The sequence below is a fragment of the Leguminivora glycinivorella genome, chromosome 18 (genome assembly GCF_023078275.1).
Source record: "Leguminivora glycinivorella isolate SPB_JAAS2020 chromosome 18, LegGlyc_1.1, whole genome shotgun sequence".
In the NCBI taxonomy this organism is placed as follows: Eukaryota; Metazoa; Arthropoda; class Insecta; order Lepidoptera; family Tortricidae; genus Leguminivora; species Leguminivora glycinivorella.
Genome location: NC_062988.1, coordinates 14,691,404 through 14,835,582, shown reverse-complemented (window position 1 = coordinate 14,835,582; position 144,179 = coordinate 14,691,404). Strand labels below are relative to the sequence as shown.

The window sequence follows — 144,179 nt, the reverse complement described above, 5'->3', positions numbered from 1 at the left end:
CAACGGTGAACGACCATATTAACATTAATTTTAACTTGCATGAATGATGATATTTCCGTCCATTTATGATGAAGATGATGACTCGTAGAAAAAGTATTGTATACAATAGTGATATAATTAAGCTTTTCACTCTCGTACCGTACTATTAGGCCACTCAGCAAAGCTTCGTGGCCTAAACATGGTACTCGACTGAAAAGCTTTGTATTATATCACGATTGTATAAAATACTATTTTAAATATGTTTGAGTCTCACGGGAGTTTTATAGTATGTAGCTAACTTATTAAATAAATGCACTATACGATCGTCGGTCAAACAATTTCTCCTCACAATATGTTTGAGAATACATCGCGCTCGTGCTTCCCGTTATTTACCTATATTTTATTTACATTTCCTGCCACAAGCGCCCCGAACGTAATATCTCACTTGAGAAAAACGTGGAAGGTGAAATTCTATCTCCCGATTGTAAAAGTAGAATCACATTGTACCGTAGGCTAGCGCAATGCAGTGACCTGGATAAGTAGTCCATGGGCCAGCTGGTCTAATTTTGCCAAACGGTATAATTTGGGGGTACTAAGTTTCCTTTTTACAGCAGTTAGGTAGGCCTATAAGGATGTTAAAAAACCATGATTGCCATCTCAAAATGGTAGCTAAACAAAATGGCCGCCAATCCAAGATGGCGGATATTGAGTTTTAAAAAATCGACCATAACTCCAGAAGTATTGGTCCGATTTCATTTTTATTTTTTTTAAACGAAAGCTCTTTTTCTGTACTTAAATACTTGTCATATTCATTGTTTCGCTAAATTCAACCATTAGTTAGTAATTAACGAAAAATATAAAAAAAGTATCTTTTTTTCTAAAACTTTCTGTCAAAAATCATGTTTCTACAAAATACCTTGCATATTCTAATAAATATTTAAATGCAGAAAAATAGTGCCATTAATCACCTTTAATTTGATGTATAAAAGATACATATTTAATTTACAAAAACACATAGAGGCTAAATTTAAAGCTGCCTTCGTTGAAATTCACCGTTGTGCATACAGTACTAAAAGCTTCAGGTTGGAGTGCATACAGTACTAAAAGATGTTGTAGAGTACAAATATGCTGTTTTTAGTTTATTTTAGCAATTGTACAATTAGAATAATAGTTTATGTTAATAGAACATGATAGTATCCATGAGTTTGTAGATATTCGATAGTACTAGGATAAAATTTGTTTAGATACCATATGTGCAACACACCTCAATGATGAAAATTAAGTATTTAAGTGTACTAGGTATATGACTAACATGTGTCGAGACTGTAGAACCATTAACCTTTTGACCGCCACGGACGGCCACGGTGGTCACCGGAAATTCTTGCCAAGGACGCCAACGATACGGACGCCAAATGAAATAAAATTGGGACTCCGTAATGCCTAATTACGCTCATATATTCGCGAATTCGCAATGCAATTCTGTTGCGATTGTGCCTGGGAGACGGAATACTCCGTCATCATCTTGCGTATATTTATAAGGGTTAGATCGTATTCCGGATTGAAAATCGTTCCGCATTCAAGGACTCTCAGATTTGAAAAAAAAAACCTACGCACGAGCGGGTTAGTGAAGAGCACCCCCAGAATTCGGGCAAACTTTAGAAATGTTCTTTAGTACAGAATTAATAGTTATTTCTTACCTATATTTTACCGATTACTAAACAACGAAGCCGTTAAATACCGGATGGACAAACTTTGAGACAAATATCACCGCTTAAAGTAGAGCCAAATATTATTAACATGTATTGTTCGTCATTACCGAACGAAAAACGTTAGAAGACGTTAATAACAGACGTTTTAATTACCTACTCACGTGAGTTGAATTTTCATAAAAGGTGTACCAAAATGTGAATGTTTCTATGCAACCTGCTATTGAATCAGAAGAAAAGTTAGCACCCGTATCGACGAATCTTAATTAGTAGAGAGTAACTCCGGGGTTATGCAATCTGGCCAACTTTTTAAACAGGTAGGCATTTATAAAAGCCTCAATAGGGATGATAGATGTATAAATGTATGCCTCAATTATCTTCGATATGCAGATAACATCGTCATCTTCAAAGAAGCACATGTTCCCCGTCAGATGCTGGAGGAACTGTATGCCGTCGGTGAGTGTTGGGTTAAAGTAGTTAAACATATAGAGGTATGTACAAATTGAAAGTTACGGCAAGGACAGACTTATCCAAAGCTCCATATTTCAGCCTTTATAACAAGTAACAGAAGATACGTTATCCGGAACAACAAATAAAGGTTGGGTTAAGGAATGCCATAAACGACTAACGGAGGTAAGTCATAATAACAAAATCATCCTTCAATGGACCAAAGGACACAGTGGATGTCGAGGTGATGATGCGGCCTACGAGCTGGCCAGGCAGCTGGGGTCGACTGCCGATTCTCCCGATGTCCTTCAGCAAGGTATGCTCAATATGAAACTACACACAGCACACTGGCAAAACCAGATCAAATGCTGCAGTCAAACAAGCCAAGCCTAGCATCAATGGAAAACTCACAAAGACGCTCCTTCAACTAGGGAAAGTCCGCCTGAGAATGGTAACCAATGTCAGAACAGATCGTAGACTACTTAACAAACATATTTTCATAACAGATGCTATGAACATTCCCCTGTGACGAGGGTGCCTCTCACCTGGTGATGGAGTGAGCAGAGTGGCTCCATACAGGAAGAAACATCTCGGATCCCCGAGAGACCTCTCCAAAGTTCTCCTACTCAACATTAAAGGTCTAATAGGATTTCTCGAGGAGATAAGCTGGCAGGATTAGCTAAATCCCCCACATCACGCAAAATAGGCACAAAACGTCGAGTTGTGGCGAACCATAACACAATACAGAGACTTGGGTCGGCCTCGCTGCCGGCGGAGATCACACGGAGGACTTGGATGCCTTTTGTACGCTAAAGGACGTATTATATATGAAATATGAAATATGAAATATTTATTTAACATAAAGATTTACAGACAATTAGTTCTATGGTCCCACACTAGGCGAAGCCTGTCCCGTGGAAACCAAGCAATTACGGATTAACAGGCCATGCGGCTTAGGTTTGAAACAATGCAAACAAAAAGTACCTATTCTAATTAATTTTAAAACTATTCTAGTTAATATTAAACTAGTATTAAGGGCAAGGATACCAGTCACTGGAGACCAACATGTTTGATCAGTGTGTAATTGGGTACTTCCCACCGTGACATAAGCTTGCGAGACGTGGACACTAACAATGTACTAAATGAAGAGGCTAAAAGTTGCATAGAGGTATAGAGCACAACACGTTCGGTATGTCTTTCTACGATGGAAGCGAAACGAGATGATGCTGATGCGGCGACGGGTCAGAATTATAGAGATCGTATTGCTACTCTAAAATGGGCTTGGGCCGAGCCAGGGCACGTAAGTCGTGATTGAAGGTGGAATGCCTGCTATAAAAGTTCGAAAAATTAGGAGAAAATTAATCTGTTACCTGTGATTGTCTTGAAAGCTTGATATTGGTGATATTGGCTCTACAATCTACATTAACGGTAATAAGTAATATATTTCTGTGCGTAAATTAAGGTTTATTCGGTAGGTACCTATATCACGTTGTTTAGTAGTCGGATACTCCATAGATTTGCCTTATTAATGCATTATAGTGAATTTCTCAAGACTATTTTTCTTTTGGGGTGTGTTCTTCACCTTTTGTATGCAAGGATTATTTTAACTAAATATAAGTTTTCTCGAACACGGATCAGGGTTAGGCTTAACCTTTTAAACGCCAAATAGTGAAAAAGAATACGTCGTGCCCCGGATACCAGACAGACGTGGATCGCGATTATTTGAGCAAAATTAGGTGTTAAGAAGGCCCGCATGGGTCCCCAATGTAATTGGCAAAACTGATGGCCATGGTTGGCGTCCTTAGGAAGCATTTCCAGCGACGGCCATATCCGGCCATGGTGGTCAAAAGGTTAATGTGATGAGATAGGACCTCAACTATGTCTAGTTTATTTATTTTGTATTATCTCGGTTGGTTGGCGCTGTACCACTAAAGAAATTTTATACAAATAATCAAATATCTAAAACTGTACTTTACCTATGACATATTTTATTATATTCTTAAAGCTAATGGATTTCGGATACTAACATGTTCAGTTCTTTTCTTAATTGTAAGTACAATTGCAGAAATATACTAAAAACAGCATATTAGTAATCTACAACTTCGACCTGAAGCTTTTAGTACTGTATGCACAACGGTGAATTTCAACGAAGACAGAATTAAAATTAAGCCTCTAATGTGTTTTTGTAAATTAAGTCTGTATCTTTTATACATCAAATTAAAGGTAATTAATAGCACTATTTTTCTGCATTTAAATATTTATTAGAATATGCAAGGTATTTTGTAGAAACATGATTTTTGACAAAAAGTCTTAGAAAAAAAGATATTTTTTTTATATTTTTCGTTAATTACTAACTAATGGTTGAATTTATCGAAACAATGAATATAACAAATATTTGAGTACACAAAAAGAGCTTTCGTTTAAAAAAAATAAAAATGAAATCGGACCAATACTTCTGGAGTTGTGGTCGATTTTTTAAAACTCAATATCCGCCATCTTGGATTGGCGGCCATTTTGTTTAGCTACCATTTTGAGATGGCAATCATGGTTTTTTAACATCCTTATAGGCCTACCTAACTGCTGTAAAAAGGAAACTTAGTACCCCCAAATTATACCGACTTCTTCACTGGCCCATGGACTAAAGGAGTCTTCCTTTTAGCGTAGTTGCATTCGCTGCTTTCTTAAAGACAGATTATAGGTATAAATACAGGTATTTAATTAGTCACTATTAATGTGTACGTATAAAATCGCCGTCAATAGAAATTGTCAACAATGTAAACAAACTATCAGCAGCGGCTGGTCCATACAAGCCGATTTCCACCGGCTTGCCTAAAATTGATTACTAGTAAAGTACAGTCAACAACACAGCTGTGTATACAGACAAAGTGCCAAATGTATACAGAACTTTATTACCTGTACATAAAGGTGTGTATACATATTTTTGGCACTTTGTCTGTATACACAGCTGTGTTGTTGACTGTACCTAATGTTCAGGTAGGTTCCTTTGTGCTCAGTGTTGCCTAGCAAAAATTTTGACCAGCCGCCACTGCAAATTATTATATAAAATATCAATATTTTAGCACAATTTTATTATTTTAAAGGTTGAGGATCATAATGTGAGATTAATTGATTAAATAACACATGGATTTAGCCAGTATCTGATGAGTTAGAATGGAAATTAAAGACATTTTGACTACAAGGTTTGTTTACATTGTTCACAAATTCTATTGACGGCGACTTTATCACTTTTTGCCCGCGGCTTCGATCGCGTTAAATTCCGAAATTGCGGAATGCACCATACAACTTTCACCCCCAATTTTAGGGAAGTGGGGGCTTAGAAAGAGACAAAAAGTAGCCTATGTCACTCTTCGTCCCTTCAACTGTCTTCACTTAGAAAATCACGTCAATTCGTCGCTCCGTTTTGCCGTGAAAGATGGACAAACAGACATGCACACTTTCCCTTTTATGATATTAAGTATGGATATAATACTTGACAAGACACTGTTATCTTACTTTTAAACGAGCAATTCTTGTATATTTATTTATTTATTTATTTATTTATATATATATTTATTTACACTGACGATCTCGGAAACCGCTCTAAAGATTTCGCAGAAATTTGTTATGTGGGGGTTTTTGGGGGTGAAAAATCGATGTAACTTATCCCTAGGTCCCGGAAAACGCGAATTTTCGAGTTTTCATGCGTTTTTCTTCGCGCGCCATCTCGTGTGCAGTAGTTGTACTGTTAAGACAGAATTCTTTCGGTTGATGTAAGTACTATTTATTGCAAACACTAGATGGCGACACAGGTCAAGGCTAAAACGAATAGAAAAATACACTATTTGAGTTTTTGTGGCGAAATGCGCGCCATCTCGTGTGGAGTAGTTGTGTTGTTAAGGCTGAGAATTCTTTCGCTCGATGTAGGTACTATTCATTTTTGAACTAGATGGCGACACATGTCAAGGATACGAAACAGAACCGAGCGAAGCTGAATTTTTCATGATAAAGTACACATACTAGTTAATAATTTCAACACTTCATTCCTCCCGTAGGTGTCGCAGCAGGCTTAGCACATGATGGCCGCGAGATAGACTACCTGTCCTTATGTCATTAATACAATTAGACAAAGATGTCATCTATCTCGCGGTGACATACTCCCGCGGCCATCATGTACTAGGCCTACAGAAGTCTACTGATCAATATTTTCTTGCCCTTATCCCAGTCACTTAGGGTCGGCACAGCATGTATCATACTTAATTTCGTTTTCTTTCAACACCTTAATTTCACAAAATTGAGTAGTTTAATGAGCTTGCCGCTGTTAAGAAACAGGCGTGTCTTGTAAATTGTGTCAACATTTTCACTAAAGTGGGTAAAGTTACCAAAAGTTAGGCTGAAGTTAGTTGTTTTGATTCAATACAGCCACAATATCGCGAGCGGCACGTGTGCCGAGGGTCTGAATCATTAATGGTATAATTTCACCGGCTAACCGAATTGGCCGGGCGTTTGTTATTAAACAGCTTTTGCTCCGTGGCATAAACAAGCCAGTTATCATTATTAAACTGGCTTTGTGGAATTCTGTGTTCACTTGTTTGTTAAAATAAATATCTTTATTTCAGACCAAAGTCCATACAGTGAGCAAATACATTTTATAAAAACTTATTCTAATTATAATTCTAATTAAAGTGCCTTAGTAACAGCCACGTACACTCAGTTATATGTGTAGGTGGCCACCACCGAGTGCATTCTAGTCAAATGTATGAGGAGCTGACTATCCCAGCGATCAGCTAAGACGTAGAAAGCCAAGTAGAAATTCCTAGAAAGACTTAATACCTATATTTTGTTAATTATCAAGCTCCTGATATTTTCGGGTAACGTTATCCTTAACTCATATGCAATTATGCATGTCGACAATAAAACGAAGGTAATCGGTTTATAATCCAGGTCAATGTAAGTCTAGTGAACATTAAAAACTGTTTAATGTCCAAGTAGAAAATTCCGGTGAAGGACTCTCTGGCGACATGTGCCAAATTTGTAACAATAGACTATGCGACAAAATCGTACTTTGATAAAAGTTTGACATCAAAACACGTAAGGGTGTTTGTTGATCAATGAATGGTATCAAAATCGATGTCGACTTCGCATGATACACATTTTGCCACACCTTTCAGTATCATACTTGTGTATTACAGTTAGATATTGCAGTAAAAACGCTACCCGCAAACGACGAGGCATAAACCCATTTACTGAGCATTCATTCTCTAGAACAGATAATATCCAAGCCTATAAAGCCCAGTATAACCGGACCTTAATAAAAGTAGTGACCGTTCATAGACAAAGGGCACAATATATTGGGGTGTTTGCTTAGGAACATAGGACTAGCAAAACGTGCCTGGGTCGCATTTGCGTGACAACCCTGAATTAAAACTATTCAGAAATCCGCGATCAGTGGCGTTGTAAGTTCCCTAGTTATGCTAGACACGTTCTAGGGCTGCCAACTGGTATCCAGCATGGAATAGATTCGTCCTTGGACTGAATTAACTTAATGTTTGTGCATTGATGTGATAGTATTAAACAGTTGTTTATGTCTGTGATGAAAATTACGTTTATAAATGTGAAGGTACTGTCTGTGAACAAAACTTTTATACAAATTGGCAAAAATAGCAAAAATATGATCCTTCATTTGAAGGTTATTGTGTTATATAAGCTGGTTATAGGCTCTTTGTAGAATTTGGTTTTCTTTCTAAAGAGGCACGGACACTGTCAGTGATCAAATACGATTCTCTTGAAAATTATATTTAAAAATATTTTAAGCGGGTTACACGTGTGTTAAGTCGATATAACGTTCGACATATTTCATGTCTTTAGCAGCCGCGCACACAGAGCAAGCACCCGCAGTATGCGTCGCGCTCTCGACATGTAAAGGCGGGGTCGCTACTCTTGAGAAAGATCCTCAGAAATGGATTGAAACATGTCGAACGTTATATCGACTTAACACGTGAGTAACCCGCTAAAAATATTTTTAAATATGTTTGAGTCTCACGGGAGTTTTATTTTATATTAACTGTTATAGTAACTGTTACATAGCTTTCTCCTAATTAGTTAATATGTTCAATCGCACAGATATTTTCCCTTCTTGTTTTTTTGCCTCCTACATTTATTTGGTATCTAAGTCAAAATAGCGAGGGTATACGGTGACTAAAAATACAGTGCCTCCTTTTCGTAGATAACAATTATTTTGTTTAGCAAGGTTAATTACCGACACAGGCATGTAATATATATAATGCTTCTTATTTTAGGATTCCGTGCCAAAAAGGTACAAGAGAAACCCTTATGGCGCCGCTCTGTCCGTCTGTATGTCTGTCACATTTATAAATATCTCGAAAACTACTTATGCTATCGACTTGAAATTTGGAATAGTTCTGAACATTGTTAACCTCTACAATTGGAAGCATTGTTTTTTTTAAGATATGGACAGCAAACGAGCAGACGAGCCGTGAGACATAAGCAACATCATGGGAGCCACTTATGCGTTGCCGAGCTTTGAGAATCCTTAATACCTGCTTCTTGAAGAACCCCATGGCATAGCGCAAGGGAACCTCAGAAGGTTGCTTATTCTACAACTTACACATTATGGGCAAAGTGAGGATGAATTTTATAATGTGTGGTGGAAGGTGCGGTGATTATTATATATTATTGAAAAACAACGGGAAAAGACTAACAAGACGGTGGTCTGATAAATGTAGCAGGGAACCGATGGGTGAGAGTGCAGTAAGTGCGTTTTCACATTATACGATCCGATATCGGATGTAAGACCGATATAATCCTATTAAAAGGGTCATCTTTGACATTTTGCCTTTGATATTCTTCCTTCATCCGATATCGGATCAGATAATTTGATACCGCTCTAAGACTGATCGTTGTAGAGATCCCTGAAAGTCGTCTTTCGGATCATGGGATGGTGCCTCTTATAGGTAAATATATGTAGAAGTAAATGAAATAAGGATGATTTAGCTTGAAAAACGTGCAGAAAAAGTTTAGCCAGCCCTACGTAAAACCTAAACTGTTACGCCGAGGATCCAGAGAAGGTCGGCGATATCATCAAAATTAATTATCGTTGAGAATATTATTATGAAATATGAGGCTATAAGGCTATAACATTATACTGATTAGATAGAAGTAATGTCCTCTCCTTGGGATGTTGCCTCTGTGTTCGCAATTTTGGTGTAAATGTTGACCTCGTACCTACAATATACAGAATGAAACATGAGACTTGAAAATAACTAGCAGAAAGTGTTCATTGATATGACTGTAGTTGTCTTACCATCCTTTCCATCCTACACCATCCTTAAAGACCAACAATTCACTTCCAATTCCTCTGGTTCTTCGGGTGTCCATAAGCGACGGTGATCGCATACCACAAAGCGACCTATATTTTAATAAAACTGTGTCGACTATAATGGTACATGAATAAATACTACCTATACAATTTTATTTCTAACAGACGGTGACTTTCCCGCACAAGAAATTGTCATGTTATTTGTTCAGTTATTTTATTTTCCCCTCACTAGCTCGGAAACACGTGTTTTTGTCCTTCAATACCAGCGGGTAAAAACGCATTTTATCCACTAGTGGATAAAATAATTTAACCTTGAATATAGCCAAATTTTCTGCTTTAAAATTGATTAAAGTGGGTTAATCTAGTGATGAAGATGTTTTACCACATGTGGAACTACTGGAAGCAGTGATAAACGCGTTTTTTTGCGTTAATTTCCTCGCTATAGTGAGGGGAAAAGTTTTGTAAAAGTAAGTAAGTAAATATTCTTTATTGCACCACAAGGATAACAGACACACACACACACACATTATTGTGTTACACACGGGTGCAAATGTATTTTACTTCTCGTGTTTTGAAAAACTCGCCAAGTTCAGGATTCTATTTTCGAACCACTCGCTTCGCTCGTGGTTCAACTATAGAATCCTTTCACTTGCTCGTTTTCCAATTCCACACTATTATTACTGGCTTGTGCCCGCGGCTTCGCTCGCGTTAAATTCAAAAATTGTGAAATACTCCATACAAACTTCCACCCCCCGTTTTAGGGAAGTGGGAGGTTAGAAAGAGACAAAATGCAGCCTAATGTCACTCTCCAGCCCTTCAACTATCTCCACTTAAGAAATCACGTCAATTCGTCGCTCCGTTTGTCCGTGAAAGACGGACAAACAAATAGACACACACACTTTCCCATTAATAATATTAGTATGGAAGTATGGATGTGCAAAGGTATAGGTATTGTTTCTATGCCATAGGCTAGAGTACGCCGACAGATTTATAAGGTGTGATTTTAACCGCATTAAAACTCTAAAGGGTCATGAAAAGTTTACCAAAATTAGTTTTGTTTTAGAGTTTAGAAAATCAATGTTGTAGAAATTGGTTTCTGAAAGAACTTTATTTATATTAAGTATTTTCTCAGCTTAAAAAAAATATTTCTGCAAAGTTTTACCACAACGTAATTAACATTTTCCCCCGTGTGACTTCAGGAATGCGCGCTGAACTGTCGGGTTATTCCAGTATATATATATCTACAACATACAACACTTCCAGTAACCCAGTTTCTCTGTTATAACCGGTGCTTTTCCATTCCAGAGCGTATACTAGATAGCGAACAAGCCACCGGCGGACATGTCTGTTGTTAGCTCATTGAGCATACAGTTGTTGTGTGCGTGCGTGATGACACGACTCTCTGGGGCCCGTTTCTCGAAAGGTACAAGCCTTGTATTACAAGTGCGCGAACTGTCAAATCGTATGGGTTGTCATGGAAACACGCTTGTAATACAAGGCTTGTACCTTTCGAGAAACGGGCCCCGTTCGCATGTACACAGACATATATATATATATATATAATAATTATATATATCTTAATAATTTGTAATTGCAATGACTGTAACCTGTTATGTTATATATATATATATATATATATATATATATATATATATATATATATAACATAACAAGTTACAGTCATTGCAATTACAAATTATTAAGATTCGGGATGTACAAACAGCGTTCTGACCTGGACTGTAACCCTAAATATGTGTGCACAGTAAGAACTAAATTTAAATGCAATAAATTTGTGCTTATATTTGTGCCAATTATTGCGCGTGTATTGCGCAATAGCCCAATAAGAGCGTCCATCTACGATTATGTGTGATTGTGTGAGTTCAAGAACTTGTGACAGGCGCAATCAATACACATCGCCCGCGCCCGCATGTCCAATCTCCTTCCTTCCTATATCTGTGGTTTCCGTTGTGTTTGTCCGAATAATAGCCACTATTATTCCTTTATTTATCTTCCTTCTTAAGTTAGGTTTTGTACAATATGAGTATAAAAGTAAAATAAAAAAAAACACTTACAAAACAATATAAAACATATAAACACATTAAAAAAAACCTAACCTAGGGTGCCGCCAGCAGCGGGGCAGGGCCCAAGCTATAGCCACTATTATTATTAATTTATACACATGAATTAGGGTCAATTATTGGAGAGATTTCGGAACCGTGATTCAAAATAGCATGTGTAGGTAGGCGGTATGTTCGATGACAATCGAATGAAATCGAATCTGAACTATAGGTATGTGAAAAGTCTAATTATTATTGAACACACGATATTTGTTTTTTTCTTCATAGCTGTTCATCATATACAAACAGTATTGCTGGTTATTAAGATTACAACCTATGACCTATATACTACCCTAAAATCACACCAAAACAAACTGAAAAAAAAAAACAGGAAAATGCTCCTCTTAACCCTGTTACTCTGTACCCGGTTGTGTTTATCCGGATAATAGCCCCCATTACCGGATAGGTGATTTACACGACTATCGGTAGGACCGGTTATTAATTTAACCGGCACGAAAGAGATTAAGTGTGTTTACTGTTGTTTATGACCGGTCTGTTAACTTCGGCCTAGTTTGCGAGAGATTGATGGTTGGCCGTTTAGTCTGAGGTTTTTTTGGCTAAAACGGGCTATTTGTCTAATGTTTTGTCTGTAATGTTAGCCACTATAATCTGAAATAAACTATGGAAACGGATTAAATCGCATATAATGAATTTAGGCCGAGGAATGAATTTAGGGTCCACGAACGCTGTAAAGTGTTCGAAACGTCGGGATGAATTTTAAATTATGTATACGCGATTTAATCCGTTTCCATAGTTTTATTTCATGAGTAACTATAGCGGTAACCGAAGACAATATCACTATAATCTGATGAATGAAATGGTGTGATAGAAACATGGTATGATGATGATGTGGTCCTGTTATCCCTCACTCTTGGGCTCTTAGAAGAATCTTCCACTTTTTACTATCCTGGGACGACCACTTCCAAATCCTACCATCCTAGTCCACTTGCGCCAGCCTCCTTCTCCACTGACCGCCTTCACGTGGTCACAGTATAATAAAGAATACTACCGTTCAGTATGGCCACTCCCCCTCCCCGCTGAAAGTGCCGCCCAGGGTCCTCTCGGTTACCTCTCTGTTACCGCCTGTCAAAAACACGAACAGTCGACCTGTCATGTCTCACTCATACAAGCATGGTACGCGTTCACCTACGCGAGTTAGAATGTGTGCTAGGCACGCGCCTCTTTCATAATAGATTTCATCGCTAGTATCCGAGATGTCACGTGGTACAAGGCCGTCCCGACCGTCTACTGCCAGGTTGCCAGCAGAGACCCTGCTTGGACAGGTGGTTGTCTGCTCTGCACGTGCCCTATCCATCGCCATTTCCGTGCGCGTATTTTCAGAAACACGATACATGATAGCTAAATCTTAGGAATCAGTTTATGTTTTTATTTAGAAATTAGTATGAGGTAACAAAAGAGGAAAGTAACAAAAAATATTGGAAATTCTGGGAGTATTAGTGATTGATGGTTGAGGACGTTTAGTCCGAGGTTTTTTTGGCTTAGATCATAGATTAAATAAATATAAGAAGATACCATCCCATACATTAAAATGCGACCGCCTAATAACGCGCATACACTACACCACACATAGATGGCGCCACAAAAAAAAAGTCTTGTAAGTAGCTTTCGATTATACTTGTAGATGGCGTTAAGTATCACTTTTGACATAGATTTATGGCTCGAAAGTGACATTTAACGCCAATCTACAAATAATCGAAGGCAACAAGACATTTTTTTGTGGCGCCATCTATGTGTGGTGTAGTGTATGCGCGTTTTTAAGTTGTGGTCGCATTTTAATTAATGTATGGGATGGTATGATCTCTTAGATTTAAACGGGCTACTTGTCTAATGTTTTGTTTGTTGCAGGCGTCGCACACTCATCATCATCATATCAGCCCTTTATCGTCCACTGTTGAGCATAGGCCTCTCTTCTTCTAGTCCGCCGCTTGTCCCGGTCCTGAGCTAGCCTATCTAAGCCTTATTACGTCGATGAGTCCCTATCACTTTAATACATTTGGCTCGGCTGCTAGTTCTGCATTTTCCGCCTTCTTTGTTAAACTCGAATTGCCATCGTCTCTATTAACGGGTCCCAGAATCTTTCCAACGTTCTGTGACTTAAAGGCACGCATCGGACACTGGCGATCAAATATATGAAAGCGTCGCATTCCTAGCACACAGTCTAAGCTCTTGTAGGTAAACGCGTACCAACCGTACTATGCTTGTATGAGCGAAATATGACAGGCCGACTGCTCGCGTTTTTGACAGGCGGTAACTGTGAGGGTAACCGAGAGGGGGTCGGCGGCACTTTCAGTGGGGACCGGGAGTGGCCATACTGTACGATAGTACTCTTTATTATACTGTGCTAAAAGTCTGTTCTCCTTCTTTACATTGCATTATTTTAGCATTAGAAGTAAAATATGTGCCTTTCTTCGCCCAAACTCGCGTTCTTGGAAAACTTTTGACTTTGAAGCTTCGTTGCCCAACTTGGCAATATCATTGAAATTCTCTTTAATAAAACAGACCGAAGTATCGTGGAATATATTGTCAAACCAATTTCGGAGTTTTGAGATTCATGTTTATGGAGTCTAGAAGTTTATGTACAAGTTGTAAATTCATTGAATAATAATGTTTTATTAGTACTTACGGGTAGGCCTTTGTATAATTATTAGAGAAGCAGATATACAAGGTGTAAATTTTATAACTGGCAAAAAAACACAGGTAGCCAGCGGTAAGTACGTGCGACTTTCGTTCCTGAGGTCGTGGGTTCGAACCCCGGCTCTCACCAATGAGTTTTTCGGAATTTATGTGCCATCTTAAAGGCCGGCAACGCACCTCCAACACCTCTGGTGTTTCGGGTGTCCATGAGCGGCACTGATCGCTTACCATGAGGCGACCTGTCTGCTCGTTTGCCTCCTATCCCATAAAAAAAAAGAAAATGTCATTTGAAATTTACCAGTCGCTTTTCGGTGAACGAAAACATCGTGAGGAAACCGGACTAATTCCAATAAGGTCTAGTTTACCATTCGGGTGGGAAGATCAGATGGCAGTCGCTTTCGTAAAAACTAGTGCCTACGCCAAATCTTGGGATTAGTTGTCAAAGCGGACCCCAGGCTCCCATGAGCCATGGCAAATGCCGGGATAACGCAAGGAGGGTGATGAGTGTGTTGGCTATGTAAATAAGATAAAAACATTGTGTGTAAGTTGGGGCGTAATAATATTGAAAATTCGAGTCTTCAAAACGCTCCAGTAAGACAACCATCAACTTACAGCCAATTCACATTTTTTTTAATTAAAATGTTTTACTAAAAAGACAAATTATCCACTCAGTAAAACAATCCCTCGCCTTGTTAATCTTTCGCCGAGTGTACTGGGCCTGTACCGGCAGATAAACGTAAGTTATGGCATGCCGCGTGCATACGAGGATTTGCGGTGAAAATATTTATAAATACGCTGCAGAAACGCTGGATGTGACATGTGTTTTTGAACATAAAGGTCTCTGCCCATTACACCATACTGTTTATTTATTAACACAGCAGCATAACAGTAATAACCTAACCACAAAATTAAATTTTTAAAAAGACCCCCGACAGCGGACCGATTTTCATGAGACACGGCTAAGAACACTCCCGACTAATTCAGCATTCAAACAAAAAAAACTTAATCTAAATCGGTTCATCCACGCGAGAGCTACGATGTCACAGACAGACACACACACACAAATAGACAGACAGACAGACACGTCAAACTTATAACACCCTGTCGTTTTTGCGTTGGGGGTATTAAAAAAATATAAATATAAAGAAAACAATAAGTACAAAGCAAGAAATACATAAGAGAAAAAACACAAAGACACGGAATTTTACGCCATAAGGTATTACCCGTATGAAGCCCGTATGCAACGCGTTTGATGCCCGTACGCAACCCGTTTGATGCCCTTATGTAACCCGTTTGATGCCCATATGCAACCCGTTTGATGCCAGTATACAAGTAGGAATCTTGCGCTTAATCAGGCACGTGCGGTTAAACAACAAATTTGCCCCCTTATTAAGCATACAACTATTATATTAGGTAGGTATATAAGCAAAGAGTCTGTTCAGTATGTTTTACATCGATGTAGCTCGCTCGCTCCCAACATTTAGTACCACTATTGCCTTTTTTCAACAGTTGCCATGTTGCTTTTTGGCCAGAAGAGTGCTTTTAATGGATCTTTTTACACAAAAACCAACACTGTGCTTCAAAATGTAAAACACGGTAGCCAACTTTGATTAAAAATGTTGCGTTTGCGTGTGCAAAAGTTTGCAAAGTGGGCTACCGGACAGGCCCGGGGTGTTTTGTCGGGCAAAATTGGGTTAATTTTACGTCTATTTTTGCTGAAACTACGAGTTTTTCGCGAAGTTTAATTCAACTTTTCGTTTTTTGTCGTTAATTTGAGTTGGATCTAGTTAGTTGATTCGTTGAGCAGTTTTTAGTAGTTATGCGCATTCGGTTGTTTAGCAAATGCCTGTGTGAGAAAGGAAATAAAAGACTGCATTTGACGTTTGTGTTTACCGCTTGGCTTTGTAGTGTACCTACTCTGGCTGCAACACCGATTTAGAGTCAAAGTAGTATTCAAGGAAAAATACAATTAAAGCAAATGTTGACTTTGTGCTATGAGTATCTTCATTTTGAAAGTACATTTTATTTTATTTTATTTGAAAGCATATTTCAATAACATTACAGATAAATCCAATGCATCTTTGAAACTTAAATTTAAAAAAAATACAATATAGGCCAATGTAACTTTTGAATCTATTACTCCAGCAAATTGTTGGCAACATACTTCGTAGAATTGTATTTCAGTGATTCATATTGAATCATATCATTCAGCATTTTTTAGGGCTCCTTCGTATTTTTTTTGTTAACCATATCGTGTCTCACTGCTGGGCAAATGCCTCCCTCTCTTTCTTCCACGCGTCTCCGTTTAAAGCAATGTTTGGAAAATCTTTTCGACAGACGTCATGATCGTGCCGCCATCTCCTTCGCGGTCTGCCATCACGCCGCACTATATTTGGTGTTCATTCGGTACTTTTCTTGGCCCTCAGGTCGTTTTTCATGCGGCAGATGTGTCCGGTCCAGTCACATTCATACCTATCTGTCAAATTCCTCAATCTATTCAACATATCCGTGAATGACAGACTGAAACAAATGCTGCTGATGAATTGATAAATTAAGTCGATACTAGGTGTCATGTCAACAGTGTCTCGTCTGCCAAAAATTAAATATTAGAACAGTTATAACTTATATTACAAGCAAAAGGAATTGAAAACAGAATACTAATTAATAATATTACCTAAAAATTGGTGAGCATTATAGACTCTTCGTTCGTCGCGACATCGACTGACACTTGTAGCAGTACTGATAATTTACGCTAGTTGACTCGTGATTCACGCGTGATTGTCGCTAGATGTCACTATATACTATGCCTATACAAATAAATCGCATTAACTGATGTATGGAGTTACTACTCTTCCCTTACTTATTCCTCTATGGTACAGTCAACAACACAGCTGTGTATACAGACAAAGTGCCAAAATATGTATACACACCTTTATGTACAGGTAATAAAGTTCTGTATACATATTTTTGGCACTTTGTCTGTATACACAGCTGTGTTGTTGACTGTACAGATGGATCGGGCGATCGATTTTTGAATTTCGAACGCACGAATTCGCCGTTCGAAAGTCTGTGGAAAACGTCGTAATGCTATTTTTGAAAAAGGACGGCTAGTAATTTTAAAACTAGTGGTAATGACCACTCGTTTTCGATTCTGTTAGTATAATTTAAATCGCCAGTAGTGGAGATATTATTGAACGAATTTCAGGAAATCGAATGGCCGTGATTCAAAAATCGGCTCCCAGGCTACTGAACTTAACTGAACTAGTGAACTAAAAGAGTGAAGTACTTCACATTTTGAACATATCTAACATGGAACCCGTCTGCACAGCCAGTATCATCTGAGGCAGACGTTTCTCTTGGAGGCTAGCATGTTATTAGTTTAAGAGCTACACCTCGCATTTACTACGCGTGGCCTGATACACACGGCTTCGGAAAATGTTGAGTTTGATAAATAATATGTTAATATAGGTAGTATTTTCTTCGAATAATTTAACTAAAGGAAGTACCTACCTAGAGAGATGGCAGACCCAACACAAGATGTTCGGACGACCTATGCAAAATAGCCACCGATTGGCCAAATGTGGCAAAAACCAGACACAGATGGCTAGAGCTGGAGGAGGCCTTTACCCAAAAGGGGTCCAAACCAAATTAGTTTTTTTAAGTATTTTTATTTTTCTATATTTAAACAGGGTTATTATTTATTATTTACTAGCTTTTGCCCGCGGCTTCGCTCGCGTTAGAAAGAGACTAAAAGTAGGCTATGTCACTCTCCCTCCCTTCAAGTATCTCCACTTAAAAATTCACGACAATTCGTCGCTCCGTTTTGCCGTGAAAGACGGACAAACAAACAGACACACACACTTTCCCATTTATAATAATAGTATGGATTTAAGTACCTACCAGATCTCAACAGATGCCACTTTCAATCTTAAGTCCTCTTACTGAAAAAAATATAAAAAAAGTAGGAACCCCTGTAGCTCAACAGAGGCTTATTTAATAAATGAGGACGTCACTATTTTGGCCCTGAAAAATGATATTTCGTCTTATTGTTTCTTCCACCTACTTTTTTTCGAAGAGTAAGTACAAGTGGGGCAAACTTGACGGGCGGGTAATTTCAATATATGCCCAGTTATAAATCGAGTAATAGCAACCAAGGAGGGTATATACCAGGACGGACAATCTCATATAAAAAAGTGTGTAAAATAAGTAAAAAAGGTGTGTAGATCCTGGAGTGGATTACACATGTGTTTTGATGAAGAACGTGGCGGATTACATTTGTGTTTCGTTAAGAAATTAATTTGTATAAAGTGTTCTTATACCTAAGTACTATTATTTATTCTGTGTACATAATACGCCAGATGTTACTAAATGATACCAACTCCTTACAGCGGCGCTAACTACCGGCCGCCCTTTATCTGTAGAACGTCCCGCCTGTGTATCCCCGGCGCCCAAGGTTCCGCACATGTTAATTATGCATACAGCAAGCGCGTACGGTGCAAACTTCGTAATAACCTTAGGTAGGACTGTACACATAATGTTGGCTGTGGATTCCCTTCTGCGAGTCTATGTGAATTGCCTTGCGTATATATGCAAACGTTGTGTTTTATAAAGTGAGAACGATTTGGAAGTAGAAAAAGTTACTAAGTCTGACATTGGCGTTAGGTGGATAGCTTCCTATGTCAATATACCGAGTGTCCCTAAAATCAACGCCGAAACAAAAAGATACCAATACGACATCTCATTGGCTATTACATTAAGCGAATTTGGCCTTAATTAAAATGTCATGGTTTTCGAGATATGGGAACTGTTTTACTTTTTTTCTTAACGTTTTATAAATTAAACGGCCAACATCTCAAGTTCCCTGATCTCTCTGAATCTGAATTTAGCTTAATTCTAGCTTTATCTACAACTAAACTTCATAGAAATGGTCGAAAACTGAGAATACTCCTTCAAAATAACCCCAGATAAGTACTAAGATTTTATATCAAATCACTCAAACACCTTCGTCCCAGCTGTTTGCGAACCGAAGCAAATCCTAGTATTACACCGAAACTTGTCCAATGTCACTTGTTTGTAAGAAGCTTTATTTGTCTTGTGCTTGATGACTTTAGGATGAAAGGATACGGGCGCTTTTACATATAAAAGTGGTCCCGATTTTCCTCTCTCAGTTTTGCCGTAATGGATAATATTTATACAAGTGAAAATCCCTTGCCTTTTGGCATTAAGTCCGCCATTTGTACATGTTTCTTTAGTTGTGCAATAAAGTTTAAATAAATATATAAAATCGGAAAAATATACAAAACATGCCAACTCGAACTGTAAGATGCCTAGATCAAAATATAGTATCTAGAATTAAAATGATAATTGATCTACTTTACTTTTCGAATCGAGCCCTATTACTTTACGTACATTTTGAACTTTTTAATCAACCCTTGTCCCACTTTTTCTGAGATCCTCAGGATGTACCTACTTACTCGTAGTCACATTCAGTTGCGGAAAATATATCTGTTTAAGACTCAAAAACTATCACTACCTACTATCTATCATCAATGTAAAAAACGTGTGATAATTTGTTGACCGCATCTGTGCTGTCACATTTTCGATGAACCCTGAAATAAACCCCCCTGAATGTTTGTTTTATGTCCACTGTATCTTTTTCTGTGTTTTTTCCTGAGGTGTGCCAATAAAGAGTATTCTATCTTCTTATCTATCTATGAACATGGCAGTGAAAAAAAAAACAAAGATACTTATGGTTGTCATTTATTTATAAGATCTAACAATATCAAAACCGGAGAGCTGTGGCCCGTTTCTCGAAAGGTACAAGCCTTGTATTACAAGTGTGTTTCCATGACAACCCATACGATTTGACAGTTCGCGCACTGCGCAAGTGCGCACTGCGCCCTGGTGGCTTCCTTGCACAATCTGCCAGCATTGTGATACGGCGAAAAAATGTCGCCAGCATCTTTGGTACAATGCCTCCAGGGCCGATTTTAGGGCATAGCTATGAAGTTTATGCTTAGTTTTAGTTTCTATATATTATGTAAATTGTTCTTATTAAAATATTGTCAATAATGACATCATATAAAGAAGAAAATGCAGACTCATTTTGTATGAACAGGCGACTATGCGCGGATTCCCTGTCATAAGCACTCAGTGCGACAAAAGCTTTCATACTCACTAAGCATTTATAGTGAGATAGGACTTTATCTCACTAAAGTGATAAGTTGACATTAATTTGAATGCTCTAGTTATTCTTGCGAAGATACTGAATTTAGTTGGGATTTAATTGTCTGTGATATATTTGTATTATAATTTAACAGTTGTGTTTGATTTTATATTGAGAATACAAATATTTATGGATCGTTATTATAATTATGAATATACATAGTAAATGTTTATTTTATAATCTATATTCATAATTAAGAGTTGATAATACAGGGTATAATTTTTATAACTAGCAATATTTATGGTGGTTGGACGTAAAAATGAAAATAATCCAACCCAAAATAAATTCCATTGAAAAAAATAACGTTTCATACTTAAAGAGAGTTTAAATTAAATTGACTATTTTTGGTGTTTTTTTTTAACTACGTCCAATTACCTTTTCCTTAAAACGTCCAATTTTAGGAGTCGATATAGAACCTAAAACAATTGAAGTGTGCAACCTGTTCGCACTTCAAGAAACCGAACGACCACCAAACAGTGCGACCCCGACTGCCCAGCGAGACAAATGGCTGAGAAAAGATTTATAAATTCTGTAGACTATGAAGGCGCTTAGGAGCGCCTCTTAACATATTTTCATAGTACTTTTTATTTCCATTACATTTTCCTTCTTATGTATAATATAATCTTGTTCCACCTAGACAATTTTCTGTGTCAGAGTCTAAAGTATGCGATGTCGCGGCTCTTAGACAAATTTTCGGCTCTGCCGGAACCCACTGACAATTTTAGCAATTTAAATAACTCCACAGAACCTTATTTTAACATACTTAAGTCACGTAATGCATGCAATTTGTCACTAATGAAACATAAACAAACATGAAAATGATTTACGTAAATTTGACTTTGACCCTTTTATTAAAATTTTGCTGATGTAGGAAATAGCATGTTGTACTTTAGTAAAAATGTGTATCAAGCTAAATTACTTAACACAAGAAAAACACTTATTACTCATATCCACCTATGTAGCTATGTTTATTGTATGACGTAGGTACGATGATACAGAAATTTTGCTTATGGTTGTAAAATAATCTTAATTTAATCGCTGTTAAATAATTTTATTGATGAACGTGTAATATTTATAATATTATTAATAAAATGTCTATGTCTATGTCTATGTCTAAATAATTAATTACCTAGTTGAGAACCTGCTGTAATATGTTTTTTGTTTATTTATAATTAAAATAATTTGCTTTATTCTAGTGAATAATTAAAAATAATTTACCAATTAAGTCCTTGTTATTGCCTGCAACACAGGAACTATCCTAGCTCAGGCATTTGTATAAATCATCCCTTATAAAATTCTTAGTCTTAAAGAATAACCACTGTGCAATTATGTTATTCATAATAAATTATTTCTTATTTCTAATTAAAAAGTGCGTCTTTACAAACTAAGTACAATTGCTGACCCACACATTTCCTATACTTCCGTAAACAATCAGAGTATCGCACCATTAAATTGCCCTCACACGTGAGGCCACCGCCGTGCGGCGTGACTTAATTAAATATTGCCAGTTATAATAACTACACCCTGTACAACTAACACATACGAGGAGATAATTGGAGTTCCATGACAAAAGCTTTAATTAAGATGCATAGTTAATTTTGATAAAGTCGTATGTTCGCTTTATCTGATTTCGAACTCCGAACAAGGTGGTTGGAACTGGGTTAGTTTTAGTTACCTACTAGCTTTTTCCCGCGGCATCGCCCGCGTAAGTAATCTTATTCAAACGTTGAACTTTGGACCCCGCTTTCATCCACTTAGTATGTGAATTTTAAAAATCCTTTCTTACATACATACATACATACAATCACGCCTGTATCCCATAAAGGGGTAGGCAGAACACATGAAACTACTAAAGCTTCAGTGCCACTCTTGGCAAATAAGGGGTTGAAAGAACGAAACTGTGACATTACAGTGACAGGTTGCCAGCCTCTCGCCTACGTCACAATTTAACCCAATTTAACCCATATCCCATAGTCGCCTTCTACGACACCCACGGGAAGAAAGGGGGTGGTGAAATTCTTAACCCGTCACCACACAGGCAAATCCTTTCTTAGTGCTCCTTTACACCTCATAAGGAACCTACGTGCCAAATTTGGAATCTCTAGGACCAGTGGTTTCGGCGTTGATATGTCAGTCAGTCAGTCAGTTTCATCTTTTATATACATACTTGCTTTTCCCCGCGGCTTCGCTCGCGTTCAATTTGAAAATTGCGGGTTGCTCCATACAAACTTCCCACCCATTTTAGGGAAGTGTGGGGGTTAGAAAGAGACAAAAAGTAGCCTATGTCACTCTCCATTCCTTCAACTATCTCCGCTTCAAAAGTCACGTCAACTCGTTGCTCCGTTTTACCGTGAAAGACAGACGAACAAAGAGACACACACACTTTTCCATTTATAATATTAGTATGGATTTATCTGTGGTACATACATACAACATACATACAATCACGCCTGTATCCCATGAAGGGGTAGGCAGAGCACATGAAACTACTCAAGTTTCAGTGCCACTATTGGCAAATAAGGGGTTGAAAGAAAACGAAACTGTGACATTGCAGTGACAGGTTGCCAGCCTCTCGCCTACGCCACAATTTAACCCATATCCCACAGTCGCCTTCTACGACACCCACGGGAAGAAAGGGGTGGTGAAATTCTTAACCCGTCACCACACGGGCATTTATCTGTGGTTTATTGGGATAACCTTATGTTGTAGGTATTTATTAACTAGCAATAAATCTTGAGAAAGTACTTTCTAAACCGAAGGAAAAAGGGAAAAAATCACACCTCCGGAAGGATTCAAACTTCAAACCTGAACACAGTTCCAGCCGCTCTACTCCACCCTAAAGCATTCAAGAATTTATGGAAGGCATGGAAAAAAAATCACACAAAACCATCAGGCCTCCGTGGCTCAGTTGGTCATAGCGGCTGCACCAGCAATGCTGATCGCAGGTTCGAGTCCTGTCGGGGTTATGAATTTTTCCATGTTTCCTTATTCAAATTCAAATTCAAAATATCTTTATTCATGTAGACCTAGTTACAAGCTCTTATGAATAGTTCATTACCTACATATATATATATATATATATATATATATATATATATATATATATATATATATATATATATGATCTTAATCTAACCTAATTATATATCAGAGCAATTTATTTATTTTAAATTTACCTATATAAACATTAAATTAAATTAGGTGGACGTAACGTCAAAAACTTCATTAAACATTTACCGCTCTTATTAACAAGTGAGTAACTTATTAACATGTGAGTGAGGCTCACAGAGAGGCCAGGCATAGATTTCAAATATGGGTAGCTAGCGGGAAACCCCGTTCGGGTCAGTTGTATGATTCCATGTCTGTAAGTCGCAAAGTTTTTAAAGCCAGATTAAAATGGTGCCAGCAACATCAGGACCAAATTAAAATGGACCGGCTGGCCTCTTTTCATGGTAAAAATGATTTTCGCAACTTTTGGAAAGGTACAAACAGATTAAATCACAGGCCTGGGCTCTCTGTGAGTATTGATAATGAGACCAATCCTGTTAATATAGCTAATTTGTTTAAGAATCATTTTTCTGTCAAGTCTGCCCTTAGTACTGAGATCAGCAGTGAGGTGGTTAGGGCACATGGGTTTGTGTGTACGACTAAAATTACTGCAAATCAAATAACTAAAATAATTCAGAATATGAAGGGCGGCAAGTCCCCTGGGCATGATGGGCTTAGCATTGAGCACCTGCAACATGCCGGGCCCCATCTGCCCAGGGTCCTTGCAATGCTCTTTTCACTATGTATCAGCCATGCTTACCTACCACCTGATATGATTCGCACTGTGGTTGTTCCCATTGTAAAAAATAAAACAGGCGATATAGCTAAGTTGGCCAACTATAGGCCCATTTCTCTAGCAACGGCCGTGGCTAAGGTGTTTGATGCGGTGCTCGATGCTGAGTTAGATAGATACATACAGATCAGTGATGCGCAGTTTGGTTTTCGACCCAAACTATCTACTGAAAGCGCAATACTTAGCCTCAAGCACACCGTTGAATATTATACCAATAGGAAGACGCCTGTATATGCATGTTTCCTGGACCTCTCCAAAGCGTTTGATCTTGTTAATTACAATCTACTGTGGGCCAAGTTAGAAACGTCCGGGGTCCCGAAGACATCCTGCATATACTTAGGAGTTGGTACTTGTCTCAAGTTAATGTTGTCCGATGGGGCAAGGAAGTGTCGGAGGAGTACAGGTTGGAGTGCGGAGTGAGACAGGGCGGGAGATCATCTCCGAAGCTCTTCAACCTGTATGTCAACGCGCTCATCGAGGAACTGAGCAGCATGCATGTCGGCTGTCATATAAGTGGTGTCTGTATGAATAATATTAGTTATGCGGACGACATGGTGTTGCTCAGTCCCTCGCCTTGTGGACTTGAAATGTTGCTTAAAGTATGTGAGAGATATGCTTGTAATCATGGCCTCAAATATAATGCTCTCAAGAGTGAACTTATGGTTTTTAAATCAGGGTCAAAATGTCCATCTTTTGTACCACCATTGTATCTGAATGGGACACCCCTTAAAAGAGTGACTTGTGTCAAGTATCTTGGCCATATTGTAATGAAAATCTGCGTGATGACGCAGACATAGATAGGGAGCGTAGGGCGCTGGCGATAAGGGCGAATATGATAGCACATAGGTTCAGAGGATGCACAGCGCAGGTGAAAATAACGCTTTTTAGAGCCTATTGTACTTCTCTGTATACTTGCAGCCTATGGGCTAACTATTCGCAAAGCTCGATCAGTGCTCTACGGGTCCAGTATAACAACGCCTTCAGGGTGCTGTTGCGGCTGCCACGCTTCTGTAGCGCGTCTGGTATGTTTGCGGACGCTCAAGTAGACGGTTTCTATGCCACATTAAGAAAGCGTGCCGCAGCAACGCGTAGCAGAATGTTTGGCAGCAGCAACGGTATCCTGGGTGCGATAGCGGGCCGGCTTGATAGTCGCTATATGCAACACTGGTCGAACCTGCACCTCTCCCTAGCCAATTTTGAAAAATAGTATATGTATAGTAATTAGGCACTAAGGAAATTAACATAGTGGTAGTATTAGGTTTAAGTATTAACCTTGTATGGATTTTGTGGTCCGAAATAAATGATTTTTATTTTTTTTTTTTTATTAAGAGGCCTTACGCCGTTTTCACACTATCCGATCCGATATCGGATGTCGGAAGGATTTCAATGGAAAAAATCCAAGATGGCGCCTGTAATATATTATGGAATCTCGGTCCGACATCCGATAATCGGATCGGATAATGTGAAAACGCACTTACGCCTTGGAAAAATACTTCAACTCAAATTATGAAGAAAGTATTGGTTTTGACTCACTGTTGAAGAGTGCAAGTAAAAATGCCAAAACTTTAATTTATTGCGTGTAATTAATATTATAGGTACGTGGAATGATGTTTTTGCTAAAATTTGGTCAATTTCGAGTGATTGTTGTGTTGAGATTTCTTCATAAAAAGTCACTAAGGTATATCTAAATTGTATGTTATTAGATCACGATAGCCCTGTTATATCAAGTAACATGCAGAAAATATTATGATTTACGTTACATCACACTGAAAAGGTACTAAATTCATGAGCGGTATTAAGAGAATAAGGCCTCTTAAGATGATGTAAAATTTCCAAGAGTTTTCGATAAATAAAGACAGCTTTACGAGCTGGTATGTTGAAAAGATAGTGTTACGCGACGACAGCGACATCTATGGTGAAACTTGCACAAACATGTCTAACAAACTTCTCGATTCCAACCGCAACCTCGTCAATCTTGTGACTTGTGAAAACATGTCTAAAGTTTGCCCAACTCAGAATGCCTACGAACGAAAAGACGTGATTTGCGGACATATATGTCTTTCTCTTTTACTCCTAGGAGTAATAAGAGCTATAGAGAGAGATACCAGCTTCAGTATTCACAGCATGCAGAGGATTAAGAGACAAAGTGGTAATATCTGCATATAAACGTACCTACTTTACTCTTTGCAAAAACTAACTAAATGACCCATTTGGCGGCGCTTAGATTTAACGAAGTTCAAATTTAACGCCCTGACAGGCAAGTATGGTCGTGCGATAAAAAATAAAGCATTAGGCCGTCCCTATCGCCACTATTTTTAAGTTCGATAGGGACGGCCTGATGTTTTATCATTTATCGCGTGACCATGCTTGCCTGCCGACTCGACGTCTCCAAAAGTCAAAATTATGTCATTAAAATTATTAATTAGCTACTCAAAAGAAAAAAAACATACGAGAACCGAACAAAGTGTCCTAATGTAGTATAAATCAGAATTAATGTTACTACTTAGGTATAATAGCCCGTAGCCCGATACGCCGCTGGCTTGTCGCGCCAATACGCAAGCGCAATAGAGATAGATATCAGACCGTGCATTCGGCTAGCCACCCTCACAGACACGCACAACACAAACGCCCACACAGAGACACGCGGCTGTCCCAGATCAAAACCTAGCAAGGGACATTTTTTGTCAAAATACGTTTTTTTAATAAATCAGCCTCAAATGCCTGCTGAGCTGCGTCTAATGCAAAAACACCTGTATTTCTATCTCTATTTGCGTGTTTGCGTGTTTGTTTCGTGTTACTGTCTTTTCCATCATTAATTGTATTGTCAGTCTATATTCTATTCTATTCTATTCTATTCTATTAGAATCAAAGTTACGAAACCCTCTAAACCTAGCAAGTGCCTATCTTACATGCTAATATCAAATTCAAAATCCTAGTAAGTAACATTTTCAAGTCCAAAAACCTAGTAAGTGCATGCTATACTAGGTTTTTGAGTTTGTAAACGGAACATACTAGGTTTTTGAATATGGAATTGTCCCATACTAGGTTTTAAATTTTAAAAATTGCCGAAGGGTTGAACAAGGAATTCAAATATAACAATAAATAAAACATAGCAAGTCACCAATGAGTGAAGTTTGAATTCTAACGGTCGCCGTTCCCGCGCCCCCCGCCCGCGGTTGTTCCGTTCGGGATCCGAATTATAGGGAACGAGTTTCAACTTGAAGTTTGTAGTTTGTCGTACTTTGCGCTGCTGCGCGGACGCATGATGAATAAAAGTGGTCGTTGGAGACGTTTTTAGCAGCTGCTGTTAGAAAGTTATTATGTTTGTTGTTTTAGCCCATGATATTATACTTATTTAATATTGTGTGTGACGATGGCGTGGCCTACAAATCGATCGCAAAAGTGCTTGTGGTACTGAATTGTGTTTTTTTTTATTTGTAATGTTTAATTGGGGCTTGGATCGATGTATTAACATTCGGAATGCTTTTTAGCATTATTTTTGCGATCTATTTTAAGTAAGTACCTACTTATGTATATTTGATGACGCAAGCAACTTAAAATATTATAGTTCCATCAGTTATTATGCATTTCCAATCTACCTAAAGCAATAACTGCCAGTAGTACCTAGTGCTTGTAACAGGTTGTTGATGTGCAGTATAGGGTGTATCTTAACTTATAATAGGTATGAAACTATCGTGTTAACAAAAAGGACACTAGTTGCAAAATTAGTGCCTTGTCGATTGCCAAGTCTAAAAATGTTGTCTTTTGTTATTATGATCCCATCAAACAAATATCATAATAGGTTATCAGACATCACTTCTTAAGTTAAAGTTAGTGCGGCGACGATGCGGAAATAACTAGTAGGTAGTCAGTAATTTCAAAATAATTTTAATCCCCTAGATGGCAATTAAATTGCAATTGATTGGCAATTCATTTGGAAGCGCTGGTGGCCTAGCGGTAAGAAAGTGCGACTTTCGATCCGGAGGCCGCGGGTTCGAACCCGGCTCGTGCCAATGAGTTTTTCTGAACTTATGTGCGAAACGTCATTTGATATTTGCTAGTCGCTTTTCGGTGAAGGAAAACAACGTGAGGAAACCGGACTAATTCCAATAAGGCCTAGTTACCCTTCGGGTTGGAAGGTAAGAGGCAGCCGCTTTCGTAAAAACTAGTTCCTACGACAAATCTTGCAATTAGTTGTCGAAGCGGACCCCAGGCTCTCATGAGCCGTGATAAATACCGGTATAACGCGAAAATGAACCATTTTAAGTACTAAGTAAGACCACTTGCTAGCTTTTTGTTTTGTAATTGACGAGACATTACTATTATTTTTTTGTAATCAGTTGTTAGTAAGGCACATAAAAGTTCTAAAAAGACACACATTTAGTTTCAACAGTTTATCTGGTAGAGCAAGTTATACTTCTCTATACACGGTGTTTCCGGTATCACTCAAAACCTCAGACACCCCAACTGATTTTTATTTTTTTAAACTCATCTAGAGTATTCATCTTTTAATCTGATCGTTACTTTTTTTTTAATTGAATTTTTAATTTTCTGTACAGCTCTACTTGACTTTTAGCTCTACACTCAATAAAATAATTGCTAACTACCATCATAAACCATAACACTATTTATTTGTGCACGTTACTTAGCGGAAAAAATAAAACCAAGTCTTGTGATATACACAATGTTGTAAAACAATAGGTCTTTTAAATAAAAATATTACCCCCATCAAGATATAGTAATCGATATTTTTTGTTTTCAAGTGTTAAGTGAAACAAAAAACCAAGTCTTTGATTTGCCTCTCCTCTCCTGTAAAATTTCGGTAAATGCACTTACTAGGCTTTGATCTGGGACAGCCGCACGGGCGACTTTGTTTTATAAGGAGTAGTGATTAAATAAATAAATAAATAAATATTATAGGACATTCTTACACAGATTGACTGAGTCCCACGGTAAGCTCAAGAAGGCTTGTGTTATGGGTACTCAGACAACGATATATACAATATACAAATACTTATGAAAAAACATCCATGACTCAGGAACAAATATCTCTGCTCATCACACAAATAAATGCCCTTACCGGGATTCGAACCCGGGACCGCGGATTGAAAGTTGATTGAAAAAAAGCGCTGGTAGTCTAGGGTTCGAACCCCGACTCGTACCAATGAATTTTTCAGAACTTATGTGCGAAATGTCATTTGATATTTGCCAGTCGCTTTTCGGTGAAGGAAAACATCGTGAGGAAACCGGACTAATTCCAATATGGCCTAGTTAGTTACCCTTCGGGTTGGAAGGTCAGATGGCAATCGCTTTCGTAAAACTAGTGCCTACGCCAAATCTTGGGATTAGTTGTCAAAGCGGACCCCAGGCTCCCATGAGCCTTGGCAAAATGCCGGGATAACGCTAGGAGGATGATGAGTGATTGATAGGTTGATAATCTTTGATTCGGAATGCTTAAATTCAACGACAAACTACGACTTTAATTAGAGTCTTGTTATAGCGTTCGACGTGTCTCGTTGTATTTCCCTGAGTGGAGTTAATAAATTTTAATCAAGCATGCCTGGTGTCGCATTCACTATGAAAATTAATAAACTATGTGGAGTTTTTCAACCGGTTTATGTAATAGTAGAATTTCTGGGAGATCGAAATGGTAAAACATAAAAATTTCAAAAATATGCGAACACTTACCGCCTCCCCTAAATGGTTTCAATCATAAAAAATATATAATATATAAATAAACATACAAAAAATACATACATAATATTAATACAAATACACGTAAAATACATATACATAATATGAAATCAGATGGAACTCACGAATCAATAGCAACGACAACTTTCATCACCTGCCAGCAAAATACTCATTTAGTAAGACTGAGAGGCACCAGTAAAACATAGCTACCAAGTCCTTGAGCTTGAATGCAAAGGCGATAGGGAGATTACAGAAGAGCGATAGAGAGAGCTAGCTACGAAAGGGTTACGAAGCGTAGGCGATTATGACGTTGACTAGGTACCTACGTAGCCGAATGGCATTTTCTGCGACGTAAAACGCCACCGAAACGCCGCAGAAATGTAGTCTGCAAGAGCGATGTAGATAGCTATGAACGAGATATTATCGTGAGAGTTTCGTGAGCGTTTGTGCATTCGGATACTCACACTGTTCACCTTTGATACGTCCGTCCATCCGTCCGCATGTAAGGAAGGTAGTAAGGATGCGTTCAACTTAAAGTATACGCCATACCGCTACGTTCGTGGTCTCACAAAAGGTCTCGTCGGAAGATCAGCGCTAGGCTTGTGCCGTTTCGTTCGTTGATCGGAGCGCTCCGATCTCGTTCAATCGCTCCTACGAAGTAGTTCTCACTTTTAGGTCTTTTGCTCATTTAGTTCAGCGAGACCAGCGACCACTACGGTCGGAAAGATCAGAACGAATGGGACACAGACAGATAATAACAATTCCGAGCCGAAAGGTTGTAAGTAACCGAAACTTAATATGAAAACTTGACGTTTTTGTGTTGCTGCAGAGCTCGCTCTCGGTCGGCGCAGTCACACACTCGTTCTCGATCCAAACTGCTCGCGCTCGCCGATCCTATACTGAACTAAATGAGCAAAGACCGATTCACAGAGCACGGAAAGATTCAGTTCATTTCGGTCATTGATGGGATTTTATTCCTAACAGTTCATAGTTCGTGAACGACACAAGCCTAATCAGCGCTGACCTCCGGGTCGGCATTATGCTGAGACGGGACCATTTCGTGATAAACTTACCAATCCACAAAGGATTGGTAAGTTTGTAGTTTTAGTTAAGTTATACTTTTTGCATATTGTGTAGTTTTTAAGTTTATTACGAATAAATATTTTTATGATTATGTCTCTCTGTGAATACCCTTTTTCTCTTGTTTCTCTTGCGTGGAGGTCTCAAGGTGAAATTTATATGCAATAGTCAGGTTTACTGTGTTTTTTTTTTGTTTTGTTTTTAGGTATGCGGAGTACGGACAAAATCGGCCGAGGATATTGTGGACTGGCTTTTAAACTATCTAGACTTTGTTGAATAATGGATTGCTGTAACCGCTGTTCTATTTAGACCGTCCTTAAATAGGCAAATGATTTTAAAATGGCCTATTATTAGCGTGGTTTTTGATTGTGGACACATAGCCTTAAGGCTAAACGTTTGTCGGTTTATGCCTTACCCTTTTATTAGTAGAAAACTCTATTCAACTCGCGTTAAAGACAGGCTGACAATTTTTACTGTGAAGACGATAGTCCTGGGTTGAAATCCCGGCAATGGCATATATTTGTGTGATAAGCATAGCCATTTCTCAGTTATGAATAGTAAGGTACTAGGTACGCCATACGATAAATAATAATGTAACATATTTTTATTATTATTATTTTAAATGGGGTTACTCGTGGCCACAGACTAACCGAGGCGAAGACGTGGCTTACGATGGAGCGAGCTTGCCCTAATATCATTACTGCAGGTAACTGTTGTCACATAACTTTTCTAAAAGCAAGTACAACCAACCATGCGAAAATGCTCCTCGTTACGGAGCGAAACATGTCGAGCGACCTTCGACAATTTTACGTGAGTTACTCGATTTTACATGTTTAATATATCAGTGCCTCACGGTAGTTTTAATATAAAAATTACATTTCTCATGTTACAAGAAACTATTTTGCAAGTCGAATTGGCCCTTTGCAGCAAATTTAACACATTGTACGTACGTATCATGTCAGTCCCTCGTAGGGATTTCCGTTATTATAAACCCCCATTAATGCCTCGGATACATACCATTAATCATTATTAGTGATGTTCACGATGGTATCGGTATTAACCTAATTCACCTAAAACGTAGCGCTGACCCGTATGAGTTGTTGCGGGTATAGACAAAATGACTAGAACATAAAAAGTATTTGTGTACCAATTTGGAATATCTACAAACTGAGACAATTCTCATAGACTATGGACACCCGGAACTCCAAAGGTACAAACGAAAAGGGTTTCTTTCGTATTTTTCCGGAAAAGTTCGTATTTGTCATGCTAGTTAAGTCAATGTCAGTACATCTTGTACTGAGTCTGACTGAATTAACATGACACGTTCGTTTGTTTCCTTAACAATACGAAGGCAAATCTTTTTACGCAACATCTGTACGTTCAAATCAACCATCGCTAAAGAGGGATCAATTTAAAGTATACAGTATCCATTTAGCTTAGGTACTTAAAAAAAAATGCCAATTTACCCGGTCAAAATAACCTTAAATATGAATATTTTCTTCACAATATTCATGTTGTGAAGTAAATCCTCCAGCACTTTTTTGCTACTTCATTCCTGCGCCAATCCATCACTCGATATTTTAAAACCAGTACTGGACGCAGCTCGCTTCGATAAGTCTCAAGCTGAGAGCCCTCAATGTTACGGCGCCGTGCACAAGTATCGACACGTAGTAAGGTTTTATCGATAAAACGCATCGATAAAATGGGAGTCCCTAACGGCAATTAAACGATTGCAGATGGTGGTGCAATTTTATCTGTATTTTCTGAAAGTTCTACTGATGAAAGGAAAATACGAATGGGATGTTAAGGTTCGATCAAAGTAATAGGCAATTTGGCAGTTTCTTTCTGCTCCTCTCTTGCATTTTTATTACTTCTGGTTCAGGAACTACAAAAACCAGTTATTTTGTGTTTTTCGAAAAGAGCGAGTGAAGTTGGCTAGGGTATAGAAAATTAGGAAAGCTTTTTTAAATGTTCTGCCATTATTTTATTACAAGGTACAGCGGGGTAAATATCGACTGAGGGATACAACAAACATTGTAAAAAATGGAAAAAATGGATGAGTTGCATTTGCCCCCCAGTCGAAATTATCCCGCTGTACCTTACCGTCTTATTTTAGTCATATACCACCTCCACCATCGATACCATATCGATAGTAACTGGGATGCTCTAATTAACTCACAGATTATCGAATATGGATTGAGTAATTGAGTGTTCTCGAAATACATGAGTTCTCGGCTAGAGCTCGAAAAATTAGCAAAATTAACAATTTCAATAACTGATTGAATTTTGGTATATTAAAAACCTGTAGTTTAGCTTAATAAATGTATATAAACATTTTAAAAAGATCATTAAAGGTCTATTATGTGTACTAATAAAGGTAAGTATCTAATCATTTAGGTATTATTTAGACGATAAATAATTTAGAGTTAGTAAAACGGTTGCGACTCAAATATTTTTTTCTTGCTGTTGATAAAATGGATATAACACCAACAGAATAGTACATTTCGATACAAGTGCGAAAAAGAGGAAGTTCGAAACGAGTGGCGATAAATTAAAACACGACCGAAGGGAGTGTTTTAAATTGACACGAGTTACGAATTTCCTTTTCGCACGTGTATCGTACGACGTTTTTCAGTACAGATGAGCCTCCGAAGTTTCGACCTGGCATATAATGAACCACTTCTCGCACTAGTGCGTAAAAAAACACCATCTGTACTGAAAAAAGCCTTTTTTCTTAGGACTCTCCTGTAATTAATAGCCACGGGAAATGTACAATACCTATTCTCATATGAATGTAGGTATCATATTAGCATGACCTATATTGTAAACGATAATAAATTTATATCCATATTAATAGTAGCTTTTTCCCGCGTCTTCGCTCGCGTTAGAAAGAGACAAAAAGTAGCCTATATCACTTTCCATCCCTTCAACTATCTCCACCTAAAAAATGACGTCAATTCGTCGCTCCGTTTTGCCGTGAAAGACGGACAAACAAACAGACATACACACTTTCCCATTTATAATATTAGTATGGATATGGATTATAAATGGGAAAGTGTGGGTGTTTTTTCGTTTTTCCGTCTTTCATGGCAAAACGGAGAGAAAAGTTGACGTTATTTTTTTAAGTGGAGGTAGTTGAAGGGATGTAGAGTGACATGAGTAACTTTTTGTCTCTTTCTGACCCCCCGCTTCCCTAAAATAGCGCGACTCTGCGGCAATCTGTGGCACTATTTTTTGTAACATAAAACTACATTCATCGACAAACTTGTCCCATGCCTAGAAGCCTGATAATCGCCTACTAATAATTATAGACTATCGTCTCACATGATTTAACAGTCTTCTTGGCACTTCTTTCACCGTGTCAGGCTCTGATAATTAGTCCTACCTCACAACTGGAACTGAACCTTAACTTTAGAAAATGGAACTCAATTTCGCTTGACGCTGTAAAGAGGCATTTTTCAATGGGGCGTCGATGAGAACTTCACATGCCAGGGTATCTAGCCAACGTCTCAAACGCTTACGCTTCGTAGCTTACTCTCTCTATCGCTCTTTAGTAGTAGTGCGACCGACAGACTGAGTTTAGGTAGACTTTTTTATCATTGTATGAAATACAAAATAAGTGGTTCAACATAAATGGCAACAAACTCAGTTTGGCAGATAAGTACAAAACTTTGTTGTAATATTTCTTCGTTTATAACGAAAAAAAAAAAAAAAAGATCGTCACATGGCGTCATCGATCGTCACTTCAGCTAGGCCGGTTGATGTTTTACGCTCCTTTTTTAGTTTTCACGCTGTGTCGTAGTTTTTGGCTTGAAACTTGATTCATAATTGGGAATCCTTTATCTTTTAATCTGAAAGCCGACCTGAATTCGTATTTCGATAGCTATTTCAATTAATGAAAATCGTTTAGGAATTCAATGCTCCATTAGGCATTGCTATCTGATTCGATTTCAGTTCTATATTTTTAATTAAATAGGTAATTTTATCTACGGGCACGGCAGTGCCCCGCCAAGACGAACCGTAGCATCGAGGCATATTTTACTCGGTCTTGTTTTTGGTTTTTAGTAAGTACTTAATAGGAACCTAATTAATATTTTGAAAACTCAATACTTACTTAGAACTGTTGGTTGAGTAATCTCACCATCTGAAACAAAAAACGTAAAATTAAAAACCAGAAAAATACTCTTTGTAGGTGGTTGTAGGTATACAAGAGATCTTTCTGTAGTCACTTGAAATTATCGTAGTACAGAGTAACTGTTATAGACAAACTTTATGGGACCAACACTGAACAAAAGAAAAATTCAAAAATTGAACTATGAGCGTAGCAAGTGAAATACAACATTGTTTATGATATGAAGTCGGCAAAAAATTTTAACCAAATCAAATCTAAATGTTTTATCGAAAACCATAATTCAAAAGTCGATTCTACCATTCATACAAAACATAAAAAAGCAACTCAAGATGTCAAATGTGATTACTTTTCCCCAAATGTGAAAAGCAACTTTCTTGCCAGTTTCTGAACAATCTAAAGAGACTTTACCAGTTGGGATGGTGAAAAAAGTTTTACACTTTCATCGATTGAAGTGATAGCAGAAGCCTCTCGCCTAACGTTAAACACATCTTTTCTGTACTGGCATAACTTTGCCACAAAGGGAATCTTTGCCCAGATTGATATTTTACAGCAAATAATTAAGATATAAATGTAATAGTACACTTTTAATCATGATTAAATACATTTTATTTTTCTGCTTGAAATTTACGTAAAAAAATAAACAAATATGAAAACTTTCTCGCGCGCAAAACGACGTTGGAAATCTTGGCCAAGATGTCCAAAAAACAGGTAAGGATAGAAATAAATAAGATAAAAACTTCCCATGGCCATGATGAGAAAAAAATCATCGTATGAGCATTTCTTTTTTTATAGATAGGTAATTATTGATATGTGGCAAAACGCCAATAAAATTGCCAATTGTACTCAGAATCACGAGTACTTTCAATCTCACTGGGAGACAAAAAGTGTCCCAGAATTTCCATACATTTTTGTTACTTTTTTAAATACCTACAACATTCTTACAAAGAAACGAGCCGCACGTGCGCGGCGTCCGGTGATAGGGTTACCAATGGATCCAAACGAATTAATACTCACATTAAATGTTATATTATTATATTCAAGTCTTGAGTACTTTCTAGGTATATACGCTGTATTTATATATTTTTGTTCAAGGTTCCAACATCACAAGCCTTATTGAACTTTTCCGTGGGACTTAATCAGTAGTAGATCTGTATAAGAATATCTTTTGGTATTTAATTTTATTCAATATGTCTATTTAATTAAGTATTATTAGCCATTCCACCCGCGGACATCGCTTAAAAAACTCGCGACGTAAAGTAACAATAGAAAGTGCGAACGTGCATTCCGTGAGAATGTGCGCCACCCCTGAACATCGCGGCCGCCAGGATATACTTGTAGCGCGGCGATAGGATAGCGGAGTGAGCCGCCCCTGGCGGCGCCAACGCGTCTGTGTGCGTGAGCTAGGTATGCATACAACTACAACTGCTGTAGGCACCGCCCCCCCCTCAGCGCGTCCTCTGCGGCGCGGCGATAATCACCTAGCCCTAAGGCCCTGGTTTCTCTGGCCCGTCACACGCGCCCGGCGGCGATTGGAATGTTTGGATGTGACCGCATGTGCCGCTGTGCCACACGCTGTCGGTCGCGGGTGCGTGGGTTTTCTGACCCTTGGTCATTATCGGCTTGATAACTTTAGTGAACGTTTATGAATAAGGGGGTAAGTAGTTTAATTTTAGCACTATCATACATTGTGCTATGTTTAAGTTCTACTAAGTGAAACAAAAATACATTATTGATTTTTTCATATACCTACTTTAATTGCCCTTGAAGAAAATCATAGGTTATTATTGTATGAAAATATCGATTACAACTCGTGTTAGAACTGTGTAGTATTCATAAGTATAACGTGAAATAAATTTAACATTTCTCTTTTATATATTACAAACAGAATATAATCACAATTACTATACTTCATTACCTACATGTCAAGTCTGTGCGATTATGATGCGATTAATCTATGATTTCGTTCAACAAAATGGCAGCGATAGCTTCGCGTTTGAGGAGCGCGTCCCTTCATTGAAATAATTACTTAAATAAAGATCGATTAACATAGCGTGTATACTAACCGATGAAATGTGACACGTCAGTTTTATTCGATTTTCTCGTATGGCTTAAACAGCATCTTGTTGCGCAGGAAGGCATTTTTACATTTTATTTGTGTGCAGGCAGAAATATAAGTCCAATGGACTTATGTTTGTAGCGCAAACGTTTTGCTCGCAGTGTCCTCTCTAGTATTACCTCAATGAGTTCATCATTATCTTTAGTGAAGTCAGTCATTTTCCATATCAAGACGCCACCCGCCGTCCGTTGCTATTGTACAAAACGAATACAGACCGTCGCGTGCGGCGTGTGACCTTCGCCCGTCGAACCACCCGCCACCGGCGACGTTTCAAAGAAACCACCCTCAAACATTTTCGAACAAAACATTCGAACGTCGTCAGTCGCGGACCCGCGTAAAAAACCACAACACGTTCTATGAACATTGGTCAAGTGCGAGTCGGTTTTCGACTTTTCCATACAAAGAACTCATGAGCGCCTGAACGACTGTGATGGCAAAGTTAACTTTTCGCACTTTCAAGACTTTACGTAGGTATATATCTCGGAAACGATAAGAGATAGAGCAAAATGGACTTCAGATTTGGGCTGTCGTTGCCACAAATTCTATGTTTTCGTCAACAGAGACCTTTTTTTGGACCGATTTGAACAAAATTTTGCTCAGTCCACTTACAAACGGTCTTAAGCGCCTCCTTTTTAGTAGGAACTTAAGTCATTTTGGCAAATGAAAAAAAAATTGAACAATTTCTAAAAAGAAAAAGACAGAAATGAATTTCTTTCTACCTGTCCATCACGCTTACAAAATTTTAAGACGTTTAGTAACTGCTTGCAGCGTCAGTGAGTGAAAATCTTAATTTGAGTTTTTTTCTCGTAAGTCCGACTTACGCTTGACTGTAGATTTCTAATAGGTTTTCCTGTAATCTACAAGTAGAGGGCTATCTCGTGTATTTTTTTGAAAATTTTACGCTAAGTAGTTTCGGAGATAAGGGGGGGGGAATGGTCATTTTTTGTGTATTTTCTTAAATTACTTCTAAAGTACCAAAATTAAAAATTAAAAAAAATATATTTCAAATGCTCATAAAATGCTCTTTCATTTGATATATAACGCAATATAGTTTTAATAACTTTGATTTTTAATTTTCAAGTTTACCCCCCAAAAGTGACCCCTATGATTAAATTTCATTTAATTAAATTACATGTCCGTCTTTGGGCCACAGGTTTACATATGTGTACCAAATTTCAAGTAAATCGGTCCAGTAGTTTCGGAGAAATCGGCTGTAACAGAGGGACAGACAGACACACGAGTGATCCTATAAGGGTTCCGTTTTTCCTCTTTGAGGTACGGAACCCTAAAAACATCGTATAACACACCATTTTTGTTCGTGGTATTTCGATAAAAGCAGGCGAAGTTGGATATAACGGCGGTTTATTTATTTAATCGTATGACATAAATAGGTTCACAGGTATACAGTATCTTATATCGTAAAAAGTATGTCACAAATTGATGTCCAAGGTTCTCAGCCATTGAGCTGCGTCAGGAGTGAGTGAGATCCGTCGGCGGTAAAAATATGGTTCCTCGCATTGGCGGGAAAAAATCAACCATGAAATTAGGTTCTCAGATAAATAAGTACAAGTAAAGTTGTGGATGTAGGTAAGAGCGAAATGAGGTTAAGAAAGGTTGTCCAATTAAGTTAAAGGTCAAGGTTAATAATTATGTGAAATGCTAGTTGAGATGAGACGTAAATTTTACTATCAATAAATACTAAATATTTTTTTATTATGTGGTGACTTGTTATAATATCACCACCTCGCTTTCTTAGGGTGTCGTAGAATCGACTTGGAATATTTAAATTGTGGCGTAGGCAAGAGGCTGGCAACCTGTCACTGCAATGTCACAATTTTGATTTCTTTCAACCTCTTTTTGCCAAGAGGGGCACTGAAACTTTGTAGTTCTTTGTTCACCCCTTTATGGGATACAGGCGTGATTATATGTATGTTGGTAAAAAATAGCAAAGAAGATACAAGGTTAAAGATAGTTCTTAGGTTCAGTTAAAGTTTAAGTTTGTTTTGTTTGTTATCCTTACTTTATTTGTTGTTATTTTACTTTTAAACTGTATAAGTAATGTAATGTTTTGTATACTTAGTATTAAGATCTGGCAATAAAGATATTTATTTTTTATTTTTTAATATATAATGGCGTTTGTTTTTTTATATTTGTATAATGTAATCGCTTATACCGTATTAGGTAGTATTTAACAGTTGAACACAAATGACGAGGGTCAAAACAGAGGTTCTGAGAATGTAACTTGACTACAAATTTTACTTTAATCTCCTCTATATATATTATATACATTCTCTTCGGTAAATAGTATAATGTGTTATTAATACAACTATTTAGTCACGCAAGGAAAATAGAGATAATCGTGAATGCCATTAATTGCTTTAACCCAACCATAAATGTATGGATAATTAAGTACGAGGCTCCGGGAGCCAATCCATCACATTGTGGCTTAACTTTGTTATACCATGGTATTCGAAATAAATTTAAAAGCCGAAAATTAAATGAGTAAACTTATGAAATAAAACTATGGAAACAGATTATATCGCGTATAATGAATTTACAATTCATCTCGATGTCACCCGTTGACCACGAATGCTGTAAAGTGTTCGAAACGTCGGAATGAATTGTAAATTCATTATACGCGATATAATCCGTTTCCATAGTTTTATTTCATGAGTAACTATCGCGGTAACCGAAGACAAATTAAAAGCAAAATTGCTGTGGTTTTCTTGAGGTCTGCATTTATTTCCGCTACCCAAAGGTTGACTGGTAGAGATCTCTCTTTTAAGCGATAAAGACCGCCTGTTGTCTGCCTCTATTTAAATTAATTTGTTTTGTCTCCACACGTAGGTAAAAATTTATTATAAAAACTCTGTACAAATATTTTCAATAATATTCACGGGGACAAAATGCGGACTTTTGTATGAAAAACCAGTTTTGTGGCGGTCTTCCCGTTTGTGTCCCCAATCACCAACCGATAATGCTACGAATTAGGGTCAGGTTTCATCTTTGCCTATTAAACACCAAGGCTCCGGTTTCACTGCGTTGGCGTAATTTGAAACCACAAGCCGCTAATTTGTGGCCGGCATGTATGATGCTGTCCTAGACAAAGTGACAATCGTTAGCGTCAACGACGAAACGCAGGCTCTGTCGCGCCACTACAGAAAAGCGATAGCATAGAGGAATAAGTAAGGGAAGATTTGTAACTCCATACGGTTATTTGAATAGGCATAGTTAAGTGACATCTAGCGACAATCACGGTCAACTAGCGTAAATTATCAGTACTGCTACTTGTCAATAGATGTCGCGACGAACGAAGTCTAATGCTCACCAATTTTCAGCTAACATTACAATAGTATTAATCAGTATTCTGTTTTCAATTCCTTCTACTTCTAATATGTTGTAAACTGTTCTAATATTGAAGTTTTGGCAGACGAGACACAGTTGCCACCTAGTATCGAGTAGTGGTACTGATAATTCATGCTATTTGACGCGTGATTGTCGCTAGATGTCACTTAACTATGCCTATACAATCAATCAATCAATCAATCAATCAACTCTTCCCTTACTTATTCATATATGGCGATAAGGAGGGCTAGCTACAAAGCGTAAGCAATGTGACGTTGGCTTGGTACACTGGAACATTTCGGTTATAAGAACGACGTGGGCAATGAAATCTATATTGGATGTACAGTGAGCTCCAAAATCGCATGTAGAAATTATGAATTCATTGATAAATGCGCCATGCACTGTACCTAAGTCGCTTTACTTACTCTTGTATTCAAACCTTCCAAGAAGTATGAGTAAGATGTAACTGCGATCGGTTTATTCAATTGAAAACGCACTTTTTTTGGGTTCCGTAGTCAACTAGGAACCCTTATAGTTTCGTCATGTCTGTCTGTCCGTCCGTCCGTCCGTCCGCGGATAATCTCAGTAACCGTTAGCACTAGAAAGCTGAAATTTGGTACCATGTATATCAATCACGCCAACAAAGAGCAAAAATAAAAAATGGAAAAAAATGTTTTATTAGGGTACCCCCCCTACATGTAAAGTGGGGGCTGATATTTTTTTTCATTCCAACCCCAACATGTGATATATTGTTGGATAGGTATTTGAAAATGAATAAGTGTTTACTAAGATCGTTTTTTGATATTAGTAATATTTTTGGAAATAATCGCTCCTAAAGGAAAAAAGTGCGTCCCCCCCCCCTCTAACTTTTGAACCATATGTTTAAAAAATATGAAAAAAATCACAAAAGTAGAACTTTATAAAGACGTTCTAGGAAAATTGTTTTGAACTTGATAGGTTCAGTAGTTTTTGAGAAAAATACGGAAAACTACGGAACTCTATACTGAGCGTGGCCCGACACGCTCTTGGCCGGTTTTACGATTTATATCGTTAATATCGAAAGTAAGGTTATTTCTAGTCTGTTCGATTTTGTAGGGGATCTTTCTGAAGGCTTGAGTTTAGTCGTCGTCATGAATATTCCCTAGCGACCAAACATACATGACCCGTGCTTTCATCATTTCAAGCATGCCTCACGAAATGTTAGGTAAACATCGATTAATAAATAACACATCCAATCCATAGCGTATCGAGAGCCAATATTTGACGTATCTCAAAGTCCGAATAGGGCTGTTAGTCTTTCACTTCAGCTTGCTAATATTGCCAGCTCAAACAAAGGGTCCCGTGTAGATAACAAGCCCCCAGTAGGGGTCTATTGCCAACAGATAAATAAATTCCTCCCTTTCTCGACACGTGGCAAAGCAAGAACAAACTGGCATCTTGCTAGTTTTTGCCCAGAACGTGCATGTTATGGAATTACGAACCACCTTCTGAGGTGTTTCCTTTGCCCTTCGCGCTATGACCCCATGGTTCTTCAAGAAGCATGTATTGAAGGTTATCAACGATCGGTATCGCATAAGTTGCTTCCCTGATGTTGCTTATGTTCATGGGCGGCGATGACTGCATTCCATTGGGCGACTCATGTTTTCGTTTGCTGCCTATATCATAAAATAGCAATGTGACAGACGGACAAATAGACAGACGGACAAAGTCGCACCATAGGGTTCGTTTTGACTTTTGACTTTTAAAAGGATAAACTGATTACTTCAATTTCTGGTAAATCATTGACATATTTCCAGTTTAATGAACGCTATGATTACGTTTGGATTAAATCGTTTCACGAAGCTGTAATATCGCTTTGATTTGTGCAAATTACATGTCTATTTACTCCAAGAACCGTTGGTTAAACGCTCATCACAGAATTCTATTATATACAGGATGAAATAAAAAAGATTAACCCTTTGCATAGTGACTTTTGAGGTCAAAATAGCAACCTTTGTAAGCGACGAATTGTCGTGATTTTTTAAGTGGAGATAGTTGAAGGGATGGAAAGTGACATAGGCTACTTTTCTCTTTCTAACTACCCACTTCCCTTAAAGGGGTGGGTGGAAGTTTGTATGGAGAATTCCGCAACTATCGAATTCAACGCGAACGAAGCCCCGGAAAGAAGCTAGGATATTATATATCGCTGTCTGAGTACCTGCAACTGCAACACAAGCCTTCTTGAGCTTACCGTGGGACTCAGTCAATTTGTGTTAATCTGTGGGGCCAACATAACAAATCACGAAAAAAAAATGTTTGTTCCACATATATTCTGACTTCCACGTCACATGGCGATCCTGGCAGGATCGCCATGTGACTTGGGGACCAAATGACAAGTCACTTGTGTGAGATATAGGTTTATTGTGTATCATATTATACAGCGTGCGGCAACTTATATAGCAAGCAATGAGAGGGGATATACTCCACACTACATGATACCGCTCATTTCTACAAATTATTTTTGTAAGTCGGCTTCAAAAGTAGCGGATCAGTCAAAAAGATATGCATGTCTTTACATAGAAATAATAAACAGACATCGGATTCCGTGGGGCGAAACTTCTTGACAGCTAGGGACTTCCTATATCGATAAACTCATTTATCGATACTAGTTCTATATACTAGTGACCGCTCCCAACATTGTGTGTGTTTTTTGTAACTATTGTTCTGAAGACCAGTATGAAATTCATACATAGCGTCTAAAATAAATAGCGTCGAAATAAATTGTGACGAGTTAACACTTTCGAAACCGGGCTCTACGCGGCGCTACGACATTTTCGCTACATACGGGGAAACCCATGTAATCGGCTACGCTTCTACGAGCGGTGTGCCCGACAGTCGGGTTCTTGGTAGCGAAAGTGTTAACTTTTAAAAACGTTTTCAAAAAAAAGAAGAAGAAAATTGAGTTCTTATTTTATTATATAATGTTTTTTTTTATACTACGTCGGTGGCAACCAAGCATACGGTCCGGTGCGGTGGAAAGCGGTTACCGTTACCTATGGACGCCTGCAACTCAAACAGTGTCACATGCGCATACTCTTTTAATAAAAAATATTTTATAAGCAATGTGTGATCACTAGTATTTAGAACTAGTATCAGCTTGCCCGGGCCACGACCTTCCACATAATCCCAAATCACAGAGGAGCTGGGATAATGTTTTGTGTAAAACAATTTATACCTCCTGTTTAGATAACAGCGAAGGAGCTGAACGCGCTCGGTTGCTCGCAGCCGGTTGTAGGGAGGCCGGCCATTGGCTTAACGCTTATCCTTCGCCGAATTCTGGTACACACCTCGATGGGAATACCCTCCGAGTGGCGGTCGGACTGAGGGTGGGGGCTGTAATTTGTGCTTCCCACAAATGCCACTGCGGGAGCGAAGTGGACCAGCTGGGGCGCCACGGCCTTTCTTGCCAGCGAAGTGCGGGGCGTTTGTCGCGTCACGCCGCGCTTAACGACATTATCCGACGGTCTCTTACCTCTGTAAACGTGCCCGCAATATTAGAGCCGACCGGTATAGCGCGGGATGATGGTAAGAGACCCGACGGAATGTCGCTGATACCGTGGAGGATGGGACGAGTGCTGGTGTGGGATGCAACCTGTGTGGACACACTGGCCCCGTCTCATCTTCACGGTACCACTAAGAAAGCGGGCGCGGCTGCAGAGGCTGCAGAGACGCATAAAAGACGTAAGTACGGAGGTCTCGACGCCAATTACAACTTTGTTGCTTTTGGCGTCGAGACCCTCGGTCCGTGGGGCCCGGGCGCCCAGATTTTATACAAGGACTTGGCGAAGCGGCTGACTGAGACTACGGGGGACAAAAGAGCTGGCAGCTTCCTCGCTCAACGTATAAGTATTGCGATTCAGCGAGGAAATGCTGCCAGCATCTTGGGCACTATGCCTCAGGGGCCCTCTTTTGACTTAGATTTTTAGTTTTAGTATTATTTTTTTTAATGCCTAGTTTATAATATTTATTGTACCAAATTTTTATTTAAGTGTTATTATTAATAAAAGTTTATTAGTATCGATAAATGAGTTTATCGATATTTGAAGTCCCTAGCTGTCAAGAACTTTCGCCCCACAGAATCCGATGTCTGATAATAAAACTTTAATTTAAGTCATCATTTATTCTTCGAAGACTGGCGAGAAAGTAGTTACAGCTTAGTAACAAATCACAATCCTGAGCTTGAACATGACGATACCATGACATACTAAAGACGTTCAGTTTAGGTTGAGAGAAAGGGACACAGCTATTATAGCAGTTACATAGCTCCGTCCCTCTCTCTCAACCTAAACTGAACGGCTTTAGCACGTCATGGTAACCCCCCAGGATCAAAAGAAGATTAAGTATGTTTTTTTTGTTCAGTACGAAAAATAGTACCAAAAGAACTTATATTTTATACTATCGGCAATCTGATATCCATACTAATATTATAAATGGGAAAGTGTGTGTGTGTCTGTTTGTTTGTCTTTCACGGCAAAACGGAGCGACGAATTGACGTGATTTTTTAAGTGGAGATAGTTGAAGGGATGGAGAGTGACATAAGCTACTTTTTGTCTCTTTCTAACGTGAGCGAAGCCGCGGGCAAAAGCTAGTAGGTATAGAACTTAATGTTGTCGACCAGCCGGCGTATCATGCTTCTAATTTTATCACTTATCCACGTGGATAAGACCTCTGTCACGCTTTGGCAAGTATGTCAGTGTGAGAGTGTCAGTTGTCTTATCCACGTGGATAAGTGATAAAATTGGAAGCATGATACGCCGGCGGACATGACATATGCATGCTAATGCTAATGCTAACTTAATATTTTTTTTTACACTTTTCTTTATGATAAAAAAAAGTACTTTATGATAGGAAGCGCTGGTAGCCTAGCGGTAAATACGTGCGACTTTCGTTACGGAGGTCGCGGGTGTGAATTCCGGCTCGCACCAATGAGTTTTTCTGAATTTTTGTGCGAAATGTCATTTGATATTTGCCAGTCGCTTTTCGGTGAAGGAAAACATCGTGAGGAAACCTGACTAATTCCAATAAGTCCTAGTTTACCCTTCGGGTTGGAAGGTCAGATGGCAGTCGCTTTCGTAAAAACTAGTGCCTACACCAAATCTTGGGATTAGTTGTCAAAGCGGACCCCAGGCTCCCATGAGCCGTGGCAAATGCCGGGATAACGCAAGGAGGATGATGACACTTTTTATGATAGTTCAGTCTCCCATCTGGACAAATTCTCCAAAAGTCCTGGGCTTTAGAACATACAAGATTTATAACTTCCAATAAAACACTACTTCTAATAATAAAATACTAGTTAAGTGGTCTTTCTATCTAACCATTTCCTTAAATTCCACGACAACAGTCATATATTTGCTGGACAGTGCCCATAAAACTGAGAAACTCTATTGACGACAGACCCTTGCCAAGTCTCCATAAACACATATCAAATCATACGTTGCTAGTAGCACTTGGCTGCCAAGAGTGCACTTAAGGGAATGAATGCAAGTCAGACTTGGCCTGTTTTACGACTGAGCGGATTAATTTGTTGTTCTTCCATTGTACACAATTGGTAACAGTAAGTTCTGCTATTTTTAAATTTCAGATCTGAGTGTGCACGGGAAAACGTCCCACTTTGTCGATTGCTATAAAGCCGCTTTGTCAGTTAATTTATATAAGATACAAGTAAATCTCGCCTTAATGGTAACCGACAAAGGGGGACGTTTTACTAAACACACTCACATATTTATTTAATTTTAAGAGTTGAGAAGCCCATTTCGGACACTGATGATCAAATATACATATGAAAGAGGCGCGTTCGTAGCAGACATTCTAAGCTCGTGTAGGTGAACGCGTACCATGCTTGTATGAGTGAGATATGACAGGTCGACTGTCCGCGCTTTTGACGGGCGGTAACTGTGAGGTAACCGAGAGTACTAAATAGGTCAAAAAAAAATCATTATGAAAAATAACCAAAAAGAGATGCAACACGGTGTATGTCCTAAAAGCAAAAATTCAAAATTAATGTTAAATCCTCATCCTCATCCTCCTTGCGTTATTCCGGCATTTGACACGTGGCAGCCTGGGGTCCGCTTTGACAACTAGTCCCAAGATTTGGCGCAGGCATTAGTTTTACGAAAGCGACTGTCATCTGACCTTCCCACCCGAAGGGTAACTAGGCCGTATTGGAATTAGTCCGGTTTCCTCACGTTTTTCTTCACCGAAAAGCGACTGGCAAATATCAAATATTAAATCCTGTTCATGTAAATAAATTAGTAATAAAACTATCGTGATTGAGACAAGTCGTCATCCGAATTTTAATCGTGACTGTGGTTGGTTAGTGCCCCCTAGTTGGAAGATGGTATTACGTACTACGCCGGTAGTCCATGTGTATGAGCCTTTAGCGAATGACGTAGTGAGTGTAGTGTGCAACAAAAGTGTGTGTAGTATGCCGAAGGTGAGGGTAGTTTCGCACCGCCCCTGCCGAGCCAACGGTCGCAGCGAGCTGCGGCCCGCAATCTGCGTCGGGATACCATCGGCATCGGGCGTGCTCAATGGCTTTCGACAATTTTACGTGTTACCCGATTTTACATGTTTAATAAATAAATTAGGTATATTTTCGAGAATTCAGGGATATCACTACACAAAAGCAAACTGGACAATTAAATCAGGAACTAAACTTGGCGTACTTGGTTTTCTTCTAAAGTTTGACCAATGAGCCAAGGAATCTGTTTACTGCGAGCATCTCGTCCATTCAGTCGGGTTAAACTGCGGCGTCGCGGTTTGCTCTGCAGAGTTTTGGAGATTTGATTAGTTTCACGCTCCGGCTAACAATGTTTTTGGTCACCGAATAGCTTGTGTAAATTTAAATAGACAACAATGTTTAATTAAAGGTTTGGAAGAATAATATGGTTTTTACAGTAACAGATTGTGAGCCCCTTTTCCACACCATAATGAGGAGGCACACTGACATTTTATCCCACCAGGCGGCGCCTGTGCAAGTGTCTAGGCATGTCACTATCATTCATATGTGTGAGAGAGAAAAAACATATTATCTTCTCGCTTTCACGTATGAAATTCTTTATCTGTGCAATGCAAGTGCAAAGGACTAATAGGGTGGCGCCATCTGTCATAACCTTCGAGTGTGCCTCCTCATTAAACCCAAATCCCACAGTCGACTTCTACGACACCGACGGGACAAACTTTGACAAAAATACGTAATTTATAACAGCACTCAGTACTTTGCACCGGTAAGAGCGTGCGACTTATAATCCGAAGGTCGCGGGTTCGAACGCCTCGAACCAATGAGTTTTTCGCAACGTAATGTGCGAAATACATACATATAATCACGCCTGTATCCCATAAAGGGGTAGGCAGAGCACATGAACTACTAAGTTTCAGTGCCACTCTTGGCAAAAAAGGGTTGAAAGAAATCCAAATTATGACATTGCAGTGACAGGTGGCCAGCCTCTCGCCTACGCCACAATTTAACCCAATTTAATGTGCGAAATGTCATTTGATATTTGCCAGTCGCTTTTCGGTGAAGGAAAACATAGTGAGGAAACCGGACTAATTCCAATAAGGCCTAGTTACCCTGTGTGTTGGAAGATCAGATCGCAGTCGCTTTCGTAAAACTAGTGCCTACGCCAAATCTTGGGATTAGTTGTTACAGCGGACCCCAGATTCCCATGAGATTCCCAAATGCCGGGATAACGCAAGGGATGATGACTCAATTACTACATACTTTGTTGAAATAATAGCTTAGTCAAATTTATAAGTGGTAGATAGATTTTAGTTTGACTTATAGTTATCGATCGACATTTTCATCCAACTTCTATACAATACAAACCAAGTTTCAAACAGGTAAATGAAGCGTTTACTGATTACCTTCTTCGACATTTTCGCACGAAAACCATTAGTGAAAGATATAAAGATAAAATCAGTACAGCCGTGACCGTAAAAAAGGGAACGCGGGGTTCAGGACCGTTTCGCCTAGTCCTATTTCGCCACTTCCCTTTCAACTGGGGGCCGATTTCTGAACGTCGACTATTCGATTTCGTGAATTTCGTTCAATAATATCTCCACTACTAGCGATTTAAATTCTACTAATAGGATCAAAAACGAGTGGTCATTACCACTAGATTTAACATTACTAGCCGTCCTTTTTCAAAAATAGCATTACGTCGTTTTCCACAGACTTTCGAACGGCGAATTCATGCATTCGAGATTAAAAAATCGGTCCCCTGGTCTCGAAAAGGGGATAAACAAACAAATACCGTGTCAAGTACACGTCTAATTATTCTTCGCTAAATATGTATACAATATACATACATACATCGTATACATACTTACACATACATAAACTCACGCCTGTATTCATCAAGTAGTAGGCAAAGTACAGGAAACTGCACCCTTAGCAATTAAGTATTGATAGAAAACGAGATTTCGATATTGCACGGACACATTGCTAGCCCATCTCTCCCTAACCGCAATTGAATCCATATTCCTCAGTCGATTTTTATAACATCCAAGAAAGAGGGCGCTGAAATTCTTAGCCCGTCACCATTCTTATTTTTTTATACTATGTCGGTGGCAAACAAGCATACGGTCCGCCTGATGGAAAGCGGTCGCCGTAACCTATGGACGCCTGCAACTCAAGAAGTGTTAAGTACACAGCAAAAAGGAGTGTACAAGTTCCAAGGAGGGTTCGGGTTGCCGACGACTCAAAGGATAATAGATGGAACAAATTTAGTTCCGTAGGTCCTTCCGCCACCAGCACACCGCACCTTCGTTGAGCTCTGGCAGCCTTACTCATCGGCAGGAACACAACACTCTGGGACAAAAATGACAAGGTGCCAAAACAGGATTTTGCGCGAATCTGTCCTAAGCCATAAGAGATAAAAATCTTAATTACTGGCCGTTCCGTGTCTCAGAGCGGATCCCGCGATGCGTACAGATTCCTGAAAATCCCTCTTTAAATCTCTTGTTTTTTGAATAGCTTAGAAACTTGGATTAAAATCTTTCGACAATCGTTCTTTCAGCTTCAGCTTATGAAGTTTTAGATTTTAGGCTTAGAATAAATTTAAAAGTGGAAAATGTCTGCCTTGGGTGAGACTTGAACTCACGGCCTCTGGATAGATACTCCAGCGCTCTGCCAACTGAGCTACCAAGACTTCAACTAAGCCAGCGAATTTTTCCATGTAAGGTATCCCCAATATTTATTTATTTTATTTTTTATTTTACTTAGGTCAATGGGACCCGTAGCGACATCTATTCCATCTAGTAGCATCGATTGCAGACGTTTCTGCTAATCAGAAGTTAAAGTTATAGATTTTATTCGAAAACCTGATGGTCCGTGTGTTTTTAATAAAAACTCAGATGATTGAGGTGGAAGCCCCAGGTTGCAAATTTTAAACTAAATATAAGCGTAATAGATTATCCTAGCTCCTAGCCCTAATTTATACCAAATCTGTCTATGCACGTATGAAAAGGCATGCCACTTGCCACTTAAATCGAATGCAAGGACAAAATAAATGAACTTGAATAGGTACGTAGGTGAGCAATTGTCAAAAAGGTTATCAATAACTAAAGATTTTGATAAAAATTGGTAAACTGATGGTGGCAAGACCTATCAGAGGAGCGCTGGTCGCCTAGCGGTAAGAGCGTGCGACTTTCGATCCGGAGGTTGTGGGTCCGAACCCCGGCTCGTACCAATGAGTTTTTCGGAACTTATGTGCGAAATGTCATTTGATATTTGCCAGTCGCTTTTCGGTGAAGGAAAACATCGTGAGGAAACCGGACTAATTCCAACAAGGCCTAGTTACCCTCCGGGTTGAAAGGTCAGATGGCAGTCGCTTTCGTAAAACTAGTGCCTACGCCAAATCTGGGATTAGTTGTCAAAGCGGACCCTAGGCTCCCATGAGCCGTGGCAAATGCCGGGATAACGCAAGGAGGATGACGATTTATCCATATCGATGACGTGATCCAAATATACAAACTTTTTGAGAATTGATCAGGTACGTAAACAATTAATGTTAAGTGAATTGATAATTTAAGATTATACATTTTATTTCGACGCTAATATTTTAGATTTTTCCAATAGTTTCTTAATAAATCGAATATATTCAAATCGTTGGTCACTTCATAATACTCATCACAAATTTAAATAATTTCCAAGAATAAAGTCTTTTAAAGACATCAAATAATTCAAATACACATTTTAACAGTGTTGGTTAAACGATTGACTCAGTAGTTTTCCATGATCAAGGTGCGTTGAAAAAGATTTTTTCGGATAATCCGTTGAAATTATATTTATATTAATTTTGTAGATTACTTACGTAGAATTTTAGTGTAGATTAAACTTTGTCATTAGCAACCTTTGACTTGTAAAATATTAAGTTTCGCTTCAAAGTAATTAATAATTTCTAAGGATTTTGTGGAAAGGGTAAAATAGAATTATAATTATTAATTTAGAAAACAATTTTTAATTACTATCGTAAAATGTGCCTTTTCCCCATAATTCGGTATTAAACTTAATTTTCAATATTGTAATAAATTTCAGTCGGAATTTATCATTTAAAGTGGCCAACTGTACTAGCAATAACAGTCGTCTTAATTTAACTTCTAAACTACTATTTGGTAGTTAACCTATTTCGGCCTTTGTAGTCAATCTCAAGGTAACTAAGTTGGAAAGTCAAACCCCAAAACGCTTAACGACATAACTATTTAATGGGGAAATCTGTAATCGGTCAAAATGAGCGACTTCAGTCCTTATTGATGTTTTGTACTTATTATATTACAATACATTTTTTTAATAGCCCGTTCATGTGTCCCACAGCTGGGCAAAGGCCTCTCTCCGTGATTTCCATAGCTCCTGTTGGTGTGCTATTTCTGGCCAATTAGTCATTAAGGTGTCACGGTCGTCCCGCCATCTCCGTCTGGGCCTGCCACGTCCGCGCTTAATTTGAGGCATCCACTTGGTGGCTATGCTGGCCCACCTATCCGGGTGCATGCGGTAAACGTGGCCTGTCCAGTCCCATTTTAGTCTGGCAGTCTTCTCCGCCACATCATCTATTCATGTTTTGGATTACAATATATAGCTAAATTATTTCATTTAGGCCTATCACATTTTTTCAGATGATAAACAGTGTTAACATTAAATAAATGTCATATACAAAGAAAAAGTCCGATGGCCGAGTGGTTTTACAGGCATCCGTCCGGTTAACGGAGTACGCTGGTTCGATTCCAGCTCGGAACACTTGGAGGCCTTGGTCACTTTTTCTTTGTATATGACATTTATTTAATGTTTATAGTATAATAGTAGTGTTACTACTTAAAAATACAAATTAAAATATTTTCAAATGAGAACAATTTAATTTGTTCTAAGGTAAACAGAGTTTGTAGTACGTGAGGGACAACGTCTTCCTAAAGGAAGACTGGCTAAATGCCAAGGGTGCACCAGCTGGGGACCGATTTTTTAATCTCGAACGCACGCAGTTCGAAAGTCGTAGCATTACGTCGTTTTCCACAGACTTTCGAACGGCGAATTCATGCGTTCGAGATTCAAATATCGGTCCCCTGTATTCGCGCCACTAAGTGCACTTGTCTTCGTTTGTGCGCGTGCAGCCGCCACTGCAGGACACCGTCGCCAGCGCAGACTTCTGGCCGAAGGGGGTGGTATTCCGGCGGTTCCGGGGCAACCTGCCGAATCCTACACCGAGTTAGATAACGCAACGGGGCCATTTTTTTTCAAAGTTGTCCACCCCACTTTTTTTTGGATTTGGAAATTTTTATGTGGTTTCCACTCAGAATCGCGAGCTCTTTCAATTCTAATAGGAGAAAAAAAGTGTCCCAAGGTTTTTTTCCCATTCCGTTACCATTTTTTCATACATTTTTTATGGTGGTAACGGAATGGAAGGTTCGAAAAAATGTACGGAAATCTTGGGACATTTTTTTCCTCCTATCAGGATCGAAAGAGCTCGCGCTTCTGAGTATTAATCGCGTAAAAAATCCATGTTACAAAAAAAGTGGGGTGGACAACTTTGAAAAAAAATGGCCCATTACGGAGCCACGCTGATACGTAGTCGCCCAAATTTAATGTTTAATTTGTGTCTCTTATCTCTTTGATCTGTTTTTAAAATCTCTTCAAACACTATATACAATACCTTAAAACAATCCAATAAAAGCTTACAGTTCTGTTCTTCTATAACAGCAAACAGTGAACATCTCTAAGGCAATCGGCATTTAGAAAGTTGTTCACAAAGGAATAAAATCCACATGTGAACGGGACCAGTAATGAGGTTAATAGCCACTTTGTCGAAAGGGGGCGCTTAAAGCATGAGTTGGGGCGAATTCAGATATTAACGTTCTAAGCTAATAGACTGAAAGCTTTGAGATGTGAGAAGTGGCTTAATATTTAAAGAGATGTTACTATTTTATTTGTTTGTCATAAAAAATTACTTCTGCATGTAAGTTTAGTATTACGGGTTGTTAAGAACTTTTCCCCTCACTAGCTCGGAAACACGTGTTTTGTCCTTTAATACCAGCGGGTAAAAACGCGTTTTATCCACTAGTGGGTAAAGTAATTTGACCTTGAATAGAGTCAAATTAACTGCTTTAAAATTGATATAAGTAGGTGAATCTAGTAATAAAGATGATTTACCACCTGTGGAACTACTGGAAGCAGTGATAAACACATTTTTTGCGTTGTAGTTTCCTCGCTATAGTGAGGGGAAAATTTTTGTGTTACACTCGGGTGCAAATGTATTTTACTTCTCGTATGTTATAAAACTCGCAAGTTCAGGATCCTTTCACTTGCTCGTTTTCCAATTCCACACTCAGCGTTAAAATACAACGTTGCCCCCTTGTATAACAAATAACTATTAATATGCGTCGAAATTTGCTTCAGATAAGACATGGATTGGATTATGGGTCCCATAATAAGAGTTTATGGGAAATTGGGAACCACTTTCATGTTTGTCCACATTTTCGTTAGTCATAATTATTTATTACACAAGGGGGCAAAGTTGTTGTTTAATCGCACGTGCCAATATTGATACCCGAGCAAGCGAAAGATTCCAATATTGAACCGCAAGCGTAACGAGGGTTTCAAGGCACGTAGGTTAAACAAACTTTGCTACCGAGTGAAACACAAACTTTTTCACCACACCAACACGAACAAAATACTGAGTATAAAATATCAAACTAAATCAAATCCAGCAATCTATTCAATATTCAAGATTCAAAATAATTATTTGTAGGTAAATTCTACCAGTCAGCTCAAGGCATCAAGTTAAAATTTGTATGAAATTACTTTGCACTCTTGTGGATAAAATGCAATTTTGCTATCCGTTTTCGAATAGCAAAATTGATCTTTTACAGTTAGTTGATGTGGTGAAAAAGTCATTTTTTGACTCTCACATATCAACATTGTCATTTTTTATCTTATCTAGAAGGAATATTTTAAGTTATTAAACTGAGATCCAGCAGTGTGACATGAGGAACCCGAGAAATGTAGGCTACACGCATTTGTGAGGTCAAACGGAGAATAGTTATTTGTTATACATGGGGGCAAAGTTGTATTTTAACGCCGAGTGTGGAATTGAAAAACGAGCAAGTGAAAGTAGTTGAACCAAGCGAAGATTCGAGAATAGTTGAACCACGAGTTTTTTAAACACACGAGAAGTAAAATACATTTGCACCCGAGTGTAACACAGTTCCACAGGTGCAAAAAAATGTATCAGTCATCTTTATTACTAGATTCACCAATTTTTATCAATATTAAAGCAGTTAATTTGACTTTATTTAAGGTCAAATTACTTTACCCACTAGTGGATAAAATGCGTTTTTACCCGCTGGTATTAAAGGACAAAACATGTCTTTCCGAGGTAGTGAGGGGAAAAAATGTTATATGAGTTTAAGTAAATTTCTATATTGGTTACAATACTAATATCTGCTGAGTGCTGTTCAGAAGATATCTTGGAAAGTCGCGTTACCCCACCTAGAGCAATTATCCCGGAAAACGTTATTAAAAATATTCCATGTTATAAGTTACAATACCTTAATCAATTTAAATATAAAGCTGTTAGTTGTCTATTAAACTAATAACAAATTGTATCATTCATTTAAATTAGGTTTATTAATTAGAAATCTTATTTAAATATTTTTCTCCGCTTTCGTCTTAAAATCTTAAGCTAACAGGGATATTCTGGTACTAGTATTGATAAACTGACTTGGACGGATCTGGGTTAAATCCTAGTGTTCTTAGATACACTGTGTACCGTTTCTATTTTAAGGCCAGTGTTTTCTTGAAAATTTAATCGTCGAGATGAGATAATATAGAGCGATAGAGAGAGCTAACTACGATACGTTACGGAATGTAAGCGATAGTGACGTTGGGTAGCCAAATAATAGTTATTTGTTATACAAGGGGGCAAAGTTGTATTTTAACGCCGAGTGTGGAATTGAAAAACGAGCAAGTGAAAGGATTTTATATTTGAACCACGAGCGAAGCGAGTGGTTCGAGAATAGAATCCTGAACTTGCGAGTTTTTTAACACACGAGAAGTAAAATACATTTGCACCCGAGTGTAAAGGCACAAAGCCTTTTTAGGGAACAAGCCCCGTCACTATAGCAGGCGCAAACGAAAACAAACGCAAAAAGCTAGTCTGGCTCTGTCGCGCCAATACGCAAGAGCGATAGAGATAGATATCTACTAGCGTTTCGTTTTCGTTTCGTGAGCGTTTGTGCCATTCGGCTACGCACCCTCGGCGGAAGGCTGTGCGAGCGTCTGGTCACGACCCCGTCGTTCCTGTTGCAAAGGTTGTCCAACGCAGTTCATCGTGGCAACGCGGCGAACGTGATGGGCTCCTTTGCAGCGGGAGAGTCTCGGAGTTCATTTAGTTAGTAGTTTAGTTCTTTTTTGTAATTATTAATGTATTTAGTTATTAGTATATATAGTTTAGTTGTTAGTATATAAATCTTGATTGTAATTTTTTTGCCAAATAAATACGCAAGCTATACAAACCGAACAGTGACGGGGTGAACTCACTACTGTTTTCTACATGTCATTTTTACACCGAACGGTAACTAATCTGTCGAGCGCGAAGCAAACACTGCCATACCATCCTTTACTGGAACCATTTCGCCGCATTTTCGAAAACATCGTGAGGAAACTGGACTAATTCCAATAAGGTCTAGTTACCCTTCGGGTTGGATGGTCAGATGGCAGTCGCTTTTGTAAAACTAGTGCCTACGCTAAATCTTGGGGTTAGTTGTCAAAGCGGACCCCAGGCTCCCATGAGCCGTGGCAAATGCCGGGATAACGCAAGGAGGATGAGTAATTTTCGTAGAAAACAAAGCGCATGGAACTCCACCCAAGTACAGACTCAGTCAACCGCGAGTCATCTTAAAATAATGCTTTGCCCCAACGTTCCATTTTCAAAATCATTTGGTTTTGAGCTAGCGCCACTCGGCTTAGCAGGCAGTATACTACATACAACTCGTAAGTCTCATACCATCAAATATATAAATATTATCCCATAAAGTGGTAGGCAGAGCACATGAACTACGAAGTTTCAGTGCCACTCTTGGCAAAAAGGGGTTGAAAGAAATCCAAATTGTGACATTGCAGTTACAGGTTGCAAGCCTCTCGCCTACACCATAATTTAATCCATAAGTACGTCGCTTTAAAATAAATAAAAGCATAAAAACCCAAAGCCAAACACAAAGGATGTCTGGTAGAGATCGCTCTTTAGCGATAAGACTACCTGTTGTCTGGCTCTATTTATAATCATTTGTTTTGTCTCCACTGTATCTTTTGCTGAGGTGTGCCAATAAAGTGTATTCTATCTATCTATCTAATGCTGCAGCATTATTGATACCAGGGTGCGTAGCCGAATGGCACAAACGCTCACGAAACGCTCACGAAACGAAACGCTAGTAGATATCTATCTCTATCGCTCTTGCGTATTAGCGCGACAGAGCCAGACTACCTTTCGCGGCGTTTCGTTTTCGTTTCGAGTCGTAGAAATGCCATTCGGCTACGGGGCCTGTGTATCAGCAAACAAACATGAGAGAAAACAAGATGGAGGTACCAATTTACTTTACTTATAGTTCTTTTATGCCTTATTACTACAGTGACGGCCACAGAATTAAAGAAAGGGTACTTCCGCCTCATTGACTTCCGTATTGTGTTGCTAAGCGATATTGGACCTTATTTCCTGCGTTTCCTTTCAATTACACTTATGAAAGTAGCCGGCGGAACTTCGAGCAAGATTCGCACACTTTAACACGGTGTATAATATACATATGTGAGCATACTTCCACGAGTATGTTGTATGTGAAAGCGCTGGTGGCCTAGCGGTAAGAGCGTGCGAATTTCGATCCGGAGGTCTCGGGTTCAAATGCCGGCTCTTCCCAATGAGTTTTTCGGAACTTATGTGCGAAATGTCATTTGATATTTGCCAGTCGCTTTCCGGTGAAGGAAAACATCGTGAGGAAACCGGACTAATTCCAATAAGGCCTAGTTACCCTTCGGGTTGGAAGGTCAGATGGCAGTCGCTGTCGTAAAACTAGTGCCTTCGCCAAATCTTGGGATTAGTTGTCAAAGCGGACCCCAGGCTCCCATGAGCCGTGGCGAATGCCGGGATAACGCAAAGAGGTCGATGATGACTTCCATGAGTATGTTGTGTCTGACTGAGATATTGGCATTATGGAACTTTTAAGATTCGCGGTCGTGTATTATTATTAGGGGATTATTGTTTTGTACTTATTTTAATTAATACGTAATTCTTTAACACAACATATAAATACTTATTAACAATAGTACATTACATCAGAGGCCGGGAAAATGAGGATTTCCGGCCAAGTGGGTATATACGCCGGATAGGGATACGAGGCCGGGAATCCGTTTTCACGCCGAGGCATGTATAGTGCTTTTCTCAAACATACAATGAAATAAAAAAAAATGCTCTAAAGGATAATATTTTATAAAAAAAAGTTACTTTGCAGGCCTAGGCCTGAAAAATAATATGAAATCCCTTTACAGTCCTCACGAGTTGTTGCGCCCAAAAAGCGATACTTCCCAGCCCATTTTAAGGAACGTAAAGACAATATTTCATTGCATGTTTGAGAAAATAAGTTTTTTTGCAAAACATCATTTTTGCCACAAGCTTTTATCGCTGACTGTACCTTTCTTACAACAGTCATCTACTGCTCTACGAGAAGTTTCTTTACCCCTTACTCGATGGGGATACGATGTTTCATAACAGAGTTCCTATGACCACCATTCTGCTCCATCATCAGACCAGCTCCATGATACCGTATTGTCACGTGATTTACACATGGGTGCGAAATTTCAGCTAAATCAGAAACCGGGAAGTGGGTCAAATTTAGCTCTTACGTTTTGACCCAAGCTAACATGCCCACTAACAAGGCAAGTTAAATAAAAGCTTAAAAAAAAACAGAACAGAAATTATTATTAAACAAAAATGTGCTGAATGGTCCTCACTCAGTTTTATGTTCCGTAGTGAGTCCTGGGAAGCAACACGAAACTCTGACTTCATTGAGGTCAGTTGAAATTACAAATAAAAGTCACAATTAAAAAAAGCTAGTCAAAGTTTTGATATAAATTCCTGCAAAATTATGGGCGTTAGAGATGTATGGAATAGGAAGGACTGCACGACTGGAACAAGGGAAAGTGAATGATGATAAAGAAACTTGCGAAATCACTTCATATTAAAAAAAAAACAAAATCCGAGCTCAGTTGAATCATCCAAAAAATGAGCAAACGAACGAGATGTTAAAAAGCATAAAGTCAGGTCAAAGTCACATCTTTTGATCAAATACGGCCTCAACCTGACCTATTAGAGACTACATTTTATTTTAAATTGGATTAAATTGGATTTTAGATAACTCGTTTAGAAAAACCATTTACTTAAATATATTAAATCTTGGAACCACTAAGACAGAATATAAGCAGTTAATAAAAAATATATAAATCATTTTAACATAATAATTGTAAATTGTATGTCCATAAATCGTTTATGCTGCTAGCGTAACGATTTATTGACATAAACTCTAGAGCTTTGAAATATTGACTAATGAACATCTTCAATGTCAATAAGCTAGTCCTTTAAGACGATACAGGAGCGGTCAATTCTCCATACAAACGCTCTCGACTATTTTCTCCCTGGTTTTTGAAGACAGAGCAAGATTTTTTCAACACAGATTATTAGTATTTTTATCTGTATCGGACCGTTTTGATTTTTTTGATATTATTATTTTTTAAGACGCTAGAGCTCATCAAAGATTTCCAAAAACGGCCTTATTGATTATGGCGCAAAAAATGTGTGGTATTCAAAATTGGCAACAATTAGGCAAAAAAATAAACGGTAATAAACGGTCCGACACAGATTATTTCATTGTTATTCAGATTCTTAAATTGGGTTATAATTGATTAAGTTTTGAAGCAGGAAACAGTCGAGAGCGGAACCTCGACTTTAATGTTTTTCTCGCAATATCTTTTAACTTGAGTTGTTCTTAATGGACAATTTTTTTTCTATAAATTCAGTTAATAACACTAGGTAGTTTATTTAACTATAGTTACTTATATATAATTGAAAGGGGAACTCCTTTCCATTTTAGCATTTTTGCTCCTGTAGCGTCTTTATTTTATGAAGAACCGAGCTTGCCGAGTACTTAACTCTTAAGTATTCTCCGCAAAGCTTTGTACAAGACTACAAGACAAGTGTATCGAGTGCACTGGATATAAGACGAATAGTCAATACTCGTACAGTGAGCAACAAAAGTAACGGATCAAATAACGACAGCCCCCTTAGCACATGATTAGCGCGAGAGTATGTCGCCGCGAGATAAATGACAAATCTTCTAATCGTATTAATGGCATGAGGATGGGTAGTACATTTTCCTCCAGCGAATCCTTTACTATTTTGGACACGTGGCTAGACGGGAGCCTTGAGAAACGCATTATGGTTGGCATGGTGGATGGAGGACGGGGAAGTGGCCATCCACCAACCCGCTGGGTGGACAGCGTTAAGAAGGCCCGCCAGGGATTAACACAGGCGCCTATTTTTAGGACTGCAGAAGACCTGGTGGAATGGGGACCTTTGGTGCGTAAAATAACGACCTCTTGTGGTCGCGACCCTCAGCCATGACGAACCGAGGAAGAAGAAGATCTATAAAGTTATTCAGAATGTCAGATACTTTTGGTGCGTTGTTTCATCCGCTAATATTGACGCTGACTGTATTATTCTCATAAAGTTGAGAGCAACGAGTATTAAATAGACTCGAGTGGCGATGGATTAGACTTAAGCTGTAAAAGTGGAGATAGCCTTAGATATAAAGGTTCTTGAATTATGACTGTGTAAGAAAATTGGAATAAAACTCGGTCGGAAGTCTTTTGAAATAGTGAGGTGATTAGAGTTTTGAATGATTCACGGTTATTTTCATTAGACTTATATCGTGAGGATGGCTTAAAACTATTTAATGTATGGAATCCAGTGATTTGTTTGTGTAAAAAACCGGTGAAGTCAGAATTGAACAAACGTAGTGACACTGTGAGTGTAGTGTGTTTGGACAGACCATCGAGTGTGAATGCGACCAGTAGGCCTAGCACATGATGGCCGCGGGAGTATGTCGCCGCGAGATAGATGCCACGTCTTCTTCTAACTGTATTAATGACATAAGGACGGGTAGTCTATCTCGCGGCGACATACTCCCGCGGCCATCATGTGCTAGGCCTACAGTGGTAACGCTGAAAGTGAACGCAGCCGACGCGCGCGAAGGAGGGTAGATCGCGCGCTGTCTATGCAACTTTAACATCCACCCGCCTTCGTCAGTTTTCCGTGATCATGATGCATGCAACTGCGTCGAAATATCGGGAGCTTGACAAAATACTATTATATTTCAACCTAGGAACATATTATGCAAAAAATTGTAGTTCTGTACATACTAATCGACAATAACCCACGATACAATGACAATAACACACAAATAAATGGCTTTATCACAATGAAGGTTTAAAATTGACAAACATTTAACTCACGCCTGTATTCCCAAACGGGGTATGCGGAACACATGAAACTGCTCAAGTTCAGTCAGTGCCACTCTTGCTGTGGACTTGAAAGGAAACGAAATACGGATATTGCAATTACATGTTATTTTTAACTGATATCCACTACTTTCCGACTTTAAGAGGAGAGTCAGACTGCTTTGACCTGGTATGTGTAGCCTATTCCTTCCTGATAACTACCTACGTAGCCGCATCATCGCCTCCTTGCGGAGAACGTGGCTTGAATTGAACGGTAACACACCAGCACTTTCCATTATTTCACTCACGGGCTAATTTAAATACATTTTCACCACAACAACTGGTAAAGGCTTACTTTGCTATTCGAAAACAGATAGCAAAATTGCATTTTATCCACAGGAGTGCAAAGAATTTTCATACAAATTTTAATTTAATGTCTTGAGCTGGCTGGTATAATTTACGTGTAAATGATGATTTTGAATAAATATTGATTAGATTGATACATTTGATTTAGTTTGATGTTTTATAGTCAGTATTTTGTTCGTGTTGGTGTGGTGAAAAATTTTGTGTTTCACTCGGCGGCAAAGTTCGTTTAACCTACGTGCCTTGAGACCCTCGCAACGCTCAAGATTCCACTTTTTGACTCGCGGTTCAATATTGGAATCTTTCGCTTACTCGGGTATCAATATTGGCACGTGCGGTTAAACAACAACTTTGCCCCCTTGTGAAACAAATAACTATTTTAATCTTTGCACCAGAATGCTATTTGTTTGCAGACAGTCGCAGCTCGCAGGCAACGTAACTTTTCTGTGTTCTGTTTCTGTGAACAGTGTTTGTGAATATGTGTGTTTGTGCTTTGTTATTTTAATTCTTATGTTTTGCATTTGTATATAACATGTAACACTAATTTTACGGCGCATTGGCTATCAATCTGGTGTAGGCTGAATTGGTGTAAAGTTCATTAAATATGAACAAAATAAATGTTGCCAGGGCCAGGCCATCGCCTACACCACAATGTAACGCCACAGTCAACTTCATCACACGGGTTAAAAATTAAAACAAAAATAAAAGGGTTGCTAGTTGGCTAGTTGCAAAGTTTTAGCGATTTTGACAAGTACATTTGAGAATAGTACTTTAGCTTTATCGGATTGAGGTAAAAGCCTGTCAGGCCGTACGGGAGCGCTATAGAGTGACAGATAGTGTTCTAGTGCTTTTGAGATTACCTGGGATTTAGGTGCTAAGGCTAGAACTCTTTTACTTATGATTGAAAGTACTTGAATATTGTATCGCTCTTTAACTCTTGTTCATGTTGTACGTGTCTCTAATATTGTGAGCATATATTGTTATTTAAAAATCTACATTTTCGTCTTTCGTCTTTTGGGTAAACAACTAAACATGTTCCATTCTAGACTGCATCGGCACTTACCATCATGTGAAATTCGTAACTCGTGTCGATTCAAATGTCGATTCGGCCGTGTTATAATTTACCGCCACTCGCCAAGGTTGCTCTTTTCCGCACTTGTATCGTAATGGGCATTTTCGCGAAAAAAGATTCAAAACTTTTTTTTTTTCAGAATTGGCAAATTTAATGTTTTTCCTAGTCAGAATCACGAGCCGTATCGATCCTACTAGGTAAAAAAAGCGTCCCTAATTTAATTTTCCCACTTCGTTACTATTTTTCAAAACACTTTGTACAGCGGTTTCAAAGTGGAAAATATGCAAAATAATAGAAAATTTTGGGACCATTTTTTTGTCTCTTATTTTTTTGTCCTAGATCGAAAGGGCTCGTGATTCTGAGTAGGAAAAACATGAAATGTATCTACTTTAGAAAAAACGTTTTTGGTGATTATTCTCGCGAAAATGCCCTAATGTAATATTTCATTTACAGAACATGACATTAATAATTATGTCCTTAATATTTCATTTAGGTACAGAACATGAAATTCATAAGTATGCCCTTAAACAATCACCTCACTAGACTTATATTGACCGGGATATAGACCGTGATTACCTTTTTGATTTTTATGCAACTGGTGATTAAAAGAGGTCAAAAAAGGTGAGTGGCGTGGGTAACAATTTGAGGCGAAGCCGAAAATTGTTAATAAAGACGCCACGAGCATTTTTTGACTCAGTTAAACACAACATACAATACTTTTTCTACGACCAAGCACTTATTTTGAAAGAAAATTATAAATCAACAAATACCTACCTTCAGTCATCTTAGTTATCTAGTGGACCGCCTACCATTTTGAATATGCAGTTTGAGTGCAAACATAAAATAAAACTGTCTATGGTATGGTTCTTTGAAGCCTGGCCACTAAGACGAATCGAGCCGAGTTGAATCGAGTTCTCATACATTTGAATGCGATTCGACTCGTCGCCAATGAATGCAGCAGAAAACGAAGGAGTCTCGACTCTGCGAATTGGTTTGTTAAGTTGGTAACAATGTATTTACTGAACTGTAACAGCTATATCGTGCTACTTCTACTAAATGTTTTCAGGGTATAGACTAGATAGACTTGTCCTGACATCTTTTATGTAGGGTTTTTAAGTTCTATGCACGACCTTGTAACTCACGAATAACAGTACGGGAGTAGAAAAATATATTTATAAGATGTCGCACAGTTTATACATTAAGTTTTTTCAATCTGAAAAGTATATCACGAATTCATGGCCTAATTAAGCCTTACGACGTGAAAGAATTTCAGTAAACCTATTTATAACATAAAATGTAGAATTATAAAAGTAATTGATGTATATAAAAAAATGTCATTCTCTTGTGGTCGCTAATGACCTTAGTTGTTAAAAAGCGACATTAAATAAATAAAAAAATGTACCATTTTTGTGTAAAATAAATAAGCCAAGTAATAGTTGATACTACGCTACTAATGTCCTATTTTATATTTTGTAAATAATTCAATGCAATGCCACAATTTAGATTTCTTTCAACCCCTTTTTGCCAAGAGTGGCACTGAAACTCATTAGTTCATGTGCTCTGCCTACCCCTTTCTGGGATACAGGCGTGATTATATGTATGTATGTATGTATGTAAATAATTCAAATCGGTTAAACGATCCATACATATTTGTGAAGAATGTATGTATCGTGTATTGTCAAAACTGATGAACTAAGATTAGGGTAACTTGGTTCTAGTAGGGACTTTTGTACGGAGGAACTCATAAATTTATAATTATTCAATAGGTCGAAAAAAAGGCTCATTCAGATAAAATAATATTTCCTAACTTACAAGTTTTTAAGAGCATTTTAATTACAGCTTCGTCAGTTACGCGAATAAAGCCCAACAAAAGAATTTCACTTCAAAGAATGTTTAAAAGTAAATCCCCTGGACAAGCGCAGAACTCGCCTGAAAAATAGTATTTTTGGAGTTGTAAAAGAGACGAATTTTTAAATCAACTACTTAAAATTACTACCGTTAAAAAATTATAATACTTAACACCAAAATAACTGTGTTCTTTTTTATTTCAATAATTTATTTCATAGAACCGAATCTGATTCAGTTCTGTAAAATATTTATCTGTTTGCACGTTCGCTAACACATGATTTAAAAAATCGTTCTCCCGTCCATTTCGCACCTCCTGTCATCCTTCTTTCTGACTAACGTTCCGTTTCACGCTTTCCTCTTATATTCCATTCCTACATTTTTCTTCTTCAACCCTGCATTTTCCCGGCCTAGTGCCAGGGTCGGCTTTCGTATTCGTTGGTGGTTTTAGACGGTAGTCCTACTCTGGTTAGTCCGTCATCGCCCCTGGCATGCGTGGCATGATGGCATGCGTAAATGCATTTCCCCAAGGAAATTTAAAAAAAATGGTCGGCTTTCGTGCTCAAGCTTTTCCTTTTCTAGACTTTGCCCGGTCTTCGTCATCCTCAGGTGTGAGATTTCTCTTGCATGTTCGCATCCATTCCCTTTTTTATGAAATAGGCAGCAAACGAGCAGACGAGCCGCCTGATGGGAAGCAGTTATCGCCGCCCATGGACATAAGCAACATCAAGGGAGTCACTTATGCGTTGCCGACCTTTGAGAACCCTAAATACTTGCTTCTTGAAGATCCCCATGTCATAGCGCAAGGGGAACACTTCAGAAGGTAGTTCATTCAGCAACTTGCATGTTCTGGGCAAAAACGTTTGTTCTTGGGTTTACCACGATTCCAGAAAGTGGGGATGAACTTTGTTTCTTTGGCGGGAGGCGCGACATTCGATTCCCACATAACCTATAAAATGTCTACCGAGTTTTTCGATGGGGCACAGAAGGGACAGATAAAGGTAAAAGAAATTTATTCATGATGCTCACAAACACGTACCTACGTACATGTACACACACGAATAGATAAAAAAAAAAAAAACAGAGAACAGAACATTAAGTGCGCATCACGAAATGGACCCAACTCAGCATAATGCTAGCTGGAAGCCAGCGCTGCACGGTAGCATGGTCGCGCGATAGACGATACAATATCAGGCCGTCCCTATCGCACTATTAGTAAGTGCGATAGGGACGGCCAGATGTTTTATCACTTATCGCGCGACCATAATTGCCTGCCTGGTCTTCCATATGGCCCATTCGGTGATGCCACGACAGATAACAAACACACAACAATAAAAAAGAAGCGGAGAAAAGAGACAGAAAAATAAAAATATAACTATTTACATAACAAAGAAAAAAACATACACATAAATCACAAAACACATGTCAGAGTGTAATAATCCATAATTGTTTTATTAGTGCCACTAGTTTAATTGTCGATATAAATCGACATAAATCAACCTGTAAACAAATTATACGACACCGTCAGGGTTTCAGAAAATGCGTTATCCCGAGTTATGATCGGCCACCCAGATATATTCTAATTAATAATGTATGAGACGGGGCGACACCGTATCGCGTGACATGCGATATGGATAATATAACTTTGAATGTATTTTACTTATTTCAATTCTGAATATAAAACTGATTGTTTGTTGCTTATACTAACCTGTATTTTTTTTTAATAATAACTAACAGGAAACGTCATTTAAAGTGTCACAGGACCTATGATAAAACGACCGAGGTAATAAGATAGTATTTGTTTATAATAAAATGACTGATCATCAGACATCGTAACATTTCCAGCAACCTCCTCGTTTTGGAAGAATAATATGGTTTTTACAGTGACATTTTTTCCCACACCATAATGAGGAGGCACACTGTGCAAGTGTCAAGGCATGTCATTGTCATTCATTTATGTGAGAAAGAGAAAACAAATACCATCTTCTCGCTCTCACGTATGAAATTCTTTATCTGTTCATTGGACTAATAGGGTGGCGCCATCTGTCATAGCCTTTGAGCACAGTATAATAAAGAGTACTATCGTACAGTATGGCCACTTCTGCTCCCCGCTGAAAGCGCTGCCCACCCCCTCTCAGTTACCTGACAGTTACCGCCTGCCAAAAACGCGAACAGTCAACCTTCATATCTCACTCATACAATGGCGTTCACCTACGAGCTTAGAATGTGTGCTAGGAACGCGCCTCTTTCATATATTTGACCGCCAGTGTCCGAGGTATGCTTTGAGTGTGCCTCCTCATTTTGGTGCAGCATTGTTGCGTTAAACAAATATAATTTTATTATATGTTCACAGCCAGCTGGAACAGTTATAAGGATTAATTACAGTAAAATAAGCCTTAATTAGTAAAATAAGCCTTAAGTGTTATGGAATAGTAAGCTAAGTGACTTTTAGTAGAAAACGAGAAAATGAGCACGAAAGATTTGTAATTTGAATTAGTAGTTGTAAGCGCTTTTTAAAGCAAAAAAGTTAATTTTACCATTTTTACCTTAAATTCATAATTTAAATGAATAAAAAAAACACCTCTGATCGTCAAGATCTTTTGTACACGCAAAGCAATGATGAAATGAATGAATGAATAGGTACACCTTACCTATTAAAGGCACTGTCGGCACGGCTGGTCGACACCACAGGGGACCCCAGGGCTGGCGCGTACCTCTGTCAACGTATATCACTTGCGATACAAAGAGGTAACGCCGCCAGTGTCATGGGGTCCATGCCGCAAGCCGACCTACTGGAAGGGGTATTTTTCTTATAACTGGGCTATTACTGTACGTAGGTAGGTAAGTATTTTTAGGTAGGTATGTATATAGGTATAGTTTGTTATGTAGTTTTTACTTATTTTTAGATTTAACTTTAGTTTTAATGTTATGTTTAATCTTTTATGTTATGTTTAAAATAAACTGCTATTTTAATTAAAGTTTTGACATTATTAACGTTTTCCCGCTTGATTTTTTATTGCACTAAGGGCCACTTGCACCAACGAAAATGGAGGGTTAACCACCCATTTTACATGGAATTTGACAGATGACAGCCCACTAAGCCTGAGTTACAGTTGGTGCAAGTGGGCCTTATACTATTTTGACATTTTTGAGGCTTGATTCTTTCATGCAAATTTTTAGAGGTGAATATTAATGAATGAGGGCGATCGTATACCTAGAAAACATATGTATGAATTCCTTCATTTCTACCATACTGCAAAGAAATTAATGGAAAAGTTCTTATGTCTGCTGATCATACTCTGTATACTGTGATACGTCACTCTAAGCCTCGTTGGTATCTTTTTGCCCATTTGCCAAGTTCCTGCTTCGGATCTTTAAAACATTTACATTGCTGTGAATCTACTTTCTTTTCCTTAAGGCAATCGCGTACATTTTAAATGTCGTAAATGTGCCTTTTTGCTACTGGGTAATTATGATATTAGTGTTGTTTTTACTGTTCTCTATCGTTTTTTTTTGACATTTTTCTGCACTAATACTAGTACGCCCAAAATATACTTGTCTGAATTTATTTGCCAAATAATTTGTAAACTTACCCAAGTGACATATGTATACTTGATAATATATATACTTTGCCAGATAATATGTCTCGGTGAGAACTGCTGTGGAGGTAAATGCATGTTACCCATATACTTAAAAAACTTAGTTTTTATACAAAATTATGTACATTTAATTCTGTCTGTTCTCCTAATAAATAAATTAAGTGTTTAGATAAATAGACACCCACGACAGGGATGGGGGGGTGGGGGAATATATATGCACTGCGATTTAAATACAAGTGTAACGTAACAAAGGAGTAGCAACCTCACACTAAAATATCATAATTTCGGTTTCATTAAACCTGTTAACGTCTAATAGTGGCACTGAAACTTGGCTCTGAGCGCTTTGGAAATACAGGGTACGTAGCCGAATGGCAAAAACGCTTACGAAACGCTCACGAAACGAAACGCTCATATAATTATTTTTAAAATCGGGACTTAATCTCGTATAACTACATATTAAACTGACCTCACGTCACGGGGACAACGCCGTCCTTGAAACGTTGGTCAGTTTAATATGTAGTTATACGCGATTAAGTCCCGATTTTAAAAATAATTATATGTAATAATCGTGAAAGTTCAAATCAGTGTGAAACGCTCATAGATATCTATCTCTACCGACAGAGCCAGACTACTTTCGCGGCGTTTCGTTTTCATTTCGCGTCGTAGAAATGCCATTCGGTTACGAGGCCAGGCGTGAATTGTAGGTACGTTACGCGCCTCAAAACACAGCTCATTATTTCAATGAACTCCACTACCTAAACCCCTTTTCACCAATGTTTTTCCCGTGTTTTCCCGCAATCGGTTCCAGCTTCAACTTGGGATAATGAAGGGCATCAAAGGAATCCGCCGGGGCGCGAAATGAGACGGACGATGAAAAAGCTTGGATGATGGCGGCTGACGTTTTAGAAGGTGGGACACAGAGACGACGCGACTTACAAGCGCGGTTCTAAGAAGAGTCGAAGAGTTGTGACCCCCAGGTGCTAAGTACTAAACTAGATATGTCCTTCCTAACTTAGTAGAGAAACTGAGTGCATGCTCATAAATATTGATCGCGCAGCGGGGCGCGGCGTACAGCGGCGTGCATGACAAAAAACCGGCCAAGTGCGAGTTGGGCTCGCGCACAAAGGGTTCCGTAGCAGCAAATATAATAAACTTATTATGTCAATTTATACACCTGCCAAAATTACAGTTAAATCAACCTATCTCAAAAACTATAAGAGATACTTTGATCAAACCAAAAATCGTTGAAAGAGTTAATTAGCATGCATCACCTCTATTTTTTTTAGAATTTTATACCCCGTAGTTATAAAAATAGAGGGGGGGGGACATACTTTTTACGACTTTGAGAGCTGATATCTCAAAAACCGTTCACTTTAAGAAAAATGTTTTTTAGAAAACTTTATATCATTTTAAAAGACCTTTCCATTGATACCCCACACGGGTATGTACATCGAAAAAAAAATTTTCATCCCTCAGTTACATGTATGGGGGGCCCCACCCCCAATTCTTTTTTTTTTACTATTTAGTGTCATAATTTTGTAGCGGTTCATACAACACATATTCCCATCAAATTTCATCACTGTAGTACTTATAGTTTCCGAGTAAATCGGCTGTGACAGACGGACAGACGGACAGACGGACAGACGGACAGACGGACATGACGAAACTATAAGGGTTCCGTTTTTGCCATTTTGGCTACGGAACCCTAAAAATTGAAGCTCATTCATTTGGCGACCGGTTTGGCCTAGTGCGTAGTGACCCTGCCTGCTACAGATACTTATTTGTTCCTGGGTCATGGATGTTTTCTATGTATATAAGTATGTACAGTCAACCAATTTGAATCATAGGCCACTGTAGAACCTTTGCACATTAAACGTCAATGTGACTTCTAATGGCAAATAGAACACGACTTAAATCTAGAGTTTTCAAATTGGTTGACTGTACCTATTTATCTATTTAAATATGTATATCGTCGCTTAGCACCCATAGTACAAGCTTTGCTTAGTTTGGGGCTAAGTTGATCTGTGTAAGGCGTCCTCAATATAAAAAACATAACTTATCTATGTGGATAAAGTACCCGTCACGCTTTGGCAAGTATGGCAGTGTGAAGTGTGAGTGACAAATGTTTAAGTGACAAAATGGAAGCATAATACGCCAGCTGAGTTGACGCTGCATAGACGCAGACGAGTTTTAGGTATTGCTGTTTACATGTAATGAGTGTCATCAAATAGGCTACTTGACACTTTTTTAAAGTTTGTCTTTTATGATTAAGTACTGTCCAATAAACCAAAATAAAATATTAGCATGTTCTATTAAAACCTAAAAATAGCAAAAAATATTGTTAATGTATACTTTTACGTAATCAGGCGAAAACAACACAGTCATGTTAATCTATAGAATATCTGTGCTATCTATCGGTCATTATATTCGAAAACAACATTTTCTGACTTAAGTATGAGGCAGAAAGTTCATTATCTCAGTGATGATTTTGACATGAAGTTCGAATTCGATGACGTCAATATCAAAGTATCAATTCAAAGTTGTATATCCATTGAAGATCCATTGAGTAGTTATGGAGTTTGTCGCGAACACATATACACAGATAGACGCGGCGGCCGACTTTGTTTAATAAGGTGTAGTGATGATAGTTATTAATTAAAAAATAATGCTTGTCATTCGGGACAGCTGTGTGTCCTCATATCACTGTCATGGATAATTCGTGATGAGACTAGCAAAGATCTTTTATTCATATCTTCGTTTCGCGCAACACATGAAGACGGTTAGGGTTCCGTACCAAAAAGGTACAACAGGAACCCTTATGGTGCGACTCTGTCCGTCTGTCTGTCCGTCTGTCACATTCCTAAATATCTCGAGAACTACTAATGCTATCAACTTGAAATTTGGAATAGTTATGAACATTGTAAACCTCTACAAATAGAAAGTAATTTCTTTTTAAATATATTAATTTTAATTGTAGAAAATGGCCAAAATGAAAGGGGGGCAAACTGTAAATTTCAAGTTACTAGGTCAAGTGGGGTATCGTTGGAAAGAGCTCAAATTGAACGTAAATAAGCTATTTTTTATAATTTTTTTGTTGTGGAAAAAATAAGAATTTTGAAGGAAAATGTTAAAAAAATACCGTTCCCCCCCCCCCCTTATCTCCGAAGTTTACCAACGAAAAATTATGAAAATTTTAGTAAACATTGGTTTTATGCTAAATATTACAGGAAAAATATAATCGTGTTTGTATTTTGAATACTTTTTTTGTAATTCACAAAAAAAAATCAGATTTTTACTTTCAATTTACCCACCCTTGCGGATGTATATCGTACTTCAAATTAATACGAGATGTTACGTAAACCATCTTCTGTCCAATAAAGTAAAAACTGTTTAAATCGGTTAACATTATAAAGAATTATCCCTGAAAAACCAGGTCGCGCAAATTAGTTAGCAAATTGACCGGGAGATGGCGCTATACACAATAATACTCATTAGTGCCTATACTTTTGTCTTCTAGTCAAGTCATTAGAGTTATATGAAAATATGACTCCTTAAACAAAGTTACTTTTGTGTATCAACTTGACGACCGGTCTGGCCTAGCGGGTAGTGACGAATCCCGGTAAGGGCATTTATTTGTGTGATGAGCACAGATATTTGTTCCCGAGTCATGGATGTTTTCTATGTATATAAGTATTTGTATATTATATATATATCGTTGTCTGAGTACCTGCAGCACAAGCCTTCTTGAGCTTACCGTGGGACTCGGTCAATCTGTGTAAGAATGTCCTATAAAAAAAAAACTTTTACAGATTCTGAATTCTTTATATTTCTAATATTTCACAAAAATATAAATATGAAAGTCAGTTTTAATCTGTAGACTAAAATAACATTTCACGTGTCGTTAGTTATATTATTTCTATTACATTTGACATTTGATTTTCATTTTAGTCTGCGTAATATAATTTTTAAGAAAAAAAAACCGCCTTCCTTAGGGGTTCTGGTGATAAATACTTTCAAATGTTGGATTATGTTATCAATTCGTCTGTATATTTTTTAATGTTTGTTATTCGATATTCCGTCATTTCTGAACCAATTTTGAAATTTTGATGATTCTGAAGTACTTGCAGAAGTACTTACACTCTTCATCAGCAGTTCTACTGCACCAAATGTCACTATTCTGCACGTAAGTGCATGCTGTTCTTATAAAAATACCAAAGTCACTATAAGTGTGCCGTTCAGATTTGAGGAGTTCCGTTCTGACCATCATCAGCAGTTCCACTGCACCAAATGTCACTGTTCTGGACGTAAGTGCATGCTGTTCTTATAAAAATACCAAAGTCACTATAAGTGTGCCGTTCAGATTTGAGGAGTTCCATTCTGACCATCATCAGGAGTTCCACTGCACCAAATGTCACTGTTTCGTACGTAAATGCATGCTGTTCCTTTAAAAACACAAAAATCACCATATGTATGCCTTTCAGATTTGAGGAGTTCCCTCGATTTCTCCAGGATCCCACCACCAGAACCGGGTTCTGAGAAAAATGGGACCAATCTGTATGCATATACATTCAATCAAAAAAAAATTTCAAAATCGGTTTAGTAACGACGGAGATATCGAGGAACAAACATAAAAAAAAAAAAAAAAAAAAACATACAGACGAATTGAGAACCCCTTCCCTTGAGATTTGGAAGGCGGTTAAAAAAACAGAGTTTAGGTTCGACGTACGGTATCATCGTTGTATTTATTTTTTGTTTTCCAAGAACGTTGTTGCCCTGAGTGAAACAATATTTTTCACTACACCAACGCAATGAAAATACTGTTTAATATTTTAATGAATTTCTAACCATCACAATCAAAATTGAATGTTATAATCTCCAACTCTACTAGTCAACGTAAGGAAATAATTTAAACTTTATATTTGACTACTTTGCTTCACATATGGATAAAATACAACTTTCTCATCGAGAGTGGCACTGAAACTTGAGCACTGTCATGTGCTCTGCCTGCCCGTTTTGGAAACAAAGGATGATGAGTATATACAGGGTGAAATAAAAAGGACCGTTCAAATTTTGCAAAGTGACTTTTGACGTCATAATGAACAACTTTTATGCCAATGCTGAAATCGCAAAAAAAAATGGCTGTTCCATAGACATGAGCCGCATCGTGACAGTTATGTATTTTTATATACCTAATATACATATACCTAATCATATATTTTTTGTTTAACGATTATTTTTATATGAAATTGTATATTACAGACTCAATATTATTGCAATAAGAAATTGCTCTGATAATTAGGTTAATTTAAGATCATAATATATAATTATATAATGAACTATTCATACGAGCTTGTAATTAGGCCTACATGAAAATAGTACATTATGATACAAATACGTAAAAAAGGAAGTTCGAAACGAGTGGCGATAAATTAAAACACGACCGAAGGGAGTTTTAAATCGACACGAGTTACGAATTTCCTTTCCGCACGTGTATCCTACGACGTTTTTCAGTACAGATGAGCCTCTAAAGTTTCGACCTGGCATATAATGAACCACTTCTCGCACTAGTGCGTATAAAAAACACCATCTGTACTGAAATAGTACATTACGATACAAGTGCGTAAAAAAGGAAGTTCGAAACGAGTGGCGATAAATTAAAACACGACCGAAGGGAGTGTTTTAAATCGACACGAGTTACGAATTTCCTTTTCGCACGTGTATCGTACGACGTTTTTCAGTACAGATGAGCCTCCGAAGTTTCGACCTGGCATATAATAAACAACTTCTCGCACTAGTGCGTAAAAAAACACCATCTGTACTGAAAAAGATATTTTGAATTTAATTGAATTGAGTCGAAATGTATAAAACAGCCAATTTTTTTGTGATTTCATTGGTCCCATAACAAAAGTTGTTCATTATGACCTCAAAAGTTACTATGCAAAGTTTAAATGGTCCTTTTTATTTCATCCTGTATATACTCATCATCCTTTGTTTCCAAAACGGGCAGGCAGAGCACATGACAGTGCTCAAGTTTCAGTGCCACTCTCGATGAGAAAGTTGTATTTTATCCATATGTGAAGCAAAGTAGTCAAATATAAAGTTTAAATTATTTCCTTACGTTGACTAGTAGAGTTGGAGATTATAACATTCAATTTTGATTGTGATGGTTAGAAATTCATTAAAATATTAAACAGTATTTTCATTTCGTTGGTGTAGTGAAAAATATATATCTCATCAGTTTGAGAGCCTATACATGGCTGGGTACGTAGCCGAATGGCACAAACGCTCACGAAACGAAACGCTCGTAGACACCTATCTCTATCGCTCTTGCGTATTGGCGCGACAGAGCCAGACTACCGTTCGCGGCGTTTCGCTTTCGTTTCGCGTCGTAGAAATGCCATTCGGCTACGGGGCCTGGTGTGTTAAAAATGTAATGCTTTTGTGACAATATACTAATATGAACGCGGTTGAAAAAATCTCAGTGTCATAAAACCCTTACATCAACAACACATGTTGTATATGAGCACATTAAAAATATTACCTACAAGGATATTACGCGGAATTATGGCTCGGGATGTAGGACCCTCGAAAATTAGGGACCGTGTCATTTAAGTAGGTAGGAAGGGACAAACAGTTTTAGCCTTGTGGGAAGTTTAGAGGTCATTTATATAGAGTTTTAAAATACACTCTGTTTTTATTGAACTCCGTTAACTTTAAGGGAAGATTCTTTAGATCAAATACAATCAATTTCTCTATAAAACTAGCCTCTTAACTCTTACGGTTATCGAATTATTTAAAAATTTAATGTAATTACTGAACACGTGTGTGGCATCCCTTACCACTTCCTAATGTTATTTGTTTTGACATGTGCCGTCAACTTCACTCACTTGTCAATGACTTTAATGTTATGATTAAGGTCTTCTCACACTAATTAATTCATTTATTATGTATGGAAACGAAAAAAAATTTTTTTTTCGAATTTAACAAAAAGCGATATACAGGATGGTTCCTGATTATGAACCTAACTGCGTGTCGAATTTAACGGAAAACAAAAAAAAAAACACGGTGTATATGCCATGTTTTATTAGGTATCGCATTCCTTTTTATAATATCGAACAGCAAATGAGCAGACGAGCCGAGACAAAGACGTGGCCTACGATGGAGTGAGCTCCGCAGAAAGTGCCTGATCATCCTTGATTTGAAGGTTTCTGGGGTAGGTATATGAGCTGGAAAATATAGATGCCGGCAAATAATTACATTCTTATACAACTAGGATCAAATCAAATTATTTTATTAAATACTAGCTTTTGCCCGCGGCTTCGCTCTCGTTAGAAAGAGACAAAAAGTAGCATAATGTCACTCTCCATCCCTTCAACTATCTACACTAAATCACGACAATTAGTCGCTCCGTTTTGCCGTGAAACGCGGACAAACAAACAGACACACACTTTCCCATTTATAATATTAGTATGGATTTTTTGATTTGTTTTTTTTTTTATTTCATCGGGTACTACGGTGGGCGGATGGTCTAGTTGGTAATGACATAAGCCGCGTAAGCTGAAGACCCGGGTTCGATTCCCAGCTCGGCCACCAGTGGGCCTTATCACTTTTTTCTTTCGTGTATAATATCTATTTCTATTTATAATTGCATACCTAGTACTACGTAGTTTTTTATGACGCCAATTTCCTAATTTCCTACTTAAAATGTAAAATTTTCCCGCATTTGAATGGCAAAGCTAAAGCGGTATTTCGACATTAATATTCACCGTTCAATACTGTAACAAAACCTTCGCTTTTACACCGCATGTGGATTACCATACGTTATAATTCAGGCATTATTCATAAAAAGTGGGAACTGGGCCCGAATTTGCATGTTCACGAGATCTGGCTCAAGATACAAGCGGGTTCCTAATCAAAATTTATTCAAAGTGAAATTACATAACATTTTCTGAACTGTAGAAATCACTACTTAGTATAAAACAAAGTCGCTTTCTCTGTCCCTATGTCTCTATGTATGCTTAAATCTTTAAAACTACGCAACGGATTTTGATGCGGTTTTTTTTAATAGATAGAGTGATTATAGAGGAAGGTTTAGTACCCGTGTGAAGCCGGGGCGGGTCGCTAGTATACTATAAAAAAAAATATTATTGTAAAAGCAAAACAAAGCAGTCACTCTTCAGCGAAGGAATATATCTTGAGGAAACCAGACTAATTTCAATTAAGCTTAGTTATACCTTTTTGTATTCGGTTAAAAAGCAATCGGTGTCCTAGAAGTTGGTCTGCGCCCGGGTCTTCAGCTATCGCGAATGACGTCATTACCGCTACACCACCTCAACCGCCGTGGTACCCGTCGAAAATTCTCTAGTGTAGTTCAATACCCGGCTTCGCCAACAGTGGGCTTGATCGCTTTTTCTTTGGTGTATGGTCTCTATTTTAGTTTATACTCATTATTTCATACTCACTCAACAACACGAGTTTGGGTAACCTCCTAAGGCCCACTTGCACCAACCACTTAACTCAGGATTAGTTGGCTGTCAACTGTCAAATTCCATATAAAATGGTGGGTTAACCCTCGGGTTACCCCTTCATTTTCGTTGGTGCAAGTGGTCCTAAGGGGGTGAAATGGGGATGAAAGTTTGTATAGGGAAACAAGATAGGCATAGGGATAATCGGTATCTAGACAGTGTACTTAAAATTCAGGCGGCTCAGTAGGAATGGATTAGTAGGTAGGCATATTACATTCAATGTGCTGTAAGAAGATTATTGTTGGCTTGCTTTTTATGTTTACGTTTGCAATAAGTATAAGCAAAATGAAAAAAATTGTAATCGATAATGCAAGGAAGTATTTTTTTCCTACCGACTGGCTATGTGGGTTGTATGAAGTTTCCCCAATGTATAATAAATAAATAAATTAAATAAATATTGGGGACACCTTACACAGAACAACTTAGCCCCAAACTAAGCAAAGCTTGTACTATGGGTGCTAAGCGACGATATACATACTTAAATAGATACATACATACTTATATACATAGAAAACACCCAAGACAGGAACAAATATCTGTGCTCATCACACAAATAAATGCCCTTACCAGGATTCGAATCCAGGACCGCGGCTTAGCAGGCAGGGTCACTACCGACTGAGCCAGACCGGTCGTTTATACTCATTAATTTTCATACTCACTCAACAACACTCACATGACGTGTCACAATGCATTATGAGAATAAGGCGCGTATAAAAAAAAATAAGCTGTACAAAAAACAATAATTTAATTTTGACATCAACCCTCCTGCCATTGCTGCTCAGTCATCGGGAATGGGTTAATTTGAGGGATTAGAGGAAATAAGGTACTTTCTTTGCCAATGAGGAATGATTTATGGAAAAAAAGGTGCATTGTTATTTGACCGACCGTTAGCGGTCCGTTTGAGTTTTGGGCTAAAACGATTTCATTTATTCCAGATGTTCTTCTCTATGCAATTATCGTGTTTTAGGTTTCAATATTATACAATTCTTGGTTTTTGTATGGAGTGTTGACCGATTTAGAAGACCTGTCCGATAAAATAGTAGTAGTAGTGGTAGTAGTAATTACTTTATTTTTTACAATCAACTACACAGCTGTGAATACAGACTAAGTGCCAACAATATGTATACAGAACTTTATTGCCTGTACAAACTCAAACACTATGGAACATATTATTATGTGTATGTATACATATTTTTGGCACTTTGTAATTCTTAGTTATTAGTACTTTTTTTCGGTCTTTTCTCTCGTCACTGCCACACTTGGCTTAGCAGTTTGTGTTATTTGTCTTCACTATTTGCGATCTCCCATAACCATTACCGCTTCTTAAATGTTGGTTTGGGGATCTCTCGCTTTATACATTTCTGGACCGATAATTTTTGACCCAGTCTCCCGGCAGTATTTTTATTACTGAACTATAATTTTCAGGTACCGTAGGAAAGACCAAGATCCGCTTCTGGTCCCTGAGTGCTGTATTCTATAAATTAAAATAGTAAATCAAAATGATTCTATGCTTTTCGGTAGCTAAAGCAGTGACAGTGATAAATTAACTTCAAAATTACTTCGTGATATATTAAAACCTTTTTTCGCTAATTTTCGTAAAAACCTTGGCCAAGTGAGTAATTAACTAAAACGTTCATTAAACGACACGCCGAATATAATACTCCCCCAAGGACTATCTACACGGGCCGTCACACGCCATCTGTTTTTCATGGTTTCTGTTAATACCTAATGTAAAATAATAATCAGACGCGTTAGCTGAAGACCCAGGTTCGACTTCCGGCTGGGCCAACGTTGGACTTGGTCTATATCGTCACTACTTTGAAAAAATCTCGTATCTCACGCTGCTCCTCAAAGTTAAAACGCAGTAAGTCTATATGCATTTCATACATACTTACTACAATTTTCTTTTCATTGACGAAGATACAAGTTTTTTTAAAGTAGTGACGATATACAGGCTGATTTTGTATAAATAGGTACTATCCAAAATTTGCATTGTGACTTTAGAGGTCCTAATAACTTTTATTATCGGACCGATGCTGAAATCGTGAAAAAACATTTGGCTGTATCATACATTTCGACTGTTGTGATCTCATCTTTATGGAATAGCCAATTTTATTTTTTCACCAAATCTTTGTCACAAATCACTCTATTTATAGGTGAATATATGCATGGAACTCAGTTCCATAGTGTTTGACTTTATATAGATCATACATACAAACAAACAAACAGACTCAAACAGATGTGCGCGGCGGGGGACTTTGTTTTATAAAGTGACAGTGATGATGGTTAGTACCCGCTACATCTGATAACTTAAAAACTAACACAGTAAGTAAATTTGCTCGTTTCACGTTAAGTGGTAATTTAGTTGCTTTGTGAGAATTTTTCCGCTGCATTACATATTGTCAGATGCAGGGAGCTTCCAGTTTTTTTACATTTTCAGTTAAAAGCAAAGTGCTAATGGCCAGTATTTTAAAATAAGTTTACTTACTGGGAGAGATTGCGATTTTTCAATACAAAGTATTTGGATTCGAATGAAAATAATAGTAAATTTAGTAGGAAAAAATGTATTGTCCTGTGCGGTGACGGGTTAATAATTTCACCACGCACTTTCCTCTCCTGTAGCACATGATGGCCGCGAGAGTATGTCGCCATGAGATAAATGACACGTCTTCTTTTAACTGTATTAATGACATAAGGATGGGTAGTCTATATCGCGGCGACATACTGTCGCGGCAATCATGTGCTAACCCTGCTGAGTGTCGTAGAAGTTGACCGTGGGATACGGGTTCAATTGTGTGGACTATGGGATAGCAACTTGTCACTATCATATTTTCTTTAACTCCTTAATTGCTAAAAGTGACTATTTCATGTTACCTGTTTTCCCATTTGCTGATTACAGAAGGACATACGTGGTATGACAAACTATGTGTTAGGATTCATTAAGAACATTTCACTACACACATTTTGTACTAAGCAATAAACATTAGACTTATTGTAGTGTGTGCTACGCCCCACCTCAACTAGACTATATAAGCAGGTTACATATGTTATTCTAGACAATATAACTCTATACTCCGAGATAGTTGTTTGATTCAACGTCCCACATCACATGGCGACCCTGCCAGTGCGGCCTTGCGCTGCACTGGCGGTGCGCTGCGCCAAAGGCAAAGAAAAGGAAGAATCGTCAAGGTTAATGGCAAATTTAAGCATAGTGGAATTTGTAGAAGTGTAGTATTTTACGGACGGACTGAATAAAAATATCCGGTCGGACAATGTGAAATATGTGAATATTGGAGTGGTGAAACTTTAAACGTTTTTCTCGTGTGAACCGTTAACCTTAATGGACAGTAACGAAAATATAGCGTTATTAAACGTAAGCTGGACAGTGATATAATTATATTAAATCGACGTGACAAAAATCGGGTTATACCGAAATAAATTGACCGGGTTATACCGTGAGTACTGTTTTGATTTTTATCGAGCTCCCGATATTTTGACGCAGTTACGAGTACACGCATAATGATCACGGAAAACTGAAGAAAGTTGTGTAAATACAGTATGTAAACCAACGAAAACCATTTACTGAAGCCTGTTAATATTTAAGTTACACAGAGCAACTTTTACTATGGGACCAACACCCAAAACGCGAAATAAAAATTTACTCTCCCATAGGAAATACTTACTATAAAATAAAACTACCTATGAAACTGTCAGAAGATATTTTCGTGATTTCGGGGTTGATCCCATAGTAAAAATTTCTCAGTATCACCTGGACATTTACGGGTTACAGTAAATGGTTTTCGTTAGTTTACATACTGTATAGACTGCGCGCGATCTACACTCCATCACGCGCCGACTGCGTTCGTTTTCAACTTTACCACTGGTTTCATCCCGGTCAATATAAGTATCTAATCAAATAAATATCTAATCAAAATAACCGTGAATCATTTAAAACTCTTAAGCAATGAACAGTCTCAATTCAAACACCACATTAAACCTTAAAAGTTGATAAGCGATCTAGAACTTAAATAGCTCGCTTTAGAAACTAACAAACTTGAAAAGCTTGAAACATTGGAGCTTTTTCACGTCACACTCAATGATCTTCGAAGCTGGAAAACTGCAATTCGAGCTATTCGGATTGACACGGAAAATATTCTCTGCGGATTAGGAGAGCGGTCGTTTTATGAAAGTTCTGCCCTGGTTTTGTTTGTGAGAATGCGGTATAAGTAATTTAAATAACTAAGCAGGACCATCATTTTTCTTTGATTAAGGGGGCTATGTATGTTTACGGTAGTAAAATGGTGTTTTATTTAAATAATAGGTACATACGTATTTGGGGCATTCCACGAGAATGTTGCTTACGACATGCTTTTGCCTTGTATGGCAGCTATTTTAATTTAACGAAGTCATAAAAGGGTCAGACACAACTTCGCTTTCTTTGCGTCTTCCGAAGTATTAGAAGAATTGCATGTCGTAAGCAACATTCTCGCGTTAATATATAGCGACTGGAGATATGATTCCATATAGAGGCTTTTTCATGCCTGACCTCGCGTTAATATAATACGCGACTGGCACACACACTTATAGATAGGATGGGCATTTCTCAGGGCGTTATTTTTTTGATTTCGGTGGCAACATTTTTATGAACGCTCCTTTCTATTGCGTAACACATGCGCATCATTTACATTCGCTTGCATTTCCTCGCATGCGAACTACCAGCGAGTAGTGTCATCACGCACGCACACAACTACTGTAAACTCAATGAGGTAACAAACAACATCAACACTCCATGAGCTAACACATCCGGCGACTTGCCCGCTCTCTAGTGTTATATGCTCTGAGGACCTTTCTATAATGGAACGCCACTATGGGGAAGGACCAAATTAATTAGGACTACAGGGCTTTTTTCCGTGACACATATAAATAGGAGGCGATTACGTCATCATCTTAGCCGGCATTTTGTCACATGTCACGCCTAGGGTTCGCTTGGTATAATCCCATGAATTGGCGAACTAGTTTTGACGAAAGAAAATGTCATATGATTTTCAACTCGGTAAGAAAGCTAAGTTTTACTGAGCAGTAGCACAACTCGGACACTGGCGATCAAATATATGAAAGAGGCGCGTTCCTAGCACACATTCTAAGCTCGTGTAGGTGAACGCGTACCAAGCTTGTATGCGTGAGATATGACAGGCCCCGTAGCCGAATGGCATTTCTCCGACGCCTAACGAAAGCGATACGCCGCTGGCTCTGTCGCGCCAATACGCAAGCGCGATAGAGATAGATATCTACTAGCGCTTCGTTTCGTGAGCGTTTCGTGAGCGATTGTGCCATTCGGCTAGCCACCCAGGTCGACTAGTCGCTTTTTTGACAGGCGATAACTGTGAGGTTACCGAGAGGGGTTGGGCGGCACTTTCAGCGGGGAGCGAGAGTGGCAATACTGTACGATAGTTACTCTTTCCCATCACGGAACAATGGTATTCCGGACCTTTGGGAGGCGTGCGCGGGGCCGAAGCCAACGCGTAGAGGCCCTTTCGACACTTAAATGAAATGTAAGGGGTACACCGAGCGGATGTTGCCCTTGCCCATATCATGGGACACACGCAGAGGCAACACCCGACTGGGTGTAAGGACGTTAGTTACTCTTTATTATTATACTGTGGCAATAGCGACTGTTATTACGGTTCATGATGTAGGTACCGCCTGGTGAAAGACAGACGAATGGACAGCGAAGGCTTAGTAGTACAGTCATACCTTTGGGTACGGAACCAATGATATATACTTATAAATTCGTACATAAATTGCAAAAATATTGCAGCAGATTATTACAGCCAAGGCGGCACAAATATAATTCGTCAGACCATTTATTTATTTATTATTTACTAGCTTTTACCCGCGGCTTCGCCCGCGTAATAAAAGTATTCTTATTGAAACGTTTACAAAAAATAAGATTTTCATTTGGATCCGTAGGTTTCTTTGTAGGTACATCTGTCCGCGATTATTTCGATTAAGGTAAAGCGGGGCAATTCTCGACTGGGGGGCCATTGTAACTGATCTATTTGCTGTACGGTCAGCCAAGAACCTTACACTGCTTTTTGGCTGACTGTACCTTACACATATTACTATTGTTTTAAAAGAAATTCTTGCAATGATTGTAGAATTGTTACACAGCGACCACAGCGTAGGTAGTAGGTACGAATATGTATGTATTTTACCTATATAAATATTTATACTGGGGAAACTTCATACAACCCACATAGCCAGTATCTCGACGCTATGGTCGGTAGGGTAAAAAGTACTTCCTTGCATATCGCTTACAATTTTTTCCATTTTGCTTATACTTATTGCAAACGTAAACATATGAAAGGCAAGCAAACAACGATCTTCTTACAGCACATTGAATGTAATGGTTATTACGGATGCAGGATACTCGCCGATGCCTACTTACTAATCCCTTCCCACTGAGCCACCTGTATTTTACACTGCCTAGATATCGATTGCCGACCGATTATTCCGACCCCAATCCCTATTCTTATCCCCGGCCCTATCTCTATCCTTATCCCCGACCCCGTCCCCGTCCCCGTCCCGTCCCTGTCCCCGTCCCTCCCCTATCCCTATCCCCGTCCCCTATCCCTATCCCTATCCCTATCCCTATCCCTATCCCTATCCCTATCCCTATCCCTATCCCTATCCCTATCCCTATCCCTATCCCTATCCCTATCCCTATCCCTATCCCTATCCCTATCCCTATCCCTATCCCTATCCCTATCCCTATCCCTATCCCTATCCCTATCCCTATACCTATCCCTATCCCTATCCCTATCCCTATCCCTATCCCTATCCCTATCCCTATCCCTATCCCTATCCCTATCCCTACCCCTACCCCTACCCCTACCCCTACCCCTACCCCTACCCCTACCCCTACCCCTACCCCTACCCCTACCCCTACCCCCTACCCCTACCCCTACCCCTACCCCTACCCCTACCCCTACCCCTACCCCTACCCCTACCCCTACCCCTACCCCTACCCCCTACCCCTACCCCTACCCCTACCCCTACCCCTACCCTACCCCTACCCCTACCCCTACCCCTACCCCTACCCCTACCCCTACCCCTACCCCTACCCCTACCCCTATCCCTATCCCTATCCCTATCCCTATCCCTATCCCTATCCCTATCCCTATCCCTATCCCTATCCCTATCCCTATCCCTATCCCTATCCCTATCCCTATCCCTATCCCTATCCCTATCCCTATCCCTATCCCTATCCTATCCCTATCCCTATCCCTATCCCTATCCCTATCCCTATCCCTATCCCTATCCCTATCCCTATCCCTATCCCTATCCCTATCCCTATCCCTATCCCTATCCCTATCCCTATCCCTATCCCTATCCCTATCCCTATCCCTATCCCTATCCCTATCCCTATCCCTATCCCCTATCCCTATCCCTATCCCTATCCCTATCCCTATCCCTATCCCTATCCCTATCCCTATCCCTATCCCTATCCTATCCCTATCCCTATCCCTATCCCTATCCCTATCCCCCTATCCCTATCCCTATCCCTATCCCTATCCCTATCCCTATCCCCATCCCCATCCCCATCCCCATCCCTTTCCCTATCCCTTCCCTATCCCTATCCCTATCCCTATCCCTATCCCTATCCCTATCCCTTCCCTATCTCTATCCCTATCCCTATCCCTATCCCTAACCCTAACCCTATCCCGTTCCTGTCTCTGTCCCTGTCCCAGACCCTGTCCCTGTCCCTGTCCCTGTCCTTGCCCCTGTCAAATTATCATGCTAGGAGGTGAACTTTGAAAAATCCTTTCTTAATGCTCCTCTAAGGAACTTCCGTGTCAATTTGAAATCTCTTGAACCAGAAGTAAAGATAAAAACTAAACCTATACTTATGGCTATTTTGGATATTTTAACCCCGTTGCTCAACAACAGGGGAGAAAATTTCTTTTCCACCTCATTAGATTTTAAAATCGTTGTATTTATCGTTATCAGCGACCCGATAAACCATAAAAACGATACCCATGTTGTGTTTTTGACTTTACCCCCTTTCCACCCCTTTAGGGGTCAAATTTTCAAAAAAACCTGAAACATGTGTCTTTAGGAATCCTCCTGTGAAGTTTCGAATAAAATAGTCAAACTAATCTTGTGTCCCCATACAAACTTTGAACCCCCATTTCACCCTTTTAAGAGGAGAATTTTGAAAAATCCTTTCTTAGTGCTCCTCTACGCCATATAAGGAACCTATGTGCCAAATTTGAAATCTCTAGGACCAGCGGTTTCGGCTGTGTTGATATGTCAGTTAGTCAGTCAGTCAGTTTCTTCTTTTATATATTTTTTGATATTTAAACCCCATTGCACTATAACAGGGGAGAAGATATTTCACTTCCACCTCGTTAGATTTTAAAAGCGTTGTATTTATCGTGATCAGCGACCCGATAAACCATAAAAACGATACCCATATTGATTTTTTGACTTTATCACCCCCTTTTCACCCTTTTAGGGGTTAAATTTTCAAAAAACCTGAAACACGTATTCAGTCATATGTCTTAAGGAATCTTCCTGTGAAGTTTCGAATAAAATAGTCAAACTAATCTTGTTTCGCCATACAAAATTTGAACCCCCATTTGACCCCCTTAGGAGGTGAATTTTGGAAAATCATTTCTTAGTGCTCCTCTACACTGTATAAGGAACCTACGTGCCAAATTTGAAATCTCTAGGACCAGCGGTTTCGGCTGTGCGTTGATATGTCAGTCAGTCAGCTTCTTCTTTTATATATTTAGATTTATTATACTCAGAATTACAAAACATAACTTAAATACAATGCTCCACAAAACTACAATTAGTTTGACTGTGGAGTCGTTTCAGTCTCTTTTATACAGTTTTCTTATTAAATATAATTAAATATACAAATTAATATATATAACTTCTAAACATGTTATGTACTCAGTTTGAAGTAGGCAGGATCGCTTATTATAGAGTATCCAAGAGATGTTTTTTTAAGAGCCTTTTAAAAGTACTTTTTTTGGATTCCAGTACTATATCCCCGGGCAAAGAGTTCAAGAGATAAGGTATTCGTTTTTGAAGCGTTCTGTCGCCATAATAATTTGACACTCTGGGTACTACATATTTGCCCGCAGATATCGTCCTGGTGTTGTGGCTATGGTTGACTAGTTCAAGATGGTCCTGTCTGCCATGGTTTTTTAAGGCCAACATATATTTAAGTTTGGATGATATGGGTAGAATTTTACATATTTTAAATAATTGTTTGTAGTCTTTATTGCAACTGTTTTTAACTTTTTTACTGACTAGCAATTTTAAAAAACGGGTTTGTAAATTTTCTAGCTTATCTATATTAGTTTTAAAAGTGAGGCCATAGCAGTCAAGACCATAGCTGATAATAGAGTCTATTAGAGAATTGTATATACATTTTAGCGTTCGGATAGGAACTTTAAAACTTAGATGATAGAATTTACTTAATAGAATCCTAAGCTTACTACATATAAAGTCTACATGGCTCGTCCAGGAGAAGTGTTGATCTATTTTCATGCCAAGATACATAACACTTTTAACTGTTTCTATGGGCTGACAGTTGCAATTTACTAAGTTATTATTATTAATATGTAAGCAATGAAAACTGTGAGTGAAAATGGATGGAGTGACATTAGTAGGTACCAGGTAGGGAGAATGGATTATCATAAGTTTGGTCTTTTCAGCGTTCAGAACAATTCCATTATCATGTGACCACTTGACTACGGCATCAACATCCTCCTGAACCATCCGACATGTTTCATTAAGGTCGGTGCCGGAGCGCAGCGCGCACAGGTCGTCCGCGAACATATGCGGGGAACAGTGTCGCAGCACGCCGCACAGGCTGTTTACGTGCATCAGGTAGCATACGGGCCCGCAGCCCGAGCCCTGTGGCACGCCGCAGGAGACGGCCTGTTCGTCGCTTATGCCAGCGCCGACCTTCACGCGGAAGGATCGCGCCGTGAGCAAGGACCGGAAAACCCCTTTTTAGGCTTAACTTCATCAATTTGCTTACCCAATCAATTTTCTTACTAAATAAAACGGTAAGCTTTTTTAAAGGTAACCTTTTAAAACGGTAAGCTTATTGAATCTGTTACTATGAGGTTACTATAACTACTAACTAAGTTAACTCCGAAACCCTATCGCGATAGGGTTTTTAAAACCTGTTTTCATTGAGTTATGGTAAGCTTTATCCGTTCCTTGTTGTCTTTCTACATTTAAACTGGTTTGCTATAGATAGAGCTTGTCTCAGACGCATGCACTCGAATTTGCGTAGTTATTACCATTTGACATGTACGTCATTTAGTTTCTGTATTTGATAGTACAATTATTGACCTACTCGTACTCATCAGTATATTATAAGGGAATAAAATGAAGTAGGTTTTTACAGCAAGCAAGGTTTTGTACCTACTTTTAGGGTTCCGTAGTCAACTAGGAACCCTTATAGTTTCGCCATGTCTGTCTGTCTGTCTGTCCGTCCGTCCGTCCGTCCGTCCGTCCGTCCGTCCGTCCGTCCGTCCGTCCGTCCGTCCGTCCGTCCGTCCGTCCGTCCGTCCGTCCGTCCGTCCGTCCGTCCGTCCGTCCGTCCGTCCGTCCGTCCGTCCGTCCGTCCACGGATAATCTCAGTAACCGTTAGCACTAGACAGCTGAAATTTGGTACCAATATGTATATTAATCACGCCAACAAAGTTCAAAAATAAAAAATGGAAAAAGATGTTTTATTGGGGTACCCCCCCTACATGTAAAGTGGGGGCTGAATTTTTTTTTATTCCAACCCCAACGTATGATATATTGTAGGTTCAGTAGTTTTTGAGAAAAATATGGAAAACTACGGAACCCTACACTGAGCGTGGCCCGACACGCTCTTGGCCGGTTTTTTACTTTTAATTTTTATTTATTTTGAACTTCACTATCAGTCTCATAAAAATAACTATAACAATGCATGTGCTCAAAAAGTGCGTTTACAATGCATGTGCTCGAAAAGTACGTTTTTTACGAAGCAAAATCGTGCAGCAAGTAGTAGGTACTTTTAAAGTAGTACTTTTCCACACTAGTTCTTTTTACTTTAAATTTTGAACTTCACTATCACTCCCATAAAAATAGCTATAACAATGTATGTGCTCGAAAACTAGCGCTTTTTACTTTTCAAATGTTTTTAAATTTTGAACTTCACTATACGTCCCAGAAAAATCGTGTGGAAAGTAGTACTTTTTCAAACTAGTGCTTTTTACTTTAATTTTTTTTTATTTATGAACTTCGCTATGAGTCTCATAAAAATAGCTATTATATATAATGTATGTGTGCTCGAGAAGTGCGTTTCCTATGAAACAAAATCGTGCGGAAAGTAATACTTTTCCACACTAGTGCTTTTTACTTTTCTTTTTTTTTACATTTTGAACTTCACTATCCGTCCCCGGAAAATCGTGCGGAAAGTAGTACTTTTCCGCACTAGTGTTTTTTACTTTTAATTTTGAACTTCACTATCAGTCCCATAAAAATAGCTATTACAAAAGTGCGTTTTCTATAAAGTAAGATCGTGCGGAAAGTAGAGTACTTTTCGGCACTGGTACTTTTTACTTTTAATTTTTTATTTTGTTTAGGACTTCACTATCAGTCCCATAAAAATAGCTATTACAATGTATGTGCTCGAAAAGTGCGTATTCTGTGAAGCAAAATTGTGCGGATAGTAGTACCTACTTTTCCGCACTAGTCACTAGTGCTTTTTACTTTTAATTTTTTTTTAAATTTTGAACTTCACTGTCTATCCCAGAAAAATCGTGCGGAAAGTAGTACTTTTCCGTACTAGTGCTTTTTACTTTTTTTTTAATTTTTTACTTCTCTATCAGTCCCATAAAAATAGCACTGTATGTGCTCGAAAAGTGCGTTTTCTATGAAGCAAAATCGTGCGGAAAGTACTTTTCCGCACTAGTGCTTTTTACTTTTCATTTTTCTTTAAATTTTGAACTTCACTATTAGTCCCATAAAAATAGCTATTAGAATGTATGTGCTCGAAAAGTGCGTTTTCTATGAAGCAAAATTGTGCGGAAAGAAGTAGATACTTTTCCACAATATTCACTGGTGCTTTTAACATTTTTTTTTATTTTGCTTATAACTTTAACTTAACTGATGACTGGGACTGATAGTGAAGTTAAACTTAACTTTAACTTCACTATCAGTCCCATAAAAATCGTGTGGAAAGTAATACTTTTCCGCACTAGTGCTTTTTAATTTTCAATTTTTTTATTTTATTTTGAACTTTACTATTATAAGTCCCATAAAACCAATGTCTTTCAAATTCGAAAATTGTACTAACATAACTTTTAATTTTAATAATTACTAAAGTATTTTGTCTTATTATGTTTTTTTATTTACACGCACAATGCAAAGTAAAGCATTGTTTGAAAACTTTGAAACATGTGCGCAAAGATGATTTCCGAAATTCCGACTCGTATCGGCTTACTTATATGACACTCATCAGAAATCACCTACTTTCCGCACTTGTTGCATAAATAGCTATTTTGACATTTTTAACAAAGCCCAATTGAGAAGATGTTTTCAATTATCTAATCGTAAGATATCGATATAATTATTTGCTTTGTTCTTTCACAATATTTTTTTTAGTTAGTTCTTTACTAAAATTTGCTCTCGAGTATGAGCGTCTTTGCTGAGATGGTCCGTCCGACGGCCAAACAAAAGGTTGATCTTTAAAAAGCTAAAACTAGAATTGTTCGGAAACGCACAGGTAAGATAGATAAACAATAGAACGACCCGGCGCGCGCTACGAATGCATTCAATGCCAAAACACACTATGATAATTCAGGTCAGTTATGTTTTAAATTTTAGTGTAAGGTTTTAAAGTCCAATATTGTTTGAATCGACATAAAACTACGTTATTTGAATCGACATAAACTTGTTTAGAGACGATACGTATGAGCTTGTACTCGCTATGGTTATTCAATAATAAGTTGAATTTCAATGTGCGCAGAGATTAAAGTTGCTTAAACGGTTTAATAACTAAAATGATAGGGTAACCTTTAAGACTGATTTTGGTTTTCGTTAGAGGTTATTTAAGTTAACTGTATCAGATAGGCTTACCCTATCAAACAGTCACCCTTACAAAAGGTTACCATTATGGTTGGGGTTTTTAAAACAACTTCTAAAATAAGCCTATGAAAAACCCCGGTTATGGTAAGCGGTTCCGGTCCCTGGCCGTGAGGTAGTCACTGAACCACTGGTTCAATGGCCGCCCCACCCCGCACTCCTCCATGGCTCTTAAAAGTGTGCAAGTCTCGAGCGTATCGAATGCTTTTTTTAAATCAAAAAATATGGCTACTACAAATTTCTTCTCGGATAAGTAGGTATTTATTTCATTGGTAAATTCAGACAGAAGTGTATTAGTGCTCTTCTCTTTCTGAAATCCATGTTGACGACAATTTAACACCTGATTTTTTTTGGAGGTAATTTCCTAGTTGGTTGACTATACATTTCTCTACAACTTTGTCTATGCTGGATAAAATAGATATGGGCCTATAATTTAAGTATGATTTTCGGTCACCTTTCTTATATACAGGTCGTACTATAGCTTCTTTAAGTTTTTCGGGAAATGTATGGTGCCTGACTGATAAGTTGATTATTTTTGTTATGACAGGGCTTACTTGGTTAACGACTAGTTTCAGGTCGGACATGCGGATGAGGTCGCTACCCGGGGATTTATTACTGTTCATTTTAATAATAACGCGTCTTACGTAATCATTTGAGACCGGTTGCCATCTCATGCACCTGTCCGACCCTTGTACATAATTTTCTCTCACAAGCCATTTGTCATTACAGGAATGTTTTATGTTATCAATTTCTGTCTTAAAAGTAGTTGCGAAATTATCACAGATATCTTTATCATTATTTTCCTCCATATTACTTAATATAATATTATCTAGTGACTGTTTTTCCTTACCCATCATACTATTTAACCTATCCCATATTTTTTTAATATTATTATTACAACTTATTATTGACTCTCTATCGTATTCATTTTTAGATTTAGTTATTTCTTTTGTACACTTATTTCTATATTTAGTATATTGCAGCCTTTTTATCATATTCTTAGGATCATTACTCCATATTGTAAATAGTCTATCGCGTTCAATAATCATGTTCTTTAATCTATTATTTATCCATGTTTTACTACCTCTATTGCTAATGCGTATAGTTTGTATTTTGTAACAGTCGTTATAAATATTTATAAACAATTGTGTAAAAGCTTCGTAATAGTAAAGTGTGGCGAACTATTTGACTACGGATTGAAAATAGAACGATAATAATTCCGCTAAACTTTGTGTCTGCCCAAATAATATCGACTGACGCGCTCTTATTACACAATAAAACCCTTTTCATCGTCTTTCATGCATGGCAGATTAAAACCCGTGTAATAATAATTCCCAACACGTGTCTCAAATACATATTCCGCAATATTTCATCACAAACAGAACAATATTTTGGTAAATATGTGACAAAAAAGATTTACACACGCTACACGTTTCTTTAAATTAGGTATGTGGGTATAAAGTATTCCAAATTCGAACGAAACCGTTATCCCACATGAAATGAACTAATGAGATTCACAATCGAGAGGTCTTTTATCGAGTCCGCATGTTGTTCAGAGTCAATTACGTATAGGCTGAGGACGGGAGAAAAAAGCACCCTTTTTACGTTAGGGACAATACGCGGTCGATAGGGTTAACGATGTGTGAGTAGGTATTGGAAATACTTGGTATTTTTAGATGGAATATTGTTCGTAAAATAAAAATGTTTTAGACATATTATAAATTGGAATAGGCACTTAAAATGTTATCTTTTCACTTTCGTCGTCGTTATGGTTTTTGCCTTAAGCCAAGTTTTTGTTTATTAACTTATATTTATTAGCTTTGTTTTCTTTGATACTAACCCAATTTCACTTTAATATGATTGTTAGAACAAACTGTATTAAAAAACGTGAGTGCAATATGAATAATAAAATTATGTTAAGTATTTGTACCGTCAGTACACAAGCACACAACGCGTAAAAATACGACCACTATTTTTTATGTAGTTAACAATCTTTTTTTTATAATTTTAATGTCGTTCATGTGTAAGTATCCGGACATTCCGCTGAACTTACAAAGGACCCTTGTCATTATAATTGTAAATATAATTTTAGATGTAGGTAGTTAATGTTAGTTTTAGGTTTTTTATTATTTTTATTTCTTATATTTTGCTACATTGTTTAATTTTATCTTTTTTGTATTTTTTTCTCATGTAGTTGGTAGTTATGGCAATGAAAATACTTTAATTTAATTTTATTTTTATTTATAATTTAGGTAACCACTTTACTGAGTCCTACAATATGTTCAAGAAGCCTTGTGTTATCAGACAATAGAGTATATATAGATATGTAGGTACCTAAATACTTACGAGTTCCTACATACATACAAAGAAAATATCTGGGACTCAGGACAAATATCAGTGCTCATCACACAACTAAATGCCCTATCCGAAGTTCGACGATTGACTTAGCGGGCAGGGTCACTATCATCTGCATCTACGCCATATTCGTCGTCAATCGACGTTCGAGGTTCTACGACCGGTCTGGCTCAGTCGGTAGTAACCTTGCCTGCTAAGCCGCGGTCCTGGGTTCGAATCCCCGTAAGGGCATTTATTTGTGTGATGAGCACAGATATTTGTTCCTGAGTCATGGATGTTTTTTACTGATATATACTTAAAAAATAATTAAACTGTCGTGTATAAGTTATTTATCTGTGGTTAAAATTGTGTTTAAAAATTCTACATCTAAGTTAACACACAACCAAGGAATATATATCTAACCTAATTTTATTCATGAATAACCGCCCAACTGATAAAAAAATTAATTCAAAGGTAAGAAAATTTGGGGACATCCAGTAACGCAAGAGAAAAAGTATTGGTAACGCCGGAGATTCCTTGGTTGTATTCTCTGGCGTTACTGGTATTTTTCTTATAACAAAATAAAAGAATATTCATTATTTATCATCAAATATTTATTCAAAATTATTCTTGAATGCTTACTTATACCTAAAAATAAAAAAATTCTTCTAAAATACAATCATGAGATCCTGACTTTATAAAAATACTTAACAATTTGACAATTTCCCCAATGTTAACTAGCGAAACAAAGGTTTATAGCATAGGTATAGAATTTCTGATGATGTAAAAATTTTCTTTAATGTATTTCTTTCTTGTTTTGGTATTTTTAAATATTTTTTTGATCGAATTAGCCAAAGGTGTATATTTTGGATCATCCTTGCTTTGTTGAATAGCAAGGATGATCCAAAATATACAACTTTGGCTAATTCGATGTTGACTTTTCCCCAAATATTTCTTTTTATACTTTTCACATTTCTTTTTCAAATTTTGATTCTTTTTTTCTAAATTGATGTTTTCTCTGTGTACTTTAGCTTTATCTCTTCTTATTTTTTTTCGCCCTCGTTGTTTTGGCGATTCAGTAAGCTTGTTTATTCCCTTCGTACGTTCGATGCCTGTTGACCTAGGTGGCTTCGCCGCTGGTTTTGTATAAGCAGCAGGTTCAGTTGGTTGAGAAAATATAGTCGCGAGCGTGTTCCATTTGAAAGGATTGCTGACAAAAGTGTCACTGGTGGAGGTGTTAACGGTGGAAGCGTCAGTGGTGAAAGCGTTGCTGACAAGGGGCTTGCAGGTGGAAATGAAGGTAAGGGAGCTATAGCTGAGATAGGCGTTGCTGGTTGACTACTATTAACTTGAGGTGTTCTCGGCGAAGACGTAGTAGACGGTATGAGCACCGTGCGTGATTTAATTGTTGCTCCCCATAAATGGTTCAGAGCGTAATGAAAAATGCCTCTGCAGCAGAAAAACAAAGACGGTATCGAGAACGTCTAAAAAGCAAACCCGAAGGTTACGACGAAGCTAAAAGAAAACACAGAGAAGCAGAGAACGGTATCACAAAACTAAAAGATTAGTAAAAGATTTAACGGCCAAAGAAAAGTACAATGCTAACTTGATTTGGCGTTTACGGAAGAAAGTAGAAAGATTACTGGAAAATACACCACCAAGCTCTCCACAATCAGACTATAGATTTCAGCCATTAAATATACAGGTGAACCTTCACCGCCGACTCTTCCACCTGTGACACCACCGCCAATTAACCATTCGACGCTAAAGAAAAACAATCAATATATCAAAACCATTGCCCTCTAGCGAAAATCCAAGGATCTTAGTGGTCCTCATCTACGATACTGGCGGCTTTGATCTGACAGATCTGGCGGCTTTGTTTTTTAAGGACCTAAGTAAGTTAATTTTTTATTTACTTTAATAGTAACTTCAAAATATCTGGTTCGAAAATGTTTGATTACAAATTGATGTCTTTATTTTCTTCCTGAGTATAATTGTCCCTGAAATATCAATTGATATTTACCAATCGCTTTTTGGTGAAGAATAACATCGTGAACAAACCGGACTAATCCCATTAATCCCAATAAGACAATTTTTTTGGGTTCAATTTGATACCAGAAAATAATCCGCAAAATACTTGGTATAGAAAATCGCATTTCCTTGAAATTTTACATACAAAATGCCAATTTCATAGGTAAGGACATAAGAATTCAAAAAGGGTTATTTCACATATTATTATAAAAGTGACAGTTTCAGGTAGCTGGTGTTGGAGTTAAATGGGATTATCCGTACTTTCTCTGGCATTACCGGCAACGCCAGAGATTATTTCCCCAGCGTTACCAGTAACGCAAGGGAAAAATATCACATATTTCAGCTTATTACGTTATTTGTTAATAAATTTATATTTAAATATATAACACCTTAATATTAGACACCAAGTATACAACATTTAAATTGTTTTTTATAAATTTAGTTAAAAACTTAACAAATTAGGCGTCGTAACTCAGCGGAGCGGAGGGGAGCAACAATTAAATCACGCACGCTCGTCGGCTGCTCGTCGCTGACTGACAATGCCCTGCCGGGGATTTCGCCTTGACTAGGCCGATTCTCAGAAACTTAGGTATATTTCGCTCGGCCGAGAGCCACAAATAGCGCCATCTCTCCAAAATTTTAAACAACTTTGTATAGTAACTCAGTAGAGTTCAAATTTGATGCAAACATAGGGACACAAACTTAAAAAAATCTAGATAAATTGTCTTACCAGATCTACTTTCGGCATGAGACGTATTTAATGTGTAATTTCATGCATTTTATAAAAATCGGCCAAGAGCGTGTCGGGCCACGCTCAGTGTAGGGTTCCGTAGTTTTCCGTATTTTCCTCAAAAACTACTGAACCTATCAAGTTCAAAACAATTTTCCTAGAAAGTCTTTATAAAGTTCTATTTTTGTGATTTTTTTCATATTTTTTAAACATATGGTTCAAAAGTTAGAGGGGGGGGGACGCACTTTTTTTTCCTTTAGGAGCGATTATTTCTGAAAATATTAATATTATCAAAAAATGATCTTAGTAAACCCTTATTCATTTTTAAATACCTATCCAACAATATATCACACGTTGGGGTTAGAATGAAAAAAATATCAACCCCCACTTCACATGTAGGGGGGGTACCCTAATAAAACATTTTTTTCCATTTTTTATTTTCGCACTCTATTGGCGTGATTGATATACATATTGTTACCAAATTTCAGCTTTCTAGTGCTTACGGTTACTGAGATTATCCGCGGACGGACGGACGGACGGACGGACGGACGGACGGACGGACGGACGGACGGACGGACGGACAGACAGACATGGCGAAACTATAAGGGTTCCTAGTTGACTACGGAACCCTAAAAAGGATAAGATGTAAATAGGTTCAATATAATAAAATTGAAAAACAACTATGATTTTGAAGATGCCTATGGTTCGGGACACACCATTTTTGTATGGGAGAGTACTTTTTTCTCCTGCGTTATTGCAAAAATTTGCATTATATCTAACCAAATTGTTAATTTGAATATTTTAATTAAGTTCTTAGGGATCTAATAATGATCGTCCATTAAAAAAAGTTATAAATTCTGTGGAGTTTTTGATAAATCGATTTTTCTTTACTAGGGACACCAAATCAGTGTTCTAAAAGTTGATTCACCCACATATAAGTATTTATACCTCTATATTATATATATCGTTGTCTGAGTACCTTCAACACAAGCCTTCTTGAGCTTACCGTGGGCCTCAGTCAATCTGTGTAAGAATGTCTTATAATATTTATTTATTTTTATTTATTATTTATTTATTTATTATTTATTTATTTATTTTATTTATTTATTATTTATTTATTATTTATTTATTATTTATTTATTATTTAGTTTTATTATTTATTTATTATTTATTATTTATTTATTTATTATTTATTTATTTATTATTTATTATTTATTTATTTTAAGTATGTCTATCGTCGCTTAGCACCCATAGTACAAGCTTTTCTTAGTTTGGGGCAAAGTTGATCTATGTAAGGTGTCCCCAAAATGTATTTAATCTAATAGAAAATACTTAACACCTAGTTTTTTTCCCTAGTATCTACGTGCAAGTATTTCCCATTACACCGCCCCGCTGTGGTTTCGATTATTCCGTCTGAATGCATCCCTGCTGATTATTTGCCAGCGAAATACCTTTTAGCTTAATTTGTATCTGTTTCATTCATTTAGATTTCGCGCTGGGACAGAATTTCATAATATTTGCGTGTTTTCTTGGTTCCCTGGAGATTTGAGTGTGGGAATTTGTAGGTGTGAATTAATTAGATTTTTAACGTTTTATGTAAGCAGCCGGCGTATCATGCTGCCAATTTTATCACTTATCCACGCGGATAAGACATCTGTCACTCTCACACTGACATACTTGCTAAAGCGTGACGGATGCTTTATCCACGTGGATAAGTGATAAAATTGGCAGCATGATACGCCGGCTAACCGTTAACGGTCTAACCTCCTGACGACCGGGTTTCAAAAACATTTCAAACACGAAATCAATTAATACATTTTGAAACTGAAATATTTCCTTATTATACATACATACATACATACAATCACGCCTGTATCCCATAAAGGGGTAGGCAGAGCACATGAAACTACTAAAGCTTCAGGGCCACTCTTGGCAAATAAGGGGTTAAAAGAAAACGAAACTGTGGCATTGCAGTGACAGGTTGCCAGCCTCTCGCCTACACCACAATTTAACCCATATCCCATAGTCGCCTTCTACGACGCCCACGGGAAGAAAGGGGGTGGTGAAATTCTTAACCCGTCACCACACAGGCTCCTTATTATAGAATATAATAATGTTCAAAAATTATTCCGTTTGAACTGATGCGAAATTAAATGGTTCATTTTACACCGTTGAAAAGCAATAGTATTATTATACGGCACAACGGCAGTATCTTAACTTCTAGCATAAATCTATTTTTTCGTACAAGCTTTTGTCATTGATGTACATTGTACATTTTTAACCCCCGACGCAAAAACGAAGGGGTGTTATAAGTTTGACGTGTCTGTCTGTGTGTATGTCTGTCTGTCTGTCTCTGTCTGTTTGTCTGTCTGTCTGTGTGTGTGTCTGTCTGTGGCATCGTAGCTCTCGAACGGATGAACCGATTTTGATTTAGTTTTTTTTTGTCTGAAAGCTGAGTTAGTCAGGAGTGTTCTAGTTCTAGGTCGCGGTCGGGGGTTTTTTCAAAATTTTTATTTTGTGGTTAGGTTATGTACATACAATTAACACTTGTCAAAGTAGTTCAAAACCTTAATACGATGTAATATAATAACATTACGTTGTTTTCTCACAGATATTTATAGATACCTCGATCCTGTCTTCATCATCAGATCAGGTCCATGTTATACCAATACGGCTTCCGATTTACATACTCGTACGTGTGAAAATGGTATGAATGAATGGTCTTATGTTTTGTTATTGTACGGCAATAAAAGTTTTCTTATTCTTATTTTAATATAGTATGCAAATATTCATGAAATTTCAACATCTAGACTCCATGTGATACAAGGTAATGAATACTTCGTGTATTTGATTACGCTTTGATTTTATAGAGACATAAGAAAATACTTACTGACACTGACAAAAGTCGTCTTGTTTTGTCCATTACCTGAAACGAAACAAAATGATTTTATATTAAAATATACATCAATTCATAATTGATTAATGTATTTTATTGGTTGAAGGCAAAAATTTTATAACAAGGAGATATACTTTTAAAATAATAGGTTCGTATGCATGTGAATTTTAACTATGTATTTACTTTAAACGGAAAATGAATCGAAGCAGCTTCGAATATTATGTCAAATATGCAAAGCTTGAAAAACATGTACATATTTGTACAAGACTGTTACAAAAGTCCTAATTCATTAATATATTTTTTTTATAACTGATTGTACAAAATAATAGCATTTTTAAACTTAGACTCATTTATAATTTTATTTTTATCCCGCCCATTTCCTAGTTCACATTATACTGCATAAATGAACTGTGTAGAAATACCTGTATTCTGTTTCTGCCTGGAAATACATTTTAATAGGCTTAGCTCACTGTATATTTTTATAATTAACCTTTTTAAGCCTCTTTGAGGTTTCCCAATTATGTATTTCGTTAGTATCAAATAAGCAAGAAATTATCAAGTAAATTCGGTTAGGTTCGTTTTGTTAATGATAATAATTTGAATAAATTGCTAACGACGAGGTGGAAACCGGATAAGGCTGACTTTTAACATATTATGTTCCTACATATAAATAAAAGAAGAAACTGACTGACTGGCTGACTGACATGTCAACGCACAGTCGAAACCGCTGCTCCTAGAGATTCCAAATTGGCACGTGCACGTGGGTTCCTTATAAGGTGTAGAGGAGCACTAAGAAAAGATTTTTCAAAATTCACCTTCTAAGAGGGTGAAATGGGGGTCCAAAGTTTGTATGGGGAAACATGATTCGATAGTACGCGGGCGAAGCTGCGGGAAAAAGCTAGTACATACATATATATACACGGTGTACTTTAAAGATCCCGAAAAATTTTAACCACGCATTTCGGAGGTCAAAATAAGGATAAAATGTTACATGAATTAAGATAAAGTTTTCTCTTGGTACGCCGTGAATAACAGGCGTGGCTATATTTTACTTACATCTATTTTTCCGAGAGGGTAGGAAGTGCACAAGAATTCGCAATTAAGGGGTTGAAAGAAAACCAACTTGTAGTATTTTAGTGACAGGTTGCGAGCCAATGAGGAGGCACATTCAAAGGTTATGACAGATGGCGCCACCCTATTAGTACATTTCACTTGCATTGCATAGATAAAGAATTTCATACGTGAGAGCGAGAACATGATTTTTAGGGTTCCGTAGTCAATTAGGAACCCTTATAGTTTCGCCATGTCTGTCTGTCCGTCCGTCCGTCCGTCCGTCCGCGGATAATCTCAGTAACCGTAAGCACTAGAAAGCTGAAATTTGGTACCAATATGTATATCAATCACGCTAACAAAGTGCAAAAATAAAAATGGGAAAAAATGTTTTATTACGTTTCCCCCCCTACATGTAAAGTGGGGTCTGATATTTTTTTTCATTCTAACCCCAACGTGTGATATATTGTTGGATAGGTATTTAAAAATGAATAAGGGTTTACAAAGATCGTTTTTTGATAATATTAATATTTTCGGAAATAATCGCTCCTAAAGGAAAAAAAAGTGCGTCCCCCCCCCTCTAACTTTTGAACCATATTATGTTTAAAAAATATGAAAAAAATCATAAAAGTAGAACTTTATAAAGACTTTCTAGGGGGGGCGTCCATTAATCGCGTCATACGTTTTTGGCTTATTTTAGACCCCCCTCCCCCATGGTGATCTTTGGTGATATTTTCAGGACCCCCTCCCCCCTGGCCAATATGACGTGTAATTTTTTGGCAACTTAAGTAGACTTTTTTTCCAACCCACGAATCAACCAAATCTTGGCGCGAAATTCAAATTTTCTATGAGAATTAAACCTTTGGCCCCTCATTTTTAAGGTTCCGTACCTCAAAAAGGAAACCACTGAACCGAAACAACTGAACCAATTAACTTGTTTGGCACACATATGTAAACTTGTGAACCAAAGACGGGCATGTAATTTAAATAAAATAAAAACAACTATTATAGGGGCCACTTTTGGGGAGTAAAAGTAAAAATTAGAAATCAAAGTTTTTTGAAATAGTTTTTTAGCGTGTAACATATCAAATGAAAGAGCGTTAATTGGGCCCCACTTTTTTTTTATTTGGAATTTTTTATCTGCTTTTCACTCAGAATCGCGAGCTCTTTCAATCCTAATAGGAGTAAAAAGTGTCAAGGTTTTTCTCTATTCCGTTACCATTTTTTCGTACATTTTGTATGGCGGTAACGGACTGGAAGGTCTAAAAAAAAAAGGAAATCTTGGGACATTTTTAGGGTTCCGTAGTCAACTAGGAACCCTTAGGGACAGGCCACACTTAAGAGACGCATGTCCTGAGGTGCGGAACGGACGTCCGCGCCCCGCCGCCTGGGGGCGCGTCTTACGTGACTTACGTCCTTCCTATACAAAATGTACTGAGGAGACGTTTTTTGAATTACATTCAGGCGGCGTGGTGGAGACGTCCGTTGCGCGCCGCAAGACATGCGTCTTATGAGTGTGGATGGTAGCTTATAGTTTCGCCATGTCTATCTGTCCGTCCGTCCGTCCGTCCGCGGATAATCTCAGTGACCGTTAGCACTAGAAAGCTGAAATTTGGTACCAATATGTATGTCAATCACGCCGACAAAGTGGTAAAATAAAAAGTTGAAAAAAATGTTTTGTTAGGGTACCCCCCCCCCCCCCTACATGTAAAGTGGGGACTGATTTTTTTTTTCATTCCAATCCCAACGTGTGATATATTGTTGGATAGGTATTTAAAAATGAATAAGGGTTTACTAAAATCGTTTTTTGATAATATTAATATTTTCGGAAATAATCGCTCCTAAAGGAAAAAAATGTGGGGGACACAACCCCCTCTAACTTTTGAACCATATGTTTAAAAAATATGAAAAAAATCACAAAAGTAGAACTTTATAAAGACTTTCTAGGAAAATTATTTTGAACTTAATAGGTTCAGTAGTTTTTGAGAAAAATACGTAAAACTACGGAACCCTACACTGAGCGTGGCCCGACACGCTCTTGGCCGGTTTTTTCTCCTATTACGATCAAAAAGACCTCGCGATTCTGAATATGAATCGCGTAAAAAATACCCATGTTACAAAAAAAGTGGGGTGGACAACATTGGAAAAAAATGGCCCTTATACGTACATACATACAATCACGCCTGTATCCAATAAAGGGGTAGGCAGAGCACATGAAACTACTTAAGCTTCAGGGCCACTGTTGGCAAATAAGAAAAATTAAACACTCTTGGCAAACTAAAAAAATCTTTGAGAATTAAAAATAACCGACTGCACACAGCTCTTTTTTTCTCACTTGATGGTCTCATCGGAAGATCAGCGCTGGAAGTCACCAGCAACACGCTGAGATGAGGCCATTTCGTGGCACTTCATTCCTTTCTGTTTGTGTTGTAATGTGTAATTAACTAATTAATCTTGACTGTGTTCACGAATAAATTATATTATATTTCTATTCTGTTCTCTTTGCACTGCACAACGCAAGTTCTTACTGTAAAAGTTGATATAAAAATAGCTCAGAAATGTTTTTTTCTTTACGTTAGTGTAACAAAAAAATTACACGTGATATGTTCCTAACCCCCCACCCCCCATGGTGATATTTGGTGATTTTTTCATGACCCCCTCCCCCCCCTATGCAGTATGACGCGATTAATGGACGCACTTTAGCCCTGTAATACCAGCGGGTAAAAACGCATTTTTCCCCTCACTAGCTCGGAAACACGCGTTTTGTCCTTTAATACCAGCGGGTAAAAACGCATTTTATCCACTAGTGGGTAAAGTAATTTGACCTTGAATAAAATCAAATTAACTGCTTTAAAATTGATAAAAGTAGGTGAATCGGGTAATAAAGATGATTTACCACCTGTGGAACTACTGGAAGCAGTGATAAACGCATTTTTTGCGTTGTAGTTTCCTCGCTATTGTGAGGGGAAAAGTTTTGTGTTACACTCGGGTGCAAATGTATTTTACTTCTCGTGTGTTAAAAACTCGCAAGTTCAGGATTCTATTCTCAAACCACTCGCTTCGCTCGTGGTTCAACTATAGAATCCTTTCACTTACTCGTTTTTCAATTCCACACTCGGCGTTAAAATACAACTTTGCCCCCTTGTATAACAAATAACTATTATCGACTAGTGGGTAAAGTAATTTGACCTTGAATAAAGTCAAATTAACTGCTTTAAAGTTGATAAAGTTAGGTGAATCTAGTAATAAAGATGATTTACCACCTGTGGAACTACTGGAAGCAGTGATAAACGCATTGTTTGCGTTGTAGTTTCTTCGCTATAGTGAGGGGAAAAGTTTTGTGTTACACTCGGGTGCAAATGTATTTTACTTCTCGTGTGTTAAAAAACTCGCAAGTTTAGGATTATATTCTCGAACCACTCGCTTCGCTCGTGGTTCAACTATAGAACCCTTTCACTTGCTCGTTTTTCAATTCCACACTCGGCGTTAAAATACAACTTTGCCCCCTTGTATAACAAATAACTATTAAATAAGCCCTTTCACAGATAATTAAAATCTGATAAACTCTGCCAATTTATTTACGAAAACCTATTTTCTCAACATCTTTGCATTATTTTTATAACCGAAAGTAATCCTTATAACTACGTAGTAGAGTACACGGCGATTGTTAGGGGTGCATACATATTTAAATTGCTATCCCAAGTTCGTTGTAGAACATACAATTTAGAGAATGTAATTTTCTGCGCTTGGTTACCGTGTACCGTGAGAGGCAACCTTGAGCAATTCCCGACGCGTGGTGACTCGCACAACTATAACACGAGGCGACGAGGCGAATTCCGTCAACCATGTACTCGTTTAGCCAAGTCTAAAAAGTGTCTCCACTCAATAGGTCCTAAAATATATATATAATCAAATACCACTAAAAATAAAAAATGTGAGTAATAACAAATCTTTCGTAAATGAACTTAAAAATAAACTTATGCTTGAAGCGTATTACACTGTTGACGAATTTTTCAACGACGTGCACTCTTGAACTGGTTCACTATACCAACCATTTTGAATTATAAAATTGAAATGTATCTTCGACAGCATGTTTGCATTAACTATGTAAGTTATAAGTGCCGACTGTAGACACTTAATAACAAAAAATAACAAAGAAGAATAATTGTATTTATATGTAATTTTGTTGACATGTAAAACTATGTTTTATAAAGGAATAAATGAATGAATGAATGAATGTACGTAAAGTGATTCGGGGAACTGTTTTTAGGAAAATGTTTTTAGTATTGTAAACAGTGAAAATATATAGTGTGGGGTGTTGGAAATGTCATTTGATATTTGCCAGTCGCTTTTCGGTGAAGAAAGCGTAGCCGGGGAGCGATAACTTCGTTTTAAGCGCCGCGGCTTGAAAGTTTGAACAAATAGAAAATAAGTATGGCGTTAATTCAATAGGCTACTTGACCCTTTTTTAAAGTCTATTTTATATTATTTTTCTACTCCCGTACTGTTATTCGTGAGTTACAAGGTCGTGCATAGAACTTTAAAACCCTACATAAAAGATGTCAGGACAAGTCTATCTAGTCTATACCCTGAAAACATTTAGTAGCAGTAGCACGATATAGCTGTTAAAGTTCAGTAAATACATTGCTACCAACTTAACAAACCAATTCGCTGAGTCGAGACACTCGAGACTCCTTCGTTTTCTGCTGCGTTCATTGGCGACGCGTCGAATCGCATTCAAATGTATGAGAACTCGATTCAACTCGGCTCGATTCGTCTTAGTGGCCAGGCTTCAAAGAACCATACCATAGACAGTTTTATTTTCATGTTTGCACTCAAACTGCATATTCAAAATGGTAGGCGGTCCACTAAATAACTAAGATGACTGAAAGTAGGTATTTGTTGAATTTATAATTTTCTTTCAAAATAAGTGCTTGGTCGTAGAAAAAGTATTGTATGCAACGGTGTTTAACTGAGTCAAAAAATGCTCGTGGCGTCTTTATTAACAATTTTCGGCTTCGCCTCAAATTGTTACCCGCGCCACTCACCTTTTTTGACCTCTTTTAACCACCAGTTGCATAAAATACTATATTAATGTCCAATTAACTACTACCATATAAAAAAATACTACCATATTTTATTACGACTTGAAAACCACAGAAAAACATTCATAAAGTTTACTTTAACTTAATTAGGCAAAAACTTCATTAGCCATGTTAATCTATAGATTGTCTGCGCATGACGTAAATCGAATTGAACTCAAAATTTTCTGACATTTAAGTTATGAGGCATAAAGTTCATCATGTCAGTGATTGACTCAACATGAACTTAAGTTAGGTTCTATGACGTCACTACACGTCCTACAGCGTTTTCGGTGGCCACACATTTTTAAACGAAAATACGTAGCCACCATACACTTTTAATACTTACCCAAAATCTATAAAAATTGGTTTCTTATGTCAAATACTACAGGAAACAATCATTTCTTGTGCCAAATTCGATAAGAGTCTAGTAGGCTATATAAGTAACTACAATAAATTATACATATACATGATCTACTTGAGGTTATATCTATATTTGTCTCTTTTTGCTGTCATTATCTATACCTATATAAGTAATACTGCGAACTGATGTTATTTAATAACGCCTAAAGAATGGTCCATATATCTTAGAAATGAGACGGCAACGAATAGGAACTAGACATGAAATAATAATAGTCATAATGTTCATACTTGTAAATAATGTATCACCGTGTTGAGAGGAAAAATCGCTAAGAAAAGAGGGGAAACCACAATTAGGTACTTCTTTTTATTATTTAAGAGCTATACTTTAAGCATTTATCACTATCATTATCACCTACACCTTGTAAAACAAAGTCCCGCGTCCGTCTGTGTGTGTGTGTTCGTGAAAACTCAAAAACTAAATACTGGTTGTTTTTTTCTTGCAGTTTTCACTTTAGTGATTGTTGAGGAAGGTTTAGGTATATGCTTCATTAGCTAAGGTTTTCATTTCAATCGATTTAAAAATGACGATATCTGTTAATCAAGTCGGTAAAAATTAGGGCTCTGGATACACGTGATTCACGCCGAACCGTAGCTACGTGATCTTAACACCAGCGGTACTAAGATCACGAATTTCACGAACACGGCAAGGTACGTACCTCGTACGCACGTACGTACGTACTTGCCTTAGCGCCCGGATTCACGTGACACGCCGCGGGCCGTGACACGCCGCCGCCCGAACTAAGTTCGTGTGCAGAGTACTTATCGTACGTTTTGTAGATTTAACTCGCCCGGGAGAAAACCAAATCATGACTATTATTGAATTATCACTTAATACCTATACTTAATACTGGACGAAATTTTTTTTACATATGAATTAAACTTATATTTATGTTTTGCTTCGATTTTTATACAATACATATAACTAGCGGCCCTCCCCGGCTACGCACGGGGATTATGATAAAAATTGTTATAATAAGTTATCCGTAAAAGATAGACATATGCCATCGCGGACTTTTTTGTAGACCTATTAGAGAGACACAATTTTCCAATACATTATTTTGATATAGCTCAAACGGTTTCGGCAGCGTTTTCGATTAAAGCTCTCAGCCAGCGGGATTTTGTCCAACTCGATTAGAAAATATCGTCATATTTCAACCAATTCAAACAAAACTTTAACAAATTTAAAAATATTTTAAGCGGGTTACTCACGTATTAAGTCGATATAGCGTTCGACATGTCAAGGCGGGGTGTCGCTACTCTTGAGAAAGGCTCTCGAAATTGAGCCGAAACATGTCGAACGCTATATCGACTTAATACGTGAGTAACCCGCTTAAAATATTTTTAAATATGTATGAGTCTCACGGGAGTTTTATAGTTAAAACTTTAACAAATTATATACCTGAACTTTCCTCAAGAATTACTCTATTCATAAGTGAAAACCATATGAAAACCCGTTCAGTTTTTGAGTTTATCACGAACACACAGACAGACGCGGCTCCCCGGGAGTTTATTTTATAAGAGAAGATTAAGTGATTTACGGCGTTATTCTGTTTCCGATTTTATTGAAATTAAAACTAGCAAACTGTCCGATGCCTTACACTATCTATATACCTGTATGGTAAATGTCAACCTGTGTTACGTTACGTCTTAATATTGTTTATTTTTTGACATGTGCCGTCAGAATCCTCAAATACTTGACACTAACTTAAAACTGTATGTGGTGACAGTTTAGTATAGTATGGAGTAACTATTGTCCCAGAGCTGTAAGAAGTGTAAGAACCTCTTTTTCACACATGACAGCGTCCACAAAACGTAAAATCCTGTAATAATGGTTAAAAAAATCAAGTACTTAAAATAGTATTTTATACAATCGCGATATAATACAAAGCTTTTCAGTCGAGTACCATGTTTAGGCCACGAAGCTTTGCTGAGTGGCCTAACAGTACGGTACGAGAGTGAAAAACTTAATTATATCACTATTGTATACAATACTTTTTCTACGAGTCATCATCTTCATCATCAATGGACGGAAATATCATCATTCATGCAAGTTTAAATTAATGTTAATAGCGTCGTTCACCGTTGTATCAATATCGAATTACCTAGTAACCAATTGTTTGTAACAACCGTCTCTGATTGGCCGATAACGCCACAAATAAAAAAAATGTATTTCAGATGCAGAAAAATTTGCCAGGTATCGCAAATTAGTATATAAATTATATGATGTTCTATTTTTTAAATTATTACAGTTAACTTAAAGTCAACTATAATGAGATTAAGTACATATATTATTATAGTTGAGTCGGAACTGCCATAGAGTATCCAACACTGAAAAGTTAGCACTTATAGTTTAGTCTGTGGTGTCCTAATTGACAGATTACAATCGACGAGTAGAAAAATAATATTTCCCTTACTTTAAACATAATCTAAAACATGTTACATTTTTACGGATCTTCGTTAGTAAGTATTTTACGATATTAATTTATAACGCAAGATTTACTTATTAAACCATTTATCATTAATTTTTATTTTTAAACTAGTGCTGTGGCAGAGTGTAATTTCGATTCAAATGACATTTCAGTAAGTTGATAGAAATCGTATATTTGTTTAAGCGCCTCCTTGTCCATAGGGCCTAATCGATTCAACCAATTCGAAATTAATCGTTAGATTTGGCAAACGATACGCCTTAGCCACATCGCAACATATGTACTTCAAAACAAATGTGTCAAAAATGTGAACTTACGGATCCGGGACAATAGTTCTGATGAAATTCAGCAACACGACGCTTAGCCATATATTTCTGGTCAAGCATTATTATTAGGGCTCCCGGTCGTGACCGTGTATCGTGAACACGTAGCCGTACGCACGTTGCCGTGATACACGGCAACGGATTTCTGGTTCGTTCGTCACGTGAAAATAAATCACGTGAAATTAGGGTACGTACGTTCGTAGATCCGTCCGTACGTACGTACGAATTCACGTGACACGCCCGTTCGGTCCGCCAGCGGCGTTTCATGAGAGAAGATAAGATCGGATGCAGTCTCTATAAGTTATGAATAAAAATGTAGGTATCGTGAGGTTATATCTTAATTACTTTTGAATTAAAATTTATATTCAATACTGCGGTTTTTCAAATATTAATATGTAAGTAATAAATAAATATAACTAAATAAACGATCCGGGGTTTCCGATAGGCTTAATTTAGAAGTGGTTATAAAAATACCAACGATATGGGTAGGTAACCTTTTGTAAGGGTAACTGCTAGATTTGGTAACCGTTTCAGATAAAGTTTCCTTCCAGTCATTTGAGTTTTTTACTCTATCTAAAGGTTTTCAACAGTTATAATTCTAAATTCGACTTATTATTAAATAACCACTGTTAGCATTGTCTCTACGCTACAACCGACGCTTCGAGTACAAATTCAAAAAATGCTTATACTTTCACTAAAATATTACTTTTATGTTTATTAAAATGGCACTATACCATGACTATACCTTATCCTTTGTTAAGCTTATCTGTTGAGTGGTTGTGGTTGAAAAATACCATGCGTTAACGTGGTAATATGGGCTTAACCGTGCACCGTGATACCCTTGAATCTGCTTATTATGTGTCTGCAATGTTCGTTGACAAAAACTCTCTAGTTACCCTCTGATTAATAAGATTTAATAGGAAGATAAGTATCCACGGTACCATTCAATTATTGATGCAAGGAGTAAGAAATTTGTCAATTTAGTATAAAAATTAAGAATGTGACGATAGGATGACATCCACGGAAACGTAATTTTAACACATACCTAGTTAATAATTATGTTATACATTTTACGCGAACTTACTTAACTGTTATAGCCACTATTTAATTAGGTAATTAGTGTAATTACGTTATATAGTAATAAGATTGATGGTAGTAAAAAAAGTCTACTTTAAGAGGGTTCAAGGCGCAGGATTATCATTTTATTAAGATGTAAACACTGTTTTATGACTGATATATTGTTTCAAAAATAATGAATAGGCACTGCTTAATAAAGTGAGCTTCGTTATACTATTTACATGCAATAACTTTAAAATTATTTTTTCATGGTATTTAAACTTAGACCTTTGCTGCTTTCATTTACTTATTATGGATTACACCTATTTAAAAAATTGACTTACTCGTTTGATGTCGTAACAGTAACAGCAGATTTCAAATGAACTGACGTCAAATGCCTCGCGATAGATCCTGTAGTACCATGACGACACGGAAACTCATTGTTTGTCCGATCCTTGCAGAGACTACATAAAGTTGAATCTCCGACTCTGGTGGCATATCTCCACACCAAACTTTTCTTCGTTGTTAAGAGTTTCAAACATTAACAGTAACAATACAAAAAATTAACAAAACAACAAGACAATAACTTTTAAATTCACCGCTAAAGTAAAATGTCAAGGCCTTCAAGTGTTGATCAACTGGGATCTTACAAGTGACTAATTGAAATAAACTAAAATTCTAAACTGCCCCATCCAGATTAAATAAAAAATCCTAAAATGTAAAAATAACACATCGCTCACTTCACTCAGCTTCACGTACAAAAGGCTGCTCGTAAATTTTACTGTCTTTATTACCACGTGGTGGAACTGCGCTTATTATTTGCAAAATACCACCACAGTAAGATAGCTGAGCTCGTTCGTCAAACAATACAGTGCTATAAAGGAATATACTATCTAAAAGTATTATTTAATGTACCGAAACTGATAAGAACTGCAGCTGTCATTTTTTTTGTCTTAGCCGTGGCCCCGCGCACATGTGTGCATATTTTTTGCCTGGAGTATAATAGTCATCATAAACTTGCTCTTTTGTTCACCTACACTCCTGTTTGTCTTGTTTACATTTAAGATTACGTTATATGCTTACATAAGAGCAAGCTTAAATATTAATTAATTAAAGCCACTTGGTAGGTTTTCATTTTCATACATAATAAATGAAAGAATAAATGTGAAAACCTTAAGAATAACATAATAATGCTTGACCAGAAATATATGGCTAAGCGTCGTGTTGCTGAATTTCATCAGAACTATTGTCCCGGATCCGTAAGTTCACATTTTTGACACATTTGTTTTGAAGTACATATGTTGCGATGTGGCTAAGGCGTATCGTTTGCCAAATCTAACGATTAATTTCGAATTGGTTGAATCGATTAGGCCCTATGGACAAGGAGGCGCTTAAACAAATATACGATTTCTATCAACTTACTGAAATGTCATTTGAATCGAAATTACACTCTGCCACAGCACTAGTTTAAAAATAAAAATTAATGATAAATGGTTTAATAAGTAAATCTTGCGTTATAAATTAATATCGTAAAATACTTACTAACGAAGATCCGCAAAAATGTAACATGTTTTAGATTATGTTTAAAGTAAGGGAAATATTATTTTTCTACTCGTCGATTGTAATCTGTCAATTAGGACACCACAGACTAAACTATAAGTGCTAACTTTTCAGTGTTGGATACTCTATGGCAGTTCCGACTCAACTATAATAATACACCGTGTTTCACTTAACACTAAAAACCTGAAAACTGTTTGTTCAGAATCGAGAGTAGAATCGATTGAGCTATATCTTGATGGGGGTAATATTTTTTGTTTTAATTTGTATTTTTAGTTATTGTTTACGTGCCCATTCTACAAATTTGTAATACAACATTGTGCATATCATATTGTTAGAGGTTGTATACCTTTTTCAGTATTTAAGGGTATTAATACTGGCTGGTTACTTGGACGATTAATTTTTCCGCTACGAGATAGACGTTGTGCGTCAGTTTAATTTTAAAGTTTATCATAAGTCATAACAAATTGAACTCGTACCTAATTACAACCTTGTCATTTTGAATTTTAGGTTTAAATTTGCTTACTGAGTCACCTGTCCAATTTGAAGTTTACTGTGACACAGGTTAAAGTGCTTTACATTGACATAGCTGTCTATTGGTAAACCTTATGTCGTTGCAGTAACGTACACAATTAAACAGTTTGAAGGTTTATGATGGTAGCTAGCAATTATTTTATTTAGTGTAGAGTTAAAAGCCGAGTAGAGCTGCACAGAAAATTTAAAACTCAATTTAAAAAAATAATAATCATCAGATTAAAAAATGAACATTCTAGATACGTTTAAAAAAATAAAAATCAGTTGGGGTGTCTGAGCTTTTGAGTGATACCGGAAACACCGTGTATATGTACTTAATCTCATTATAGTTGACTTTAAGTTAACTGTAATAATTTCAAAAATAGAACATCATACAATTTATATACTAATTTGCGATACCTGGCAAATTTTTCTGCATCTGAAATACATTTTTTTTATTTGTGGCGTTATCGGCCAATCAGAGACAGTTGTTACAAACAATTGGTTACTAGGTAATTCGATATTGATACAACGGTGAACGACGCTATTAACATTAATTTAAACTTGCATGAATGATGATATTTCCGTCCATTGATGATGAAGATGATGACTCGTAGAAAAAGTATTGTATACAATAGTGATATAATTAAGTTTTTCACTCTCGTACCGTACTGTTAGGCCACTCAGCAAAGCTTCGTGGCCTAAACATGGTACTCGACTGAAAAGCTTTGTATTATATCGCGATTGTATAAAATACTATTTTAAGTACTTGATTTTTTTAACCATTATTACAGGATTTTACGTTTTGTGGACGCTGTCATGTGTGAAAAAGAGGTTCTTACACTTCTTACAGCTCTGGGACAATAGTTACTCCATACTATACTAAACTGTCACCACATACAGTTTTAAGTTAGTGTCAAGTATTTGAGGATTCTGACGGCACATGTCAAAAAATAAACAATATTAAGACGTAACGTAACACAGGTTGACATTTACCATACAGGTATATAGATAGTGTAAGGCATCGGACAGTTTGCTAGTTTTAATTTCAATAAAATCGGAAACAGAATAACGCCGTAAATCACTTAATCTTCTCTTATAAAATAAACTCCCGGGGAGCCGCGTCTGTCTGTGTGTTCGTGATAAACTCAAAAACTGAACGGGTTTTCATATGGTTTTCACTTATGAATAGAGTAATTCTTGAGGAAAGTTCAGGTATATAATTTGTTAAAGTTTTGTTTCAATTGGTTGAAATATGACGATATTTTCTAATCGAGTTGGACAAAATCCCGCTGGCTGAGAGCTTTAATCGAAAACGCTGCCGAAACCGTTTGAGCTATATCAAAATAATGTATTGGAAAATTGTGTCTCTCTAATAGGTCTACAAAAAAGTCCGCGATGGCATATGTCTATCTTTTACGGATAACTTATTATAACAATTTTTATCATAATCCCCGTGCGTAGCCGGGGAGGGCCGCTAGTTATATGTGTGTAAAATCGAAGCAAAACATAAATATAAGTTTAATTCATATGTAAAAAAAATTTCGTCCAGTATTAAGTATAGGTATTAAGTGATAATTCAATAATAGTCATGATTTGGTTTTCTCCCGGGCGAGTTAAATCTACAAAACGTACGATAAGTACTCTGCACACGAACTTAGTTCGGGCGGCGGCGTGTCACGGCCCGCGGCGTGTCACGTGAATCCGGGCGCTAAGGCAAGTACGTACGTACGTGCGTACGAGGTACGTACCTTGCCGTGTTCGTGAAATTCGTGATCTTAGTACCGCTGGTGTTAAGATCACGTAGCTACGGTTCGGCGTGAATCACGTGTATCCAGAGCCCTAATTATTATGTTATTCTTAAGGTTTTCACATTTATTCTTTCATTTATTATGTATGAAAATGAAAACCTACCAAGTGGCTTTAATTAATTAATATTTAAGCTTGCTCTTATGTAAGCATATAACGTAATCTTAAATGTAAACAAGACAAACAGGAGTGTAGGTGAACAAAAGAGCAAGTTTATGATGACTATTATACTCCAGGCAAAAAATATGCACACATGTGCGCGGGGCCACGGCTAAGACAAAAAAAATGACAGCTGCAGTTCTTATCAGTTTCGGTACATTAAATAATACTTTTAGATAGTATATTCCTTTATAGCACTGTATTGTTTGACGAACGAGCTCAGCTATCTTACTGTGGTGGTATTTTGCAAATAATAAGCGCAGTTCCACCACGTGGTAATAAAGACAGTAAAATTTACGAGCAGCCTTTTGTACGTGAAGCTGAGTGAAGTGAGCGATGTGTTATTTTTACATTTTAGGATTTTTTATTTAATCTGGATGGGGCAGTTTAGAATTTTAGTTTATTTCAATTAGTCACTTGTAAGATCCCAGTTGATCAACACTTGAAGGCCTTGACATTTTACTTTAGCGGTGAATTTAAAAGTTATTGTCTTGTTGTTTTGTTAATTTTTTGTATTGTTACTGTTAATGTTTGAAACTCTTAACAACGAAGAAAAGTTTGGTGTGGAGATATGCCACCAGAGTCGGAGATTCAACTTTATGTAGTCTCTGCAAGGATCGGACAAACAATGAGTTTCCGTGTCGTCATGGTACTACAGGATCTATCGCGAGGCATTTGATGTCAGTTCATTTGAAATCTGCTGTTACTGTTACGACATCAAACGAGTAAGTCAATTTTTAGGGTTCCGTAGTCAACTAGGAACCCTTATAGTTTCGCCATGTCTGTCTGTCCGTCCGTCCGTCCGCGGATAATCTCAGTAATCGTTAGCACTAGAAAGCTGAAATTTGGTACCAATATGTATTTCAGTCACGCCGACAAAGTGCAAAAATAAAAAATGGAAAAAAATGTTTTATTAGGGTACCCCCCCTACATGTAAAGTGGGGGCTGATTTTTTTTTTCATTCCAACCCCAACGTGAGATATGTTGTTGGATAGGTATTTAAAAATGAGTAAGGGTTTACTAAGATGGTTTTTTGATAATATTAGTATTTTCGGAAATAATCGCTCCTAAAGGAAAAAAAAGTGCGTCCCCCCCCCCTCTAACTTATGAACCGTAAGTTTAAAAAATATGAAAAAAATCACAAAAGTAGAACTTTATAAAGACTTTCTAGGAAAATTGTTTTGAACTTGATAGGTTCAGTAGTTTTTGAGAAAAATACGGAAAACTACGGAACCCTACACTGAGCGTGGCCCGACACGCTCTTGGCCGGTTTTTTTAAATAGGTGTAATCCATAATAAGTAAATGAAAGCAGCAAAGGTCTAAGTTTAAATACCATGAAAAAATAATTTTAAAGTTATTGCATGTAAATAGTATAACGAAGCTCACTTTATTAAGCAGTGCCTATTCATTATTTTTGAAACAATATATCAGTCATAAAACAGTGTTTACATCTTAATAAAATGATAATCCTGCGCCTTGAACCCTCTTAAAGTAGACTTTTTTTTACTACCATCAATCTTATTACTATATAACGTAATTACACTAATTACCTAATTAAATAGTGGCTATAACAGTTAAGTAAGTTCGCGTAAAATGTATAACATAATTATTAACTAGGTATGTGTTAAAATTACGTTTCCGTGGATGTCATCCTATCGTCACATTCTTAATTGACAAATTTCTTACTCCTTGCATCAATAATTGAATGGTACCGTGGATACTTATCTTCCTATTAAATCTTATTAATCAGAGGGTAACTAGAGAGTTTTTGTCAACGAACATTGCAGAAACATAATAAGCAGATTCAAGGGTATCACGGTGCACGGTTAAGCCCATATTACCACGTTAACGCATGGTATTTTTCAACCACAACCACTCAACAGATAAGCTTAACAAAGGATAAGGTATAGTCATGGTATAGTGCCATTTTAATAAACATAAAAGTAATATTTTAGTGAAAGTATAAGCATTTTTTGAATTTGTACTCGAAGCGTCGGTTGTAGCGTAGAGACAATGCTAACAGTGGTTATTTAATAATAAGTCGAATTTAGAATTATAACTGTTGAAAACCTTTAGATAGAGTAAAAAACTCAAATGACTGGAAGGAAACTTTATCTGAAACGGTTACCAAATCTAGCAGTTACCCTTACAAAAGGTTACCTACCCATATCGTTGGTATTTTTATAACCACTTCTAAATTAAGCCTATCGGAAACCCCGGATCGTTTATTTAGTTATATTTATTTATTACTTACATATTAATATTTGAAAAACCGCAGTATTGAATATAAATTTTAATTCAAAAGTAATTAAGATATAACCTCACGATACCTACATTTTTATTCATAACTTATAGAGACTGCATCCGATCTTATCTTCTCTCATGAAACGCCGCTGGCGGACCGAACGGGCGTGTCACGTGAATTCGTACGTACGTACGGACGGATCTACGAACGTACGTACCCTAATTTCACGTGATTTATTTTCACGTGACGAACGAACCAGAAATCCGTTGCCGTGTATCACGGCAACGTGCGTACGGCTACGTGTTCACGATACACGGTCACGACCGGGAGCCCTAGTAAAAATGGCGCTGCTGATCGAATATGCTGCCCAAGTGGCCATGCCCATTGAGATATTATAAAAAAACAAATTCGGACGGCCGGAATCGAACTGGAGTTGTAAGCTTACGCTGCCAACGTCTTGACTACTAAACCAATGTTGTTTTGTTTCATTTAGTCACTTGTCAGTATCATCTGTTTTAGTAAAGTTCACAATTAAAAAAAACATGTATCTTATCTAACCACACCAAAAGCCGGACATCGAATACCTTTTCAACTACCAAGTTTATAAATTAGAAACGGCACTTAAAACTTTTGTGTTTCAACGGCAGGTATTTACCGCCTGGGAGCACAGAAAACGTGTTAATAAGTATTACATCAGCTACTTTATATACATCCATATGTAACATAAGTTCTCTATAATATTCTTAGGAGCAATAAGCAACATAGCCTATAACTGGCAATGCACATGTGACACTTCTTGAGTTGCAGGCGTCCATAGGTTGCGGTTTCCATCAGGCGGGCCGTATCCCTGTTTGCCACCGAAGTGGTATAAAAAACTGTTCCTGCTAGTGCATATTAATGTACCTACTTACTTAAAAGTAAGTGCATATACAGCGCGTAAACCTAATAAGGGCGATAAATGAAACCAGGCATATAATTCAATATTGTTATCATAAATTAAGAGGTGTTTTTGAGTTACTCTTAATTTTCATCCCATAATTAATTTTTGAAAAATTTCCCAGCAGTTCCATTTCTTATGTCCCATACTCACCACCGTTAAGAGGTTCGCCCGTATTAGGTTTACACCCTATATGTCGCGATAATGAGCTCATTCTGCAACTATATATGTCAACAATTTGATTGTCTATATGTACTATAAAACGTCGTGCGATACACGTGCAAAGAGAGAATTCGCATTTCTTGTCGATTTAAAACGTTTCGTTCCTCTGTAATTACAAAATATGATGTTATTCATGTGGATGGGCAGCTTCACGGTATGAGGTGTCGTCAAATGATAGACACGTGTAGTAGGTAAAGCGTAAAGTAATGAATCTCCTTTATTGTATCTTTATACAATAAAGATACAACCCCCTACCTTTGTATGCCTATATATACATGTTTGGGTTGTCGCTGACCAAGCAATATGCGTTATGTCGCAGTAAACCATTGTGTTACTGCTAAACACGGAAAGTGGCTAATATGCTATTACACCTCTTTTCTGCATTTTTATTGTAATGTACGAGTAATGTAAGGAGCAAGTCGACGGCATGCGAGTGTGGAGACCCTGCAGAGACTATACACCACATAATGTTCGAGTGCCCCATCACCAAGTACAACGAGCCCGCGGAAGATTTCAAAAACCTAACAAATAATGCGAGTTTTTATCTGCAGAATTGTAAATTTTAAATAGTGTTTAATTTCATGTACCTACATATAATAACTATAATAAGTTATTTACATACATACATATAGTCACGCCTGTATCCCATAAAGGGATAGGCAGAGCACATGAATTACTAAGTTTCAGTGCCACTATTGGCAAAAAGGGGTTGGAAGAAATCCAAATTGTGACATTGCAGTGACAGGTTGCCAGCCTCTCGCCTACGCCACAATTTAACCCATAGGTATCCCACGTTCGACTTCTACGACACCCACGGGAAGAAAGGGGGTGGTGAAATCCTTAAACCCGTCACCACACAGGTAAGTTTTTTAACCATTGTGTAAAAGCCATACGATAAATAAATAAATAGTCATCATCATCATCATATCAGCTCTTTATCGCCCACTACTGAGCATAGGCCTCTCTTCTAAGACGCCACTTGTCCCGGTCCTAAGCTAGTCTCATCCAGTTGTGACCCGCAATTTTCCGGATGTCGTTCACCCAACGAGCTAACGGATGCCAGGCGCTTCTTACATCTGTGTTCATTAAAATAGTAATGTATTATTTTATAACAGTTACGTCACATACTGCGCAGACTTTACTGTGCCTAAGCCCACTCCAGAAATAAATTAGAGAAGTAAAAACATGCGACGGTTCAAGGAGAAAATGTAAATTATACAAAATTCTGTTTGTTTTAGACCCCTCTTGTAGGTATTTTTGTAATTATTCGGACGAACGTGTATGTGAGCTTAGGCAGACGTTGAAGGTTCTTTTAATAAAGTAATATTTAACAACACCGTTTCTGGATTCTTGTTAATTTATGCGTAGCCATACTTGCGTGGAAACTTGGAAGGGAAAAATTAAGCCTTTTCAGATTTCCTCCACTGTGAAGACCTACGTCTGTGCTATAGCGTTATATGGAAGCAAAGACATATATAACTCCGTGTATACAGATAAAGTCTAAGAAAAAAACGTACCTCAGTACCATACCGAAAAAGGTACGTTGGCCTAGATGGCATTATACCTTTTGGGTATGCTCAGCTAGATGGTGCTAATATTAATATTTGACATTTTAACACATATAAAGCTAAGAATATGGGCCAAATTGTCAAAACTGAGGTTCAAAAGTTTTAAGCCTGTGTCAACAAATGGCAGTTTATGCACTTTGATTATACATTTTAGTTCGACAGTAACTCTCTATAATACTCGATCCTCTTTGATGGAAGTGAGGTATGGACACTAACTCAGCGCGAGAGAGACAGACTGGACGCTTTTGAAATGTGGACGTTGAGAAGAATGGAAGGTATAAGCTGGAAAGAGAGAAAAACAAATGAACAACTATTAGGAGCAAGTCGGGGCCAGAAGAGATCTCTGCTAACAACAATTGAAAATAGAAGGGGAAACATGTTAGGGCACCTGATACGGCACGATGCTTACATAAAATCAGTAATCGAAGGGCGAATAGAAAAGAGGAGAGGCAGGGGAAGACAGAGGCGTGCGTTTTTAGACCAACTTAAAGAGAAGACCAACGTAGTGACGTATCAGGACCTCAAAAAAGCGGCGGAGAAAAGAACGGAATGGCGCTTACTCCACAGACAAGAGACTGGCTCTTAAATAATAATTGATGTTTCAGATTTCCGTGAATGGAAAATTCATCATCATATCATCAATCATACAATCACGCCTGTATCCCATAAAGGGGTAGGCAGAACACATGAAACCACTAAAGCTTCAGTGCCACTCTTGGCAAATAAGGGGTTGAAAGAAAACGAAACTGTGACAGGTTGCCAGCCTCTCGCCTACGCCACAATTTAACCCATATCCCATAGTCGCCTCCTACGACACCCACGGGAAGAAAGGGGATGGTGAAATTCTTAACCCGTCACCACACAGGTAATGGAAAATTGAAAAGGAAAAAGCTTTTATATTGTCTTCGGTTACCGCGATAGTTACTAATGAAATAAAACTATGGAAACGGATTATATGGCGTATAATGAATTAACAATTTTATTCATCCCGACGTTTCGAACACTTTACAGCGTCCGTGGTCAACGGGTGACTGAGGCAAATTACAATATGCAAAAACTACCCAGATACAAGAAATTTTATTAACGTCGCGTCGGGATGAATTGTAAATACGCGATATGATTCGTTGCCATAAATTAAAGTTAAATCAGATTTTTGAACTGAAACTTCTAATGCCAACTGACAGCGTTAAATATATAACGTTCGAATTTTGAAATACCCCTTCCTATTTTCATTTTCACATTAAGAAGTTTGACTTCTTACGCGCGGGGGAACTCCGTGCACTATTTTTACGTTTAAACAAGCAAATGTCCTGCGGCAGTCAATGACGTAGTCTTGTATGAAAAAATAATTTTCCAGTGCGTCACAATTATTATATGCAAGTATAAAAGTCCGTACAAAGGACAGTTGGGAAGAAATTTTTTGGACACATTTTTTCATGAAGAGTTTATGAAGAATTACCCTTATTTATTTAGATCGATCAACTTTTCTATGTCATTCCATATCCCATCCCAGAAAAATAATAAATAGGAGTGATTTAATCAATCTGCAAAAAAGTCCAAGCTACAAGTACAAGCTATCTTGAGTGAAATTACCCTAAAAGTGAATTTTGAAGACACTGAAAAAAAGGCTCATTTGTCAAAGCCAAAAACCAAGTGATATGCAAAACGGCACCGAATACCGGACGTCATGCGCCGCGGAAGCATGCCGTGAGCGAATATAGCTCAATGTCTCACTTACGTAAGAGCTAGTCACAAACTATGCTAGGTAGCGACGAGGGCGTCCCTTATTTTGCTATTATAACAGTGGGTCCTCTTTACAAACTTAGTGACCTGAGTCATAAATTAAATATAACAAGACCATACCATCCCATACATTTAAATCGGCGGTCGCATTTTAATGTATGGGATGATATGATCTTGTTATACTGGATTTATGATAAAACTTAACATTTTTAAAGAATCAACAGAGCTAGTTAAAATAAATAATAAATAAATATTATATTACAGAACATCTTCAAATTGAATGAGCCCCACGGTAAGCTCAAGAAGGATTGTGATGTGGCTACTCAGACAACGATATACATAATACACAAATACTTATATACATAGAAAACATCCATGACTTAGGAACAACTGTGCTCATCACACAAACAAATGCCCTTACCGGAATTCGAACCCAGGACCGCGGCGTAGCAGGCAGGGTTACTACCGACTACGCCAAACCGGTCGTAAAGTAAGTTAGTGCGGTAGTAAAGTATTATAATTATGTAAAGAAAGCTTAAAATAAGAGACACCCTAGCTACACTACATCGTGTGAACGGAAGCCAGGATATTAAGGCATAGCAGCTTAGAATACATTAGCGATAGGATAATGGGGGGTAAAGTACTGCTTTACGACGCCGAATTTTATCCCCGCAAAACTTTCGGGTTGCACGTTGAGGTTTCATTACTTAAGAGGATTGAGCAGGAACGGTTCTCAATAGAAATGTAGTTTCATTTTGCTCCCTAGCAGCGCCAATCGCTTACGATTCGTAAGCGCATCCTAGCTCTATCTCGCTCTTTTGTCGTGGCGCGACAGAGGCAGACTGCGTTTTGATCGCCACGTAGCGTCCACGATTGTCACTTCGGTTACGGCTACTGGGTACTGGGTATTTTTTTTATTTTTATTATTATAAATGGGCTTACTCTTGGCCACAGACTAGCCAAAGGCAAAGACGTGGCCTACGATGGAGTGAGCTCGCCCAGAAGATGCCTGTTCACTCTTGATTTGAAGATTGCCGGGTTATATGAGCTCGAAAATATAGCCGCCGGCAAGGAATTCCACTCCTTGACAGTGCGCATAAGAAAATAAGAAGCAAAGCGCTTCGTGCGGATTCGTGGAATATCTACCAAGTAAGGTTTCAAGAAGGTTCCCTTTAGCCTTAAGGACTTTTAGCGAGGCTGCCGGCTTTTCACGTGTTTATTTGTCGCTGAATTCTGTTTTGTACCTTTTGTTTTAAATAAATTCTAGCGTAGACCGGGATATAGACCGTTTACTCTCAATTTAAAATAGGTACCTTACTTAATCTATGGAATTAGGTGTTAATTTTGCCTGTATAAATTAAATTAAATTTTATCTGTATTGACTTCTCTGTACTCAGCCACACAAAGCAAGATGATATTCACCACAGTGATGTGCCGTTCTCGGTAACTAACGGTAATATACCCCTATTTGTATAGAGAATATTTCCCGGGAGTAACTTTCCCAGAAAGTAAATTAGAATAGAATAGAATAGAATTCATTTATTCAGCCAATACATCACTACAAACATCAGAAATAGAAATACAAAGACTTAAAACAAAACAGTGGAAGTAGAAATGAGAGGCCGAAATGGTCTCCACTCAGCAATGCAGCTTGCACGACAGGCGTGTAAACGGCGCTGGTTTTCTGCGGAGCCAGGGAGGTGTGCGGGACAGCATACTGGTTGCGGACATCGTGTCAATTAAATACGTTAAATTTAAATTATATATACACACGTACATATCTAAATATACAGAAGCAGAACTACTAAAGGCATATAAGTAACAAAGACGACATACGGAAAGGAAGATCGGACATATATATATTTTTAATGTAATAAATAAATCTAGCTCAAACTAAATAATGTTTCAGGCAGCAGAACATTGTTGGTCCATTAGGTACGCTTTTAGTCGCAATTTAAAAGAACCTATGGTAATGCTCTGTCGGATTGGAGGTGGAAGATTATTCCAGCACTTCGTGGCATTACAGAGAACGGCACAGCGATACCAGTATCCTTACAAATTTTTTTACGTAGTTTAAGGACATACCCGGATCCAAATGACACAATGTAACCCTAGACTGTCGTGTAACGTTAGCTTAGACTATATGTATTCTGCGTTTGACTTGCACCATACATATTTTATGAGAACCTCAAGATTTCCCCACGAATCGCCTCAGCGAAGCAGCGCGTACTCTTACACTATTCATTCTTACATACTCTGTTTTGAGCTAAAACCTCGTTTTATAGATGTATTTTACACAGACATACGTCCTTTTGAACTTTGTTTCTTGGTTATATTTATTGCCCTGGCAGTGGCCTTGTTTTTATTGGGTCTAGACACGCATACGTGCGAATAATAAGGGATAACCGATGTTTTGCCGTCAAACGTGGCAACTTTACCTTATGAGGTAAAAGTTACTTTAGATGAGTGTAAATAGTTTTTACAATTTTTAAAAGTTAAATGAACCGAAATTTTTAAACGTAAGAAAGAGCCTTAGTAAAGAGTGAGAGAACGGTTATGATACTGCCATGTTTGAAACAAAAAAAAAAATTGTTTTCATTCTAAAGTAAAATAAAGTACATACATACATACAATCACGCCTGTATCCCATAAAGGGGTAGGCAGAACACATGAAACTACTAAAGCTTCAGTGCCACTCTTGGCAAATAAGGGGTTGAAAGAAAACGAAACTGTGACGTTGCAGTGACAGGTTGCCAGCCTCTCGCCTACGCCACAATTTAACACGTGATATCCCATAGTCGCCTTTAACGACATCCACGGGAAGAAAAGGGGTGGTGAAATTCTTAACCCGTCACCACACAGGCAAAGGTAAAGTAAAGTAAAGAGCGTAGCCGTGTTTGCATAGAAAATCGGCCCTTTCGCCAAATGTTCACTGTAATTTTTTTTAAAGAGCTCTCGTGACAAATATTATTTACTGTAAGTTTGAGGTTTCTATCTTTTTTATTTTCTGAGATATGATTTTTTTATTAATTTACATAATATCCATTTTTTTCAACATTGGCTAATGCGATTCACTTGAACTTTTGGGACAATAATATACATGTAATGACTCACATGTTCTAGCAATAATATTTAATAGTGCCGAAAAAAATCTTGGCTTAAAGTAGGAAACAAATCTTCAGTATTTTTTTTCTCGCTTTTTAGAAAAGCGACACATATAGTTCTTTGTCAAGTAATTGCTTATATAAAGGCCCGCAATATATATTTTTTTCAAAATAATCCAGGAGGTACTTCATACTAGAAAATAGAATAATAAAGGATACTACCCATACCGCAAACGAGCAACACAGTAAAAAGGTGAATTTTAGTCGCAAACCTCTTTATTATTAACAATATTGGTACTGGAAGATTGCATTCATAAGGGTATTACGACTAAAATTCACCTATTTACTGTGTAGCTCGTTTGCGGTATGGGTAGTATCCTTTATTATTCCATTTTCTAGTATGAAGTACCTCCTGGATTATTTTGAAAAAAATATATGTTGCAGGCCTTTATATAAGCAATTACTTGACAAAGAACTGTAGGTGTCGCTTTTCTAAAAAGCGAGAAAAAAAAATACTGAAGTTTTGTTTCCTACTTTAAGCCAAGATTTTTTTCGGCACTATTAAATATTATTGCTAGAACATGTGAGTCATTACATGTATATTATTGTCCCAAAAGTTCAAGTGAATCGCATTAGCCAATGTTGAAAAAAATGGATATTATGTAAATTAATAAAAAAATCATATCTCAGAAAATAAAAAAGATAGAAACCTCAAATACACTGGTCAAAAAGAGAAATAAAAAAACAAAGTGTGATGTAAAGCTGCATTTTTGGTATGTTATTTGGGGTCCTTGGGGGAATATAGGACTATATTTTGCAAGCAAAAAAATGGTGTGCTAACTTCGTAATTTAAAAAAAAAAGTAAAAAAATCAGACTTTTTTTGGTTTTTGCCGTTTTATTAAAAAAAATATGCATTTTTGGTCAAAAGTTGCTGTGTAATGTTGAAAGCGCATTAAATTCCAAACAGTTTGACATCTTTTTTATCAATGTCCGTCAAATATTTTTTGAGATATGAAGTGTCAAAAAAAGAGCATTTTTCCCCTTTCTATGAAAATATTCGTTTTGCTCATATTTTGAGACTGATATCAGCAAAACAACTCAGGCTATTACATAAATTGTAAAATAAAAATGTAGAAAATTTCACTAGCTTTCATTTAAGACCAAAAGAGTGCCAGTTATTAAAAAAAAAGGATTATATCATAAGTCTAGTATAACTGGATCAGAAATAATCGGTGGATGGTAATGGCCAAATGGGATAGTTTACATATATTTACAGGAGGCGTAGCGGAGAACGAATTATTATTATTTGGGGGCTATTCAAGTATTACTCAGACACATATTTGCGTATATCAAATCAACATTTATTTAGTAAGTTAAGTTTATGGTCAGAAAGAGCTCAGGATCGCCGCTTGGCGGAAAAAAATATTTACGAGTAGAAAACCCTCATTAATTGAATCAGATTGTTCCGAAATTGTTCTTGTACGGACTGGTTTTTAAAGCATATCACTGAGGGTCAATACTTAACATCGATGCAATCTCACGAGCGTTGTCGTGGACGTGCCCGAATCATAGTATTCTCCGTTTAACGAAATATCAGTACATAGCATGTGTTGTATTGCACGCGCAGGTCTCTCACCGCCGCGCAGGTGTAGTCGGACCATAACTCGACAGTATACACGCTTGTACAAAAACTGAGGAACAGCTGTCTTTTTACGCTGTCACTACATTTGGCGAATCTTCTAGCCAACATGTTTGCCCTTACTGCGGTGGCTCGCCTCTGCCTTTCTATGTCCTCCTGGTCTTTTAAACTGGACAACAAGATGTGGCCAAGATATTTGACTTCGTGTACTCTCCTCAATTGAACTCCATCAAGAAAAAGAGGTGGTACATGTGTGGGCATATGTGCTGCCTCCATGAGCATAAATTCAGACTTGTCCGGATTGTATCTCATGTTATGCTGGCTGGCGTATCTCTCGCATTCTGCAAGTAACTTACGCATAACTCCCACCGATGGTGCTAGTAGGACCATATCGTCTGCATACTGCATATGCGATGTGATTTATCATTTGCCCATTGATGGAGCAGCCAACCTCGGTACTGGTCAAAGCCTGCGACAGCCCATCCATGCACACGCTGAAGAGAGCTGGAGACATACTGCCTCCTTGTCTCACGCCACAGTTTAGCCCACTGGCTGTGGACAGAGTTGACTTCCATCTTACTACGTTCTTCTGCTGGGAATACCACTTCTCCAGTATCTTAATAATTGGCGTGGGCGCTTTCTCTTCCCGTAGTTTATTCCACAGCAATTGGTGGTCAAATACAACTCAAGTGGACTTTCTATCACTACAGGAGTTGTGCCATCAAGATGAACAGAACCAGGACCCTCAAAAAGGAAAAAGTAAAATGTAACAAATTCTGTTTTATTTTTCTAATTTACTAAACTTCAAAATTTTACTGTATTTATTTCTTCATTAGTAATAGTCAAATCGATGCAAAGTTAGCTTAGACAATTTTTTTCAGATAAACGGATATCAAAGAAAGTAAGATCGAATAGATAGCACTTTCAACCTAAAACTTTTAGCGTAAACTATTTTACCTTAACCAATCTACCAGACTCTTGGCTTCTCTATTAATAGATTTTTTTGTTTACCAAAGTAACTTTTCGTCTTACTGACCTTTATTTGCACTAAAACTAAAGCAAAATAAATTTTATACAATGTTATATTGCAATATATACCATATCATGAAGTATTTTGCAGATATTTGTCTAAAAATATTGGCAAAGCGCTATATGTTATAAATGCGTCAAAAATTAACCTTTTTTGACGCTTCATATCTCGAAAACTATTTGACGGACATTGATAAAAAAATGTCAAACTGTTTGAAATTTAATGCGCTTTCAACATTACACAGCAACTTTTGATCAAAAACGCATAGTTTTTTAATAAAAAAATAAAAACCAAAAAAAGTCCGATTTTTTTACTTTTTTTTTTAAATTACGAAGTTAGCACACTTTTTTTTTGCTTGCAAAATATAGTCTTACATTCTCCCAAGGACTCCAAATAACATACCAAAAATCCAGCTTTACATCACACTTTGTTTTTTTAGCCGATTTTCATGTAAGATTTGACCGGTGTAAAACTTACAGTAAATAATATTTGTCATGAGAGAGCTCTTTAAAAAAAATTACAGTGAACATTTGGCGAAAGGGCCGATTTTTTATGCAAACACGGCTACGCTCTTTATTAATTAAATAAAAACGCAAAGTTTTACACGCAGGCATTATCCGATGGACTGCAAACTAGGCTAAGCCTGTATCTTGCAGCCCAATAACCAGGAAACTGTTGTAAGAAAGACTGATCAATTGCCAAAAATAACCTGTTACCTAACTAATAGCAACGGAACGAAATCCAAAGTATTAAAAAACTTATGAATTAAGGTGGATTAGGGTAATTCCGAAAGTCGTCTAATTTCGAAAGTCGCATAAAAATCACCATTATTTCCATCATATCAAGATTCCTCTTTCGGAATTATCCGAGCATTTCTGTCATTCGGAATTACCCTAATGCACCTTACTAGCATTTGCCCGCGGCTTCGCTCGTGTTAAATTCGAAATTTGCGGAATGCTCTATACATACTCCTCTCCCACCTTAAGGAAAATGGGGGTTAGGAAGAGACTAAAAGTAGCCTATGTCACTTTCAATCCTTTTAACTATTTCCTATTAAAAAATCACTCAACTAGTCTCTCCGTTTAGCCGTAAAAGACGGACAAACAAACGGACACACACACTTTCCACTTAATATTACTATGGATTATACCAGGTGGAACATTACGATTCCTTAAATGGGGGATAGTGTTATACTTAGTATTTTACATAAATTGTATAGTTTCTAGAGGAAAAATGTAGGCTACAACATCTGCTATTTGAGGGAAGGTATATCGTATTGATACACCCGGTATATAATATTAGAAAGAACAAACCAATCTAAGTAAATAAATACTCTACGAGTCTCTATTATTGTCCTATAAAACATTGCTTTAATACGTGAAGCAAATTCCGCAAATTGTTTTATCGAGACAGGTAATGCGCCGACGGAAATAAAAAGCACGTTCCAAGTGCTCTATATTAGAGTCGATGTCCAGTTTGCGTAGCCGAATGCACTTGCACGAACGCTCACGAAACGCTCACGACAATATCTCTTTCGTAGCTATCTATCTCTATCGGCTACGCAAACTGGAGTTTGCGTAGCCGAATGTCTACAATATTATTGGCAGGGGCGGCTCACACCACGATTCTATCGCCGCGATACAAGAACGCTCACGAAACGCTCACGACAATATCTCTTTCGTAGCTATCTATCTCTATCGCTCTTTCGTATTGGCGTGACAGAGAAAGACTGCGTTTCTATCGGCGTGTAGCGTCAACGATTGGCTTTTGGTTAGGCCGTCTGCATTCTATTGACATCCACACTAATATTTATATATATTAGATACTAGCTTTTGTCCGCGGCTTCGCTCGCGTTATAAAGAGACAAAAGTAGCCTATGTCACTCTCCATCCCTTCAACTATCTCCACTTAAAAAATCACGACAATTCGTCGCTCCAACTGGACAAACAAACAGACACACACTTTCCCATTTATAATATTAGTATGGATATTATTTGTATGTCTATCTCCACTTAAAAACACGTAGAGGCCCTCACGACAATTCGTCGCTCCGTTTTGCCCTGAAGGACGGACAAACAAACAGACACACACTTTCCCATTTATAATATTAGTATGGATATTATTCTTATATTATAAATGGGAAAGCGTGTCGTGTCTTTGTCTTTGTGTTTGTTTGTTCGTCTTTCACGGCAAAATGGAGCGACGAATTGACGTGATTTTTTTAGGCGGAGATAGTTGAAGAGATGGAGAGTGACAGGCTACTTTTTGTCTCTTTCTAACCTTCCACTTCCCTAAAATGGGGGGTGGAAGTTTGTATGGAGCATTCCGCAATTTTCGAATTGAACTCGAGCGCAGCCGCGGGCAAAATGCTAGTAATATATATCTGATATATCGAAAGGTGGTCTTATGGTTTCATTACTGATTTCAGGGTTTTATTGACAAACGACTTTGAAGATTGATTTTCATTGACAGTTATACGGGTTAAGGTAACTTCGTTTTTCACCCATGGTATTTTGACGTGATAACGTCTAATAACTCGTTACTACGGGCTGCATGCACGAAAAAGATGACGTCATTGTCCCGTTCCGCAAGGCCCGCAAGCGAGAGTAAGTGGTTTGTGTATGGACCATTTTAGTGTATGCTGCCTAGGTAGAATAAAAAGATGGCTTCCAATATGAACGTGTTCTCATTTAATAAGTTAAATAAATAATTTAAGTTAAATAAAAAGAAAATTTGTCTCAGTAATAAGGTTCAATTTAGTATGGCAAAAAATGTGATTCCGCTGTCCCCTGTAAAGGTCTTTGGAACTCACTGACAATGACATTTGGGCCGCTAAACATGGCACAGTAGGGACTGAGCTCACACTTTTTTGCATACTAAATTGAACTTTATCACCGGTGCAGAAAGGCGTTCTTGTCAGACTAGTAAAAGTTTTTGGCCTGACAACTCAATCTAGCTTAATATATATAAATCTATGGCATAGAAAAACATGTCTTGTCCCTATATATATAGGTCTATGGTTTTATTTGAAAATTGAAATTGTCATACAATGCCAAAAATTATAGAGGTAGGTAAGTAATTCTTGCATTTGAAAATCTCATCGTTTAATATATAGGTAATACGGTAATGTTTGACGTTATCACGTCAAACTACCGTCCGTAAACCGACTTTACAGACAATCAATTTTTTTTTTTTTGGGTGGAATGTCAAGATATGCGAAGTCCAGCGGGCCGATTTTTGTGTCTCACACGTTCGAATTCAGAAAATTGTCACTGAAAATAATAAGCAAGTCACCGTTTTCAACCAGTATTTTAGTGACAAAATCCCGTATGCGAGATTCAAAAATCGCCGTCCAGCGTGGATTCCGTAGCTCTCAATTGGTAGCGGCCGCCTAGTCTGCGGCTGATGCGGGTTCGAGTCCCGCCGGGAGCGTATTTTTTTTCGTTTAATATAAAAACTTGAAGTATCTTTAGCGGGCGTTTCCGCTTTTTCAAAATTAATTTACTGTACCAGTAGATGCCATTTTCAATTTAATTCAATAAATGTGACAGAAAATGTCATCTATTTGGCATTATCGTGTCGAGCATGTTACGTTAGAAATAGTATAAATATTTCCAATTATTATAAAACATTTAGAAATTTTACTTTAAAACAACATCTATCAACAAAATTCTACTAAAACCTGTAGTTTCATCTTATTTCAACCATACAAAACCCAGGCTTGTCCGAATGAATAGCCCATTATGGTATTAATGAGAGCCCCAGGATTAATGAAGTGAGCACTGGCCTATTGTGGGCTCATAAAAGCGCCGACTCACCGTTGAGTATAGATTGGGTATTATTGGCCCAGTGATTACCAGGAATTCTTATTTAGGCACTAATCCTATCAAAAGCGATTAAGCGATGAGCTAAAGACAGTCGCTCCCACAGAACTTAATTTAGATAGAAGAAACAAATTCATATATTTGTATAGGGGCCGAGCGTGTTAAATTTTGTACTGAAGTTGATTCTTGCCTGTAATTTTAAATATGTCTCAGGCTCTTGATTGTTCATAATTTTTGTGATGTTGCAATTGAATATCACGTAACGAGGCATTTTTTATGTTTTGGTTGACTTCAACTTACAAAAATTGACGCCCGAAAGCTGCAAGCTGCGAGTAAAGACGGACAACTCAGTGGATTTCACTAAGTTCATTTGACACGCTAAGTAGATACGTTTGCTTGATCTATGGTATATATGACATCTGTGGTTGCTCCCGTGTAAATATAATGCCCGTGGGTCCAAACCTAATAGGAGATAACCACGAAATTAAAATTTTGAAAAAACCCCCCACCGCATCAAAGTGGACCGATTTTCATGAAACATGGCTACACTCTCTGCTAACTCGGCTTTCAGACAAAAAAAAACTAAATCTAAATCAGTTCATCCGTTCGGGAGCTACGATGCCACAGACAGACACACGGACAGACAGACAGACGGACGGACGGACGGACGGACGGACGGACGGACGGACGGACGGACGGACGGACGGACGGACAGACGGACAGACAGACAGACAGACAGATAGTCCGGACGGACGGATGGACGGACAGACAGACACGTCAAACTTATAACACCCCGTCGTTTTTGCGTCGGGGGTTAAAAAAAGAGAGCGAGCTAGTTATAGTTCATGGCTCGGCGACTAAAACTATAACTGTAGTAAATACTTCAGATTTTGTGAGGCGATGGCTGCTAGGTGTTCAACTGTTCCTTTATAAAATGTTTGTTAGGTTGTAAGTATATATGTCTAATTGTTTTTCTTGTTATGTCAGCCTAAGTTACGTGACGCAATGGTTAGCTGTAAAGTCATGTAATCGTGTTTATCATTAAATAATAAATAATCATCTCGTGAAAGCCGAGAAGGACAAGTCCAGTAAGTACCTAGACTTGGCTTACGAGATAACCGCCATGTGGGATATTGATTCGACGATCATTGTTCCGATAGTCGTTTCAGCGAACGGTCTCATAGTCTCGACCAACATCTCGAGAGACTCTCGCTAGGTGGTTGGATCAAGGGTCAGATGCAGAAGGCGGTGATCTTGGACACGGCGCGGATAGTCCGACGGTTCCTCTCTCTGCAGCCCTAACCACCGGCAGCTTGGGCCCTGCCCCGCTGCTGGCGGCACCCTAAATAGGTTAGGTTTTTTATAATGTGTTTATATATTTTATATTGTTTTGTATGTGGTTTTGTATTGTACTTTTATAATCACATTATAAAAAAGCCTGTGTGGTGACGGGTTGAGAATTTCACCACCCCCTTTCTTCCCGCGGGTGTCGTAGAAGGCGACTATGGGATATGGGTTAAATTGTGGCGTAGGCGAGAGGCTGGCAACCTGTCACTGCAATGTCACAGTTTCGTTTTCTTTCAACCCCTTATTTGCCAAGAGTGGCACTGAAGCTTTAGTAGTTTCATGTGTTCTGCCTACCCCTTTATGGGATACAGGCGTGAATTGTATGTATGTATGTATTATAAAAAAACCTAGCCTAAGAATTAAAATGAATAAAGAGAATAATAATTAGCTCGCGCTATCATCTCGTCTCTTTTATTTATACGGGAGTGAAGTGACTATAAATTTTATCCGTCTTATATAGCTCATCGCTTACGTCGTGGCTTGCGTGGGCGACGGTCGCGCGATGGTCGCGCGACGACGATGCGACGCATAGGAAATCAAACCTTATCGATATGGAAGTATGAGACGCGACGGCGACGGTCGCGAGACGGTCGCGCGACCGTCGCCCACGCAAGACACGGCGTTACTCGCTTTTGGTGGAGTAGTGCCTTAGACTGATTTGTAGAAAGTAGGCCTACTTTGGGCATTTGATTAAAGGATTCGGTATCCTTTTGTAGATTTTTGATATTAAAATAAAGCTGATAAAGATTCAGACCGGTTCCGGGAAAGCTGGGTTTATTTTTATAAAAGTGGTCATTATCCTTTGTAATAAGATGAGAGGTACTGTCTGAATGTTACCAATGATATATAATGTCATTTTGTTTTCTAGACTCGGGCAACATACAAATACCTAGGTATTGGACACAATTTCCAATTATTATATAACTATATATGTTTAAATGATTCATCATCCTCATCATCCTCCTTGCGTTATCCCGGCATTTGCCACGGCTCATGGGAGCCTAGGGTCCGCTTTGACAACTAATCCCAAGATTTGGCGTAGGCACTAGTTTTTACGAAAGCGACTGCCATCTGACCTTCCAACCCGAAGGGTAACTAGGCCTTATTGGAATCAGTCCGGTTTCCTCACGATGTTTTCCTTCACCGAAAAGCGACTGGCAAATATCAAATGACATTTCGCACATAAGTTCAGAAAAACTCATTGGTACGAGCCGGGTTCGAACCCGCGACCTCCGGATTGAAAGTCGCACGCTCTTACCGCTAGGCCACCAGAGCTTAAATGATTATCTTATGTTTAAATGATTATCTTATGTTTAAATGATTATCTTATGTTTAAATGATTATCATATTTAAATGGTTCAATTCTGAAAAAAAACGAACAAATCTTATAAATACGGTGACCTGCGCATCTGGCAGACACTCAGCGATGGCGGAACGAACTGGACTCCTTTTTGAACGAGTTGGCCGACGCGGTTTTGAATAAAGATTAGTGGAAAGATTGGGGGGAGGCCTTTGCCGAGCAGTGGGACACGTCAAGCTCCAAATAATATATAAATACAAATTACACGAATAATAATTTATCTACTTAAGAGTCATTTGTAGTTAGTAGGTACGATAGAAAAACTAAACATTACACACATTGTTGGAACTAAACGCAAAGTTTCAACCATCACTACGGCGACGGGAGCGACCTCTGCCTTAAAATATGCGCTCTAATTTGCGCATTGGCCATCTTCGTGTCTTTCGTTTTTGAACTCGTATCGAGCAACCGATATCCTATTTTTACTATTTTGTATTTTGTGGCAGAATAGAGGATTTTTATATTTTTTAACATTTTTTTATTCTGCCTGGTCCTTCTCCAATCCACAACATGGTCTTCGATGCCAGATAATTTGGAATCAGCGAGCTACGAGCTATTAAGGACCAAGGGCCTCCATTGCGGCTGAGACAAAGGAGAAACGCATCGTGTGGAATATTTCCTGCCCATCCAACATACCGGCTTTCCAGTGAGGAGTGCAGCTAGAAGTATCCCGAGGCGGCTATTTCTTCATCCAGCTACGAAGTGCTCAACTGTTCTACCTATATTCCGGATACGACGACCCATATCATTATTCCGTATTCGACGATGTCCATAAGGAGTGAACAGGTTAAGAAGAGCTAAAAGTGAGTCCGTTCCTTAATTACCATCCTAAATTCTACAAATACCTATTTTCTAAAACATTCTTCTATTTGACACAGCGTATTAAGATAATCAATTAATCACCTATCCTTTCAAACCCAATACCTATTTTAAACATACATTAAATCAATAACCGTTACCTATTTACGATTTCTATACAAATAAATCATACCTAAAACTCAAATAAATCTTCCGTTTTAAAATTGCATAGGTAAATCAGCCGAGCGCTGATAACGTTTTTTGCTATATCTAACGGGACGCCCGGCCGCCATAGGTATTTATCGCCATAACTCAGCCGGCTTGCATTAAGTAAACAACATTGGAATAATTAGGATTAAATTCATAAGAAAGTGGTTAAGTTTACGTTCCTGGTTTATTGTGCTGGTGTTTATGGTGAAATAAAGTGTTTAAGTGCTAAGAAGGTAAATATTAAGTACAATTAAAGATGTCAGAAGCCGTGATGAAAGAGTTAATTAAAAAAAGGGGTCATATTAAGTCGCGATTAACTAAATTTTCAGGTTATATACGCGAGTTAGCTGAAAAAGTGTTGTGTGCGGCTCAGGTGACGGAACTTCAACTTCGGATTGCTAAATTGGAATGTGTTTACAACACGTATGATGAAATTCAAACCAAGTTGGAGTACATGGCAGAGGATGACGAGGCCCAGTTAGACGAGAGGTCTGAGTTCGAGGATTTATACTACTCGTCAGTCGCGGCGGCTAAGGAATTGGTAACCATGCATTCCAAGGTCGCGCCTAGCGATGGGGGTTCCGACAACAATACGCGGCGCCATCCACATGTAAAATGTAAGTTACCTACCATTTCTTTACCGAAGTTTGGAGGCTCGTATGATACATGGCTTGAGTTTCGTGACACATTCGATAGTTTAATTAATAATGACGACTCCATTGATGATGTAAATAAGTTTCATTATCTGCGGGCTTCATTAGTAGGAAGTGCCGCGATAATTGTACAATCCTTAGCCTTATCTAGTAGTAACTATAAAATAGCCTGGCAGTTATTATGCGATAGGTACAATAACAAGCGGTTATTGGTGAATAATCATATTAAGGCCATATTTAATTTAACCCCAATTACCAAGGAGTCGCCGACAGCTATTAGGCATCTTATAGATACGATATGTAAAAATATACGTGCGTTAGCGACCCTTGATGAACCAACCACCCATTGGGATACATTATTAGTTTATATAATATGTCAAAAACTTGACAATGTTACTAGACGAGAGTGGGAGGAGTTTGTGCCTAGTTGCGAAACAGTTACTTTCGATGCTATCATACATTTCCTCAGCGACCGTGCGGATCTATTGGAAACCATGGCGATGGACGGGCCCGGGCGCCGCGCGTCCTGGCCGCTCGCCGCTCGCGCCGGCGCTGCCTCCGCTGCGCACGCGCGCTCCGCTGTGCGACAAGTTAAGGAAAAGTGTTTCGTAGGACTAGATGAACGTCAAACTAATACTGTGAGTAGCCCACTTTTTTCATATGAATGTCCGTTGTGTAAGCGTGGTCATTGGCTATTTGAGTGCCCCGACTTTCTCGCGTTATCGAATAAAGAACGCGCAGATAAGGTTAAAGGGATGAAAGTATGTCTCAATTGCTTGAAACCCGGTCATATAGCAAAGTATTGTAGGCGTGGTCCGTGCAAAGAATGCTCATTACGTCACAACTCGCTTCTACATATAGATATGTTGCCGACGACGGCTCCCGTAGCAATGCCAGTCATAGAAGTGAGTCCTAGCGACCCTAGTGAGCATGACGATGATGAACCTGGGCCCAGTCGCAGTGCTAGTAGCGGCGTGTTGTTGCCGGCCCTTCCGGCTGTCGAGTCAGGCGAAGGGCAAGTCATACTGTCTACCGCTCTAGTACAAGTATATGATCGTGATGGTAAACCACATACGGCACGCGCATTCTTAGACAACGGAGCTTCACCTAATTTTATTAGAGCTGACTTTTGTAAAAAACTTAACTTACCTATTAGGGATATAGCTGCGTCTTTAACTGGCATTAAAGATATAAAGTCAGACGTAGGTAAAATATGTAATGCTAAGTTCTCATCTGTATTGGACAAAAGTTTTAGCATGAAAAGGTCATTTTATGTAGTTCAAAAAGTAACATGCGACTTACCTATGTATAAGGTAAATGAATCAATGTTGGACATACCTAAACATTTAGTCTTGGCGGATCCTAAGTTCCACACGCCGGCCCCTATCGATATTCTTCTAGGTGCCGAAGTCTTTTGGGAATTAGTAGGCAGGGACAAGATTAAATTGGGACGAAACAAGCCCGTGGTTTACGAGACCAAGTTAGGTTGGGTAGTGTCTGGTCCTAGTATGGATAATAATTATTCAAAAAATATTTGTTGCAACTTTGTTCAAATAAATAATCAAGACGACGAATTGACGCGTTTTTGGAAGTTAGATGAAGCCACAATAAAACCCGCGATGGCTTATTATTCCAACGATGAACGGGCTTGCGAGGAACATTTTGTTAAAAATACCTCTCGGTTACCGGACGGTAGGTTTATGGTTAGGTACCCTTTAAAGCAGCCTTCATCTTTGTTGGGCGATTCTTACGAGCGGGCTAGGCAATGTTTTCTATCGTTAGAGCGCAGAATAGAACGGCAGCCGCAATTGAAGTCTATGTACATGGAGTTTATGAATGAATACGAGACTTTGGGAGACATGTCCAAGGTTACTTCCGATGAAAACGTAGGAAACTTTCTACCTCAACACTGCGTGTTACGGCTATCTAGCCTCACGACAAAGTGTCGTGTCGTGTTCAACGCTAGTGCGCGTACGTCAACCGGAGTAACGCTGAACGATATTCAGCACGTGGGACCCACGATTCAGGATGATCTCATAGCTATCTTGTTGCGTTTTAGACAATATCGCTTCGTGTACACGGCTGACGTAGAGAAAATGTATAGAAGGATAGTCGTGCACCCTGACGACAGGCATTTGCAGCAAATCCTTTTTCGCAAGGATCCATCTGATCCTTTGTGCACATATCAATTAAATACGGTCACTTACGGTACGGCTAGTGCTCCGTTCTTAGCTGTTAGGTGTCTTAAACAGTTAGCACTGGAATGCTCAGAGCCTCAGCTAGCTGAAATCATTGCCCATGATTTTTACATGGATGATTTTTTGTCAGGGTCTGATACTGAGCTACAGGCTGCCAGTATTATAGCTCAGGTTAGCGCAGTACTTAAGAGTGCCGGTATGCATTTACGCAAATGGCGTTCAAATCAACCTAGACTCATAAATGAGCATAGTGATGACTCTACAAACCTTAATCTGGGTAACTTGGATGAGAGTAAGACGTTAGGGCTAGGTTGGACAAGTGGAACTGACGATTTGTACTTTACCATCGATTTAGGGAAATCCCCAGATAAGTTAACAAAACGGTACATCCTTTCCACGATAGCAAAGATATTCGACCCTCTAGGTCTTCTATCACCAGTTGTAATACAGGGCAAAATCCTGCTTCAGCTTTTATGGCTTTCAAAGCTCTCTTGGGATGATGAAGTGCCTCAAGAGATTTATAACAAGTGGCATAATATTACCACGTCTCTACCAGAGTTAAACCACTTACGCATTCCGCGTAGGGTCATAGGAATTCACGCATCGCGGGTGGAATTCCACATTTTTACGGATGCGTCTCAATCAGCGTACGGGGCTTGTTTGTACGTACGCACAATCACTAGTTCAGGAGTAGTTACTCGGTTACTCATGTCAAAAAGTAGAGTAGCGCCACTCCGGCCGATAACTATTCCCCGTGCGGAATTATGCGGAGCTTTGATCGGAGCGCAGCTTTACCAGAAAGCGCTAACATCACTTCGCATGAAAGCAGACAGCTGCACATTTTGGACCGACTCCATGATCGTCTTAGGATGGCTTAGCATGCTACCAAACCAACTTAAGGTATTCGTACGAAATCGCGTAGCTGATATACTCGAAATCACCGGTGGTTGGCCTTGGCGACACGTACCTACTAACGACAATCCAGCCGATCTGGTCTCACGCGGACTTGACGCGGGGTCTATTGCTGCTGCCGATATTTGGTGGAATGGTCCAGCATTCCTATGTAATGACGAAGAGGACTGGCCCAAAAATCACCACGCGAGCAATGATAGTGATGAGGTTAAGGCTGAGGTAATCACGGCTCATGTAGCGGTCGATGTCACACTATCACCTTTATCAGAATTGAAACTTACGAAGTTTTCTAATTTTACTAAACTTAAACGTGTCACAGCTTACGTTTTACGGTTCGTTAACAACGCGCGACCAGGTAGTGTTAAACGTTCAGGGTTCCTTAGCACTACAGAGCTACAGACGGCTATGAACACATTAGTAAAATTAGCACAAATAGAATCATTTCACTCATATGACGATGTTAAAAATAAGACTATGCTCAAAGCCAAAGACCCGCTTACAAAACTGGATCCCTTCGTGGATTCTGAAGGACTTATGCGTGTAGGCGGTAGACTTAGAAATGGGCCTTTTAACTTTGACAAAAAGCACCCAGCTATCTTGCCAAAAGGGCATTTTATAACGGTGACATATTTTAACTCGGTTCGTATAATTTTGTTACACGCGGGACCTCAAGCCATGCTAGTATATATCAAATCTACGTATTGGCCAATCGGTGGTCGTATCCAAGCTAGGTCAACGTATTACAAATGCGTCCTATGCACTCGCATGCGCGGTGCGACTATAGCGCCACTCATGGGCAACTTGCCTCCCCGCGAGTAACACCAGGCTTTCCGTTCGAGGTTGTAGGTGTAGATTATGCCGGTCCAATACTGGCCGCGTCTCGTAAAGGTCGTGGTAGTCAAACAATGAAAGTCTACATTGTGATTTTCGTGTGTTTTAAAACTAAATGCGTGCACCTCGAATTATGCAGCGACTTAACTGCAGAAGGTTATATGGCGTCGTTGAAGCGATTTGTTAGCCGCCGCGGACTGCCTTCTGACATCTACTCCGACAATGGAACCCAATTTGTCGGGGCATATAACGATTTAAAAAGATTCCTTAGCACGAATGCAAAGACGTTATCTGAGTCTGCAGCAAATGACGGTATTAGGTTTCACTTTATTCCACCATATTCAGCGCACTTCGGTGGGTTGTGGGAAGCGGGGGTGAAATCCTGCAAACACCATTTAGTTAGAGTTCTAGGTAACTGTCACTTAACATACCAAGAGATATATACGACACTGTGTCAAATAGAGGCAATATTAAATTCTAGGCCTCTTACCCCTTTAACCAGCGATCCTTCTGACCTGTTACCACTCACTCCAGGTCACTTTTTGATCGGACGACCACTTACAGCTCTTCCGACTCCCTGTCTAACAGAGATTCCTCCTTTGAGGCTAACACGGTACCAGAGGATTGAGCAATTAAGACAACACTACTGGGTCCGCTGGTACAAGGAATACGTTTCTGAACTTCAGGAGCGCACCAAATGGAGGCAAGCCAAGGGTCAACTTGCAGTCGACACCATGGTCGTTATTAAGGACGACAACCTGCCTCCATTAAAATGGAAGCTCGGCAGAATCGTCAACGTCATTCCTGGATCCGATGGCATCAGTCGCGTGGCCGACATCAGGACGTCATCCGGGATCATCCGTCGTGCGTTCAGCAAGATATGTCCACTACCAGTCGACAAGTAATTCCTCGGTTGAAAGACCAAGCTTTCAACGTGGGCGGGCATGTTGGAACTAAACGCAAAGTTTCAACCATCACTACGGCGACGGGAGCGACCTCTGCCTTAAAATATGCGCTCTAATTTGCGCATTGGCCATCTTCGTGTCTTTCGTTTTTGAACTCGTATCGAGCAACCGATATCCTATTTTTACTATTTTGTATTTTGTGGCAGAATAGAGGATTTTTATATTTTTTAACATTTTTTTATTCTGCCTGGTCCTTCTCCAATCCACAACACACATTAAACAAAAATGATAAAAGATTGCGTCATGGCCATCTTTTATCATTTTTGAAATTTCGTTTGATAGATTATATTAGCAATAGCTTTCTATCTAATATAATACAATACAAACACCTACACATACTTACAGATTTATAAAACCTCTTTATGTTTAAAGATTGTGTCATAGTAACATTTCAGAATTGTAAACTACCCTCATTATTAGTATCACAATTTGGTTACTTGGACGTTGATGTTTCAGTTTAGTGTTTATTATTCCTATCTATAATTTAATTGTATTTTACTGTAATGTAATCTAAGAAAACAAATATCTTATTTGATTTGAAGTTTCGTAAATATGATAATTGTGATCATAATGTATTGTCCATTTATTTAAAAGATGGTTAACTGATAACGATGATAACTGGTCATACTAGCATAGTTGCTCCTTGTTCTAAAGGCTTTAAAAGGCCAGGTAGCTCGGTTCTCGGGCAGACTTTGTTCTGGCTAAGCGACAAGACAACAAGAGGTACGATCATGCTTCATTTTATAGTTTTCTATATTGCTGTGATTTAAATGAAATGAAATTATTTTTATAGTAGATATTGCTTTGCTATTTGTTCACATATTGGTTTATTGCTTAGTAAAGAAAATAATAATATTCAAATATTGCTTAGTATTAATATAATTCTGCTTATTGAGACATTTTATAAATTAAGGTGTATAAACCTGGTTTTTGTTATATCCTCTTTCCATCAGACTATTTTAAAGAATATTCATATATTTACTTTGTTTACGTTATTTTGATTTGTGTTGAACCAGGTGTATACATGTTTGACATGTTGTTAATATTGATAATGTTTTTATGTACAAAGGTGGTACAAATACAGTTATACGAATTTAAAAACATACCCATATTGTTTATTTTCAATAAAACCACAATAATAATCATTTTATTTTTATTTATCATTTAACATCTTTCAATAATCCATACCATAAATAGTCTTATTTTTACTATAACTAACATCAGAAGTGCTGGAAACATGAACCCATTTGCTAATACATTTGGAAACGAGTTTCAGGATGGAATCTGCCGAATTAAAAGAAGTATCGCGGATGCTGTGTCCAAACGCCGCCCAGACGACGACGTGGCGCTACCCGTCTTCGACCCGGCCACAAGCGACAACGGTGCAGAGACGTGGTACAACAACATCGCCGAGCTTACCAAGGAGTTCTGATGGAGCAGCCTTGCAACCGTTGCAGAAGCCGGTGAGGCCCTGAAGGGCAATACTTTAACGTGGTTAAAGCGACAAAAATTTTACATCTAGCGAAATTCAAGCCCTTTTTAAAATGCCTCAGTGTACACTTTGTTCAGTCCTTGCTTGTTTAAATACAAATGCAAATAATTTATTAATAAAAATATAATTTGTACAGTGATTGTTCTTTAAGACTAAGAATTGTTATATGGAGACCATAATCTCTAAGAAAAAGAAAAATAAGTTAATTTATTATTTAGAGTCTTTTACACAGTTTATTTTAGTTAGTTTTTTATTTGTATCAGTTTGTATTTATTTTAGCACGTATAATTTTTTAGATTCACTTGGACATTTAGAAACACTATACATCTCTTATTATTTATAGTAACTTTTTACTGAGTTGAATCCATCATATTATCTATTGTAATGTTGACATGTAAATGTGCCCCTGTGGCCTACTTGCTGAATAAATATTTTTGATTTTTGAAAGATTTACATGTTGAGCACCACAGTAACAGATATGCTCAGTAGTATTTGAAATAATTTGTCAGATTGGCCGAACGAATTGTGGAAAGTTTCATCTTTTTTTATTGCGAAAAAGATCTCTGGAATCGAGAGATCTGTCCACAATATACCTGCAATGCAATGTATGTTAATCTATGTATATTTACCTGTATTGAATTGTATTATATTGATCGGCCTAAATTATAAATTACATTACTGAGAAGTGAATGATTGGTCAAATTTTATGTATATGTATATGTTATGGACCAAGTGATAAATCGGGCACTATACATAATGCCCGGGCATTATGAATAATGCCCATTGTGAGTGGGCAGTTTGATAATAACTATTCAAATAATTAAATTGCCCGGGCATTATACATAATGCCCATCCTCTGTTGGGCAAAGTGATAATAACATATCGAATAGCTGAATTTTGCCCGGGCATTATACATAATGCCCATCCTCTGTTGGGCAAAGTAATAATACCACACCGAATAGCTGAATTTTGCCCGGGCATTATACATAATGCCCATCCTCTGTTGGGCAAAGTGATAATAACGTACCGAATAGCTGAATTTTGCCCGGGCATTATACATAGTGCCCATCCTCTGTTGGGCAAAGTAATAATAACACACCAAATAACTGAATTTTGCCCAAGAATATAAATTTTTTATTTTATTTACACAAAGAAAATTACACAGTATGAGAATCCATACTAATATTATAAATGGGAAAGTGTCATAACGTCGGCGGCCTGCTGAACGGATCACCGGAATCTGGCTACCCCAGTCTCACCTCTCGACAACCTTTCAGCCACTCTTTAAGTGTTGCACTGTTGTCGCACCGTGTGTGCGGCCGTTTTGCAGGGCCCACTCAATGAGTTGGCAAGTCACCGCCTGTCTTTTACAATTGTGAGACTTTATTGTCAGGTGCCCGATAGTTTCCTCCCATAGCCCTCTATCCAGTTCATCCAACTTATAAAGCAATAACCCATGACTTTAGCTCCCATTGTAGCACAAAAGTGCTGCACTGCAATAGTCTTTGCACCTGGCGGGGACCATCTACGGTTGTATCATATCATATTGTGCGCTCGGGGTGGTATCCGCCACGTGTATCGCAAGGGATAGATTTTAGATTAAAATTTCTTAAAAGGCCTCTGTGCTGTTGGCTTTGGCCCCCACGCATGCCTCCCAAAGGTCCACGCATGTCCACGATCCAGAGATATGCAAAAGACACACCGAATAGCTGAATTTTGCCCGGGCATTATACATAATGCCGATCCTCTGTTGGGCAAAGTGATAATAACATACCGAATAGCTCAATTTCGCCCGGGAATTATACATAATGCCCGTCCTCTGTTGGGCAGAGTAATAATAAAACATGTAGCAAAGCTAATAGATGGATTGGCGCAGCTTCAGCAGACTTTCGTGCCGATCTGTTCAAGAGACCGTATGCAGTTTCATATCAAACTACAAAGGACACCGTCGCGAGCCGCCTGCAATGCCGTAGGACCTCTCGATGTCAAGGATGGCTAAGATAGGACTTATAATCAATGATTTAGAGTAAAACGACAAGTCCGACATAGGCCGCAGATCAGAGCTCGCTTCGAGCCTTAGTGAGACATAGATGATGCCGGGGGAGGGCGAGAGCCATAAGGCAGAGCTACTGGTAAGCGCTATCATAAAAGTGTCCTTTCACGCATGGCAAAGATAGTGAAACGCCTAGTTTGTTTAGTAGGTATGACCAAGTGTCCCTTTTTCGCTAGGAGAGGGATAAATAGCACTTTAGGTGTCAAAAAGCAATTGTTAATAAACTTAGATGATGAACTAGCTCTGCAGAATGCGTACGTAAATGCATGCTGTTCCTTTAAAAACATAAAAATCACTATATGTATGCCTTTCAGATTTGAGGAGTTCTCCAGGATCCATCATCAGAACTGGGTTCTAATAAAAATGAGACCAATCTGTATGCATATACATTCAATCAAAAAAAAAATGTCTAAATCGGTCCAGTAACGGCGGAGATATCGTGGAACAAATATAAAAAAAAAACAAACAAGTTGAGAACCACCTTCCTTGAGATTTAAGGGCAGCGGTTAAAAAGTATGCTTATTCAAGAAAGCGCAATTTACATTTCATTATTTGTTAGGAAACACCCAGTATACTTATTAAACTTATTATCAAATTGCCCAACAACACGTAGCAGTACCATAATGTCCGGGCAATGTGATAAAAATGGCGTTCATGCAAACTAGTTAAACTTATTATCAAATTGCCCAACAATCACGTAGCAGTATCATAATGCCCGGGCAATGTGATAAAAAATGGCGTTCAGAAAAACCTGTTAAACTTATTAACAAATTGCCCAACGATTACGTAGCAGTATCATAATGCCCGGGCAATGTGATAAAAAATGGCGTTCATGCAAACTTGTTAAACTTATTATCAATTTGCCCAACGGTCACGTAGCATTATCATAATGACCGGGCAATGTGATAAAAAATGGCGTCTAGACAATGATTAATCACTTTGCCCAATACAGCTAGGCATTATTCATAATGCCCTTATTAATCACTTGGTCCATAACATATATATGAAACACTCCGCTGGTCGGCCATTTGTTTGGTGTTTGTCTATCTCATTAGCAGCGGGTGATGGGACAAACATGTCTAGATACTTGGCAAGTGGTCAAATTTTATAAATATATATGAAACACTCCGCTGGTCGGCCATTTGTTTGGTGTTTGTCTTTCTCATTAGCAGCGGGTGAATGGGACAAACATGTCTAGATACTTGGCAAGTGGTCAAAACTTATATATTCAATACAATCAATCACTATAAGAAGATTTTTATTTTATTGGGTACTTCGAGAACGAAGTACTTGTCAGTATGGCCGTGATAGATTATATTAGCAATAGCTTTCTATCTAATATAATACAATACAAACACCTACACATACTTACAGATTTATAAAACCTCTTTATGTTTAAAGATTGTGTCATAGTAACATTTCAGAATTGTAAACTACCCTCATTATTAGTATCACAATTTGGTTACTTGGACGTTGATGTTTCAGTTTAGTGTTTATTATTCCTATCTATAATTTAATTGTATTTTACTGTAATGTAATCTAAGAAAACAAATATCTTATTTGATTTGAAGTTTCGTAAATATGATAATTGTGATCATAATGTATTGTCCATTTATTTAAAAGATGGTTAACTGATAACGATGATAACTGGTCATACTAGCATAGTTGCTCCTTGTTCTAAAGGCTTTAAAAGGCCAGGTAGCTCGGTTCTCGGGCAGACTTTGTTCTGGCTAAGCGACAAGACAACAAGAGGTACGATCATGCTTCATTTTATAGTTTTCTATATTGCTGTGATTTAAATGAAATGAAATTATTTTTATAGTAGATATTGCTTTGCTATTTGTTCACATATTGGTTTATTGCTTAGTAAAGAAAATAATAATATTCAAATATTGCTTAGTATTAATATAATTCTGCTTATTGAGACATTTTATAAATTAAGGTGTATAAACCTGGTTTTTGTTATATCCTCTTTCCATCAGACTATTTTAAAGAATATTCATATATTTACTTTGTTTACGTTATTTTGATTTGTGTTGAACCAGGTGTATACATGTTTGACATGTTGTTAATATTGATAATGTTTTTATGTACAAAGGTGGTACAAATACAGTTATACGAATTTAAAAACATACCCATATTGTTTATTTTCAATAAAACCACAATAAATATACATTTTTCTTTTTATTTATAATTAACCATGTCTCAATAATTTATAACTCATAGCTTATTTTTATTATATTTTTACAATAACTAACACGTTCGTTTCTAGTACACTAGTATTCAAGGAAAGAAATCATTCGCAACTCCACCGACAAACGTAAAGCTTAAAAATGATTATGACGATGAGTGGTTTGAGGTCTCTGTGTTGTAAACTAATCAACATCAAAGCATTTGGACTCCGCGTCGGAGGTACTCATTAGCTTTCATTAAGCTTAATATTGTAAAAGCTTTGCTGTTTCTGTCTGTCTTGCATAATTACAACGGGTCTGGGTACCGTAGCCAACGTCGCAATTGCTTACGCAAGCGTATCATATCATATTGTATCTTCTGTCGCACTCTCGGACACAGTATAAAACCAGTAGTAATTCTTCTAACATATTTTTCGCCGCGCGGTTTGTCCTTGAGTAGCGCACGCACGCAGCGAGCTACAGCGAGTAGATGCGGAACCGGAGGATGCCGGTCGCGTCAGTACCACTCAGTACGCGCCGCGCTGCCGTGTTGCGTGCCGCAAATATATGGAAGAAGAGCGCTCCTATGCACACAATCTAAGCTCGTGTAGGTGAACGCGTACCTTGCGCATATGAGTGAGATATGACTGGTCGACTGGTCGCGTTTTTGACAGGCGATAACTGTGAGGAAACCGAGAGCGGGTGGGCGGCACTTTCAGCGGGGAGCGGGAGTGGCCATACCACACCTCAGACACTGGCGATCAAACATATGAAAGAGGCGCGTTCCTAGCACACATTCTAAGCTCGTGTACGTGAACGCGTACTACGCTTGTATGAGTGAGATAAGATAGGTCGACTATTCGTGTTTTTGACAGGCGGTAGCAATGAGGTGAGAGGGGGTGGGCGGCACTTTCAGCGGGGAGCGGGAGTGGCCAAACTGTACGATAGTACTCTTTATCATACTGTGGTAGTGGTGCGACAGAGCTAGACTGCGTTTCAATCGCTACGTAGCGTCAAAGATTGTAACTTCGGCTAGCTGCTGCTCTTTAAAGGGCAGAGTACTCGGGGTTTCAGGGCATAAAAATGGGTCGAACGTGTTTTATATGCAATGAAGTTGACAAAAATGTCAAGTGGAATATTGGATGTAAAGTTTACTTTTATGACGGTTTATGTTGGTAATGATAATTCGGTTTTCAAA

General features: G+C 38.0%; 1 protein-coding gene across 1 annotated transcript; it reads left to right on the top strand.

Moving 5' to 3' along the window:
• The first annotated feature begins 44,255 nt into the window (after window positions 1-44,255).
• LOC125235787 lies at window positions 44,256-138,697 on the top strand. Its single transcript, XM_048142373.1, has 4 exons — window positions 44,256-44,394; window positions 132,036-132,997; window positions 136,987-137,201; window positions 138,493-138,697. Exons 1-4 carry the CDS (start codon window positions 44,256-44,258, stop codon window positions 138,695-138,697), a joined length of 1,521 nt encoding a protein of 506 aa, XP_047998330.1.
• Window positions 138,698-144,179: the final 5,482 nt, after the last annotated feature.

Bases quoted from the DNA above. Each gene is read 5' to 3' on its own strand.
- LOC125235787 (XM_048142373.1), top strand. From the start codon at position 44,256: ATGTCGCTGATACCGTGGAGGATGGGACGAGTGCTGGTGTGGGATGCA. The intron at 44,395-132,035 runs GTAAGTACGGAG...CTAAATTTTCAG, and splicing joins TGCAGAGACGCATAAAAGAC to GTTATATACGCGAGTTAGCT. The intron at 132,998-136,986 runs GTGAGTAGCCCA...TCTGAACTTCAG, and splicing joins ATGAACGTCAAACTAATACT to GAGCGCACCAAATGGAGGCA.